At 42.5% G+C, this 144,179-nt stretch overlaps 1 protein-coding gene across 1 annotated transcript; it reads right to left on the bottom strand.

The window, feature by feature from the left end:
- Positions 1 to 6,452: 6,452 nt before the first annotated feature.
- PCGF3 (polycomb group ring finger 3) lies at positions 6,453 to 121,389 on the bottom strand. The gene is made up of 9 exons (XM_040361898.1): positions 121,194 to 121,389; positions 66,469 to 66,586; positions 36,859 to 36,955; positions 26,567 to 26,622; positions 21,521 to 21,631; positions 20,725 to 20,813; positions 19,648 to 19,785; positions 14,871 to 14,951; positions 6,453 to 9,310 (listed from the first exon to the last, which is right to left on the bottom strand). Exons 2-9 carry the CDS (start codon positions 66,575 to 66,577, stop codon positions 9,263 to 9,265), a joined length of 729 nt encoding a protein of 242 aa, XP_040217832.1. The 5' UTR covers positions 66,578 to 66,586; positions 121,194 to 121,389; the 3' UTR covers positions 6,453 to 9,262.
- Positions 121,390 to 144,179: the final 22,790 nt, after the last annotated feature.

Below are 144,179 nucleotides of genomic sequence, written 5' to 3' on the forward strand. Positions count from 1 at the left end.
GAGAGCACATTTTCCAAGGATGAGGGCTGCTCTCCAAGACTTAAGCCTCATACACGTTTAGATTTTTGGACGTGTTTATCCTGGAAGATGCACTCTCCACCAGCAGGTATGTTTTGTTCAATCAAACCGTAATCACATATAACAGAAAAAACTCATATAGTGTGACATTGTTTTAAGCATGTTTATTGAGCCCCAAACATCCCCTTATAAATTGTGCGTACCACAATATAAGTTTCAAGCAAAAAAGATATTGGTACTGTGCCTGTATGCCTCTCCGCCTCTCCTTGCCAAAACAGTGAAGTTGCTGGTGCTTTATTTCACCCCTGTTCCTGGTCCCGGAGGCTGTACAGCGTCTTAGGTCAATGGATAAACGTCACGCCCGAGGGCGTACCAATATCTTTTTTGCTTGAAACTTATATTGTGGTACGCACAATTTATAAGGGGATGTTTGGGGCTCAATAAACATGCTTAAAACAATGTCACACTATATGAGTTTTTTCTGTTATATGTGATTGTGGTTTGATTGAACAAAACATACCTGCTGGTGGAGAGTGCATCTTCCAGGATAAACACGGATATATATTCCAGGCCCTTTATTTCCATACTTGTGGTGAGTGCATCCCCAAAAGGGGAGTTAATATCCCCCCATGTGGTGAATGCCCCCCCCCTTGGTGAAAGGAGCACCGATTAAGGATTTCTTCTGTGTATTTTTTCCATCTGCACTATCATCGATTTCCTATATTTGCTTGATATATAGAAGTGTTTCAAACGGCAGTTTGGAAGTAGCGCTGCTACAGTTTTACATTGGACTTTGGGACTTTTAGTTGCAATGTTTTTGTTTTACTGTTTACCTTAAAGGCTGTTGTTTTTTAAGCAGCTGCTGTGATTTACACGTATCTGACAGTCTGTGGCCAATTTTCTTGGGTGTACAATCCTAAGCGCTGAGCTATGCTAAATTGTAGGAGGGGTGACATTAGCACTCATTGGAGCGAACTATGTAAGTAGATGGGTTCTCTTCTGCAAATAGCAAGAAAAACCTGAAAAAATTAACCCTGATCCTTGGGACTGCTAAACTTTACTTGTAGATTATATACTAGACAAAGGGCACACTGTGTCATGGATATGCAATAAAGTCTGGCAGCTTACCTGATCTCCATGTGTTCATTAGAGGCCTGACCCTCCTTCTGACTGTCTTTTATCACCTTCCTCCCTGTATTGCTCCACCCTAGGCCATCCTAGGAAGCCTATATTAACCACTGCACTGCTAGTCTTCTTTGCTGTTCAACCACGTTGTTGGCTTTAGTTCCTGTCTGCAGTGTGCTACGATTATCTTCCTGTGTACCGTTTTTGGCTCGTCCCTCCTGTTTGCCTGCGATCCTGACCTTTTGCCTGTCCCTCGGTTACCCTTGTCTGCCTGTTGCCCTGACCTCGGCTTACCCATCACTACCGCTTGTCCTGCTTGCTGCTTCCCCTCTCTCCCTGCGGAGTGTGACCTAGGGGATCCCAGGGGTCGCGACCTGGATCCTGCTGCGGCGAAGGCCTTCCTCACCACTAGAGGCTCTGGTTAACACAAAGCTGGGTCTTATGCCGCGTACACACGGTCATTTTTAGTCTTGTACAAAAATGTTGTTTTTTCTCATGAAAAAAAGACGACGTTTTTCAAACTTCATTTTAAAAAACGACGTTGCCTACACACCATCGTTTTTTCAAAATGCTCTAGCAAAGTGCGGTTACGTTCAGCCCGTACGGCGGCACTCTGTTCCATTCAAGCTCGTGTCATAACTTGCTTCTGAGCATGCGCAGGTTTAAAAACGTTGTTTTAAACGTCGTTTTAGCCTACACACGATCATTTTTTATGACACAAAAAACGACGTTTTGAAAAACAACATAAAAAATTGAAGCATGTTGGAATTTTTTTTTTTGTCGTTTTTCAGAAGACATAAAACAACGTTTTCCCTACACACGGTCATTTTAAATGACGTTTTTAAAAATTTTGGTTTTTTTCCATCACAAAAAACGACCGTGTGTACGCGGCATTAGACTCCGCGCCCTGGGCGATCTTGGGTTCACGCTTCCTCTCTAATCGCAGCAATCGGCCATAGGGTTCACTACCCTGTGGTGCATCCCTGATCCCAATGGGGTGCACTTGTCACCTGGCCACAGGTGACCTGACACACTGTATGCCCCAATATTGTCCATACATTCCTGGACATGTGGCTATAGAAGGCAACAGAAACTTAAAATTAGGTTGTCCAAAGGGAACCAGGGTGACTCTTTTAAGGTGTATATAAACCATAACAATGAACTCTCTCCTTTGCTTTCTTTTAATCCAGCCTTTTTCAACCAGGGTGCCCAAGCACCCTGTTGTGCCTTTAGGTCTCTTCAGGGGTGCCTTGGCAAAATGGATATTAATTGGGAAACAATTCTGTACAAGCCAGTGGGTGGATGATATTTGCCCAAAGCTACAGGTTTTTATTGTGCACCATTACAACCTTCTAGCCATTGACATCTTAACAACCAATGAAGTCATCAGTTGATAAGGAGGACATCGGATGTTTACACAGCATCCTCGTTTGCCCTTTCTCTGCATCTCTCGGTCAGCATTGGGGTAATGTTAACAGAGGAGGAGAACCACCTAGCCTTCAGGAGAAAGATCAAAACTCATCTCTTTTGATATCAAAGGAGACAGGAACAACCAGCGCCCAGAGGCGATTTAGTTCACATGCGTCGCGCTATATAAATTCCTCATTCATTCATTCAGAGTGAAAGGAGAGAAACTGAGTGAGAGAAACATTGGAATACTTGTCAATACCAGTGTGCAAAGGTGCTTTTGCTATGGAAGAATAGATCTCCTCCAACGGTGGGTGTCTTACATGTGTGGATGTTACATAAATCTATAAGTTTAGCTTTTAACATTTTAGAATCAGGCGGGATTATGCAGAATTTTAAAGGGTGCCTTGACTGGAAAAAGGTTGAGAAACACTGATCTAATCTGCTAAATATGCAGTTGAAAGTGTTTTGCTACATCAGCTTGCTAAGTGCAGAAAAGCGTTTGACAAACATCTGTTGGAAGGAATAACTTCCTATGTTCTCTGCCTCTGCTTCACTGTTATCAGTTAGCATTGCTCCCAATCTTTCTATGGACTACAAAAAACACCTCCCTTAAGGCAGGACTTTAATCAGATAATTAAGTTCTGCTAGATCACTTCAGGCTGGCCTCTTTTGCAGGTATTACAAAACATGTATGCATGTATGTATGACATAAAAAATAACTGCCTATACTGTTTAAAATCCAGTTATACACTGTCATCCTGCTCTGCACATGTTCAGCTGCTCTCCACTTTAATGCATTGTACCCAATTTGTAGAGGTCGATCTGCTGACAGCCTAAAGATTTACTACCGCTCAGGGGCTCTTCAGCAAAGTCTCCAGCAAAAAGACACAGGAACCATGCTGGAGGCAATGTACAACACACTCATTTTGGTAGCATATTTATTATTGTGGGATGTATGTTCCTTGACAAAGATTATTATTTTTATCAAGTTGCAATAGGTAAAAAGTTAAAATTTAGGTTATTGGGGGGGGGGGGGGGGTCTGTAATCCCACCACACTTGCTGTCCTTGGGTAAAAATGCTGATCCTTATAGATACAGGACAGTGAGTAAGCTTTGTTAACTTAGGACAGGTAGTGTGTTACTGGCAGGATCACCAAGTAAAAATAAAGGTGAAAAAGGCCTAAGGAAAAACAAATGCATGTACCACATACAAGGACTGAAAAATATTACATATTTGTTATTGGGTTAAGGGAAGTGGGGGTTGATGATATTTTTATTCTTGGATTTTATTATGTTACGTTTTGATACCCACACAAATTCTTTTTTTTATAATAAAAAACAGTTATCACAACAACCAGCCATTATTTTTACTGTTTTTGTTGCTTTTATTACAAGCATATAATATTTATTGGCAAAACACAGAATACAAGCTTCACGGTTATAAATCAAACATTGAGCAATATAACCTCACCCATCAATCATGGGGGAAAAAATGATGCAATGTTTAGACAGTAACACAAATTTAAAATGTAAACTTTAAAGAGACAAAATTATTAACTGTCCATAGTTTTAGGTTTGTTTATTTAAGTACATGAATTTCTTCAGGCTTCTAAAATACTAGAAACAGTAATCATTTAAATACATACTTTTCTGTATACTGAAAAAAAAAAAAAAAGAAGTAAATTATAACAATGAAATAACAGAGAAAAAAAAAACCTGGAAATGTGATGTCCATTTACATAGGCAACCAATGAATATTTAATAGGTGTAGAAGGTTGACTGTTAGCAAAAGCTGTATATTGAGAACTGTACCTGAAAGCTTTTTCTATTTAACAGTCCAAATCTATAACCTTGCACAGCATTGTAAAAAGGCAGAGTAAAAATAACTAGCAAACTGTTTAAGCACAGTGAACAATTTGCTCTTTATACCATACAAAAGTTAAAAAAGGCTTTTTAATATGAACTCTGTTGAATTATTTTAGTAAGGATGCGATATGCCAATGGACATCAAAAACAAAAAAACAAACAAAAAAACAAACAAAATGACAGCGTTGAAAATAGCACCATTTTGTGTTTACTTCAGAATATCAAATTGATCCAAATATCAAATATTTAAGAACATGACAAACATAATGCAAAACTATGCGATTGTATAGCTTACACTTGATGCATAGAGTTAAAATATATTCAATTTTATAGCACTGGAGTAAAACATACTAGAGAAAAAAAATGCTGGTTTGTAACGTAAAGTAGAATTTTTTTTTTTTTTTATATTCTGTAAATAGAATTTTTAGAGCGCTGAAGATGTACATTTACTTAAACAAAGCACATTGTAAATCTATTGCACAACTGCATTCCTGATGCTTTCCTTTCACTTAAATGAGAAGTCCACCAAAAACGTTTAATTTGATTTTGTATGAAAGATGATCACCTGCTATGTGGAGTTTATCTTACTTATAGGTCACAGTGTAGAGTCAGAATACCGACATTCCTTCATTGAGATTACAAACTTGCTGCTGTGCCCATTAGTGTTTAAGAAGATTCCTCAATGGCTCCTAACCCTTAAAAAGTGATACAATTTTTTTTTTTTTTAAACGAACATATTATACTTGCCTGCCCTGTGTAGATGTTTTGCACAGAGCAGCCCAAACCCTGCTCTAATTCGAGTCCCTCTTTGGTGCCTCTGCCTCCCCCCTGCTGAGTGACACCACAGCAAGCAGCTTGCTATGGGGGCACCTGAGCCGAGCCCCTGCTCTGTGTCCATTCAGACACAGAGCCGTGGCATTGGCCCCGCCCCTTTCTCTCTCCTCATTGGCTCACTGACTTTGACAGTAGTATGAGCCAGTGGAGCTCTGCTGCTGTCTCAGCCAATCAGGAGGGAGAGTCCCGGCCAGCCGAGTCTCTTGTGCAACATCATTGGATCTAGATGGGGTTCAGGTAAGTAATAGGGGGGCTGCTGCACACAGAAGTTTTTTTTATCCTAATGCATCAAGATAAAAAAAAACTTTGCCTTTACAACCACTTTAAGTGGACCTGCAGAAAAAAATATATGAATTGCTATACTGGTGACAGATGTGAAATGCAATACCTAGAGCTATGCGAACCTACTTTTAGTTGCGTTCAAGAAGGTCTTGATGGGCACCAAAACTCCATCTGCAAATATCAGCTTTTAGGTCCAAAATATGAGCTCTGACCCACCCACTAAAACCTCCTTCAATACCAGAGCCAGATTTACTGCTCTGTAGGCTCAAGATTTGCATAATGGGCACCCTGAGCTTTAAGGCTCCTAGGCAGCTCTAAGCATCTACATTTGACTTCTGTTGCCAGCTTAGAAGATTTAAAACCAACACTGGGTACATTTTACCATGCAAAGGTAGCAAAAAACAAGGAACATTAGCCATTTGTTTTTTAAAAGAAAACCTGTCACAAGATAAATCCAGGGCTGCAAATACCAACTTTCTATAAATTGCTACCTGGTTCTTATGCTGACCCACTGACATCAATATATTTTATGTCATCGACAAAGGACAAGCAAACAAATCAGAAAACTGCTGTCAAAGTGGTTCTGAAGTCTAAACATTTTATAACCTTTGCATTCCCTACATTAAGACAAAAAATACATTATAGCCCTCTCACCCCTATTATACTTACCTGAGTTCTAACTGGATCCAGCGCTTTGCCCTTTGTAGTGGCTCTGTCCTCTCTGCTCTCTGGTTCTATGGACCCAGGCAGCATGGCTCAGGATCGAGCCCACACAAAATGCCCCATCGCAAGTGTCTTGCTAAAGGAGCACTCACAGAAGAGGAGGAGCCAGGCATGCCAGCGGGGGACCTGAGAAAATGAGGTTCGGGGCCACTCTGTGCAATTCCATTCCACAGAGCAGGTAGGTATAAGCCCGCAAAAAAAATAAATATGACTTTACAATCACTTTAACTTCTTATATGCATACTGACGAAAGTGGGTCACTTTAAAAGTCAGGCAATAAGCATTTTCAGAAGGAGAGTTTTGGCAGCCTTCAGGTTATTCTTATTTCAGGTTTTATCAAAGTGCAGTGTATGCCAGCAACATTTTCAACATCAGTGCCTTAATCATCCTTCATCTTAAACAAATTAAACAGTTTTGGGTGGGGCTCTCCATTAAGTAAAAAATAATGAAGCTTGTTAAACACTTTACAAATTTATATGCCCGTAAATAAAGCTGGTCACTTAAACATTTTCAAATGGTAAAATAATATAGAAAGCTTAAAATAGAATAAATAATTTTATAAAGTTATTTTCTTTTAAACCCCCACTGATCCATGTTAAATTTATCATATATTCTGTCAGAGTTTTTCTATTTCAATAAGAACTATATTAAACAAAACCTGGCTATCTCTGGTCTTGCTGTTGCAGGATACAACAAAGACATATAATTATTCTTTTTGCAGACATTACACAGTGAAAAAAGTTCTTCCAACCCTGTTCACTGAAAACACAAAAGTCTCCACCTTCAAAATATGCTGCAGACACAATAGACCGAGTGTGGCTCATGAGAACAGCACAGATGTGTCACATCAAATCCGACAAAATAAAAAAGTGCTTCCTTGCCCATTCTCAAAATGTAACATTTAAATTTTAAGCTCCAGGCGCAACTCTACATTGTACCTCACAGAGGCTTCCTTTACTCCTTTATACCTCCTTCATGTATTCTATCTGTAGAACGTTAGCCTTAGCAGTGCAACACGTTTATTGTTCTTGCTCCCCACATATAAGGGAAAAGACTAAATTGCATGGAAACTGTCATGATAAAAAAAAAAAAGGCTTTTTTGCCGAGGTTGTTAACACACTGTCAAAGGCAGAGTTGTACAGTGTATAGATAGATCATGCCTATTTGTTAACACAATACTCTTATGTAGTCAAGATAAATAGGGATAGACACCATAAGCTAGCCTGAAGCTGAACAGAATAGAGTGTTTACTGTCAGCAGCAAACAGATTAGTGTAGCACCATATCATATTCAAGTGATCGATTAGCTGATCAAGGATAATATCATCTCAGTTCATCTTCTTTCCTTTCATGGTCCAACTTAACCTTTTTTTTTTACTGCAGTAGAGACCTGGAATTTTAGTGTGCACAATTAATGCATCTTAGGTTTACACTATTCAGAACAAAGTGACCAATTTAAGGCGTGTGCACACAACCGTTTTCCATATACGAGTTCAAATTTTGGCCACATGTGGACTGGTTTTCCATCCACTCAGAGGCAAGTGTTGTTTGTGATGACCTTTGCTAATAAAGATCAACCAACGATATAGAAGAAAAGAATCTTCTAGAAGAATGGAAAACTTCTATTGGGCAACGTCCCAAAGTTGTTAGAAATGTTCCTGAAAGAACCAAACTGCCTTAATGACCATTTTTACAGTAATACAAAAAACTAAAATCTGCATTATAACAGAAGTGGTGCTTTGCAGTCATTTGAGGAATGGTCAAATAAAGGATCTTTCATTGACCTAAAATAAAGATCCATTTCAGCCACACAAAAAGAGAGAAAGCCACTGACGGAATAAATCAGTATCGATTTTTGGGCCAGATATTCTCAAAGGTTTATGCTGTACCTTGAGCCCTTAGGAGTGTTTGCCATTTCTCAAGAATCCAGATCAACCCTTTTTTGCTCTGGGATCCCAGGGAGAGTATCAATTTACTAGAATACATTCCCATATAGGATGCAACCAAAAGCAGATGTGCACAAATCTCACTACTCCACCATGCTCATATGTCCAGCCATAACGAGCAAAAACAAGTTGTAAAAGATGAGCTTAGCACCAAGAATAATTAAGATGGCAAAACTTCCAACAGTGATCATACGGTAAAAAGAGAATGTAGAAATAATGGCCTGAAACAAATATTTCTGTGACCAAACTGTTATAATTCACAACCGAAAGATTAGTAGTAACCTTGTCTGCACCCTTTATGACCTCCATGCAAGAAAACAAAAATATAAATGTAAATGGGTTGTGTTGCCATTGCAGCAAAAAGGCCAAAAGAGCACCATGGCACATAACCATAAGAAAGTATAACCCCTGGGCACACTGCATACTAGGCATCTCTGCTCATTTGCCAAACAGAATCTCATCTCCAGAAGTCCTCCCTATCGATGAACTCTGAATCCCATCTATCCTTCCTTTTAACGTGTTGATATTTTGGCTCAGAGTACGGTCCTGGGCTATAAGCCTAAACAGACTGTTTATTTTTAACCTACAAAATAAACTTGAAAAGTGGGCTTTAATTGTAAATGATTTATAAAACCTTTTCACAATTAAAAAGCAACCTAAGGTAATTTGGTGTCAATCTTTTTTTCTTATCTATTAGATATATAGATATATATTTATTTATATATATATGAAGATTAACACATCTCAAAAAACCAACTGGGATGTAGTTTGCAGCAAATACATGAACATCCATGAAAAGTGTTGGAGATTTGTAAAAGTCATGCTGGTACTGCCTTGAGTTGTGAAAAATTATCTCTTGTAGAAAAAGTAGAAATATTCTCCTGTCAGGGACTCTGGTAACTGTTGTGTAAGTGAAGAGGTTCTCCTGTGAGAGCGCTACAATCTTCTGGCTTGAGTCCACTGGTTCAGGTCACGCTGTGAGCAATGTGGTGCACTATGGTGGTGCCCACCGTGATAGTCTCTGCAAAAACTCTGTCCAGAGAGGACACTTAAGTTCTGTTACAGCAAGTCCATTTTCGGTCTGTAATGCAGGAGGAGTGGTGCTTTCTGGAATCAAAGTAAAAAAGTTAAATACAGATTGATGACCATCAGACGTTAAAACACGTATATGATTATTTTTTTGGGTTAAAATAACAGTATATTTTTAGTCAAGGTACACTAACCTACACTACGCAGTGAAATTTTAGAAGGCTAACTGCACAGGCAAGGGCAGTGTTGGGAAAGTTTTTGGCTATAGAATAAAAAACAAAACCACAGATTTGAGCAGGCCAAAGCCGTCTTGCTTAGAAAATAAACAGCTGGGGTGGCAGGTTTCTAGTATGGGTTAGCTTTGGGACCCAGTGGTCTAATGTCCATTCCTTGTATTCTTTAGCCCAAACAAGTCTCTTCTGCTTGTTTGCCTTTCTTTAGCAGTGGTTTCCTAGCAGATATTCTACCATGAAGGCCTGATTCACACAGTCTCCTCTTAACAGTTCTAGAGATGTGTTTGCTGCGAAAGGTGGCTACTTTGAAGAACCTAGAATATGAAATATATTTTCAGTTGTTGTGTATAATTCCAAATGTGTTAATTCATAGTTTTGATGCCTTCAGTGTGACTCTACAATTTTCAAAGTCGTGAAAATAAAGAAAACTCTTTGAATGAGAAGGTGTGTCCAAACTTTTGGTCTGTACTGTATATATATATATATATATATATATATATATATATATATATTATACACATACACACATACACACACACACACACACACACACACACACATACACTTTCTATAATAATACTGTTGCTTAGTCTGGTACTTACTAGGGTTTAAAAGTAAACTTGTCACAATTCTGGGCAATTCGAACTGAGCAAATTAACTTTCTGTAAAAAGCTCTCTTTCCATACCTCAGCCTCTCAACATAACGGAGAGAGTGTGTGTGTGTGTGTGTGTAGATTTAGATAGATATACACACACACACACACACACCATTATTATTACTTCACTCACGCTATAGTTAAACTTTATAAAAGACCCTGTCAACAACTTTGCAGGGGGGAAAAATAGTCAGAAAATGCTTACTTGCAAAGTTTTTCCATTCTAGAACTAGTTTTTATATTCAGTAATAAAAGGACCTTTAAACTTGCTAGAAAAAGCGACTGGTCAATTTATTAGAAAAAGAACTAGAAGGGGGGGGGGGGGGGGGGGACCATAAATGCGCATTTTTTGTGGACGATCTCCCGTTTGTTCATCACGTCCCCCCATACCTCCATACCAAATCTTCTGTCCCTATTAGACTGATTCGGTAAAATTTCTGGCCTATTAGTTAATCAGGACAAATCAGAGGCATTGAATGTAAACTTGTCAACCTCAACACTAGAGAGCATTAAATCTCAATTCCCTTTTAAATGGCAACAGTCGTCCCTTCCTTATTTGGGCATTAAATTGACCTCCGATGTGTCCACGCTGTATAAGACTAACTACCCGCCCTTATTCGCCCGCCTAATTAAAGACGTGAAGACATGGTCCGATGTAAGCCTGTCCTGGTTGGGCAGAATCGCATCAGTTAAGATGACCGTTCTTCCACGGCTACTGTATTACTTCCGGGCTCTGCCGATCCAAGTCACCGCCGCTGACATACGCCGCTTTCAATTCAACATTTTCCAATACATCTGGGATCCGAAAGGTCCTAGAATAGCTCGAACTATGTTGTACGCACCCAGAGAAAAGGGGGGTTTGGGAGTGCCCGAGTTTCGTAAGTATTACATGGCAGCACAGCTGACTCAACTACTCCAAATGCACAGCCGTCAATATTGCCCTGAGTGGGTCTCACTGGAGGCTCAGGCATGTGCTCCATTAATAGACCTTGTCCTTTGGACATCCCCTAAGCACCGCAAAGCGATTTTGAGTCCAGCACTCTCTCATTCCCTCAATGTTTGGGAAATGGGATGTAGAAGATGGGCTCTAAGGTCCGCACACGGTCCAGTGGCCCCACTTTTCGCCAATCCCGTTTCCCCCGAGCAGACTTCCCGACAGATTTAGCTGGTGGGTTAACAAGGGACTATTACGGATTGGCGATTATCTCGACCACAGAGGAATACGCCCATCATCATACTACACAGGCAGCTTGGAGATGCCTTCCTTGAAAAGCTATCACCTACAGCAAATTCAGCATTTTCTTCATTCTTTAGAGATCAATAGGTCCGACTTGACAACGCGCACCACCTTCCAAAGTAGGTGTATGCAGGACTCCGTTCTCCGAGGGGGGAATCTCTGTGCTCTATAAACAGTTGGCCGCACCTCTCACTAGGCTCCCATATCAAGTGGCATGGGAGAGGGACCTGAACATTAGCCCTGAGGCAGGGGATTGGTGTAGGTGGAGTACGAGGATCCACAAATGCATCCTCAATGTGGCCCTGATAGAGGCGGGTTACAAGGTACAAGCCAGATGGTACCTGGTACCAGAACGCCTTTCCAAAATGTACCCTGGTGCCTCGGCCTTCTGCTTCAGGGGTTGTGGACAGGTGGGTACACCACTCCATGTGTGGTGGACATGCCCCAAAGTGCGCCGTTTCTGGATCAGGGTCCACGCGCTTATTCTTTCGATCACAAAATATATCATCAAAGACGCCTCAGTCGCCCTCCTAAACAAACCAGTGGACAATATCCCCAGACACACTCAGACTTTGATATTTTACATATTTTTAGCTGCTAAAATAGCTATTGCTTCAGCTTGGAAAAGCCCCACTGTAGACTTAAAGCGGGGGTTCACCCTAAAAAAATAAAATCTTTATCTACCATCCATTCCAGCATACTAGCGTCAGCTACAGTATGCTTTTTTTTTTTTTTTTTGCGCTGTACTTACCGTTTAATCGTCCAGTTTTGTTTCAGACTCCGGCGGGGAAATAGGCGTTCCTATGAAGAGGGGAACATGATTGACGTCCGGCTATGGCGCATCACGCATTCCGAAAATAGCCGAAATAGGACTCGGATATATACGGTGCCTGCGCAGTCAGCTCCTAGTCTGTGCGCAGGCGCCGCATAGCGCCGCGCAGAGCAGAGTCCTACTCCGGCTATTTTCGGGAAACGCGTGACGCGCCATAGCTGGACGTCAATCATGTTCCCCTCTTCATAGGAACGCCTACTCCCTGCGGGAGTAAGAAACTAAACTAAAGGATTAAACTGTAAGTACATCGCAAAAAAAAAAAAAAAAAGGCATACTGTAGCTGACGCTAGTATGCTGGATGGGATGGTACATAGTTGTTTTTTTAGGGAGAACCTCCGCTTTAACATTGTTGAAACGTAAATTAAATTGGATCATGTTAAATGAGAAAATAGTGAGCATTTTAAAATTACAAACAACCCCTTTTCGAAAAAGCTTGGTCTCCCTGGCTCACTTACCTACAGGCCCCTGAGACAAAGATTTTTTTTCAGGTGATTGATCGAAGATTCCCGGATGGACACACCTTTCTCTCTTCTTCTACTTCTATTGCCTTGCTCTTGAGAAATTTCTGAATCCCCCCCCCCCCTTTTTTTAGGTTAACCTGGACCTCTTCTGTAATGTTGTTGACTATAGGTTCCCCTACTGGGGGCAACTAGGTTTAATAAGTATTTTACTTGTTATGATTTTAAGTTGCCCAGATTCTCTCGCTGTGAGGTTACTCGAACTGGAATCCTACGCAATGACCTAGTTATTCTAACTATCTGAAACATGTGTTGCCTATTGGAATGTCTTTACTATTGAATACAGATAGATTCCTAAGGTACTCCAATATTTCGATATTGGTCACTGATTGGCCTCCAACATTAGATATATTATGCAGCAGGGCCGCAATTCAGTACCTACCACGAGAGTTGGGTCCATATTTGTTTTTTATTTAGCATAGCATTCATTTGTTGCATTGCTTCCATGCTTGGATGATTGTTCTTTTGTTAACCAGTATAATTCACTATTTTTACTCTACTAATGTTTTATTTTATCTTTTCTTTATTTTTTTTATTTTTATTTACGACTTAAGTGCAGAGCATGCGAGGATTGTTCCATGAGGTACAACATTTACATAAAAAGATTTTTTATAACAATAGATGAAAATCTTGTACATGAAAAAAAAAACAGCAAGCTGATTTGTAAACACTACCATGTATTGGCATACAATATTCATATAATGATGCATTACATTTTTTTAACCACTTCGCTTCCACGCTATAGACAAAAGACATCTACAGCACGGCGCTCAATTGCCGGGAGGGCGTCCCTGGACGTCCTCCTGTTTACTAGTTTCCTGCATGCCGCCGCACTCTTTTTGTTTATAGCGCAAAAAATAAAAACCGCAGAGGTGATCAAATGCCACAAAAAAAAAAAGCTCTATTTGTGGTAAAGAAAGGACTTTCATTTTGTTTGGGAGCCACGTCGCATGACCACGCAATTGTCATTCAAGGCGTGACAGTGCTGAAAGCTGAAAATTGGCCTGGGAAGGAAGGGGGTGAAAATACCCTGTTTTGAGGGAACTTTTGAACATACTATAGGAAGCATTTTTTTTGATTTGCAGATTTTTCAATGGGCATCTGCTCTTTTAAAAGTGAGGGTTGTCATGAAACGCGTTGAGCTTAAGGATGTACCTATCACTATTTTGCTAAAGATTTGGAACAGTGGGATTTGTATATGTATCATTATATGAATATTATGTTGATTGTAGGCCCTTACACAGTAGAATTTACATTCATGTAAAATGTACCTCATTTAAATTCCCATTGAAAATGTTTTTTTTTTTTTTTTATATGAAAATAAGGGATGAAGGCATGACATTCCAAGGCACCAGCACACATTATAATTTATATAGTCAATTTAGTAGCAAAGCCCCCTTATCTTTGTACACCATAGCCCTCTCCCCTTCTGGAAGAATCCAGTTACTTTCTGCAATGGGCTCAACTTCTCCACCCTTCCACTCACCATTCCACAAAATCTTTTACCTAGCAGCCAGGGAAGAAGCGAAGGGGAATATTATAGGGTGTCACTTGAGTAACGACTCAGAGTATGTTGGGGCTGCTGACATCACATTCAAGATGGTAGCAACCAGCTCTCAGGACTTCTGGATGTCTACACATGGAAGGCTTTGACAAAAGTTCATAAAATATTTTATAGGAACATATAATCCTATAGAAAAATTGTTGTTAAAATGGTTTAGCGACTATCCTGTTGGGAGGTTTGCAGAAACTTCACTCTGTAGAACAGCTCCCAGCAATAATTATATCCCATTCTTCCATGTGCATGATAGAGGGGGGTCTCCCACAATTTTTTTTTTATTCCTTCCAGTGGCAAAGTAATCATTCAAATGCAGAAGGAAAGAATACTTTCTCTGTATCATGTTACAGAGATCATTTACCCCTTGTTCACACCTACTCAGCTTTGACACCCTATACAAGTCTAGTAGGATATGAAGAGTATGTTTTTACACTTTTCCCCACTATTTTATATTTAATTCTAAACGTATTTACCTAGACAATCACAATATTGAGTGTTTCTTTAAAAAGTATATTCACAATACTGTGTGCTTCTACAACAAGTATATCATTATATATTAAATATCAACATGAAGTATAGATCAGAGCACAAACATCAGACATACCTTAAATCTCCATCTTGTAACAACAACAAATTTAAGCGTGTGATCCTTGCCCAGAATTTCTTCATTGCATAAAATGTCCAACTATAAAATATAAATACAAGGATTCAACTCACACGTTCCATATGAAAACCTGTCACTAATGAAATACAGACATACAGTGGTTGCCATGCACAAAAAAATGATAATTTTCTCTGAAATACCCTGGTGTGCATCATTGTAATCAATGCATTTTTATAGCACTTTTTGCTGTGAAAATGACAATGGTCCCAAAAATGTGTCAAAATTGTCCGATGTGTCCATCATAATGTCGCAGTCATGAAAAAAATCCCTGATCGCTGCCATTAGTAGTAAAAAAAAAAAAAAAAAAAAAATAATATTAAAAAAAATGCCATAAAACTATCCCCTATTTTGTAAACGCTATAAATTTTGCGCAAACCAATGGTTAAACGCTTATTGCGATTTTTTTTTTTTTTTACCAAAAATAGGTAGAAGAATATGTATCGTCCTAAACTGAGGAAAAACTTTTTTTTTTTTTATATATATCTTTTTTGGGGATATTTTTTATAGCAAAAAGTAAAAAATATTGAATTTTTTTTCAAAATTGTCGCTCTGTTTTTGTTTATAGCGCAAAAACGAAAAACCGCAGAGGTGATCAAATACTACCAAAAGAAAGCTCTATTTGTAGGAAAAAAAAGGACGTCAATTTTGTTTGGGAGCCACATCGCACAATTGTCAGTTAAAACGACGCAGTGTTGAATCGCAAAAAGGGGCAAGGTCCTTAACCTGCATATTGGTCCGGGTCTTAAGTGGTTAACATTTTGTTGCACAGCCTTTAGAGGCAATCATAACCAACGATTTGTATGGTTCTCAATGTGATTTCTGCACCTGACAGGTAGTTTGGGGTACTCTTCCTCAGTAAACTGCTGCAGCCATCTAAAGTCTGAAGGGGGCCTTCAACAGACTCCATGTTTCAGCTCTTTCCATAGATGTCCAATAAGATTCAGGAAAGGGGTCAAAGAAGGTCACGTTAAAACAGGCCAGGGTTTTGTTTCTTAGCCATTCTTAAGTGCTTTTAGCTGTGTTTTTTGGGTCATTACCCTGCTGGAGGACCTGTGACTGGGACAGAGTTTTCCCATCAATGGGCTAGTACGCTTTGCTCCAGAACCGCTTAATAAATTTAATTCATTGTACCCTTAACAAATTCAAGGCACCTCATGCCAGTCGCAGCACCAAAACATAAATTAACCTCCTCCATGTCTCCCAATAGGTAGACATTATTTTCTTTGAAATAAAAGTCAATGAACTTTAAGGGTATTCAAAAATTTGTTCATGACTGTATGTAGGCAGAAATTTCTGACTTTTCTTCAGAAAAAGCTAGTTGTGTGAATGATCCAGTAGATTTAATACGCTCTCAACCAATTAATTGGATTTCAGTTCATGGGGGATCAGCATCACATGTGGACATTACCCAGGGCAGTCGGCATGCAAATACAACAACCGTCTTAACCACTTAAGCCCCGGACCTTTAGGCAGCTAAATGCCCAGGCCCGGTTTTGCGATTCGGCACTGTGTCGCTTTAACTAACAATTGCGCGGTCGTGCGACGTGGCTCCCAAACAAAATTGGCGTCCTTTTTTACCCACAAATAGAGCTTTCTTTTGGTGGTATTTGATCACCTCTGCGGTTTTTATTTTTTGCGCTATAAACAAAAATAGAGCGACAATTTTGAAAAAAATGCAATAGTTTTTACTTTTTGCTATAATAAATATCCCCCAAAAACATATACAACATTTTTTTTCCCTCAGTTTAGGCCGATACGTATTCTTCTACCTACTTTTGGTAAAAAAAAAAAAAATCGCAAAAAGCGTTTATCGATTGGTTTGCGCAAAACTTATAGCGTTTACAAAAAATAGGGGATAGTTTTATTATTTTTTTTTTTGTTACTACCAATGGCGGCGATCAGCGATTTTTTTCGTGACTGCGACATTATGACGGACACTTCGGACAATTTTGACACATTTTTGGGACCATTGTCATTTTCACAGCAAAAAATGCATTTAAATTGCATTGTTTATTGTGAAAATGACAGTTGCAGTTTGGGAGTTAACCACAGGGGGCACTGAAGGAGTTCGGGTTCACCTAGTGTGTGTTTACAACTGTAGGGGGGTGTGGCTGTAGGTCTGACGTCATCGATCGAGTCTCCCTATAAAAAGGGATGACTCGATCGATGCAGCCGCCACAGTGAAGCATGGGGAAGCAGTGTTTACATACGGCTCTCCCCGTTCTTCAGCTCCGGGAAGCGGAGGGGGCGGCTAGAAACGAATAGCTGCGCCCTCGTCCCGGATCGCTCCCGCAGGTTTCCGACCGCCGCATGTACCGGGGGGGGGTCACGATCGGACCCCCGACCCGCGGAAAGGCAGGGACGTACATGTACGCCCATATGCCTGTACGTGCTATTCTGTGGACGTACATATACGTTCGGCGGGCGTTAACCGGTTAAATCAAGGTAGTTCAATATTTGCATAACTAAAGGCGGCCATACATAGATCGAAATTTGGTCAGATCAGAAGAGAGCTGGTTGTATACAAGTTAGTCTACTGAACAACCAGCGTGTAAAGTTTTTCCCAAACGATCAGTGCCTCCAGCTATAGCCAGCAACACTGATCAACGTGTTCAGATGGGAATGGGCGGAGAAAACAAGGCCCCCCACCGGCAGAACACAATAGTACAGCGGGAGTGATACCCCCAACCACATCGAATGTGGGGATTGGGGATATATATATATATATATATATATATATATATATATATATATATATATATATATATATATATATATATATATATATATCTGCCAAGAATAGTAGGTAGGGTACTGTGATGTTTTCAGGAAGCTACATACAGCAAGCTGATAAACCGGATAAGCTGGCGAGCAAACCAAACTAATGGCTCAGAACCTTCTTAATTGATGCACCTGCTGGCGCTGATCACAATCTCATAAGTGCATAAATATATAAAAACAAATAAAATGCTGCGCTATATTAAGATTATCAATGTGATATGACACATATAAAATGCATGAATATCTAGTGCAAAACGTGCATGATATTAAACATAACAACATATAATATATAAAATGTTCATTGTGCTGGCAAATTAAAACAATAACAGATGAAAAGTGCCGCACTATATTGAAGTAACCAATGTGATATGACACACATAAATAAAGTGCATGAATGACTTAGTGCAAAGCGTGCATAATATCAAACTAGTTCTAAAATAAAAAATATGTCCATTGTGCTGGCAAAGAAAAATCTTGTGATGGAGCCCAGATTGATGTTTTATGAATAAAATACGTTTTTAAATGGTAAAACACCATTTAGACTTTATTTTTATATATGGATGGAGGAACTTACTGCTGGACATCTCACTTGTCAACTTTGGAGCACAATCACAATGGACATTTTTTATTTTATTATTTAAATGTGTTTCATATTATGCCCTTTATTTATATGCATCATAGCACATTGGTTACTCCAATATAGTGCGGCACTTTTCATCTGTTATTTAAAGCGGGGGTTCACCCCCAAAAAAATGTTTAACATTACATTCAGTTGCTTCCGGGTATAATCTGCGGGGCTGGGCGTTCCTAATTGATTCACACGCTTCCGACCGGCGCATACAGCGCGTCACAAGTTTTGCTGAAGGAAGCTGGACTGCGAGTCGGCTCTATACGGCGCCTGCGCACCGACGTTCGGCTTCTTTCGGCAACTCGTGACGCGCTGTATGCGCCGGTCGGAAGCATGTCAATCATTTAAGAACACCCAGTCCCGCAGATTATACCCGGAAGCCGAGGTGAACATTATATTATAATATTAAAATTATATATATATATATATATATATATATATATATATATATATATATATATATATATATATATATATATATATATATATATATATATATATATATATATATATATATATATATATATATATATATATATATATATATATATACACATACACACATATACATACACACACACACACACTGTGCTGTTATTCTGCTGTTTTTATTTATTTTTTGCTAAATAAAAATAAAAAAGGGACAAAAAAGAAAGTGCAGCTGTGGCTTTCTGTGTAAGGGACCGATATGTCCCTGTGACAGAAGCCGCAGATGGTCTTTTTTTTTCCCCTCATGCGGACGAGGGCGGGGGGGTACAACTACCAATCTTCTGTTTACATCACTTGAACGGTCATCATTGGCTGACAGCTGATCACGTGGTAAGGGGGCAGGATCGACCTCTTACTCTGATCAGCCGAGTCAACCTGCGCTGTAGCAGTCTTTCGGCTATAGCGCGGGCAGCAAGTAGTTAATATAGCATGGTATTTTATTTGTTTTTACGTACAGCAAGCTGCCAGTACCTCCCACCAGCCATGATTTACCTGCATTGCATGGTGTCACTTGCTCTAAAGCAAGGTATGTAATGAAAATGTAAAGGATTTTTTTTTTATTTTATTAATGGTGTTGACTGGGGGAGGAAAGGGAAGGCAAAATATAAGCATTCAATTAAGCCTATATATTGCTCTCAGTACTGGTTTCTGTAACGAGAAATGTAGACAAAAATAACATCAAAGAGAAAAAACAATTAACATAACAATGATGTTAATATTTAAATTAAACAAATAGTGAACTGCAAATATATAAATTATACAAACCATAAAAATTAAAAAAAAATTACACACTCCAACCTCCACTTTTGAATGCCTTACCTCATTGAATGATGACAAATTGAGCTTTTTGGCTATGAACTTTTTTAGATGCAAGACTGTTGCTTGAGCTGAACAGCGTATCCATTTTCGCTTGAGTCCTCGCAACTTACTGCTATTGCATTCTAAGCATATACTGACCTTTAGAGAGGAAATAAAGCACAGAATACACACTATTTAATATAATACCTTTCTAGACAATATTTATTGTTATGCTACTGAGACAAGGAGAAGTTCATGTACCGTTAGGCTTTAGAAAGACATACTGTATCTCAAAGCAGATTTGTGCTCACAAGCTGAAGTTACTAGGCAAGTCATCTCCAAGCTTAGAAACATTTAGAGAGAAAATGTTGGGCCATGTCTCTGAGGCTACTGCATCCAAACCAAGCTTCCTTCAAACAACTAGACAAATTAAATATATGGAAAGGAACACTTGGTGGCATGGTACCAACACAATAACGTCCAAAAGATACAAACTTGTCCTTTGTGCCACAATCAATGTCTCTAATAAATTACATCTTTACATGCCTCCAAGTAGCTGCTATATATAGAAAGCTGCTGAATGAAATGCACAGCATGAACAAATACATAGGTCACACAAATGTCAACCTCCATTGTGTTCCCCTCCAAGCTCATTATACACAGGCCCCGCTTTCCATCCTAATAGCCATTATTAGATCACTTTTGTCAGTATAAACTGAAAATATTGGCAAAGAGATAAGGCAGAGCAAGCCTAGTGATTCTAAGATCTACTAACAATACCATATTTTTACTCTCAAGATCTAATTGTTACACAATGTTTTTCTGCATAAAAAAGAAAGAATGCAACCGATGCAAGATTACACTACATAGCATTCCCTTTGCCATTTTTACTTGGAGATGCTGCTAGGCAATATTTCTTCTACCCATTTCCCTTCACAATTCCCAAGGTCACCATGGCCCAGGGGAGAAAACCCTCTACCAAATATAGCAAACATCTCTTGAAATAGAGATCGATGTTTCAAATCATATTGAATACACATATTCGCCCCTCACTAGACCAGAGAAGGTGTAGTCTAGCCTCTCCAAAAATAGGATTACCTGCTCATCACTCCTGTGGTAGTCATGGTCTTCTTCTTGTTTTTCTTCTGTTGATTCTTTATTTGAAGTATCTTCTGCCTTTGTTTCACCTACAATTTAATTTTGCACATTTTTGTAAGTTTTAGAAAGACCACACTAGGACTAAAAACCAAGCAATTGAAAAACAAGACGACTACAAGGGGAACCAAACATGGCAGAAACGTGACACGCAAGCTCATAATTGGGGAGCTTGGTTATTGGAATAGCCAACAACTAAAAATGTGGGCTTTTTTTGTCTGTCTGGGAAAACCTAATGTTTCAGTTAAAGTGGAAGTAACCCTTTTTTTTTAACTTGTACCTACAGGTAAGCCTATAATAAGGATTTCCTGTAGGTACAGTGCATATCTCTTAGATATTCACCCTGGATGCAGCCGGCGATGTCACCGGCACATGCGCTCCTTCAGAGCTCCGTGCCGCAGTCAGTGACATCATCGCGGAGTGCCCAATCAGATGGCCAGAAGACACAAACCCAGAAGGAAGACCGGGTGAAGATGGAAGCCCCATCAGTGGTGACAGCACGTCGCTGAAGAATTTCAAAATTAGCACATTATCTTGCAATGTTTTTTTTTTTTTTAAAGTGGTTTACTACTGCTTTAAGTATGTGGCGGTGTCTCATACATAAAAGTTTTGCGAAGCAACATTCTTAGGGCAAAGACACTCAGACGATTTACATTAGCTAATCATTTGTACACCATACTCACAATAATCCATGCTAGATATAAGGACTCAGGACAGAGAGTACAATTTCAAATCTCACCATTCCTAACGGCTTCTACACTTGGTTTAACTGTACAAGTCTCCCCTTTGATGTCACCAGGCACTTCCATTCCAAGCTTGTGATAAAATTCTCTTTGTTTTCGGATTTCCGCTAATAAAAAAAAAAAAAGATAAAAGCAAGAACCTAAATGAAAAGTTGAATATAATGCTACATACATTCATAAGTAAGAAGCGAACACATGGTGGATAGGATGTACAACATTTGACAAAATATGCTAAACATTTAAAAACAGGTTTCAAACATCGTACTGTAGAGTCTCTCTGAAAAAGTTGTCTATATTAATATCGATTATAATAATAGACGTTCATTTCTGGGCTACCCTATGCTGCCCTATTGGTCATTTATACAGTCCTTCCTTTTTAGAATATGCTCAAACGCCCATATTAATTTAAAATGACTGGTGTCAAAAAGGAAGTACACTAAATGCTGTTCCCCAAAAAACAGACAGGGTGCAAACAAATAGTCACCGATATCACATTTGGTCTCTATGCAGATGATCTTTCTTGAATATGGATTTGCCATGCCTTGTTCTGCACTGTGTCTTTGTCATCTTGATAGAGGCAGAGCCATTGCCTCCTCCTTTTGCCAGAACAACATTGAGCAGCACAATAGTGAGATCAGAAAATCCCACTCCAAATCTCACAAGAACAGTAGTATCAGAGGCAGCAGTGCATTGGATTTCACACTGCAGATACAGTTGTGTAAAATAGTATTTGCCCCCTTCGCTTATTTTATTTATTTTTTTTGCACTTAAATGATTCAGATCATCAAAAAAAAATTATATTTCACAAAGATAACCCGAGTAAATCCAAGATGTTGTTTAAATTATTATTTTATTTTGGGAATTTTATAAGGGAAAAAAAGCTGTTCAAACCTGTCTGGCCCTAAGTAAAAAAGAATTGCCCCTTCCCATGATGAATCATAAATGAACTGCAATTAACCACTTGACCACCAGGCACGTAAACCCCCTTAATAACCAGACCAATTTTCAGCTTTCGGTGCTCTCACAATTTGAATGACAATTACTCAGTCATATAACACTGTACCCAAATGAAATTTTCGTCCTTTTTTTCACACAAATAGAGCTTTCTTTTGGTGGTATTTAATCACCGTTAGGTTTTTTATTTTTTGCGCTATAAAAGAAAAAAGACTGAAAATTCTGTAAAAAAAAAAAAAAATTCTTTGTTTCTGTTATAAAATTTGGCAAATTTAGTATTTTTTCTTCATTCTTTTGCATAAATGTGAAAGATGAAGTTACGCCGAGTAAATAGATACCCAACATGTCACCCTTCAAAATTGCACACGCTCGTGGAATGGCGCCAAACTTCGCTACTTAAAAATCCCCATAGACGACGTTGCAGGGTATTGTGGGGTATTGTGGAGTATTGTGGGGTATTGCGGGGTATTGCAGAGTATTGCGGGGTATTGCAGAGTATTGCGGGGTATTGCGGGGCATTGCAGAGTATTGCGGGGCATTGCAGAGTATTGCGGGCATTGCAGAGTATTGCGGGCATTGCAGAGTATTGCGGGCATTGCAGAGTATTGCGGGCATTGCAGAGTATTGCGGGCATTGCAGAGTATTGCGGGCATTGCAGAGTATTGCGGGCATTGCAGAGTATTGCGGGCATTGCAGAGTATTGCGGGCATTGCAGAGTATTGCGGGCATTGCAGAGTATTGCGGGCATTGCAGAGTATTGCGGGCATTGCAGAGTATTGCGGGCATTGCAGAGTATTTTGGGGTATTGCACAGTGTGGGGGCATTGCAGAGTGTGGGGGCATTGCAGAGTATGGCTGGTACTGCAGAGTATTGCACAGGGAGGGAGGGATGGATCTGTGACTGCATGTGTCACAGATCCAGCCCGAAGCAGCAGCAGCAGCTGCTGCTGCTGCTGCTTCCGCTCTCTCCCCTCTCCTCTCTCACACTGTACCGTTCGGTACAGAGAGGAGAGGGAGGAACCGGCGTCATCACATGACGCCGGGTTGTTTAGTAGTGATCGCTCCGTCATTGGACGGAGCGGTCACGTGGTAAATCGCCGCTATCAGCGGCGATTTACCGTGATCCGTGATCAGCCGGGTCCGGAGGACCCGGCGGTCACGGAGACTCCCGTGTGCGCGCCCCATAGGGCGCGCGGGAGCGCGACTCTGGGAGGACGTACATTGACGCCCTCTCAGAGTTAAGCAACCGCCCTGTAGACGTATTTCGTCTATAGGGCGGTTGCTAACTGGTTAACTACAATTTTTTGGAAAGCAGAGTTAAATTTCACTTGCCACACCCAGGCCTTATTACTGCCAGACCTGTTGAATCAAGAAATCACATAAATAGAAGCTGTTTGACAAAGTGAAGTATGCCAACAGATCACAAAAAGCCACAAGCTAAAAAATTCAAGAACAGATTAGAAACAAAGTAATGTACATGTATTGGTCTAGGAAGGGTTTCAAGGCCATTTGTAAGGCTTTGGAACTCCAGTGAACCACGAGGAGAGCCATTATCCACAAATAGAGAACTTGAAACAGTGGTGAACCTTCCCAGGAGTGGCCAGCCTACAAAAATGACTCAAAGTGCATGATAAAGACTCATCCAGGACATCATTAAAGCGGTGGTTCACCCTCCATTTTAGCATAAAATTAGGCATAGTAGCGCAAGTAGGTCTCGGCTCTTCACTGCGCTATACAGTGCCTGCGCACAGACTATGCGCAGGCGCCGTGAAGAGCCTATTTCGGCTATTTCCAGAGAAGCGTGACGTGCCAGAGCCGGCCGTCAATCACTTTCCCTCTGGATAGGAACGCCCATTCCCCGCGGGGAGTCGGAATCTTCAATATACGATTGCACAGTGAGTACGGGGCTAAAAAAATAAATACAGGCATACTGTAGCTCGCGCTACTATGCCTAATTTTATGCTAGAGGAAACATTTTTTTTTTTTTTTATAGGGTGAACCCCCGCTTTAAAGAACCCAGAACATCTAAAGGACTGCAGGCCTCACTTGACTCAGGTAAGATCAGTGTTCATGATTCAACAATTAGAAAGTCTGAGCAAAAATAGCATCCATGGGAGAGTTCTGAGGCCAAAGCCACTGCTGACCACAAAGACATATCTTACATTTACCAAAAAAACATCTCAATTATCCAAGACCTTTAGGCAAATATTTTGTGGATTGAGGAGACAAAAATTTAACTTTTTGGACAGTATGCGTTCCGTTACATCTGGCCTAAAACCAATACAGCATTTCATAACAAGAACATCAATACCAACAGTCAGACATGGTGGTGGTAGCGTGATGGCCTTTGCAGCTTCAGGACCTGGACAATTTGCCATAATTTATGCAACCATGAATTCTAAACTCTACCAGAAAATTCTAAATGTCTGGTCATCAATTCGTGACCTCAAGCTTAAGTGCACTTGGGTTATGCAGCAGTACAATGATCCAAAACAACAGCAAGTCCACCTCCAAATAGTTCAAACAAAGCAAAAATTTAGGTTTTGGAGTTGCCTAGTCAAAACCCGGACCTCAATTGAGACGCTGTATCGTGACCTTACACAGGTCGTTCATGCTGGATAACCCTCCAATGTGGCTGAATTAAAACAATTCTGCAAAGTGGGCCAAAATTGCTCAACAGCAATGTGAAAGACTCATTGCCAGTCATTGCAAACGCTTAATTTCAATTGTTGCCAGAAAAGGTGGCAAAACTTTTCCACATAAAGCCAGGCAGGGTTGGACAGCAAAATAGGGGATAGATTTATGGCATTTAATTTTATCAAATTAATATGAATTTAAATGAATGAGAATTTATTGTCAGCCATCATCAACACCTTTTGAAGTGGTGTTAAAAACACTGCTTGCTGCATTATTGGTTAGTTAACAAATTGGCACCAAAAACACCTCTCCATTGAAATGCATGTAAATACAGCAAGAAAGCATCAAAAATGCACCCGTGTTTTGTTTTTGATGCATTTTGAGTCACATGACTAATGAAAAACACACCATAAGCAAGATAAAATGGCAGCAAAATGGTGAGCGTTTTTGTCAGCCATTATCGGCACTTTTTTTTTGGCACAACGCTGAAAACTCTTCGCCCAGACGACATTTACTTATTTACATGCACAATGCATTTGTTGTTTTGGGGAGGAAATGCTGGCGTTCTTCTTTAAAGTGCACCTATAGCCAAAACAAAGTAAGATGGATTTCTCTCAGACACTTGTAACCAGAACAGGTGTCCCCATTAGAAGATATACCCTCGACCTTTGTTCCTGGTGACACATTTCCGATTTCTTATTAATCTCTGTTTTAGAGACGATGATCGAAACCAAGGTTTCTCAACCAGGGTTCCTCCACAGGTTACTAGGGGTTCCATGAGCAATGAGCAATTTCTTCCACTCATATAGGTTCCCACTGACACTATTGATCTTTTTAGCTGTAAGGGGGTCATTCTTTCCAATTACCACAAGTGTAAAGAACATTCTTCCCACTGACCATCACAAAAATGTATCATAAATTGTAGATATAGTAATTTTTAGCAGTGGTTCCCTGAGACTGGAAAGGTATTGCAAGGGATACTCTGTGTTGAAAAGGTTGAGAATGTCCATGACATTAGAAGAACGTCCTACTGCGGCACTGACAGCAATTAAAACTTGACAGGGGTTCTATTCGTAATCTAGCTAGAAGAAAAATTGGTTGCACATACCCTTTAAGTGCAAGCACCTAAATGCGATATACAATTGTGTAATAAAGTATCAAGAGCTCTGTATCCAATATTAGTTGCCTCTATCTCTAGATTTGTGATAGGTTAACCTGTGAAAGATAAAGCCACCAAGACCACACACATATACATGGTAAAAAGAAAGGCCATGTCCAGACATAGAAAAGAGCATTTTTCTACATGCTCAAGAGAACGGTGCCAACTGTATAATACCATCACAATACCCATTCCTCTATATGCCCTTCTCTCTGCCTGCTTTGGCTAAAAGTTTTTTTTTTTTTTTTTTTTAAACTAGTGTCCCACCACCTTTTATTGCAGCATAAACCTACCTTCTTGAAGACCTGGCACCAGTTTGTAAACAATATCTTGCATTGTTCGGTCGTGGCTAGAAAAGAAAAAAAAAGAAAGAAAAAAAAAACAAGAGTTATAATTAATGGAATAGTATATAATACCATAAATAATTCCACAGACTGCCTTTCATTAAAGGCTCTCATTTTACACTAAATGTCCGCAAAAAGAATAAAGAAAGCTTATTTCCTTTACCGTCGCTTAGATATAGCCATTCTTCAGTGATTAGCCAAGGTCTGGACAGCAAAGACTGCTGGATTACACATTACATGAAAAGTATAAACAGCAACTCTACAGGAATTGGGTGGACTTAAAGGGGTTGTAAAGGAAAAAACATTTTTTCATAATAAGCATCCTTTACCTGCAGACATTCCTTTTTTTCACTTCCTCATTGTTCGTTTTTGCTCAGAAGTTGCTCTATTTCTTCTCTGTTCTGTTCACTTCCTGCTTGTCTGATTGTTACTCACCACCGTGATGGGAGGCTTTACTGCGGTGGTGAGTAACGTGCTCACCCCCTCCTGGGAACTACATCTGTGTGGCAGGACGCTCTCTACGTGTTAGAAACTTCAAGGAGGTGTGAATTACTGGGCGTGCCGCAATTCATACTGGGAAATGTAGTTCTTACATGAACAAACGATGCAAACCAGGAAGTGAATGAGAGAACAGAAACTAGAATGCCGGAGGTGATATAGATGAAAGAATTTAATAGGTATTTACTCGTTTTTTAACAGAATCATTACACTATTCTGTCTGTCTACCTTGCAGACATTAATTTTAGGCAAAATTTTTTTTTCCTTTAGTGACAGTCCTACATCGGCCCTACTTCCATCCGACTTGAATGAACAGGATATGATTTTGCGCCGACTTAGAGATAGCCCGACTTGTCCTTTGACCAAACAAAACAATCCCAGTGTGACAAATTCCTTTTCCTGCTGCTGTAATCACCATGTCGGATGTCACAAGTCGGACGGCTAGGACAAGGATCCTACTTTAATGATACTGAATGGGTTTAAAATGGACAAAAGTCAGACAAAAAAGTAATGCAGGAACCTTAAGTCGGACCGACTTGTGTTGGACCAGTTAAGACAGCTCTCATAGGCAACCTTTCATTTGTACAAGTCATGCAAAATGTGCCTCCAAAGCCGGACCGCAAGTCGCACCAGTGTTAACCGGGCCTCAAGCAGAACTAAAATGCAGCTGGAAGGTAGTTTCTTTGGTAGAAGAGGCACGCAAAGCATCTTCTGTCAAAACATTTTCCTCTCGCTGCTTGCAATTTTTTTAAATACGTATACACTGCCTTCAGTGGCTGCACAGTGCCGTATGCACCTTTGACTCATTCCCTCCAGCTTTAAGATGCTCAGAATGGGAGCTCAGGATTACACAAGTCCAGCGCACATGTGGTGTTGCCCCCCCAATGGCAGAGCCAGAAAAAGTGGAACAGGGACATTGCATCATTGGTAGAGGCACACTAAAAAGGCAAGTGTGCCATATTTTATTATGCATACAGAGTATATACTAAAGCTGATGTTCCGTTCCCATCTTCATTGTGTCTCCTTGGCAATTAATATTGCCATAACATACTCTGTATCATGAACAAAAAACCTTGAAGTGTTAAAAAATACGGTAAGTAAAAAAATAAAATCATAGTGTATTATCAAAATACACAGCTTGTATTTTATAAAAGTAGAATACTACTGTATGGGTGATAACTTTACAGATATATTCTATATCAACTTCCCTAGCACAGACTGCAAATAGAATTCACTATACATGAGCTTAATTCTCTGAACTTATACTTGTAAAGTACCAGTACACAGCCATTTGGAATGAATGCTAAAAGGAACATTGATGGTAAAAAATTAAGACTATGAAAACTGGAGTACACTGCCTGGCACATTCTAAGACGCATCTAAAGAATGCCATTTGCCAGCACCTCTTGACCTCTATTCAACCTGTTGTGAATGCTACTGTGCGCTACTGAAGCACTGACACATGCAGCATCCCTGCTGACAAACCAATACTGTTCTACTAGAAATAATATAGTGATAGCAAAAATGATCTCAAATTCAGGGAAGAATCTGAAATGTATGGAAAAAGCCATTTAGCAGACACTCCTGAAAAGAGGAATAATTTGTTCATGTGCAGAAGCAAAGCACCAAAAATATTTAGAAACCACTTTTATATGATCTTTAAAATGTTTTATTTATGAAATTAGCATTTAGAGCCTGAACACAAGATTTTAGTAGAAAGGTTAAAATGTTGGTAAACATATATCAATCCTAGCTTAATATGCATCTAAAGCCAAAAGTTCTTTAAAAAAAAATAAAAAAAAAAAAACTTTTTGTCTCCGTTTGATCTCAACCTTGACTGAAAGTTGGAACAAATCCAAAATCTCCAGAAAAAGAGTTAGATAGAGAATATTTTCCAGTGGGGATACTTACAACTGCCCAGGAGGGTTGGGAGATTCCCTCTTAAATTGTGTTGTGTTCAAAAGGCATGACTTAAAGGAAATCTTCCAAACTGGACATAAACAGCAAAAAAGTCCAAAAATATATCATTTTAGAACCTGTAATGGGTTTACTTTAAAAAGGACAAGATCACGACTTAAACACTAGATTTTTATAATCCCCCACATGCAATTTTCTGGCCAAAAATCATTCAGGCTAATGGATATTCGTGTGCTACCCCCATAGGAGCGGCTTGAGTTTGTTCAGTCTGTTACACTGCCCTTCAACCCCAAGAATCGTCCCAGCCCCTACTGGCACACCTAGCTCCATGGATCCCCGACTCTGAAGATGGCCCATTGTGGCAGCTCGGTGAGGCAAAGTTTTCCTTTGGATGCATCTGATGCAGGAGTGTCAATAACCCTCAATTTCAGCCCACATGCAAGGCCAGTAGAACCGGTCCCTCACCAGGTGAAAAGCCCTCTCTGGCACTAGGTGGCCATGGTTGTCATGTAGGGCCATTAATACGGTCACCCTATATTTTTCAGGTAGGAATAACTGCCATTTTTCTTCAGAATCGTCAGAGGTAGCTGTAACTGATCTCACTCTAGATGCAGCAGACGGGCTTCCTTCAGGGAAGTCGGTGAGGAGCACGTCAGGGCATTGGCTCTCCAAGGCCTTCAATGCCAAGCTACAGAGAGGGTCCTATAACTGGTCCCTCCACAAGTCTTTCTTTGACAGCTTGGGCAAACCTTCATCCCCAACTTGGGTGACAAAATATCATCCGAGGACACCACCGGCTAACACTGTTGTCTCCGGACCTGGATCCTCCTCCAGCTTGATGTTCTGCTACTTGACATAAGGCTTGTACCCTTCAGGTGTTAGCTGCACACATTCTTCTGGAGGGTCACCGGAACAATGGGGCCCTCTTGACAAACCATCCGCGACTTTGTTCCCGTCCCCGGTCGATAATTCAGGCTGAAAGTAACCCCCCCGATAGGAGTAGCCAACCATCTGTGACCTGTGGCGTCCAATTTGGTGGTAGTGAGGATGGAGGTGAGAGAATTGTTGTCGGTCTTGATCATGAACTCCGTCCATACAGGTAATCCCTCAGCTTATCCACCACCGCCCACTTCAAGGCTAGGAACTCAAGTTTGTGCATGGGGTAGTTCTCAGTGGGGATCAAGCTCTGACTCACGCAGGCAACAGGCCTTAGATGGCTGTCATGCTCTTGATATAGCCCCACCTATCCCATCTTAACTGGCATCAAAGTGTAGCTCGTATGGCTTGGTTTCATCTGCATAGGTCAAGACTGGAGTGGTTGTTGGGCTTCACTTTAGCTGCCTAAAAGCCTTATCGCACTTCAGAGTCCATTGTTCCTAAATGGACTCTCTGGGTTTTCTGGGCCCTCCAGCTGGTCCGACAGGCTTTAACAGATCTGGGTCATAGTCTTTCTCTTCGTTCTTCAGCAACTCATTAAGTGGGCGAGCTATCTTAGCGAATCCTTTGACAAATCTTCTGTAATACGAGCAGAATCCCAGAAATGACCTAAGCTCAGTCACATTAGTAGGCCTTGGCCAGGAGGTGGCAGCTTCCAGCATCTGGGGGTCGGTGGCCACTCTGTCAGTAGACACAATGGGCCAGATCCACGTAGGAGATACGACGGCGTATCTCCAGATACGCCGTCGTATCTCCGAGTCTGAGGCGTCGTATCTTGGCGCCTGATTCAAAGAATCAGATATGCCAGAATTTTGCGTAGATACGACCAGCGTAAGTCGCCTACGCCGTCGTATCTTAACTGCATATTTACGCTGGCCGCTAGGGGAGTGTACGCCGATTTACGCTTAGAATATGTAAATCAGCTAGATACGCCAATTCACGAACGTACGCCCGGCCGTCGCAGTACAGATACGCCGTTTACGTTAGGCTTTTTCCGGAGTAAAGTTACCCCTGCTATATGAGGCGCAGCCAATGTTAAGTATGGACGTCGGGCCAGCGTCAATATTTCCGTCGATTACGTCGTTTGCGCAAGTCGTTCGCGAATAGGGCTGTGCATCATTTACGTTCACGTCGAAAGCATTGGCTTTTTGAGGGTTAATTTGGAGCATGCGCACTGGGATACTTTCACGGACGGCGCATGCGCTGTTCGTAAAAAGCGTCATTTACGTGGGGTCATGCTTAGTTTACATAAAACACGCCCACCTCTTCACAATTTGAATAAGGCGCGCTTACGCCGGCACATTTACGATACGCCGCCGTAACTTTAGACGCAAGTGCTTTGTGAATACAGCACTTGCCTCTCAAAGTTGCGGCGGCGTAGCGCAACTACGATACGCCCGCTTAATTTTACGCCTATCTACGTGGATCTGGCCCAATGTGGCCAAGGTAGTTTATTTTTTATTTATTTATTACTATTTGTTTATGAACACTTTTCCAGAGACAGCTTCAACCCCTAATCATGGAGTCTCTTCAGGACCTTCTTGAGATGCTCTTCCAGGGTCTTGCCGAAAACTATGACGTCAAAGTACACCGACAACTTGATCAGATTCATGTCACCCAGGGTCTTCTCCATTAGCCTTTGGAAGGTGGCTGGGGCACCAGACAGGCCTTGAGGCATACTATCCAATTCAAAGAACCCCACCAGGGGAAAGAAAGCGGTCTTCTCCTGATCATCAAGGTGCATGGGGATTTTGGTTCAAATCCAGCACGCTGAACCACTTCACTCCTTACAGGCTCTGCAAGGCATCTTCTATCCTTGGGGTGGTATATAGGTCGGGGATGGTCCTTCGGTTCAGCGTCTGGTAGTCAATACACAGCCTCAGCGACCCATTCTTTATCTGTACCACCACTATCAGGGAAGCGTATGGACTCTGGGACTCGGATGATACCTGCCCTTTTCAACTCTGCCAGTTGTTCACACAGATCCTCAAAGTCCCTTAAAGGAATCTATCAGACTCTTTCCCTGATCGGCTTATGCACTCAAAGAGATGGATCCGGTGTTGTGAACCTTTTGTACACCCCACATCGAATTCACTCTTGGAGAATGCAGCCTGCCATCTCAGGAGCTGAGCCCTGGCCCTGTCTTTCCATTCAGGCAATAGAGGAGTATTCTTCACATAGAACTCCTTGACAGGGATCCTATCCTTTGCTCCACCTACCAAATCAGACTGTGGGACACTCCCATGTCTTCTGTCCGTCTGCTTCAAGGACAATGAAAGGGCCTGATTGCTTTACAATGTAGCTTGACAGATGTTCATAAACAGGCCTCCTCACACCAGTCCAAGTGCCAGATCTCTCCCTCTCCTTCAGCTGCAGCCTTCTGTTCTTGTACCAGGCGCTGGTAGGCTTGTCCCAGCATGGGGTGCACACTTGTAGTTGAAGTGCCCAGAACAAGAGGTGTCAACAGCCTTCTGACAAGATCAGCATTGGTCCCTATGATGAGAGAACTCTTAATGGCCCCTGGTCGGCGAGGACAGACCACTGCCAGAGTGTCAAAAGGCTCAGCTTTCCCAGCCACGGAGGGATCAAAGGGCAGCTTGACCGGTAGTTAGCCATAATAGGGGAGGTTCTGAGTCCCAATGTCCCATATCTTCAGCTCTTCCAACTTCTGCAATGGCAGGTGCTTGAGGTTCCGGTCAAAAAAAAGTCTATGTAGAGAAGGGGCACTTAAGCTCTAGTATCCACAAGGGCTTTGGTGCAGATTCCCTCTACTTGGATGGGAACAACAGGTTGGTGGCTTGTATCTGTGCTTGTTTGGTGGCTTGTATCTGTGTTCCTCTCTTGCAGAGATTCTGATCTGGCTTAAGTCTACGCTAAATTCTGGGAGTCTGGTGTGCATTGACTCTCCGATGTCGGGCAGCATGTGTCAAAGGAAACGGGACACTGGGATGCTCTTGGAGGCAACAACGGGAGCCCTCTGCAAGGGTTTGGACTTCCACTGCTGTCTCTTTGCATCGTTGGATTTGGAGTCAGCTACTGAAGATGGGCATCCAAAACTGGCTTTTGGTGCTGTGCTTCAGGCTTCAATGGGCTTGGAAACACCGGTCGATAATGTCCCACATCATTTCAGCATATCTCAGTATTCTCAATGGCACTCCTCACTGGTAAAAGTGAAAATGCTCAGTATTGGCTCCGATATAGAAACTAGTATGGTTATCCATGCATCCCTACCAAATATCCCTAATATTCCTGCAATTATAAACATTAAAACTACTTGATTTTACCGGATCCAAGGAATATCTATTAGCCGGGATGATTTTTGGGCAGAAAATTTGATAAGGGGGCCAGCTCACCTCATTAATCACTTAATAAGTCTCTAAGTATGTGAGATCTAACAATACAACCACTTGATCTTGCCAAAACTAACAACTATCCATTAGGTGGTCCTTATGTACCACCTAATATCTCTATTTTTATGTGGAATAGCTCTTAAATTATGTGAGAGCTAACATTAAAAACACTTGATCTTACCAGATCTAATGAATATCTATTAGCCTGAATGATTTGATAATGGGGGGCCAGCCCCCCCCCCCCCCCCTCGTTAATGACTTAACAAGTCTCCAATTTTGTGAGAGCCAACATTAAAACCACTTGATCATACCGGATCCAACAAATAGTTCCCAAAACAGCGAACTATTTGGTAAAACATTTTTATAAGGGGGGCTGATGATTGATTAGCCCTCCCAGCAAATAACTTAATATTTCTACTTCTAGGTAGAATGCAAACAATTGATCTAACCTGATCTAACAAAGATCTAACAAGATTACCAAGTTGTATTCAAAAATTTGGATTTTGGGGGCTAACCCGGCTGAGGTTATTATTACCTGCTATTTAATCAGTAACAGCAAACCACAGGTGCTACTGAACTGGTATGCTAAAAAGGATTTCTTCTAAACTAGATTCAGGTTACATAAAGTGGGTACTGAGTGCAAAAGAGAATATACTGTGCATAAATTCTGGGATTTCTGCCAGCTATACTTTAGCTTAAAGCGATTGTAAACGATCACCTTGTAAAACAACCAATTCCGTTTAAAATGAAAAGGAAAAGGCAAAACATTTTTGTATTGATCTAAAAATACATTATAAATACCTTATTTCCCTTTTTGATAAGTGATCACATTCCTTCTGTTCTCAGTAAAATAAGCATTTGGGGGGGGGGGGGGACAGCAACACACTGAGCTTCCTATTAAATGGCAGCAGGGGGCGTGTCAGGACAAGTCTGATCATTGGAGGAGAGCACACAGCGTTCCCAGCATAGCTAAAGAACTGACCAGGATGTGTTCTCCTGCTTAGTGTAGTCAGTTTTTAATAGGAAAGCAGAGGGACTGGCAGGAACACCAGGGATTTCACACAAAGGAAGCAATACAAAAAGAACAGGAAACGTTCTCATACATGAACATGTTACAGCAGGCACATATCAGGAATATGACATTTTGGGGTAACAAACGCTTTAACTTTCTCCATTGTGTGAACATAAATATTCGTAAACTATTTCACTCCTCCTGTGTTCACTTTGTATTAATTTTTACAAAAGGATCCACTAACACAAAGCACACCATATGTAGAGACAAACTGTACAATTAACAGATTGGAAAAAAAAAAAAAAAACGTCATAAAATGCAAGCGCTCATTTTTTCATTCAGTGGTGAGAATTAAAGTTTAACTAAAAGCAAAACTTTTAGTTTCGGATAACGTGCAGAAAGATTAAAGTGCTTGTTAGTTTTTATTGCTGTCTGTGCCCCCATTAGGGAGAGTCACCCTCTCTATTTGTCCTGTTCACCATTACCATTGAAAGTGAAATTAACCCCAAATGTGGGGTTGTCCCCAGAAAAGTAATAGAGGGGAAATCTTCCAATGGGGACACTAGTTTTGGTGACCTGGGGGTCACCAAGGGATCCTTTATTTTGCAGGAATTTCCTCTCGCTACCTGTTTGGCTATTGGACAGGAAGTGAAGGGAAATCTCCATAATGGCACATAGAGCCGAAAAAAAAAAAAATATGACAGTGGTTATAACCCTGCCTTACTCTATCCAAAACTAACAAAAAAAAAATTGCTTTGACTATAGTTTTACTTTAACCACTTGTCCCCCGAGGACATCATATGACGTCCTCGACTTTGTGCAGTGATATCTGAATGATGCCTGCAGCTACAGGCATCATTCAGATATCACAGTCTTCTGCCGGCGATTCTGTGCACGATAAGAATGATCATAGTGGCAGTTCCGCCGCTTGATCATTCTTCTAGGCAGCGGGAGGGGACTCCCCGTGCCATCGGGGGCCAGGAGAACTAATTGGCCGGCGCTGGCTCACGACGATAGAGATGACTGGTGACCAGATGGTCACCAGTCATCTCTATGACCGTCGGAGGCCCGGGCGTGACGTTGTGACATTACGCCCGGGTACCCGGAAGTAAACAAAGCCGCAATCGCGGCTGTCAACATGAGATCGGGGATTTTTTTTTCATGATCTCATGCTTTCAAACCTGGAGGAGAGATGTGGGGGTCTTATTGACCCCACATCTCTCCATAAAGAGGACCTGTCACAGTGATTCCTATTACAAGAGATGTTTACATTCCTTGTAATAGGAATAAAAGTGATAAAAAAAAAAAATGTATTTTATTTTTATTTTAACGCTCCTGTCTCCGGTAGCTCGCGCTCAGAAGCGAACACGCATGTAAGTCGTATGTAAACGCCGTTCAAACGCCACATGTGAGGTATCGCCGCGTGCGTTAGAGCATGTGCAACAATTCTAGCCATAGACCTCCTCTATAACCCGAAAATAGTAACCTGTAAAACAATTTAAAGCGTTGTCTATGGAGATTTTTAAGCACTGAAGTTTGGCGCCATTCCATGAGTGTGCGCAATTGTAAAGCGTGACATGTTAGGTATCTATTTACTCGGCGTAATATCATCTTTCACATTATACAAAAAAATTGGGCTAACCTTACTGTTTTGTTATTTTTTTAATTCATGAAACAGTTTTTTTCCCCCCAAAAAAGGCATTTGAAAAATGATTGCGCAAATACCGTGCGAGAAAAAAAGTTGCAATGACCGCCATTTTATTCCCTAGGGTGTCTGCTAAAAATTATATATATATATATATATATATATATATATATATATATATATATACACAAATGTTTGGGGGTTTTGATTAATTTTCTAGCAAAAAATTGTGATTTTTACATAAAGGAGAGAAGTGTAACATCCGCTTATCTGATTTATCCCCCCCCCCCTGCTGCCACAATTGCCACCTTTCGGGGGGAGGTATCCTTTCCCACTTCCGGGAGTCCGGCCCGCGGACTGTGACGTCCCCGCGGGGCTCCCTCCTCCTCCCCCAGCCGCCGGACCAATAGGAGAGAGGAGCAGGGCCTCACGCATGCGCAGTAGGGTTCCTGGCATGAACTCGAAAGGTTACACTACTGTGTTCCCTTACAAGGGCGGCAGCAGCAACTGACAGCAGATGGAAACTTAAGCTGCGGTGCTGACATTGAGGGACTCCAGGACAGGTAAGTGTCCCATTAAAAGTATGTGTAGCTACAGGCTTTATATATATATATATATATATATATATATATATATATTTTTTTTTTTTTTTTTTTGGGGGCTGGACCACCACTTTAAGATCTTTTTTTGTGGCTTTAAAAAATGTCAGTGTCCGAGTCCAGTAATCCTTGTAGCTGCATAACATTACTTACAACCGTTTACTCAGATGGTGCACTATAACATAATTTTGTTCCAATATGTTGAACACAGACATTAATATTACCAGGAATCTATAATAACTGTATTACCTGGGACATTGCATACATTTATCTATTCCACTTACCCTATATACTGTAGAGGATGGCTCTGATGGATTACAATTCTGCATGTTGGACACGTGTTATTCTCTTCCAAATACTTCACCAAACAACTTCTGCAAACTACAAAAAGAAAAAGAAATTTGTTGGTTTAAAAAAAACAAAAAAAAAAAACGGATTCTTTCTTCTCTTTTAAATTGATAAGCAAACCCCATTTTCAATAAATATATATATATATATATATATTATATATATATATATATATATATTAAAATGTTTTTTCTTGGCCATTGTGTGAATGTTTTACCAAAAAAAAAAAAAGCTTAGTTTGTAATTCAGCTAGCAAACAGTGCCATCTACTGATCATTTGTAAGAATTCTTCATTATATGTGGGAAGTAGGTAATGGAAATAACTATTTACTGAGTGCTCTAGATGCATTAGAAACAGCAGGGTGTATGTTTTTACTTTCTTTAACATAACGATAAACCGTGCAATGCAAATAAAAGATTGTTAAATGTAACACTTACTTCGAACATAATATTTTTTTCCCTTCCATCATTCCAAGGTTCAGTAAAGTCATTTAAAAAGCACATGCAAAGTGCCTTTGCAAACAAACCTTCAAAAAATTCTCTTGAATGGTCTGTCAAAAGCAATTCTGCTTGTTTTCAGCCATTTTTCAATATAGAATTCTTATTCTTAAGAGTGAATCCTTAATAGTTTTACAGGTTCCTTGTTTACAAATAAATATTTAATATAGGGCTTTTCTATGCTTTATGTGCTGTACACACTGGTCAGTCTAATAAAAGGTCTAGCACAAGGCCACCACTTGTTGACTACGCCTGCATACATATCTATACAAAGATAGTTTTCTATTTAAAATACATTAATAATTTTGTTTATTCAGCTTGAGATGGAGCTTAGTTATGTAGCATGAGGCTGTATATTCTGCAATACAGTAAAACCTTGGTTTGAGAGTAACTTGATTTGAGAGTGTTTTGCAAGATAAGCAAAATGTTTTCATAAATTTTGCCTTGATATAGAAGTGATGTCTTGATATAAGAGTAGCATTATGTCACAACTGAGTATAAAAAAAAGAAGAGAGAAGCCTCTAAGTGTAGCAATATGATTACATTTAATGAAGGTACAACATTTATCAACTTATTGCTACACTTAGAGGCACCTCTCCTCTTTTATACCCTGTAAAAAAAATGCTTTGATATACAAGTGCTTTGGATTACAAGCATGTTTCTGGAACAAATTATGCTCGCAAACCAAGGTTTTACTGTATTCAACATTTTGGTAAACTCATTCAATGAATCCAAAGTCTGCAAGCTGAAATAATATGCGCTGCATTGGTGCATTCACATAATTTCACAGTAACCATGAGATAAACCAAAGTTCAGGAATATTCCTTTATCCCAAAATGAAAATCTATGTACACTACAAACTATGATTGAATTGGTTCCGATATTGCGTTTACTCCCCTGACAGCTTATTATTCTAAAAATAGGACACCTTCAATTTGTTTGCAAATATTAAAGATTCTAACTACCAGCACCTGCCATTTCAAATCCATCATGGCAGCGCCTGTTAGCGGGCATCCACTCACCTACTGCTGCCACGTCCCTCACCTTGTTGTGTCACTGCCGCATCACCAACCGTCCCAATAAAGTGAATGGAACTGTCGGTGAGTAGGTCTGAGGAGGAGCCGTTTCCGGACAGACGACAGTTGCTTTTAAAAAAATATTATTTAAATCAAGCTATTTTATTAGTGATTTAAATTGTGATTTAAATCAACTTGATTTAAATCAAATACACCCTTGTCACACTATTGATAACCCACTGTGGGACACTTCCATATCAAAAAAAGTGAATTTTTCAAGCAAAAATGTAACATTAATATTTGGTAAGGTTTTGTGATAAAACCAACCAGTTAGGTTGTTTTACATTGGTGTGGCCAATCTCTATGCATCACTCGAGACACGCAAAATGCATAGAGATTTGACACAGCACGCCTTCACACTGGAGCAATGTGTTTTTAAGTTTTAAACAGCTTAGATGCATGCTGGTAGGGGTGCAACGGATCAAAAACCTCAGGGATCAGATAATTTTTTGGATTAGCAAAAAAAAAAAAATCATAATTGTACACATCAGATTCCCCCATCAGAGCCCCCATACATCAGAATTCCCCATATATCAGAATCCCCCGCCTCCCCACTGTAATATACATCTCCCCACTGTAATATCCACAATCTCCCCCACTGCTGTAATATCCACATCATCTCCCCACTGTAATATCCACCATTGCCCCCCCTACTCACTGTAATATCCACCATTGCCCCCCACTCACTGTAATATCCACCATGCCCCCCACTCACTGTAATATCCACCATGCCCCCCACTCACTGTAATATCCACCATTGCCCCCCCCACTCACTGTAATATCCACCATTGCCCCCCCTACTCACTGTAATATCCACCATTGCCCCCCCCCCACTCACTGTAAATCCACCATGCCCCCCCCCACTCACTGTAAATCCACCATGCCCCCCCCCCACTCACTGTAAATCCACCATGCCCCCCCCCCCCACTCACTGTAATATCCACCATTGCCCCCCCCCACTCACTAATATCCACCATTGCCCTTCACTCACTGTAATGTCCACCATTGCCCCCCACTCACTGTAATGTCCACCATTGCCCCCCACTCACTGTAATATTGACAATTGCCCCCCACTCACTGTAATATTCACAATTGCCCCCACTCACTGTAATATTCACAAGCTCTCCCACAGAATAGAAGCTGGTCAGATCAAATCCACGAGCAGTTGAGGGAGGGGTGATGACGTCAGTGCGCACCTAGGCAGCCGCCGCCGGGTTTACCAAGATGGCTGCCGCTCCGGAGCCAAGCCAAAGCCGCGGCCTTTCCTAAGGCCGAAGGCAGCGGAGCGCTCCGCAAATCGCGTTGTGTGCCGATCTGAACAGGTCGACCCGTTCGGATCAAGGATCAGTCACGATCCGTTGCACCACTACATGCCGGGGTGTATATTGCTCACTGTGATAAACCCGGTTGCTGCCTTCATTCATAGCTGTGTGTGTACTTGCCTGTATGCACTGTTTTACCATGCAAAGCTTTTAAATAAAAACGGTATTACACTATCCCCATTTTTGTGGCTCATTGCGATGGAGCCGTTTTGAATTTTTCCAGATTGAATGATTGGAACACAGTTTTTTCACCAAGGAGCCATCTGTGTTGGATTTATTGGGAATTGATCCTATTTGGGAGAGATTGTATCAAGAAGGATCCTGAGAGAATGTTTATATGCCTGAAGGTCAAATATGGCGAGTGCATTTTGACTGTCAGTTCGGGTGAAGCACTTTAACCGGTTGCCGACCGCCGCATGTATATGTACGTCCACAGAATGGCACGTAGAGGCATATGGGCGTACATGTACGTCCCCGCCTTTCCGCGGGTCCGATCGGGATTCCCCCCCCCCCCCCCGGGACGAGGGCGCGGCTATTCGTTTCTAGCCACCCCCTCGCGATCGCTCCCCAGAGCTGAAGAACGGGGAGAGCCGTATGTAAACACGGCTTCCCCGTGCTTCACTGTGGCGGCTGCATCGATCAAGTCATCCCTTTTATACGGAGACTCGATCGATGACGTCAGACCTACAGCCACACCCCCCTACAGTTGTAAACACACACACTAGGTGAAGCCTAACTCCTTCAGCGCCCCCTGTGGTTAACTCCCAAACTGCCAAACTGGAAAGGGGGGCGCCCGCACCTTTAGGGCATAGGCCTGAAGCACGACCTGTCTGATCCACCTAGAAATGGTGGCCGACGAGACCGCCAGACCCGTCTTAGGACCAGTCACTGACACGAACAGTGAATCTGACCTCCGAAACTGAGCCGTAGCAGACAGGTACATCCATAGGGCTCGAACCATGTCCAAGGAATGCAACATGGCTTCCTTCGGGTTCTTCGGCCGAGGACATAAGGACGGAAGAACAATGTCCTCAATGTGAAAAGCCGAAACAACCTTAGGAAGGAATGATGGCTGTGGCCGCAGCACCACCTTATCCCTGTGGATGACCAGGTAGGAAGCCTTGCAAGACAAGGCCGCTAGTTCAGAGACTCGTCTTGCCGAAGTAATCGCCACCAGAAAGACCACCTTCTGGGACAGAGTCAACAAAGGAATTTTTCGAATGTCCTCAAACGGAGACTCTTGAAGCACCGAGAGGACTAAATTCAAGTCCCACAGAGGCAGTGGAGGACGCACAGGAGGGGCCACATGCCGAACCCCCTGCACAAACGTACGCACCAGAGAGTGCGCTGCCAAGGGTCGCTGAAAGTAAACAGCCAATGCCGAAATCTGACCCTTAATCGTACTTAAGGCGAGAGCCTGATCCACTCCACGCTGTAAGAACAGCAGCATCCGGGACATCACATATGTACGAGGGTGCCAATTCATCTCCTCACACAGAGATGCAAGCCTTCCAAGTACGATGGTAAATCTTCCGTGAAGTAGACTTCCGTGCTCGTAGCATGGTAGAGACCACCGAGTCCGACAGGCCTCGATCCTTCAGCACCTGGTTCTCAACAGCCACGCCGTTAAAGCCAACAACTGTAAAGCAGTGAAAAAAGGGGAAAATACTGCGCTAATCTAAAAATATCAAGTGAGCAGCCACACAAGCAATATGACAAAAATTGAAAATAAAATAGTGGAAAAATATGCAGCGCTGAAAATTCTTATAAAGAGCAAATAATGCATCAATGTGATGATAACACAGTGACCTGTGAATGAGTGTCCATTTGAAACAACCAACACGAAAAGAAAACACAAAGAAAAAAAGTCCATCAATAGGGGGTGTATGACCACATCCTCATCATTGGAAAAACTTTCTGCACGGTAGAATCAGAAATAGATGGAATACTCTTACCAGATGACGTGGATCTGCTTGTCAGCGACAACAGATCACAAAGGCATGTAAGGGCTCCGCTCGGCTCTGCTCGGCTGGATGATGGCACAGTAGTAGACTCACCACGGGGTATCCTGTTGGATGGCTGTAAGCCTGGACTGGAACCTCACCGTAGGTGTACTTGCTTAAACTCGAATCCGTGAACAGGAACAGAGGGTCCACTTCTTTAAACGCCAACTGGTGATGCGAACAGTGGTGTCCACTGATGCAAGGTGCACACTGGTATGGAGTTTTGAAAAAACTTTGCATCCAAGCAAGTCATACAGGGAAGAGAAAGAAAACAATGCTCCGGATGGTGCAGGTAAAAGAGGGTAGGTTTTATTGAAATAAAACCAAACAACATGAAAGTGATCACTTCAGTATAAAATTGAATAAAAGCAATATGGGGTGCAGGTATAGCAAGCCCGACGCGTTTCGTCCAAGTGGACTTCAACTGGGGCATCTACCTTCACCCCCATATTGCCACATTATATATAATAAAAATGCTTAGTCAAACCGAGTGGGCGGACCAATCGAGTAAGCTCGGTAATTAACCAATCAGATCGGGCAGTACTCCTGACCCAAATGGTTACCAATCATCAATCAGCTTTTTGAGAGACAGGAAATGAGTGAACAAAACCTTATCAGAAAAACATACAGTTACAGAAAAAGGAAAACAGATATTCCACCATTCCCATTATGCAACCTATGTTAAACTCATGAATTCATTATGCAACCTGTATTAAACTCATGGGCTCATATCAGTGGTTATTTTGAATAAACCAAAAGAAAGGGGAAGTGAAAAGTGGGGAGGGATGTTGGCCACCTGTATCTGGGCTGTAATCGATACTCTCCACCTTTCTGTTGAATCAGCACATATTGGAACTTCCCATAGATCCAGACTAGCCTGCAGCAAATGCAGGAAGTGTTCACCAATGTACTGTCTGGGGACACAGGCCAGTGCGCCGCTCGATCTTCCTTGCAGCGCTAGCCTGGCGTCCCCAGACATCCTAGAACCACCCTGGAACGCAACGCCCATGTGCGGGTTCACGCCGCGCGTGACGTCATCACGCGACGGGAAGGCGCATGGCGCTCAGTGGCCAATGGGAGTGCGGTGCCACTAAACACATGGCGTTCGATGGCCAATGGGAGCGCGGCTCCTCCGGCGTGTGAATCCAACTGAGAAGCACCGCGCAACCATGTCCATCAGGGTTTTAGTTTAAATGTACTGGCAGGCACTTACCATATAGGCGAAAAGGTAGAAAACCTTCTATGCTCATACATGCGGCCAAAGAAATAATCATCCCTGCGTGCTCCTAAATTAAAATAAAGCGTGCATGGGGAATGAAGTGAGAAAAGGGGGAAATGTCGCCCTCAAGGGGAGAAAAAAGGGCAGCACAACCTCAAGACATATTGCACAGAAAGCATATGTCATAAAGTGCAGAAAATATATGTACATCTATGGGCTATAAATATACATCTCTCAAAATATAAAACATATAAAGAATACAGAACAAAAAATAGTTGCTGGATCTATTAAGGATCACAGTTAAACTAAACAAATTATACATCTGTGGTTTGCCAAACAGAAAAAGAGACAAAAGTGAATTAAAATGACTCAAACAATAATATGGTTAGGAATAAGGTTAAGCCTTATTTATGAAGGAATTTATATCCCATTCTACGTTCATACCAAATGGTTGGTATGTACGTAGTTCATGTATCCAGTATGTTTCTAACTGCGATACACCCCGTATGCGGGATTCACCTCTCCAGTGGGGTACAAAACGATCAATTACCAAAAACTGAGTCCCATGGGGATTTTTATCATGACATTGTAAATAGTGTCGTGGAACACTATGGTTAGTTTTGCCCAGCAGGATGTTAGCTATATGCTCATTCACTCGAACTGTAAAGGTTCTAATGGTCCTCCCGATATATTGTTTCTTGCAGGGGCAAGTTAGAAGGTAAACAACGTATCGGGTGGCACATGTCGTGAAATGTTTCATCTGGTATATTTTAGAGGTGGTCGTAGACTGGAAAGTTTCACTTTTCCGTCTGCCACTTGTGTTGTGCAAACACACATTACACCTGCGGCAGGGGAAGAAAGCCCTGCAGTCCTGAAAAAAGGTGACCTGTTTCGGGGGATCAATAACATTCGGGGCTATCTGTCCTTGAATGGATCTGGCACCCCTAAAGATAACGCCCGCCCTGTCTGGTATGACTGGACCCAAAACTCTGTCATTTCTTAGAACACCCCAGTGTTTTGCAAGTATCTCTTTGATTTGCCTGGACTGGACAGAATATGTAGTGAAGAAAGACCACCGGAATTTATCATCCGTGGCTTTCTTTGGGCGAACCTCCAGAAGCGAACTGCGATCTAAACGTAAGATTCGCTCAATTTCTGCTTCCAGTTCTCCTACTTCGTATCCCTTCTCTATAAATCTGTCTTTCAGGACCGTAGATTGGACAATAAAGTCCTCAGTTTTAGTACAATTCCGCCTCAGTCGTAAAAACTGGCTCCGAGGGACGGATTTTAACCACTGGGGATGGTGGCAGCTATCCAGCGGTATATAACCGTTACGATCGGTCGGTTTGAAGTATGTACTAAATTCCAGATGTTGTTCGACTACTTTGATCTCCAAGTCGAGAAAATGTACAGAGGTAGAACTAGCCTCATGGCTCAGTCGAATGCCTCTGTCATTGTTGTTCAATGTCGACATGAAGTCGTTAAGCGATTCTGGGTCGCCCTTCCATAAGAGGAGGATGTCGTCTATATATCTGGCCCAAAGGACCAGTTCTGGTCTTTTAAGGGCATAGACGACATCCTCCTCCCATTTAGCCATGTAGAAATTGGCCAGACTGGGGGCAAATTTGGCCCCCATGGCCACACCCCTGGTTTGCAAATAAAAATTGTTTTGAAACCAGAAATAATTATGTTGGGCTGCAAAAATGAGGAGCTGCATGATAAAATTACGTTGTATCACCGACAGGGTGGTGCTCAGAGACAAATAATACTCCACTGCATCGAAACCCAATTGGTGAGGAATACACGTATATAATGCAGTCACATCCGCAGTGGCCAGAATCATGTCGTCACTAAAGGAAACTGATTCCAATAGCCTGATGGTGTCACCCGTATCTTTAAGGTAGGACGGCATGAGTCTGACCAATGGTTGAAGATGGAAGTCCACATATTTGCCTATCCTGGATGTGACCGAATCAATCCCGCTGACTATCGGGCGGCCAGGGGGATTGATTGGGTCTTTGTGAACCTTGGGGAGGTAATATATAGCTGGAATCCTAGGTACAACTGGTATCAGGAAATCACGCTCTTTTTTGTTCAGAATCCCCAAAGAGAAGCCCTCATTAACCAGCTCAACGAGGCACTTCTTATATTGGGAAGTGGGATTAGTATGGATCAGAGAATATGTTTCTGAATCTCCCAATATTTTGTCCATTTCTTTGACATAGTCAGCCTTGTCCAGCACGACTAAGGCTCCCCCCTTGTCGGCCGGACGGATGACTAAGTCTTTTTGTTCACAGAGTTTTTTTAAACCTCTCTTAATTTTTGGGTCAGTATGTATTTTTTTATTTTGAAGTTTATCAAGGTCTTCCAACACCAAACTCCGGAAAACATTAATGGCCGGAGCAATAGCTCCCGGAGGGTTGAATAAGGAAGGGTTGGCTAGCCCCGTGTGAATATGGACATCCGGGGGTTTAGGGACAGTGGGAGCAGGGATGAAAGGAGGGGATAAAAAATGTCTCTGAATGCTCAGCTTGCGGGTAAATTTTTGTACGTCTATGAATGTAGAGAATTTATTAAGTGTCCGTGGAGGGACGTACTTCAAACCCTTATCAAGGATAAGTTTCTCCTCATCTGTTAGAACGACTGAGCTGAGATTAAAGACACCCGCCCCGCTCATACCTTTCTTTTTTTTGCTCTGGACCCTGTGACCCCCTCGGGTGCCTCTTCTCCTCCTGGGCTTCCTGGGTAATCTTGCATCACCCTGTGAAAACCCTCGTTATAAGAGGGCCCTGAATGGCCCTGATTATAACTATATGGGGACCGGGATGTCCAATCGTCATCTCTATTGTGATGGCTATAGTACTCCCCGTTTCCATAGTCCTCTCTTATAGGGGGAAATCTATTATAAACCTGAGTGGGTGTTCTATATTGATATTCACGATTGTCTCGATTATCATGATGGTAGTCCCCACGACCATCCCGGTGATCAAAAGATCTTCTAGGACTCTCATGGTATTGAATATCGCCTGGCTGTCCCCGAAAAGGACCTCCATCCCTTCCTCTGAAGTTCCCACCCTTATTGGGGGGGGGGGCGTACAGGGTAGGGTTTGGGTTTGAAGGGTTTATTCTGTTGTCCAGAAGGTTTAGGGGGTCTATTTTTGGGTAGAAGAGAGCCATTGGATGCCCTATTAGGACCCTCTTTGGTCAAAGGGGCAAAAGTGAGGGTTCTCTCTATATTCTGACTTGCAGATGCCGTGACCTCCATTTCTGATGTTTCAGCATCAGAAATAAGGGATTGGGAAATCTTTTTCTGCCAAGTAAACACTGAACTAGATCTATAGTCAGTCACATCCCTGTTATATTTTTTCTGTTTTTTTAATCTTTGGTCTTTCTCCTCCTTCTCCAAGTGACTTTTAAGGCTTGTAGAAAGGGAGATATATTCCGCAGAATGTTTATATGGAGTCAGTTTTTCTTTTAAGTCTTTGATCTCTTTATCAATGAGTGTCAATCTGGTACGCTTCTTATCGATTAAAAAACCTGCTATTCAATACCATGAGAGTCCTAGGAGATCTTTTGATCACCGGGATGGTCGTGGGGACTACCATCATGATAATCGAGACAATCGTGAATATCAATATAGAACACCCACTCAGGTTTATAATAGATTTCCCCCTATAAGAGAGGACTATGGAAACGGGGAGTACTATAGCCATCACAATAGAGATGACGATTGGACATCCCGGTCCCCATATAGTTATAATCAGGGCCATTCAGGGCCCTCTTATAACGAGGGTTTTCACAGGGTGATGCAAGATTACCCAGGAAGCCCAGGAGGAGAAGAGGCACCCGAGGGGGTCACAGGGTCCAGAGCAAAAAAAAGAAAGGTATGAGCGGGGCGGGTGTCTTTAATCTCAGCTCAGTCGTTCTAACAGATGAGGAGAAACTTATCCTTGATAAGGGTTTGAAGTACGTCCCTCCACGGACACTTAATAAATTCTCTACATTCATAGACGTACAAAAATTTACCCGCAAGCTGAGCATTCAGAGACATTTTTTATCCCCTCCTTTCATCCCTGCTCCCACTGTCCCTAAACCCCCGGATGTCCATATTCACACGGGGCTAGCCAACCCTTCCTTATTCAACCCTCCGGGAGCTATTGCTCCGGCCATTAATGTTTTCCGGAGTTTGGTGTTGGAAGACCTTGATAAACTTCAAAATAAAAAAATACATACTGACCCAAAAATTAAGAGAGGTTTAAAAAAACTCTGTGAACAAAAAGACTTAGTCATCCGTCCGGCCGACAAGGGGGGAGCCTTAGTCGTGCTGGACAAGGCTGACTATGTCAAAGAAATGGACAAAATATTGGGAGATTCAGAAACATATTCTCTGATCCATACTAATCCCACTTCCCAATATAAGAAGTGCCTCGTTGAGCTGGTTAATGAGGGCTTCTCTTTGGGGATTCTGAACAAAAAAGAGCGTGATTTCCTGATACCAGTTGTACCTAGGATTCCAGCTATATATTACCTCCCCAAGGTTCACAAAGACCCAATCAATCCCCCTGGCCGCCCGATAGTCAGCGGGATTGATTCGGTCACATCCAGGATAGGCAAATATGTGGACTTCCATCTTCAACCATTGGTCAGACTCATGCCGTCCTACCTTAAAGATACGGGTGACACCATCAGGCTATTGGAATCAGTTTCCTTTAGTGACGACATGATTCTGGCCACTGCGGATGTGACTGCATTATATACGTGTATTCCTCACCAATTGGGTTTCGATGCAGTGGAGTATTATTTGTCTCTGAGCACCACCCTGTCGGTGATACAACGTAATTTTATCATGCAGCTCCTCATTTTTGCAGCCCAACATAATTATTTCTGGTTTCAAAACAATTTTTATTTGCAAACCAGGGGTGTGGCCATGGGGGCCAAATTTGCCCCCAGTCTGGCCAATTTCTACATGGCTAAATGGGAGGAGGATGTCGTCTATGCCCTTAAAAGACCAGAACTGGTCCTTTGGGCCAGATATATAGACGACATCCTCCTCTTATGGAAGGGCGACCCAGAATCGCTTAACGACTTCATGTCGACATTGAACAACAATGACAGAGGCATTCGACTGAGCCATGAGGCTAGTTCTACCTCTGTACATTTTCTCGACTTGGAGATCAAAGTAGTCGAACAACATCTGGAATTTAGTACATACTTCAAACCGACCGATCGTAACGGTTATATACCGCTGGATAGCTGCCACCATCCCCAGTGGTTAAAATCCGTCCCTCGGAGCCAGTTTTTACGACTGAGGCGGAATTGTACTAAAACTGAGGACTTTATTGTCCAATCTACGGTCCTGAAAGACAGATTTATAGAGAAGGGATACGAAGTAGGAGAACTGGAAGCAGAAATTGAGCGAATCTTACGTTTAGATCGCAGTTCGCTTCTGGAGGTTCGCCCAAAGAAAGCCACGGATGATAAATTCCGGTGGTCTTTCTTCACTACATATTCTGTCCAGTCCAGGCAAATCAAAGAGATACTTGCAAAACACTGGGGTGTTCTAAGAAATGACAGAGTTTTGGGTCCAGTCATACCAGACAGGGCGGGCGTTATCTTTAGGGGTGCCAGATCCATTCAAGGACAGATAGCCCCGAATGTTATTGATCCCCCGAAACAGGTCACCTTTTTTCAGGACTGCAGGGCTTTCTTCCCCTGCCGCAGGTGTAATGTGTGTTTGCACAACACAAGTGGCAGACGGAAAAGTGAAACTTTCCAGTCTACGACCACCTCTAAAATATACCAGATGAAACATTTCACGACATGTGCCACCCGATACGTTGTTTACCTTCTAACTTGCCCCTGCAAGAAACAATATATCGGGAGGACCATTAGAACCTTTACAGTTCGAGTGAATGAGCATATAGCTAACATCCTGCTGGGCAAAACTAACCATAGTGTTCCACGACACTATTTACAATGTCATGATAAAAATCCCCATGGGACTCAGTTTTTGGTAATTGATCGTTTTGTACCCCACTGGAGAGGTGAATCCCGCATACGGGGTGTATCGCAGTTAGAAACATACTGGATACATGAACTACGTACATACCAACCATTTGGTATGAACGTAGAATGGGATATAAATTCCTTCATAAATAAGGCTTAACCTTATTCCTAACCATATTATTGTTTGAGTCATTTTAATTCACTTTTGTCTCTTTTTCTGTTTGGCAAACCACAGATGTATAATTTGTTTAGTTTAACTGTGATCCTTAATAGATCCAGCAACTATTTTTTGTTCTGTATTCTTTATATGTTTTATATTTTGAGAGATGTATATTTATAGCCCATAGATGTACATATATTTTCTGCACTTTATGACATATGCCTTCTGTGCAATATGTCTTGAGGTTGTGCTGCCCTTTTTTCTCCCCTTGAGGGCGACATTTCCCCCTTTTCTCACTTCATTCCCCATGCACGCTTTATTTTAATTTAGGAGCACGCAGGGATGATTATTTCTTTGGCCGCATGTATGAGCATAGAAGGTTTTCTACCTTTTCGCCTATATGTTAAGTGCCTGCCAGTACATTTAAACTAAAACCCTGATGGACATGGTTGCGCGGTGCTTCTCAGTTGGATTCACACGCCGGAGGAGCCGCGCTCCCATTGGCCATCGAACGCCATGTGTTTAGTGGCACCGCACTCCCATTGGCCACTGAGCGCCATGCGCCTTCCCGTCGCGTGATGACGTCACGCGCGGCGTGAACCCGCACATGGGCGTTGCGTTCCAGGGTGGTTCTAGGATGTCTGGGGACGCCAGGCTAGCGCTGCAAGGAAGATCGAGCGGCGCACTGGCCTGTGTCCCCAGACAGTACATTGGTGAACACTTCCTGCATTTGCTGCAGGCTAGTCTGGATCTATGGGAAGTTCCAATATGTGCTGATTCAACAGAAAGGTGGAGAGTATCGATTACAGCCCAGATACAGGTGGCCAACATCCCTCCCCACTTTTCACTTCCCCTTTCTTTTGGTTTATTCAAAATAACCACTGATATGAGCCCATGAGTTTAATACAGGTTGCATAATGAATTCATGAGTTTAACATAGGTTGCATAATGGGAATGGTGGAATATCTGTTTTCCTTTTTCTGTAACTGTATGTTTTTCTGATAAGGTTTTGTTCACTCATTTCCTGTCTCTCAAAAAGCTGATTGATGATTGGTAACCATTTGGGTCAGGAGTACTGCCCGATCTGATTGGTTAATTACCGAGCTTACTCGATTGGTCCGCCCACTCGGTTTGACTAAGCATTTTTATTATATATAATGTGGCAATATGGGGGTGAAGGTAGATGCCCCAGTTGAAGTCCACTTGGACGAAACGCGTCGGGCTTGCTATACCTGCACCCCATATTGCTTTTATTCAATTTTATACTGAAGTGATCACTTTCATGTTGTTTGGTTTTATTTCAATAAAACCTACCCTCTTTTACCTGCACCATCCGGAGCATTGTTTTCTTTCTCTTCCCTGTATGACTTGCTTGGATGCAAAGTTTTTTCAAAACTCCATACCAGTGTGCACCTTGCATCAGTGGACACCACTGTTCGCATCACCAGTTGGCGTTTAAAGAAGTGGACCCTCTGTTCCTGTTCACGGATTCGAGTTTAAGCAAGTACACCTACGGTGAGGTTCCAGTCCAGGCTTACAGCCATCCAACAGGATACCCCGTGGTGAGTCTACTACTGTGCCATCATCCAGCCGAGCAGAGCCGAGCGGAGCCCTTACATGCCTTTGTGATCTGTTGTCGCTGACAAGCAGATCCACGTCATCTGGTAAGAGTATTCCATCTATTTCTGATTCTACCGTGCAGAAAGTTTTTCCAATGATGAGGATGTGGTCATACACCCCCTATTGATGGACTTTTTCTTTGTGTTTTCTTTTCGTGTTGGTTGTTTCAAATGGACACTCATTCACAGGTCACTGTGTTATCATCACATTGATGCATTATTTGCTCTTTATAAGAATTTTCAGCGCTGCATATTTTTCCACAACTGTAAAGCAGGGTGAAAGATCGGACCCTGCGACAGTAGATCTCCTTGTAGGGGCAGACACCAAGGAACGTCTGCCACCAGACGCACAAGATCCGCGTACCAGGGACGGCGCGGCCAATCTGGAGCGATCAGGATCGTTGGTATTCTTTCGGCTTCCACTCTGCGCAGCAGGCGAGGAAGAAGATTCAGAGGAGGAAAGGCGTAGAGTACGCGATAGTGACTCCACGGTGCTACCAACGCGTCTGACGCGTCCGCCCACGGATCTCTTGACCTGGCCACGAACCGTGACACCTTCCGATTGAGACGGGACGCCAGAAGATCCACGTCTGGAGTGCCCCATTTCAGACACAGGCTCTGAAACACATCCATGTAGCGACCATTCCCCTTGGTCTAGCGTTTGGCGACTTAACTAGTCGGCCTGCCAGTTCTGTACCCCCGGAATGTACACGGCCGACAGAGCCGGGACGTACCTTTTCGGCCCACCGAAGGATGTGAGCGGCTTCCGCCAGCTATTTGTTTGACTAACTTTAAGCCTGAAAACGCCTTACGTAAACGGCGTATCTTTACTGCGACGGGCAAACGTACGTTCGTGAATAGGCGTATCTCGCTAATTTATGCATTCTAGGCGTAAATCAGCGTTCACGCCCCTAGCGGCCGGAAGAACTAGACAGCTAAGATACGACGGCGCAGGCCGTCGTATCTTAGCTACATTTAAGTGTATCTCAATTTGAGAATACACTTAAATGTACGACGGCTTAGATTAACACTACCTGAATCTGGCTATAAATCTTTTTCCTCTAGACGTAAACGGTGTCCTCTGTGATGACCTTAAAGTGAATAACTAGCGCAAGTTCACTATATGGACCACTTATGTATTCGTACATGTTGATGATCATATCCCCCTTAGCCTAGGGTTAAGGCTAGTGCAATGCGGGAACCAGCTCCAGTTCATGCATCGCTTCTTTCCCGCAGACAGTTCACACTGCCTTCTGTGAACCACTGCGGGCGTCAATACATTGTTTATGACACTCCCAGATCGATTCACAGATCGCAGTGCAAACTGTGAACTCGCACAGAAATTGGATCCGATAGGTGAGAACACCCATACGTGCGGGGAAAAGTCCCTGCATTTTTTTTCCTGCAAATTTATTGCCAGTTCAGCCACACAACTGTATAGCTGAACTCACATCTCACAGACATCGCATGCGATTGGCACCTGCAGTGCAGGTGCCAAATCACATGCGATGTCCAAGATCATGCTAGTGTAAACCCGGGCTTAATCTCTTCTTTGCAAGAGGAAATGGATTCAGTTGCTCCAATCTTTCCTCATAGCTGATTTCCTCCATGCCCATCAGTTGATTGCTCTTCTCTGCAGTTACCCAATATCAATTTTGAGAACTGGTTCCCCAAACTGAACTGCATTTTCACGACGTGCATAGTACCCAGTAACACACAATAGAGCACAGGTGTGCTTGGGTAATATGAACAACAGCAATTCTGAATTACATACATAGCACTAAACAAATACACAACCAGACAATCTGTGTATCTGCCATTTTTGTAGCTAAATAGCACTACTGGATTGCTACATTTGTGTAGTACTACCCCCGCGTAGGTGCCTCTTGAATATATTTTATTCTGTACTCTGCCTCTCAACCCCAAGAACCCTCTCAATTCCTCTGGCACACCTAGCGGTAATGCAAGTGCAATACCACAGTAAATGGACACAAGTCGTACTGAACACAGAAATTATCTTTACTGTGAACTTGTTTTAAGAATGAAAACAGACAGTAACAATAGTAGGGCCTAAAAACAACTAATCGATTATGAAATTAATCGATTACAATTTTCATAATCAATTAAATCGGCCAGTAACATAATGGGGTTAAAACAACTAAAATTATCCCTTTATAGTACAAAAAAAAGCAAAATCGCTACTGTAAATATTACTTTCACTGTCCCACAGTAAAAAATTGAACCCCTTATAGTAGCGATTATTTGCTCTTTTTGTACTTATTTTTGTTTTTTTAACCCCATTATGTTACTAAACATCTCAGGCCTGGGTTCATACCTCTGTTTTCTGGTGCTTTTTGAAGAAACACACTACAGTTCATTTACACGTTTTCCTATGGGACACGTTCACATCCATGATTTTCAGCTGCTGCGTATTTGGAAAGGGGTGGGACTTAACGCAAAACGGTGCTTTTTTTTTTTTTTGGTTCAATATACTTCAATGGAGAAGCTGCAGAAGAGCATGTAATGTGTTTTTGCGGCAATTTGCGTTTTGTAATCTGCCCAACAACAAATTGGCCTAAAAAAATGTAAAAATGTAATAACTGTTTTTTTTAAGGCTATTATCCGATTAATCTAAACAATAATCGGCCAACTAATCGATTATGAATATAATCGTTAGTTGCAGCCCTAAACAATAGTATCGAGTAATAGGCAAATATACAGTATCTCACAAAAGTGAGCACACCCCTCACATTTTTTGTAAATATTTTTATTATATCTTTTCATGTGATAACACTGAAGAAATTACACTACAATGTAAAGTAATGAGTGTACAGCTTGTATAACAGCGTAAATTTGCTGTCCTTGCAAAACAACAACACACAGCCTCTAAAGTGGAAGTAAACCCTCTGCATGCACGCGGGAGCCGCCAGTCACGGCACAGTCGCCGTTTCTAAAGTGTGCCTGCACCGTAGACATCGGCGCAAGTCTCTAGTGTAAATATCTCCCAAACCGTGTAGGTTTAGGAGATTTTTTTTGCACCTACAGGTAAGCCTTAATCTAGGCTTACCTGTAAGGAAAAGTGGTCTGTAAGGGTTTAGAACCACTTTAATGTCTAAACCGCTGGCAACCAAAGTTAGTACACCCCTAATTTCAAATGTCCAAATTGGTCTTGGGGCCCTTTTAAAATAAATAAAAGAATTACACTGTTGCTTCCAACATCAACTTTTTGATCACTTTTATTGCGGTCATAAGGAAAGTAAAAATATCCTTGTGACAAATAGGTAATCTTTATGGAGAGATTTGGGGGTCTTTAAGATCCCAAATCCCTCCTCTGTCCTTAAAAGCAATCAAAACACTTAGATCAGTGTTTTCTAATGCTTTTGGGATTTTGAAAAGATCGCCATTGACATCCGAGTAAACCAGAAATGGATGCCAGGTCATCGCTTCCGGGTCACCACAGCCGATCAAAGCTGATCCAGGATTTGTTCAGCTCTCCAACAGCCAGCAGAAGCGCTGGCTGGTCACTCAGGTATCCCAGTCGGACAGGAGAGCCCAAAAAAGCCACAAAAGGCAGGGGGGGATGGGGGGCATATTCCCTCCCGCTGCTTGTAAAAGCAATCCAGCGACAAGTTAGCAGCTGCAGGCATCATCCTGGTATAACAGTTTGAAGGCCAGCGATGTAGAGATATGTCGCTGGTCCGCAAGTGGGTAAAAAGCCCATTCATGGTTGAAATAAATAGGTTTGGGGGGTTGAACGTGCTATATGCAATTTTGACCTATTTCAATACTAACTGTATGGGTATTTGTTATGGGCCATTGTCTTTTGTATAGTACATGTTTGTATACACAGACAAATATAAGCGCTAAAAAGAGCAGCCGGCTCGCAGTGAAAGTCAATCACAAAGATACAAAAAAGGAAATATTACATTTACTCCTCTACTCAAATAGACCATCAACAGTCCCATGATGAATAGTGTTGCTCACGAATATTCGCGATATATTTCGAATTTCGCTGTGAATATTCGCTATTCCGAATATTCAAATTTTTTCAATGTTATTTTTAGAACAGATCACATCCTAGAGATCTCCATCGACGTCTAAAAGCATTGCTGGTATGATTAGAGACCTTGGGCCGAGTAGCTGAAGCGATCATTTTATCTTGCCGAAAAATCGCAATGCGATTATTCGGCAATCGGAATATCGCGCGATTATTTTCTCCGCCCTTCTTTTGCATCAGAGCCAATCAGAGTGCTCCTACCGCAGTTGTCGAAATTCCGCAATAAATATTGCATTCGCATTTTGCGAAATTTCGATAAAATATCACGAATATTCTGAGCCAGAGGGCTCCTACCGCAGTTGTCGAAATTCCGCAATAAATATCGCATTCGCATTTTGCGAAATTTCGATAAAATATCACAAATATTCTGAGCCAATCAGAGTGCTCCTACCGCAGTTGTCGAAATTTCGCAATTATTTTCGCATTCGCAATAGCGAAATTTCGCAAACATTTAATTTCGATAAAATATCACGAATATTCGAATTTAGCGAATATTTCTTGAATATTCGGCTATATATTCGTGATATATCGCAAAATCGAATATGGCGTATTCTGCTCAACACTAATGATGAACAAGCTTTGCTTGGAGAGTGGAGAGGGATTAGAACATGTCATTTTTTAAATTTTTTATTGCCGTCTGTACTCCCATTACTACTTGTACGGTTTACCATCATCATTGAAAGTAAAAAAAAATCCCAAATGTGGGGTTTGTCCCCAAAAAAAAAAAAAAAAGGAGGGGAAATCTTCCAATAGGGACACTAGTTCTAGTGACCTGGGGACCTCCAGAAGATTCCCCTAATTTGCAGGGATTTCCTCAGATTTACTGTTTGTTTATTCCTCCCTCACTCTAGGCAAACCTTTTATTTTGGATGTAGTTCTACTTCTTTAAAAAGGAAAAAAATAAATACAAAATTAGGCTTTATAATCACTTTAAATTATAGATATTACATTTTATTATGCATTATCTTATGTTTTTGCAGTACATCTATGGGGATGAGTGAGTTTGTTGAGCCTGATAGGGGGCTGTTCGGCAGGTGCTGTTCGGCAGGTGCAACCAGTTACTTGGCTCCTCCCCTATTATTCGGAGGAGTTGAAGGCAGATTTTTCATTATGAGTGGTTATACACACACACACACACACACACACACACACACACACACTGGCCTTTGTGTGCTTGCGTTGGCTCTGAGGAGGGTACTGCCCTGGAATCTTGTAAGCCATGCTACTTACATTTGGACAATTCTTGCACATGGGACGGTTTACGTTGGAATAAGTGAAGTGTTTGTCTATACTACCGTTGTCATAATTGATCATTTTATTTAAATAAAAGCGATTTTGGTAATTCAGGATGCTGGCGAGTTCTCTCAAATGCCATTGATCCCCTTTCTTCTATCCAATTAACTTTGTCTCATGTATATAGTATATCTCTTAAATGATACCATGTGATTTTTGTGTTTTATGCAAGTGTCCACATACCAGGGATGGTGATGAAGGGGGTTAAGAGAAAAGCCATGGTAAAAGGTTTTCAATTAAAAATAACGGAGAGCATACAAGGATTAACATGCAGCCATCCTTATTTAAAACAAAAAATCTTTTTTGTATGGCCAAAAGCACTGAATAGATAAACAAGCATGGCTGCCCTATTCAATTCAAGATAGAAAATTGAAAACCCAACATGAAAAACAAGATTTCTGAAATAAAATTGCATTTCGCCGAGATGATTTATATTATGCTGACTTTTTTACATGAACAGATACAATTTAAGTAGATCATTGCTCTTCTTTAAAAGTATTGATTGTACAGTCAAAGAACAATGAAAGCATTTAACAAAAGAGGATTCATGCAAAGTGAATGGAAGAACATAGGAAAAAGATTTATAGAAAAGTAATGTTTTGTGTATAATAAAGGGTTCTCATTAATTCATAATTGAATAATAAATGTGAAGCAGGTTTCACATATAGTGAATGCTATTTGCATAACAATGGTTACTTGTATACTGAACTGCAAGTGATCAGTGTACAGTGCAGTCTGTATAGCTTTGGGAAATAAGACAGCCATGTGCTTAGCAAACTTTCTTGAGCTATAGTGGCCAATTTATAAAAGCAGTGGTATAGTTCTCCCGTGGCCATACCAAACACTCCTTTTTAAAATAAATATTTGTGGCACATTTATAAATCCCAGCAGACTCTGAAATGAGCGAAGCTGCATGGATTTTAAGGAATGGGAGGAGAATAAAGTGCCAGGAGGGAGCTCGGCCATTTGATTTGTCAAATCATGTGCTCAAGTCATCACGAGCTCTCTGCTGCATTTTGTTATTGCCTGAATTTTATTAAATTGTAAAATAATTTTGCAGTGTGAGGTAAAACTGATGTCCTGTAGATATTAGCATCCATTTTGTGTTAATTGGATTTTTTGGTGTGCATCATAGAAATCTGTTAGTGACAGTGGTAGAGATTATAAGTGCCTTATGCAAGTACAATTTCAATTCCAAAAACATTGGGGTGCTGTGTAAACGCTGAATATAAGTAGAATGCAATGATTTGTAAATCTAAAAAAAAAAAAAAAACATGTTTTATAAAAAATAAAAAAACAACATCATCAAATGTTTAAACAGTGATGTGTCATTTTAACCCCTTTCCGCCAAATCTATAGCCAAATAATTGGTACAGTGTGGCTCTCCAGTTCTGGGAGGACGTCCGTGACATCCTCCCACATGCGTGTCTCCAGCGTTGCATCAATGTCCATCAGTGCAGCCTTATCGCCCATCAGCGCAGTCTCATCAGCGAACAAGAAATATTACTTATTTGCAAAATATTAGAACCGAAGCAAAAAATAATCAAAAACCCCAGTAGTGATTAAAGAATATGTAAACCCAACATTTCATATTATTGGTATGTGTCTGCTGTACCGTGTATTTGTATGCTGTATGTATCCTGTTCTTATTGTGTGAGGACCTGGTGGCGGCACCCGGCTAAAAGCTGTAGTTCCAGTAACCACCAGCAGGCATCTCCCAGCAGCCAGCAGGTTCCAGCGATCGGGCTCCACATGGCCACAACTGCTTCGAGGATAATGAAGTCTCATCTCTACTATTGAAACTTGGGTCAGTGTTTTGAATGCCTTACTTCATCCAGCGCTTGAGCTATCCTTACATTCAGTTTCCTTTCTGCTGCTCACCTTGTTCCTGTATCCAATCTTTCTCCCTTTTTGTCTTACATTGCCTCTGTTACCCTTGCTTTCCCTATTGTATATATTTGTACATATTGTATATAGTTAGTTTGCTAGGATTCTGTCACCAAGGCATTTTTGGTCAAGTGTGGTTTATGTTCATTTCACTGGTGTGTGATTGTCTTTTATTTCACTGTAAATAAATCACTTTAAACCTTACGTTACCAGGCCCTGTGCTCCATTTTGTAGACTCAGGTGGCCAGGCCATATTTGCAATTTTTCCTTTGCTTTAGTATTTTTTAGGGCCAAAACAACTAATCGATTACAATTTTCATAATTGATTAATCGGCCAGTAACATAATGGGGTACAAAAAAGCAAATTGCTACTGTAAATATTATAAATAAAGTAATAATGCGCAACCCACAAACATAAAAGTGCAGAAAAAAAGGTGCACATCTGTGAAACTAAACCAGCACAAAGTCTGCAGTCAAATTTCCCGTGTAGAAAAACACATATATATAAAAAATATATAAAATAGTCCAAAAAAATATATAAATGTGAACTGTTGAAATCAAATGCAAAAAATCATATATAGTCCAAGAAACTTCCTAATTTCTGACACCAAACGATCAGCTTGCTTCTGTATGCTTCAGTATAGACAAAACTCTACATCCATATAATATGGGTGAAAACAGTGGAAGGTGCAGATAAATAAGCCTCTTACCAGAGAGACGGTTTCATAGACATGTCATCCCCGACCTGGGAGCTGTGGTTCATGCAAGCCGACAGGATCTGGCGTTCTGAACTTCAGGTGCAGCAGTGCTTGGAAATCACTCCTCAGCGATGAGATGACCAGCTCCTCAGCAGTGGACTGATTAACATGTGCAGCTCTCCCCGGGTGTTTTAGGAAACAGTTAGCAATTGTATTTAGGCAGAGATCCACTCCTGGCCCATCAGGGATGTCAGTCTTCTGGTACAAGACTATGATCTGTGCGGGGTACACGGGCTCATCCACCGACCACCTCCTCCTCTCTACCTCTACTGTAAATATTACTTTCACTGTCCCACGGTAAAAAAAAAATTAACCCCTTACAGTATGAATTATTTGCTCTTTTTGTACTTATTTTTGTTTTTTTAACCCCAATGTTACTAAACATCTCAGGCCTGGGTCACACCTCTGTTTTTTGGTGTTTTTTGCAGAAACATGCTACAGTTCATTTACATGTTTTCCTATGGGACACGTTCACATCCATGTTTTTTTTTCAGCTGCTGCGTATTTGGAAAGGGCAAGGACTTTTTAAAGCAAAACGGTGCCATTTCGTTTTTTTGGGTTCAATATACTTCAATGGAGAAGCTACAGGAAAGCATGTAATGTGTTTTTGCAGCAATTTGTGTTTTGTAATCTGCCCAAACATACTGGCCCAAAAAAAAAAAACTGTTATTTTTTTTTAAGGCTATTATCCGATTAATCGAAACAATAAATCGGGCAACTAATCGATTATGAAAATAATCGTTAGTTGCAGCCCTAGTATTTTTCACCTTTCAGAGTTTGTAAAAGACCCCCAACCCATATATTTTCTAAAAGCACACGATCAGTAGAATAAAAAGAAGGCATTACCGATTTTTAGACCCCTTGGTATTTGCGCAAATGTTTATCAAACTGATATATTTGCAGAAAATACACTAAAACCATTATTAGTGGATTAAAAACAATACATTTTACAAAACTCCTACTAAATATAAAAGCTTAACCTGTATTGAGTCAATAAATAACAAATATTTGTAACTTTTAATTTTTCCCTTACAGCTTTCAGAATTTGTTAAAGACCCCCAAAACCATATATTTTCTGAAAGCATATGACCCCTAGAATAAAAAGGCGTTACAGATTTTTTAGACCCCGTGGTATTTGCGCAAATGTTTATCAGACCAATATATTCACAAAAAAATACGCCAAAACCATTATTAGCATATAAAAAAAAAAATTTGCCCAAATTCCTGCCAAATCCCTACTATAAAAGCTTACCCTGTATGAAGTTGATAAAATAATTAGAATTGTTATATTGCGCATTTGTGTGAAATGGTGAAAAACTAACGCAAGCAAAAATGTAAATATCCAAATTTCTCCAAAAACCTAAAATATAAAAACTTAACCTGTATGGAGTTAATTAACAAATATTTGTATATTTTTAATTGCGTGAAATTGTGAAAATGGAACGTACCCAAAAATTTCTCTAATAATCTGAGGTTTTCCATTTTTCACTGACAGCTTTCAGAGTTTGTAAAAGACCCCCAAACCAAATATTTTCTGAAAGCATATGACATCTGAAATATTTTTAATTTTTACATTGCACCTTTTTGCAAAATTGTTAAAATCGAGTGTACACAAAAATGTAAATATACACGTTTCTTGAAGAATCTGAAGATTTTCATTTTTCCCTTACAGTATTCTGAATTTGTGAAAGACCCCACCCCAACCAAAATATTTTCTGAAAGAATAGGACCAGTAGAATAAAAAGAAGGTGCAACTGATTTTTAAGGCCCCGCGATATTTGCGCAAATGTTTACCAAAGCAATATTTTCGCTAAAAATATACTAAAATCATTAACAGATACAGCAAATCTTACAAAATTCCTGCTAAATTCCTATTAAATATAGAAGCTCAACCTGTATTGAGTTTATAACAAAATATTTGTAAAATTTTGATTTTTTTCTTTTTGAGAAACCGTGAAAAATCTGAGGTACGCAAAAGTTTTAGAAAATCTGGAGGTTTTCCTTTTTCACTTACAGCTTTTAGAATTTGTAAAAGAAACCCCCCAACATTTTTTGAATACACATGGCCAGTAGAATAAAAAATAAGGTGCTACTGATTTTAAAGGCAGCACAATATTTGCGCAGATGTTTATCAAACAAAAGTTTTGCTAAAACTACACGAATATCACTAATAGTGCACATGAACACAACATAACTTACCAAATTCCTGCTAAATTGCTACTAAAGCCTTGTTCACATATGGCATACTAAAGTGTACGTCCATAGAAGGCCAGGTTTACCCACACAGGGATGCACAGGTGTTCCATGCATCCACATACAGGCAGTCCCATTTATGTCAATTGGGATGCAACGGCAGCACAGGCATAGATGCTGTTCCCAATCTGACATCTGTGTGGGTAAATTACCCCAAACGCAGACAGTGTGAGCTCAGGGACATGCATGCGAACCTACATGGATGTAAAATTGGGAGCAACAGATCTGTTCGTGCAGGTGCTACATCTTAAATTACATCAATGGGACTGCCTGCACAGAGATACATGGAACACCTACAGGTGCATTCCTGTAAAGCTACACTGTGTATGCCCTGTGTGAACAAGGCCTTAGGCCCCTTTCACACAAGCCCACTGGTCGGATCTGCCTGTCCGTCTTTTTAGGCGGGCCCAATCGGACCAACCATTGTTCTCTATGTAGAGGCCGATGTAAATGGACATGGATGGGGGTGACCGTCAGATTTAGGGATAATAACTCTGATCAGCAAGTTGTAATTCACTGATCAGAGTTATAGAATTGTTCAGCAGAGTCAGATGAAATAATTCTGATATAAGCTTATGGCCATTGAAGTGACCATAAGCTTATAGGAGAGGGAGAAATGAGGTCCGTACGCTGTACAGACTGTGCCACCATTTCCACGCACTTCTGTAGGTCCATACGGCGTATGGACTTGGTAGTGAAGGGGTTAAAGATATACACATATGGCCTGGTCCCAGTTTCTGTCTGTAGATATAGATATTGTGACATAGGGGATTGTTAGCTCTCGTGGCAGATGCGTTTTCTTGTAGTGAGTTCACACCAAACAGGCATATATCGTTAAGGGCCTGGTAGCTCACGTTTATTAAATGAGAAAAAAAAAAAAAAGTCCACTCGGGAATTCCACGCAGGGGTTTAACCACCTTTTTAACTGAAATTACAAGCCCCCCTGGCTACTCTTCAACAACACTGCTGCTATAGGTACTGGTCCCTCAAACCACCAGACCTTCCAGTCCCAGTCTTGGATGCGTACAGTCTTTGGGCTCCTTAACCACTAGCCGACCGCGCACCGTCATTATACGGCGGCAGGTCGGCTCTCCTGGGCGAGAGCCCGTAGCTATACGTCCTCTCTTTGAGCCGCCACTAGGGGGCGCGTGCGCGCCGCCGGAGGCGCGCGCGCCCCCGACTCCCGTGCGTGTGCCCGGCGGGTGCGATCGTCGCCGGGCACACGCGATCGCTCGTTACAGAGCGGGGAACGGGAGCTGTGTGTGTAAACACACAGCTCTCGTTCCTGTCAGCGGGGGAAATGCTGATTTTCTGTTCATACAATGTATGAACAGAAGATCAGTGTTTCCCCCAGTGAGGCCACCCCCCCCCCACAGTAAGAACACACCCAGGCATACTTAACCCCTTCCCCGCCCCCTAGTGTTAACCCCTTCACTGCCACTGGCATTTTTATAGTAATCCAATGCATTTTTATAGCACGGATAGCTATAAAAATGCCAATGGTCCCAAAAATGTGTCAAAAGTGTCCGAAGTGTCCGCCATAATGTCACAGTACCGAAAAAAAAAATCGCTGATCGCCGCCATTACTAGTAAAAAAAATATATTAATTAAAATATCATAAAAATACCCCCTATTTTGTAAACGCTATAACTTTTGCGCAAACCAATCAATAAACGCTTATTGCGATTTTTTTTATGAAAAATATGTAAACGAATACGTACCGGCCTAAACTGAGGAAAAAAAATGTTTTTTTTATATATTTTTGGGGGATATTTATTACAGCAAAAAGTAAAAAATATTAATTTTTTTTTAAATTGTCGCTCTATTTTTGTTTATAGCGCAAAAAATAAAAACCGCAGAGGTGATCAAATACCACCAAAAGAAAGCTCTATTTGTGGGGGAAAAAAGGACGCCAATTTTGTTTGGGAGCCACGTCGCACGACCGCGCAATTGTCAGTTAAAGCGGCGCAGTCCCGAATCGCAAAAAGTCCTCTGGTCTTTGGGCAGCAATATGGTCCGGGGGTTAAGTAGTTAAACGCACACAGCTTCAAGCCCCTCAATGCACACAGCTTCTGGCTCCTTGGACGCACACAGCTTGAAGCCCTTTAACGCACACAGCTTCTGTCCGCACACAGCGTCTATCCCAACACAAGACACTAGCAGCCACTGCTCCAACTCCACCTTCCTCTCACTTCTGCTCTGACCTGTATAGCATAACATGTATAACATGTATAGCGCCTTATTCTTTACTTTATAATTATTCACAGTTTAGTGATTTGTTCATTTTAAAGGGGGAAGCTGTTGGTTTATATGTTCTTATCCCCAAAAGGCGCCATTTTTTTGGTATACATTTTCGCAAAAGAAAGCTCTGTCTAAAAAAAAATTTTATATATATATATATATATATATATATATATATATATATATATATATATATATATATATATATATATATATATATATATATATATATAAATGTATTTTGGAGCACAGTGTTGCACGGCCATGCAATTGTTGCACGGCCATGCAATTGTTTTTCAAAGTGCAACAGCGCTGAAATCTGAAAATTGGTCATTGCAGGAAGCGGGTGAAAGTGTGCCTTTATCAGCGTTTTAAAAATAATTAGGGTTGTCCCGATACCACTTTTTTGAGACCGAGTACAAGTACCGATACTTTTTTTCAAGTACTCGCCGATACCGAATACCGATACTTTTTTTAAATGTCATGTGACAGTATTTTTTTTTTTTTTCACTATTTTTTTTTTTTTTACAGTGATTTTTTTATTTATTTATTTTTTAGGGGGGGGTGAATTGTCAGTGTGTTTTTTTTTTTATTTTTTTTTTTACATTTTATTTTTATTTATTTTTTAATATTTATTGCAATTTTTTTTTTTTTTTAATCAGCCCTGTTGGGGGGCTTTGGTGAGATATCAGGGGTCTTAACAGACCTCTGGCATCTCCCCTTTAAGACAGAGAAAGGGACTAGAGAAACAGATTCCCCAGTCCCTTTCTCAGCAGCTTCAGCTGAAATGAATGGAGGGAAGCTCCTCCATTCATAAACTGAAGCATCGTAAACACAGGAGGTTACGATGCTCAGTTATATGAATGGACAGAGTCGGTGACCACCGACTCTGTTCATTCAGAAATGGTAGGAGCCGGGCTTAGCGGCTCCTACCTCCGCTCTCCCCCCTGACAGATTGAGGGGGGAGAGCGGCACTGCAAAAAAAACTGCACGGACTGACGGAGAGATGCACGGACGGGGGGGGGGGGGGGGGGGAGGAGGAAATAACTGCACGGACAGACGGGGGGGAAGGAGGAAAGAACTGCACGGACGGACGGGGGGGGGGGGGGGAGGAGGAAAGAACTGCACGGACGGACAGGGGGGGGGGGAAGGAGGAAAGAACTGCACGGACGGGGGGGGGGGCGGGGAGAGAACGACACGGACGGGGGAAGGGAAGGAGAGAGAGCGGCACGGACGGACGGGGGGAGGAGAGAGAACGGCACTAACGGACAGGGGGAGGTGAGAGAGCAGCACGGACAGGGGAAGTCAACAGCACGGGGGGAGAGAAGATTTGCAACTCCCCTGCCTGCCCGCCCAAGTATCGGGTGAAGCATCGGGAGCATTTCCCCGAGTACAAGTACTCGGGAAATGCTCGGTATCGGTCCCGATACCGATACTAGTATCGGTATCGGGACATTGCCTGCTATGTCAGGCCTGCCCTTCCCTGAAAAATATGTGGTCTAAAAGGAAGCATAGCCAGGTAATGAAATGGTTAAAAAAAAATAAGGCAATTTTGAATTTGATGGCAGCAACACGTTCTAAAAAAGTTTGGACTACTAAAAAGGAAGAGCTGGAAGAACATTTTACCGCTCATTAGGTTCATTGGCAACAGGTCGGTAACATGATTGAGTATAAAAAGGAAATCTTAGAGAGTCAGAGCATCTCAGAAGTAAAGATGGAAAGAGGTTCAACAATCAGTGAAAAAACTTGTCTAAGAATTACAGAAAAATGTTCCTGAATGTAAAATTGTAATTATTAAGAAAATATGAAGAAAGCCCTTTGCTTAATGGACAATGCAGAAACGCAATGTTGGATGCCTGAGGATCTTCATGGCTTCATAGTGGAAGAGACCAGGTGCTTAAAGCGGGGTTCACCCAAAAATACATTTTTAACATTACATTCAGCCGAGTTGTCCTAATGACAATCGGCTGTTTTTTTTTCCCCGTACATACCTTATTTTCACCGCCGCTTCCGGGTATGTCTTCTGCGGGACTGGGCGTTCCTATCTGATTGACAGGCTTCCGACCGGCGCATACTACGCGTCACGAGTTGCCGAAAGAAGCCGAACGTCGGTGCGGCTCTATACGGCGCCTGCGCACCGACGTTCGGCTTCTTTCGGCAACTCGTGACGCGTAGTATGCAACGGTCGGAAGCCTGTCAATCAGATAGGAACGCCCAGTCCTGCAGAAGACATACCCGGAAGTGGCGGTGAAAATAAGGTATGTACGGGGAAAAAAAACAGCCGATTGTCATTCTGACAACTCGGCTGAATGTAATGTTAAAAATGTATTTTTTGGGTGAACCTCCACTTTAACTGGCATGCCTGCAGTCCAGACCTTTCACCAATCGATTGCAGGGGGGAGTCCAACTGCAAGGCGAGTTTTTGTTTACCAAGTGCTCAGACCCAATTGCAGCTAGGTATTCATTAATAAAATGAATACACATCTTTTTCCCTCTCTAGTGCAAGTCCCTGTATTTGTTTTGGAATCTGCTTCTTGTATTCTCCTATACAGCAGCCCTCAGACCGGGAGTGGGATGAAGCAGAACTGTGAACCAAGGATATATGCTGCATGTAATACGCCAACACAGAAGATGCAGATAGGAAACGAGACCAGAGTAAATAGATGGCCTCAACAGTATGCAAAATTATATGTTGTTATCCTAATGCAAGATTCATTTTATGGTTACCACAATCATTTGTTTTTTAGCTTTGGTTTTACTCTATTTAATTCTGAAATTAATTGACTGCCTTACCACATAAGGTTATATCAAATTTAGTGGCATCCATTAGACCTGAAACATCAGGGTTCCACATAAATCCCTTTATTGGAATGACAACGTGGGCAACAAGTGGTGTAGATTGTTTTCACTATAGTCCCTGTTCTCCAAATTAACCACTGCAGCTGCTGTGCTCTACAGCCCTTACAGTGTATGCACACATGTATTAAATAGGTGTATAAGGTGTATAAGTCTGCATACATGTCAGGGGGGGGGGGGGGAGAAAAGCCAAGCCATTTCCTTAGTAAACTGCTGTTCATTGCCTGTGGGCCTCTTTAAACAAAAAATTCAGAGCACAGCATTACCAAATTGAACAGATTTGTAAAACAATACTCACAGGTATGTAAGCACTCTGTCACAGTTGTGGCATCGATAAGGTAACCATTGCATAAGCGACATGTGATGTGAGCATTGATATCCCAGAGTTTTATCTTTCTGGTCAGCATCTTTGGTGTCTGAAATAAAAGAGAAAAAAGAGATAACAAGATGAAGATGTCAATATAAATAACACTGAGGTATTAGTGATACAACACCAAGCAATTCATAATATTCAAATTTTTAATGAAATAATAAAAATCACTGCATGAAACAGTATGTTTGGTTGAAATGTAACTTTAAAAGGATAATGTCACCTTTAGTAACAGGTTACACCCATATTTAGGGTGTAACCTGTTACTAACTGAGCAGGTACAGGTCGACAGCTACACCGACAGTCTGCAGGAGCCCGAGATGGCACCAGTGCTCTGCTGATCGCAGATGCAATGCTTTACAGGCTCCTAATAAATAAATAAAAATGCAAAAAGATGTGCTTTTTTTTTTTTTTTTTTTTTTTTTTAACTGTGAACTTACCCTTTAGAATGCAAGTTAATCCTTAGAAACATAAGCACACTAATATGTCCCATATAGGTATAGCAGCATTTTGTGCTAAAACCTACCTTCCAGCTAGGGTGCCCTTTCTTTTTAACCAACACTTCAGAAGTGCACAACTGCACTTAAAAGAAGCTTCTCAACATCCTCCACAGCCTGTAATGGCTCCGTCCTGAGTTAATATGGGCACTGAGCAGATGTTAGGACCGGCACCCCCCTAGTGCCATGGGAGGGTACACTGCCCTGTTCTTTTTAGGCCACATATATAATTTTTTATTGATATATATGGTACGTTTGGTTAGTCCAGTGTATTAACCCCCAGGTTTTCCCTATGCTCCTGATGAAACTGAGTCAAACATGCTGAGCAATACTACTACACTCACAACTGTAAAAGCTGCAAACAATATGTATGGAAAAGCTTGTATTTATCCACATGACCAGGCATGGAATAATGTTAAAAGATGTTTATATATATATATATATATATATATTTTTGAATATTTCAGTACTGCTATAATTTTAACACACTTTTAATTTTTGAATATTTCAGTACTGCTATAATTTTAACACACTTTTAATTATTTTTTTATATTTTGCATTTACATTTTGCACCAATAAAATATGTATAATTGTTAAAGATCTTGTTAAAGTGGCAAGCCAAAATCTTATTTCTAATTTTGGATAAAATGGCATTTACCTTCACTTTTTGCCCTGCTGACAATGTTTTGACAGACAGGAAGTGAAGGAAACCCTGGAACAGCAAAACAAACAAAAATAAAAAAAATAGGGGTTTCAGCCTCTCTCTACTAAAAAAAATATATATATTTAAAGGCTTCTGCATTTCTGTTTGAGAGTCCTTCTCACTTATAATTTGCCAACACATTGTTAGGAAAACAGAAATTGAGGGGCAATTGCTCCAACAGATCCCCTGATGGCAGTAACAAAAACTAGCAGGGGTTCTAACCTTTCTTCATTCTACACAAATCTAAAATGTTTAAGCTGGACACTTCAAGGCAAGAAAGATCTCATGCCGCGTACACACGATCATTTTTCGGCATGAAAAAAACGTTGTTTTAAAAAAAAAATTATTTAAGATGATCGTGTGTGCGCTTCACATAATTTTTCGGGTTCTAAAAAAAACGACAATATTTTTTTCGAACATGCTGCATTTTTTAACGACATTTTAAACAATGTCGTTTTTCGGGTTGTAAAAAATGATCGTGTGTGGGCTAAAACAACGTTAAAAACCCGTGCATGCTCAGAAGCAAGTTATGAGATGGGAGCGCTCGTTCTGGTAAAACTACCGTTCATAATGGAGTAAGCACATTCATCACGCTGTAACAGACAGAAAATCGCAAATCGTCTTTTACCAACACAAAATCAGCTAAAGCAGCTCCCACGGGTGGCGTCATCCGCATGGAACTTCCCCTTTATAGTGCCGTCGTACGTGTTGTACGTCACCACACTTTGCTAGAGCATTTTTTTTTAAAACGATGGTGTGTGGGCAACATCATTTTAATGATGAAGTTGGAAAAACTTAGTTTTTTTTCTACATGCCGAAAAATGATCGTGTGTACGCGGCATCATTTACAAACGTAAAGCAAACCTTGCACTGAACTCCCTTGCCAAGAAATCTTGATGTGAAATTCTGATAGAAACTGACACTTCTGGGAGTGATTTACTCCTGCGGTCCCCCACAGTAATCACAGGTGCCCCTCGATAACTTGCTATTCACTACTCTATCTGGTATTATCCGAAAGTCACCAGTGAGATCAGGGGGGTCTCTGAATAAAAAAATAAAAAGTTTTTTAGGAGCCCCAATTCAAAAAATATTTTATTAGTGACAGGGTCACATTAAAGCACACCAACCATAAGAGAAATATGATGGCTGCCAATACTGACCTCCTGCAAAGTCTAGTTCCCTGGCTGATCCTGGCTACATTCTGGGCCACTAAAATACAGGTGAAAATAGATGCCCTGATCTTTATACATGTTCTGAGAAACTAACTCTAGCTGTTAAGGCCAAATTGATCTACACTGCTGATAGTTAAGTAGCATTTTCAAAATTAGATCAGCAATGGCAACCTTAATATTGCTCTCAAATATAATTCACTTTCATTTATTTACAATCAAACAATGCGTGAAGTAATCTTCAAAAAAGATTTAAGCGCAAAGATATGATGAGCTTAATCAATAGCTAAATGAAGAATAGCCATAATCCGTTTCAGACTACAGGAAAAAACCTGTGCTTCTAAACCTCATTGCAAATAGCTGTTCTACACTTTTCTAACCACTAGAGGGTAGCAAAATCAAAAGTTAGAAAATCTTTTTTCCAAAGGACTGAGTCAATGTGTGAACCAACATGCACATTACTATGGGGTTCTTTGCACGAAAGCATCTCTCTTAGAATGGCATCATACTAAAAAATCATCTTATAAACCGCAGAAATGTAAAATGTAGGCATGTAGTCAATGTAACAAATATAGACAAGCAGGTAAACATGGCTGTGAAATCTGTAAATGGATATGCAAACTTTATACTTTGAGGAACATTTTGGACATTCAATTATGATAAAAGACTCTTGTATATGGCCAATAAGTCAAGTACACTCAAAGCTAATTTCAGTAATTTAGTGGTTAAGTCAAGCTGTCTAATATGCAAGAGCAGTGGTAAAGTGGACAGAAATGAAATTCCAGCCAAAACAAATATCTCTAGGTAAAGTGGTTATAAAGGCTATTTTTTGCCTAACATAATAAACATGTTATAAATTACATGTCCTATGGTATTGCTTCCTCTTCTAGGGTCTCCCGCCGGTGCTCTCCAATCCTCCTCTTCTGCGAGTGCCCCATAGCAAGTTGTCTGTTATAGGGGCACTCGTGTGGGTATGCTCCCGAACCAGGCTGTGTGCATCCAAAGACACACACACACACACACACACACACACACACACACACACACAGCATGGCTTGGTCCTCCCCCTTCTCCCACCTCATTTGACAGATGCCACCAGAGCATTGGGGCATTCGTTGCAACAGTTATCAAATTTGTACCCCCCCCTCACTTTCTTTCCCGGGACAGTAAATCTTTACAACAAACTGAAATAAACACTCTAATAAATTGGATAGAATTTCAGAACCCTTCCACAACCAAAAGTCATTAAATCCTAGATGCCTAGACTGAAGGATCAGTATGTGTTGGTTAACTTGTCAATAACGCTATAATAAATTTGCCTTCCTAAATAATGTTTACAATGTTTTTAAAGGACATAAGGCTTTTGTTAGCACACCATTTCAATAATTTTTCTGCTTTTGTTTTTAAAATAAAGTTGACAAATAAGAGGATTTAAAAAAAAAAAAATGCATTTTGGTTAATTTATACAACACTGGTCAGCCATAAGTTAGGCTTCAACCACCTCGTGTCTGGAGCAATTCTAAGCTTTTACAAGTTCTAGCTTAGCGTTAACCATGAATCGCAGCCCTAGAATTATTGCTCTCACTGCAATGTTTTTAACGATACATCAAATGTGTAGCACAACTTCTGTTTATATACACACACACACACACACACACACACACACGACCTATGCGCACATAGACTTTTAGCATTTACACTTTTGTGAAAAAAGGTTTCCCTTATTTAATTTATTGCCATCACAAGGGGGCTATTAAGACTGTGAAAGTCTACACTGCCCTGTACTGCAGCTGATCATGCACAAAACAGGCTTGATTGGCTGCTTCCATGGGGAAGGAAAGCTTTAAAAAAAAAAAAAAATGAATTTACCAAATTCTTGTTACCGGCTTTATTAGTCGCAGAGGAGACTGGGGTATCGATATTCCCTCTGTATTTACCGTAACTACTGATTTAGAGCTGTCCCGGGCTCCCCAAAGGAACGATAAGGTGGGGAGTTTGGCTTTTCCATTACATTACTGTAAAAAGGATCAGGCAGCTATAATGCGGTTCTCAGATCACTTTTACTGAACAGCCGTTTACCAACTGTAAAAAACAGTAATAGGCTCATGGCTGCAGCGTCTCAGTAGACGTCATAAGGCACCCTCAGGGGCGCGCAGCGATCCATGGTACGTTGTCTTGCTCCAACACACGGCATCATGGTAAAAGCGCCTATGACATAGGCGCTTTACCATGTGATCAGCTGTGTCCAATCACTGACAGCATGTGAGGAGAGCCGGTGAGCAACTTTTCTCAGTAGGGACATCTGCATATCAGTGCAACATATCAGTGCAACATATCAGTGCAGCCCCATCTGTGATGTCCACCAGTGCCTTTCACTGATGCCCGTCAGTGCCAATTATTGCCGCCTATCAGTGCCCATAAGTGTAGCCCCATCAGCGTACATTAGTGAAGGAGAAAAACGACTTATTTACAAAAAATGTATAACAAAAACTGAGAATAAAAAAATTCTCAATTTTTGGTCTTTCATTTTGCAAAAAATAAAAACCCGGTGCTGATAAAATACCACCAAAAGAAAGCTCTATCTTTAAAATTTTTTAAATAAAAATGTTGTTTGGGTACAGTGTAGCAAGACCGCACAATTGTCATTCAAAATGCAACAGCGCTGAAAGCGGACAATTGGCCTGGGCAGGAAAGGGGTGAAAGTGCCCTGTATTGAAGTAGTCCAACTCCAGGAAAAGTAAAATCCCCCCCTTGCACTTACGTCTAGGCAGGGACAGAACAACAAGGTTTACTTAGCAGAGACAGCACTTCCCTATGCTGCAGAGGTGGACTGTTCCTCAGTCCAAGGGCTTCAGGAATTTTGTTAGGAATTCAACTAATTTTAAGTCCGCTAAATCTGTATTGCATATATATCTTTTCATACAGTAGTTGGAACCCTAGATTCCTTCCCATGTGTACTGTATACCAGGCTAATTTTAACCGTTTTGTTGCAAAGAGTGTTAATAGTGTTTAACACTAGCTCAGGGTCTTTTTTTATTTTTTTTTATTATGCAAATAAGTAATTTTTCTTCTGAACTGATGAGGCTGCACTAATGGGCAGTGATAATTGGTGCCCTGATTATCATTGCTATTGCTGTACTCACTGGACCCCGATAGATCAGCTTACCTTTCCTCAAACGCATGTCTGTTTGAGGAAAAAAAAGAGCCAATAACCAGAAAGTCTGTTTACATGTGATCTGCTGGGATTGTACACAGCTGATCACATGGTAAAGGATCGCTGTGATGGCCCTTTACCCCAATCTGAGTAACTTCCCGATATTATTTATTTATTTATTTATTAAAATTCTTAAAAGTACAAAAAAAGTACAAAACGCAGTCAGTTACCCGTAGGCCTCGATGCGCCGAGAACAACAATACAGCAACAACCAAAAAAACACACACAGGCAGCGGAACAGATCAAATTTAAAATAGTAGCAGATCAAAGAACTATAAAAACCTATGTAATTCCATAGGCTAGACTGAAAAGCTCAGTTTTTAAAAGCTTCTTGAACTTAAAAAGATCATTCTCAAGCCTTAATTTTAGAGGCAGGGAGTTCCAAAACTGTGCTCCCTGGACCGCACTCGTCCTCCCTCCGCATTTTTTCTTACGAAATTTAGGAATCACCAAAGTTTCCAAATTAGCCGACCTTAAGGTACGGTTGGGCATATACTTGGTGAATTTTTCCTGCAGGTACACTGGCCCCTTGCCATGGGTAGCCCTGTGCACCATGCATCCAGTCTTAAACAGAACCCGTTCCTTCACGGGTAGCCAATGCAGGGCTCTCAGCGATGGCGTCATGTGGTCACGACGACCAACACCCGTGAGTAGCCTCGCAGCGGCATTCTGAATAAGCTGTAATTTGTGCATGATGTTATTAGGTAAACCCAGGTACAAAGCATTACAATAATCTAATCGACTTCCAATAATGGCATTGACCATGGAGATCTTATGCGATTCTTCAATGAAGCGAAAAGTCGACCTCAGGAGTTTCAAGTGGAAGTGACAAGAACTCACCACCTGGTTTACCTGTGGTCGTAGCGTCAATCTCTCGTCCAAGATGATTCCCAAATCCCTGACCTGGGTGACTGGCACCGATGAAAACGAGTCCGGCCAGGTAGGGAAACCGCCCGACCATAGCTGATTGCATAAAACCATGCACTCCGTCTTGGAGCCATTGAGCATAAGATAATTGGCCCCCATCCAGGCTTGAATTTCCTCCAGGCAGGTGGCCAGAGTTATCTGTGCCCCCCCATCCCTGGGCAGAGGAATGTAGAACTGGGTGTCGTCAGCGTAGACATGAAAAGATAGGTTGTGGCGGCGGATGATATATAGCAGAGGCCTCAGATAGATGTTGAACAGGAGCGGCGATAACGCCGACCCTTGAGGGACTCCACAGAACAGGGGACTATCAGAAGAGCAGTGCAGTCCCAGCCTTACTCTCTGAACCCTGTCCAGCAGAAATGAGGTCATCCATGCCAATGCTATACCATCAATGCCTGCCACAGTCCCTAATCGATCAAGCAGTCTAGAATGATCGATGGTATCGAATGCTGCCGACAGATCCAGCAATACCAAGGCCGAAGCCTCATTTCTGTCCAGGGCCCAGAGTAGATCATCCTGGACTTGGTCAAGGCGGTTTCAGGACCTCTTCCTGGTCGGAATCCAGATTGAAAATCATCGAGAATGGAATTGGACTCGAGATGGGGCTGAATTTGCCACACTGCGGCTCGTTCCATGATTTTTGCCAGAAATGGTAGAGTTGAAATGGGACGATTATTGCTCAACACGGAGCGTGCCAGGTTAGCTTTCTTCAGCAGGGGAATAATCACAGCCCGCTTCAGAATACCCGGCACTGTTCCAGTGGAGAAGGAAGTATTTACAATGTCGGCAATAAAGGGGGCTAATGTCTCTGCGGCGTCCTTCACTAGTTGCGCAATGCAAGGATCAAATGATGAGGACGAGGCTCTAAGAGACTTGAGGATATTCAGAATATCTAAAGTAGAGACGTCCACAAAACTAGAGAATCTTGTACCTTCATAGATGGGACAATATTCCTCAATATCTACTACTTTGATATTATTCCTAATAATTTCTATCTTTTCATTAAAATAATTTGATAAAATATTACAAAACTCTGGTGAAGCTTCTTCTTCCGGCTGTCTACATGCTGGATTAGCTAGATTTTTCGCAACTCTAAAGAGTTCAGCTGCTGCATTTTTAGCATTAGCAATTTTTTCAGAGAAAAACTGCTTTTTGGCAGTTTGTATCCCTAGTTTATAGTTCCTCAGGGCTGCGGTATATACCTCCTTGGAGGCGGGCACCGGATTTTTTCTCCATGCTTTCTCCGCTGCTCTGCACTTCCATTTTAAACTTCTGGTCACCTGGGTAAACCAGAGGGGATTATTATTTGCTTGCCTAATGCAATGATTTCTCTTTAGGGGGGCTAAGTAGTCGAGCGCTTTTGTAATAGCCGTATCGAAAAAATTAATTTTCTCAGCTGCGACTTTAGTGGACTCAAACGATGCCTTATCAATATTCAACAGGAAGTGGTTACTAAAAGCCTTAACAGATATTTTAGTGAGATTTCTCAAAAATTTTGGAATACTGTTCCTATTAGGAACATGAGGTAACTTTTTGCGAAATTTATGGCTGTGATCAAATAATATTAATTTGTGATCACTCCATATAATCTCTTTCGGGGGATATACTTCCTCTATACATCCTGACTGGAAAAGCCAGTCCAGGGTGTGGCCCGCTTTATGAGTAGCCCCTATGACATCTTGGCTATAGCCAATGCAGTTTGCAAATGCAATCAACTGCTGGGCTTCTGAATTATTTACATCGTCAGCCCAGCAATTGAAATCTCCCAAGACTATAGATTGGGCATATCGCAGGGATTGAGTCGTTAGGAGTTCGCACATCTCCTCGCCAAACCTAGCTTTAGCGTTAGGAGGATGATAAATCACTGCCATTCCTATGGTTACTTCAGGGCTCAAGTTGCACTGCAGGAAAAGTGTCTCCATAGACGCATAAGAATCCTGCGTGCAAGTTTTTATAATTTTCAACTTAGCCTTGTATATGCAGGCAGTTCCTCCACCTCTCCCCGAGCTACGGTCACAAGATAGTAGCTTATACCCAGGCGGGACCAATTCGTCCAGTCTGGGCGGGGAAGCAGGAGAGAACCAGGTTTCCGTGATTAGCAGGTAATCTAAATCATACTCTAATAAGGTGTCATAAATGGCTGTCGCGTTTTTTACCGCAGACCGCGCATTAAGAAGTCCTCCTTTTATTGTAGAATTAATTTGTTTATGGGTTGGGATTTTTTCATCTATCAAAGTATCTGCATTAGCAACTTTTGGTACTGACAAGATTTTCTCAGCTATAAGATTGATTAAAATTAAAATCAAGCAAATTATATTTATTCAATTTCATCAAGGTTCTAACAGGAACATGTCCTTCCATATTAAAGGTTTTTAATTGGACAGAAGAGTACACAGTTCTGCTCTGACTTTGAGGACTATAATGGATGGTCGATACCATAACGTCCGGCCTACCACCAGTTTCCATTATAAATAAATGTAAAAAATACTAAAACTCTTACCAAGAAGACTAAGCTGTTATAATTAGCCGTACTATGTCTATAAAAGCAACTGCTACCAAGAATCACAATCAAAGGCTCACCTCGACTGCTGCATGGTAAAATTTGTGCCCAACTCAAAAAAAGGGGGGGGGAACCCACCCGACCCACCCCGGACGGGCACAGACGGGCTTCCCTCTGGCGCGCCGCCGGCGCCCGCTGCGCTCCGCACAGCGTCCCGCCGCCTTTGAAGGCCTGCTAGACCCCGCCCACAGTGGGGAATTAGTCCCAGCTTCTCCCAGAGAGGGAAAGCTGATGACACTGCACCTGTGCGGCCTCTCCAGAGGCAACTTTACACAGCAGTGGGAAAGGGGCTGTTTGAAGAAAGTCACTCCAGGGGACACAGTCAGGTACAGTCAGGAACTGAAATTAAAATAATGCTGCCCTCCGCTCACCAGTGAGCCGTCTTGGTGCTGCCGATTGTGATATGTGCCACAGGGGGCATGCAGGAAGCATGTTCTTGGGGGGACATCAAGGGATGCTCCCACAGAACTGGAGAGCTGTGCTGTATCCGTATATTGGCTGTAGCACGGTGTTAACGTGTTAAAGACACTGCATGAACATAAAAATATATGTTCTGATCTGCCAGAAATACACTCAGCTCCTCATTTCTTCTTGTAAATTGACAACACACAGCATTTTTGGACTGAAAGGGGTCAGCCCTGCCCAGTTGCCTTTTGCTAAACTATAGAATCCCTCCCACTGTCCTCCTCTCCATAGTATAGGATCCAATTATTCTGTAAATAATTACAAGAAAACAGAAACACAGCAAAAGAAAAAAACAGAAAGTGCACTGGGCAGATCTGATCAAAATGGTGACATGGTCAACAGTTTATTTTTTACACTTATAGAAAAGATATAACATCTAGGGCCAAAACAACTAATCGATTAATCGACAACTAATCGATTATGTAATAAATCGATTAATAGTCAGAAACATAATAAGGTTTAAAAAAAAAAAAATAGCCCTTTATAAGTTTATAGTGCAAAAAGAGCAAATCACTACTGTAAATATTACTTTCACTGTTCCACAGTAAAGAATTAACCCCTTACAGTAGCGATTATTTGCTCTTTTTGTACCAATTTTAGTTTTTTAACCCCATTAAGTTACTAAACATCTCAGGCCTGTGCCATACCTGTTTTTTTTAATGCTTTTTGCAGAAACACACTACAGTTTATTTACATGTTTTCCTATGGGACACGTTCACATCCATGATTTTTTCAGCTGCTGTGTATTTGGAAAGGGCAAGGGCTTTTTTTAAGGCAAAACGGTGCCATTTTGTTTTTTTGGTTCAATATACTTCAGAAAAGTATGTAATGCGTTTTTACTGCAATTTGTGTTTTTTAATCTGCCCAACAAAAAAAAAATGTAAAAATGCAAATCGCAGCAAAAATTATCTTTTTTTTAAGGTTATTAACCGATTAATCAAAATAAACGGCCAACTAATCGATTGTGAAAATAATCGTTAGTTGCAGCCCTAATAACATCTCTTTAAGATGTTAACTTAACAGCCTAAATGGGAGCCAATAGGTTCAGGGTTTACATACACTATAAATCAGGGTTTGACAAATTTGCTTGGAATCTAGGAGCCAGCTAAAAAAGTTAGGAGCCAGAAAACGCACCACGTCCCGACGAGCTTGCACGCAGAAGCGAACACATACTTGAGCAGCGCCCGTATATGTAAACGGTGTTTAAACCACACATGTGAGGTATCGCCGCGATTGGTAGAGCGAGAGCAATAATTCTAGCCCTAGACCTCCTCTGTAACTCAAAATATGCAACCTGTAGATTTATTTAAACGTCGCCTATGAAGATTTTAAAGGGTAAAAGTCTGTCGGCATTCCATGAGCGGACGCAATTTTGAAGCGTGACATGTTGGGTATCAATTTACTCGGCGTAACATTATCTTTCATAATATTAAAAAAAAAGGGGATAACTTTACCGTCTCATTTATTAATTAAAAAAGTGTAATTTTTTCCCAAAAAAAGTGCGCTTGTAAGACCGCTGCGCAAATACGGCGTGACAGAAAGTATTGCAACGATTGCCATTGTATTCTCTAGGGTGTTAAGATAAAAAAGATATATAATGTTTGGGGGCTCTAATTAGAGGGAAGAAGATGGCAGTGAAAATATTGAAAAATGACATTAGAATTGCTGTTTAACCTGTAATGCTTAACTTGTAATACCAACGGCCACCACCAGATGGCGCCAGCTCACACATCTGGTGGTAATAACTTGTAATACCAACGGCTCACCACCAGATAAATACGGTATATATTTTTTACTTTGTCCCCTGTGTTTTGGTTCAATTTAGGTGTATTTTTGTATGACTTCTCACCACGGTGCTGTATTAAAAGAGTGATATAACTATTATGGATTTAAACGACAAGCTTACCTTTTGAAAAAAATGCATATTTTTTTTTGCGGGTGAAAAAAAATGAACTTTTTTTTTCTAAGGAGCTTGCAGAGCATTGCACCCATGATCAGCAGAGCACGGGTGCAATTCCAGGCTCCTGCAGACTCCCAGGATACCCGTCTACTTGTACCTTATATGGACAGGCAGTTACTTGAGAAGAGAAAGATCAATGGACTACGAGAGCGCTAAACAGAGCCCTCAGTTCTTTGAGAGCTACAGTAGAACTGCACTACATCAGTGTAAAAGTAAAGTATACATATCTCCTACCTGAGCAATCCCTGTTTAAGCTGAAAAATTAATGTTGCTGCTTACACAGTAATAGCAAAAGCCTTCCAGGTCCAGTGCCAAGGAGCTTCTCTTCTTCACACACAAGCAGAAAACAAAGAATACTGCACATTTCACAGTAGTACTTTTGCTGCATAACTGTGCAGCAAATTATGTTTGTATAACACGAAGCACAAATGCAAGTAGAGCCATGGTCACACAGATTTTCAGCAGCATCTGGCCGGAAAAGGTTTCCCAGGTCTGTGACCAATGTAAATGTTATGAATCCCTGGAGTTTCTACCATTTAGACTGAAGTGGTCAGGGAGGAGGTAGAAAAGGCGAGCTTTATATGTAATATTTATGGAAGTAAATATAGAATTAAAGAGTTTTAAAAGTTTTGGGAGCACTTCTCTTTCTGTATTCTTTGCCTACATGTCATTTTGCCTTGCCTCGGAGAGGAACAGTGGGAGCAGATCTGTCAAACCCATCCGTCCAGCCCTGTGTGCGTGTTTGCTCTGGGCTTAAAGAGCCGTTTTCTGGAGAGCCCAGTAGGTTCTTTCTGGTTTGATTTCTTCTGTAGGGGTCTCATACCATAATTGTGGAAATACTTGTTATAGCAGCTTTTATGATTTTAGTTAAAAGGGTTTGCACTCACAGTGGTGTGAAAGAGACCAGCACTCATGTCTTGGAGTGGATGCACCTTCCAAACATTTTTTGGGTGATTTATGGACTTTGCTCATGTCTTAAAAGTGTTATACTTCAAAAAGGATGAGAGTTTTGCACTTAGATTCCTGCATTTCTCTTTTTAATTAAAACAGACACCTGTCTAGACCAGGGGTCGCCAAACTGCGGCCAGGTGGCCACATGCAGCCCTTTGCTTGCTTTTAAGCTGGCCCTTGGGGCACTATTCCTCCCACTGATGGGAGATACTATTCTGCCCTCTGACACCAAAAATGGGGCATGATTCCTGCCACTGGCACCAACAATGGGACACTATTCCCCCCCCCCCCATCAAAGAGGGGGTGCACTTCCTCTCATCGATGCCTAGAACATTTTCTATTCAGGCCTGCCACAGTCCGGCCCCCCTAAAGTCTGAAGGCCTTTTGTTCAGAAAGTTTGTAGATCCCTGGTTTAGACAGCTGCAGCATGGATCTAATAATCTACACAGAGAACTAAACAATCAAAGACTGCTGATCATTCAGTTCTCAGCATTCAGTGTGCAGAGAGCCAGGGACTGTAAGTCACATCCATTTGCCCTGCTCCTCCAGCGCTGGGCTTTGGAGAGGATAGAAGCAACTGGCTCAGGCTCTCAGCAGCACGCTGGAAGCCTGGAGGCACCTGGGGGGATCCCAACATTGTTGGGATGCCTACAGAGCCTGGATCAATTTTGTAATGTTAGACAAAAAAAAAACAGCAGCCTGTTGCCAACTGAACCTGGGTCACAGGAGTGCCAAATCAAGTGTAGTCCTGTGGCCCAAAGATCTTTGGCCACACTTCTTTAAACTAGCATATTGCTCTTTTATGGACGTTTAACGGATAGGTTTTGTTTTTTACGTACTGACACGGTTTATACATTTATAATAATCCTCTCTATTAATTGTACAGTAGCACTTACACGTAGTGTTTATTCAGTTTTATATAATCAAATTTATGTATCTACATCAATTTTTATGGCGTTTGGTTTTTGGTGCATAGTTTCATTTAATGCCGCACCGTTTGGTCTTTTATCATTCCTGTTCTCTCGCGGCAGTGCCCGAGGGCCGTCATTCCTCCTGAACAGTGCATCATTAATACAAATGTGTGTTCTCCCCTCCAATAATACAGTGAAGACAAGCCAGCGTGCCCCTAGCAGAGGTGGCCATCATATCCAGATCTAAACAAAATCATGTTTTTTTGTTTTTTAATGGGAGTCAATCTGGTCAAACAAAGAGGTCAAATATTTGATTGCATTTACATGTATTACATTGTACAGCCATACTTATTAGACATTCAACGTCTGCAGTACAACACAATGACTGCACTTCACAGCTCCGATCTCTCAGTTCAAGTCTGCCCTAAATCAAAGGACTCCCTAGAAGTAACTGAGCTCATCTCTACACTCCTGATATAGGGATGCCAATAATCTCCCCTGACATCCACCAGAGGGAGCATTTACTAATTACAAATAGAAAAATGGAAGTCAAGTAAAATTACTTAAAGGGGTTGTAAAGGAAAAAATGTTTTTCCCTAAATAGCTTCCTTTACCTTAGTGCAGTCGTCCTTCACTTTTGATTTTAAATGTCCTTATTACTTCTGAGAAATCCTTCTTCTGTCTGTAACTCCACACAGTAATGCAAGGCTTTCTCCCTGGTGTGGAAAAAGCCTCTTAAGGGGGGACGGGGTGAGCAGGCAAGTCAGGACACTCTCTACTTTGCAGATAGAGAAAGGAGCTGTGTGTTAGTGGGCGTCCTGACACTCCTGCTCGCCCCCTCCCCCCTCAAGAGGCTTTCTTCATACCAGGAAGAAAGCCTCGCATTACGGTGGTGAGTTACAGACAGAACAGGAAGTGAGGATTTCTCAGAAGAAATAAGGACATTTAAAACCAAAATGGAAGGATGAGGTAAGTGAAGGAGGACTGCACTAAGGTAAGGTGAAGGAAGCTATTTGGGGGGGGGGGGGGGGGAATCCTTTACAACCCCTTTAAGTGCATGTTGCAATAAAAAGACCATCAAGTTTTTAAGTACACATTTTGTTTCCCTTTGACACTACTAGAAATACAAAAACGTTTCTGCTGAAAGAGGAATGTTTTAGGGCCCATTCACAACTGTATGTTTACAGTGCATTTTTGCATGCACATTTTCATTAAATTAATGCACATTTTTAGAAGTATTTACATATAATGACGTGCGGGTTTTCGATCCACATTTATCCTTTGGCAGTCACTGCATGCTTTTGGGTTTTTGTGCACTGTGGTGCCTTCCTGTGCGTTTGCACACTTTTTGTGAGTTTTTAGTGCAGAACAATGCAGCTTGCTGCACTTTTTTTTTTAACTGTACTATGCCCAAACTATGCCAGAGGCTCTAATAGGCTTTAAAATCGGATGGGCTCAGGACGCAGAGGATGCGCTCCAATCCCACCCAGGTTTGTTTCAACAGCGAATGACCATTTGTTGTTGAAACACTGATCCTCAATCTGGCCAATCAATCTGCCCAATCAGAAGCGGGTGCGAGACCGCTTTCCAATTTGCCGAAAAGAGAAGAATTCCGATTGGCCTCTGAGGCAGAGTGAGGAAACGGAAGCCGCCATGATGACCCAGAGAACAGCAGGAGAACGGGAGGCCGCCAAGCACAGGAAGCTGCTAGTGATGAGGTAAGTGCGACCGACCCAGGAGGGAAACGGTTTGCCGCCCCCCCAAAAAAGTTTCCACAGGCCGCCACTGCATACAAGCATTTGAGAGATTCCTCCATTCACATTAAACATAGACAGAGGGATTTCCCCTACCGGCAAATGTATTATGACAGCAGCTGCCACTCTAAAGCTGCACATACAGTGTAACCGGAAAGTATTCAAAGCGCTTCACTTTTTCCACATTTTGTTATGGCAAGCCTTATTCCAAAAATGTATTAAATCCATTATTTCCCTAAAAATTCTACAAACATAACACCATAATGACAGCGTGGAATAAGTTTGTTTGAAATTGTTGAAAATTTATAACAAAAAAAAAAAAAAAAGCCTTTGCCACGACACTAAAAATTGAGCTGGAGTGCATTCGGTGCCCATTTATCATCCTCAAGGCCGGGTTCACACTGGTACGTCAGAACAGCCACAGAGACGTGCGGTGAGGTCAGTGGCTGGTGAGGCACTGGCTAGTATTAGAGCCAGATACGATACACACAGGTTACATACGCTGCAATCGTTCGAGCGAGAGCAATATTTCTAGCACTAGACCTTCTCTATCTCTAAGCATGTAACCTGTAAAAAAAATTAAAGCGTCACCTATGGACATTTATAGGTACTGAATTTTGGCACCATTCCACAAGTATGCCAATTTTAAAATGTTACATGTTGTTAGGCATTTAATTGCTCGGTGTAACATCATATTTCACATTATACACAAACTATTTTTATTGTTGTTTTTTTTCACAAAACTGTTTTATTCCCCCAAAAAATGCATTTAAAAAAAGTTGCCGCACAAATGACATACAAAGTTGTAACAGCCATCATTTTATTTATAAATCGTGATTTTTACATATAGATGAGAAGTGTCAGAATTGGCCTGGGTGGCAAGGGGTTAATTACCATAAGTAATATACAAATAATTATTATATTTCGTTTTTAAGGTAATTTACTATATTTTCAAAAACTGTACTCAAGCAGGTGGCTTAAAAACTGACAAATTACTACGGTTTGAAGTTAGAACTTCCAACCAGTAATTTCACAGTAAAAAGATACGTTTTTAGCTTGAACAGAACCTTTTTAACAGAATCAGTTTCTCCCTCTTAACTGTGTGAGAAAAACATACGATTGTGGGTAAATCTTTAACTCATAATCAAATGGTTTTTCCCTTGTAGTTAAGAGGGCTGGGCTAGAAGGGTGTATTTGTCTTTTAGACACATGCGCCTTCTATGACACGGCAGTGAAAGGCATGCCTCCACTGCAGCATTTTTATTAGACAGCCGAGACCAGTGGTACTTTACCATTGGTCCAAGACTCCAGGATGTTCATTGAGCTCAGTGCCTCTGACAAGAAGTGAGAGGCACTGTGAGCTCATCCTCTCAGTCTGCTGCAGACAGAGTGCGTCAGCGTCAGCACGCACGCACACACACACACACACACACACACACACACACACACACACACACGGCATACATGCACAAGGTCTGCGTTATCAGACTTTGGCCTTCTGCCAATGTGAATGTGCAGCATAACAGGTGCATTCTGCTGGCATTTGACAGCAGTTTAAATTCTTCTGAGACTATTAGGTAGATCATGTATAGGTGCATTTGAACTCTTTTGGACTTGAATTTTAGATACACAAGATTTTTTTTACAACCTCTCCTGAGCAATTTAACTTGACAGATAGTAACCCAAGTTTAAACTGTCCGTTTTGCAGTGTTTACATGCCACGTTTGCGTTTAAATTATATATATCTATTTATTTTTGGCACCTTTTTGGGGAGGCGCACAATAGGTATCTGGGTTGGAAGTTCGGCCCCCTCCCGATTCCCCTGCAGCCGGCCCATTTCACGCATGTGCAGTAGGAAACCGTCCGCCGTTTCCCTTAGTAGAGATGGCAGCGCCAGCACCCAATAGAAAAATCGGCTTGGGTGAGGACATTCCTGGTCAGGTAAGTGCCCTGTTAAAAGTCAGCAGCTACAGTTGTGTAGCTGCTGACTTTACATTTTTTCTGAAGGAGCCTGGAGCTCCTCTAACTGCTATTGCAGCTTAATGAATCATGGCCGATGTCTAAAAAAGAGATGAGATAATAGGAGTCCGTCACTGTTAAAGCATTGGCCACCCCCTGTAGTGATGGAGAGATCATCCAAAAGGCCCAACAATAACTGTATATTTTTTACACAGCAATTACCAAGCAGCAGCACATGTGTAAATCTCATCAGAACATTTACACACACACACAAACATGAATATATAAAAAAAGGAGCTACATCATCCACCCATGTGTGAAAACAAAAACTGCAAAACATTTTTTTAAATTTTATAAATTTGTTGGGAATAGTCTGATGCTTCATTATAGAAAAAAATTATACATTTTAATTTTAAAAAGAAACTTCTTATGAACGCTTGCCATCTATACATGGAGGAGGGGTTTTCTAAATATACTGCATAGCAGTGAAGGTTCTCCTCTATCCTGGTCATGCTATATCTAGTAGTAGTCACATTCAACTGGACATTTTAGGCCTGGTTCACACTAGATCTGCACGATTAATTGCTAAAAGATCGTGATCTCGATTTGACCCCACCCCACAATCTTAATCCAACATTTCCAATTTATGTACAAAGTGCAGAGCAACTCAACACCTCACAGTTGTCAAAAAAAAATAAAAAAATCCTTGACCCTTTTCAAAAATGCAGCAGCTGAAAAAAAAAAAAAAAAAAAGAAGATGTGAACGTGTCCCATAGAAAACCATGTTATAAATGGACTGTAGTGCGTTTCTGCAAAAAAGCACCAAAAGATGCATAGGTGTTTACTAGAGCAGAATTAATCTGGATAAAATGAGAATCACAATTTTTTGGGCTTAGAAGATTGCGATTCCCGGCTTAATATATCTTTTACATTATAGAAAAAAAATTGTGCTAACTTTACAGTTTAGTTGAATTTTTTTTATTCATTGTAGTATATTTTTTTCCCCAAAAAATATTTTGAAAGGCAGCTGCCTACAGTGTGACATAAAATATTGCAACAACCGCCATTTTATTCTCTAGGGTCTCTGCTAAAATATATATGTGATATATATGTGTATGTATAATGCTCTGCCCCCCCTTGCATAGCACTATCCTTGGTTTCTTCCCTTTCAGTAGTGTCCTCTGAACCTCTATAGCGGTTTCCCCTGTCGCTCCCAGCTCTAGGTAGCTCTGCCCTACCAGCGTCTGTACATCACAGAGGAGTCGAGTGGTTGCACGGTGCTGAATGGAGGGCGGGACCAGGAGCTGCTTTGGTTAACTTTTTATGTTTACAAGCTGATGATTGGTTGCTAGGACTACCTAGCAACCAATCCGCTGTCATTAACTTGCAAAGGTAACTAAAGTAGCTCCCAGTCCCACTCTCCATCCAGCACAGCTTTGCCTCTCTGCTAGTGACGGGAGAGCAACGCTGGCAGAGGCAGGGGGAAGCATCGGCACAGAGCCCTGATCGAGAGCTACCTGTCTGCTTTCCACGATCGATGGGCTGCCGACCCTGGATCTAAAAGAACCAAAAATGATATAATGTTTATTTTTAGGTCAGTGCTGAGCAATGTTGTGATAAAGTTTGCCACCTGCTTTCTTTTTTGGACAGTTGCGAGCAGAGGACGGCTCTGCACTGGTTACATGAATCGTGGAAATGCTGGATTGAGATTGTTGGATCAAGATTGCGATTTTTTAACAATTAATCGTGCAGCTCTAGTGTGAACCAGGCCTAAATCAGATACTCTCATGTGCGGTTGGCCCCTGTAATAATTATTGTGTGTTGTTCAGCTTCTTTGCCTGGGAAACCACAAGGAAAAAATCTTGCATAGTGCGGGTGGTGAATACTCATCTCAGCAACTAGTGTTCCCATAAATTCATAGCAATGGCAAGAAAATATTTAATAGGTAGACTAGTGTATTTTAGTTATGCCTTAGAGGCCCTAAACATGCATTGTGCAAGTGTAGATTTCTTCTTTCAGGCATTTTCATTTATTTTAATATGTGATCCTGCCCTAGGCTGCTTTCCCGATTTGGACAATAAACCTTTCCTACACTCCTCATTTCCATAACATAGTGGTGAAAGGTCTTCTGTAGTGCACCAAAGAGAACATTAACATCTGAGTTCAGTGCAAAGGACGTGAAAAAAAAAAGACATTGAAATTCTAGCAAGATCAACAGATCTTTTTCTGTAGAATACATTCTTGCCTGAAAACAGAAAAACAAATGCAGCCACCACATTTAAGAACTGGTGAGCCGTAATATGTTACAATTTTTGCTCGGGGGGGGGGGGGGGGTTGGGTTCTTGACCTAGGCCTACACGTCTACAAAAAGTGGCTACTTTTTTTTTTACTTTATTAAATATGCTTCATATTGTATATGTTTAGATGTTCTACTGTAAATTTCCCCTCCATTGTCTTTAGTCTGCAAATTTGTGTAAAATAACAAATTATTTCTACAGGTAGTACAGGCTCCATACTTGTACATATTTTATTCTGATTTGGCATTACACAACCAAGGTTTGAAAATAGAAATAGACACATGGGAAAAAAGGAAGCTACATATGCAAGTTCCTCTTTGAAATAGATATGATAAATGAAAAAGCAGTTTGTGAAATTAAAGGTTACCTGCAATAAAAAAAGCACAAGGGTCCCATTGCTGACTTATTGTTTTTCTCAAGTCATTGTGCTGCCTGGGTCCAAGAATGGAGTTCTGCTCTCCCCGCCCCCAACAAAATCACAACCACCAAAAGGCCCCCACATCCATTATTTTATAGTATGATAATTAAAACTAAAAATTGTATTTATTAGGAAGTCAGATTTACATACAACACCTTGTCTATATGCAAAATGATAGGACATACCATTAGGTTCAATTCTAAACCACAAGCTCCACATCAGACTCCCCCTCACCACAGATCCCTCCCAATCAGATTGCTCTCATCCCAGATTCACCCCCCCCCCCCCAATCACAGACTGGGTTCCATCAGACTCCTTTCCCATCACAGACTCTTTGCCCCCCCATCACAGACCTGCATCAATATTAGAGATTGCCCCTTCCATAAGATCGCAGCACTCCCCTCCCCTACCTTATGTGCACAAGATGGGAAGCATGACAAGTCCAGACAAAGGGCGGGACTTTTCCTGTGAAAGGCAGGCGATTGATTGGTTACTATACAGCGTGGCGGTTCAAACAATCACTTGCTTCTTAACTTGATAAGTCCTGCCCTCTGTCCAGACCTGCCATGCTTCCCATCTTGTGTAAATAAGGTAGGGGAGGGCGGAGTGCTAGGATCTTATGGAAGGAACAGACCTGCAGTGCCCTTCTGGGTCAGGTGGAGGGAAACTGTACATCTGATCTGGTGTCGGCGGTGCACACCGAACTGGTGAGAGAGACCCATGGTGGGGCCGGCCCTGGCTCTAAATGTTATCACATCATAAAATAGAATAATCAGTAAACTGTTGAAAGTATTAGGTTTCATATACACTGCTGCTGGAGGTTGTAAAAACATCCCGTGTACACGAAGCCTTAAATATATGGCATACCTAGAATACACACTTGAAGACCTGGCCTTTTCTGGAACTTTTTGTTTACAGGTAGAAAATCAGTACATTTTGCTAGAGAATTACTTAGAACCCCCAAACATGATTTTTTTTTTGCAGAAGCCTGGGAGAATAAAATAGCGATATTGTTGCAAATTTATGTCACAAAGTATTTACGCAGCTGGTTTCAACTTTGAGGGGGGGTCATATTTTATTGAATTTTAAAGCAAGAAAACAAAATATATACGGTAACTCAAATTGTTGGTAAAACATAATATGATGTTACACAAAGTAAAAAATTGTTACCCAACATCTTCTCATGCTTTAAAATTGGGAACGCATGGGCGGGGCCACGCTCTAAGATGGTAGCTTGACTTTTCATCTCCACTGCCCCTTTAGTGACAGTGGCCAGTGTATTGTACCACCGAGCACTCCTACACCTTCCTAAACCTCCAGATAACATGTCCCACAAAAATCACAACCCAACGAGCCCCAGAAAGCTCACAGAGTTCTTCGGCGGCTCCTGGCCCAGGAGTCCCAAATGCTTCACAGTGCGCCTCTTCTCCACCAGCACTTAAAACTCCAGGGATTGCACAGTCCATTATGGAGAACACACCAGAAACAGCTTCAAACAGGCAGCCTCCTCTTTATACCTCCCAGTCTCATGCGGCATGGGTAAGCAAAAAACGCCTACCAATAGCTTTCCACCACACTGGCGATGACTCTGGGGATGAGCCAACTGGTTTCCTAGCTAACCTATCCACCACTGATAATCCTGTGTCCACTATAAAACAAATGAAAGGGGGCATTAATTAGTGCCCACATCATGGGATTGTGGCTGTCGGAACAACAATTAGATTGAATAAAATGTTTATAGTTTAATAGCATTATTGCTCTTTAAAAAAAAAAATGGTCACTTTAAAACTGCTGTAGCTAGCAGGGGTAACTCAGGCAGGAACAACGTGACTTTGAGCAGGAGGAGTCACGTTTCTCCCGGGCTTAATACAAGTTTTTAAAGTCACATGTTTCCCGGGCTTTCTGCAGGTGTTCAAACTCACGTGTTTCCCGGGCTTTGTACATGTGCAGGGGGCTATATAAGCCCACTGCTCTGAGGGTTAATCAGAAGTGACCAAGAACGGTATAGTGTGCTCCCCCTCCCTCCCACCCTGTCGCAGCACCTGTTATGTGGTATGTCACCCTTGAAATCAAGGCGGGACTTTGTATTTATTATTTATGGTATTCGCTCGAGTTCTCTGACTGAGTGAGATCTTAAGAGATGATTTAAAGTTTTATATTAAGAATTTAAATAATATTGAAAATTGTATTTATTAGAATTTAATTAATATTAAATGGAATATTTATGATTATATAGATTTATTTATACCAATAAAGGTGCCGCGGCCATTTCTATTACCAAAAAAAAAAAAACTTATATATATTTATTCAATAAAGTTATTTGAATTATTTTGGTCTATGGTTTTTTTATTCAAATTATTAAAGCTAAGTTGTCTTGTACGGCCTACACTCCCATGCTGCTCTCTCCAGAAATTTTTTAAGAGATCTCCACAAATCTACGGTATATCATGTATGTAGCATTAAATAGATGACCAGGGTGTTCACATTAACGACGTCAAAAGAAAGCTTACTGGATATGCCACTGCCTACAATAAGCTTATGGATGCCCATCAATCCCAAGCTTTCAGAATTAGAGGACCATTACCGCAGAAGAAACTTCAAAAATAAAGGCATCCCAGAATCCATCTCCTCAGCAGATTTGTTTCCATAACTACAGTAAAACAGCTCAAAATTCTAACTTACTATTCATTGGGCTTACAGAATTTACAAACCCGCTCACATCCTGGATGATAAACCACGAGATGTCCGCGCACATCTCCATTTCTTCCAATCCAAGAAACGTATTCTTCTGGCATCAAAAAAAAAAAACTCTCTGCTACCTGAGCCTTATACAGCCTTGGATTTATATTCTGACATCTATGTAGCAACCATTCAGAGGCAGACAGAATTTGCACCCCTGACCTCCACCCTCCGGGAGCACAAATATCCCCAATACATGGGTTTTTCCCTTCAAGCTATTAGTTACATATTCGTGCTGGTAAGAAATTTGGATATACTCCGTCATTGAAACTTGTAATGTTCATAAACTTCTCCGTTTTCCCAGAAAAGAGTGACGACATTTCTTGCTCCGGATACATATTGATACATAATCCCACTTCTAAACATATGTCCGTCAAAATGTTATCCCTAAATACCAAGGGGATGAATAGCCCATTTAAATGGGCACTAATTTGGAAAGAAGTGATCTCTTCCAAATGCAACGAATTATGCGTACAAGAGACACACTTTGCCATCTTTAAAGCACCCAAGTGTCGGCACCATAAAATTCCCCCAATTTTTTTTGCTCATGCAGATACTAAATGTAAAAGGTGTCATGATAGCTTTCCGTGACTCAGTGGCCTTTCAACTCGAATCAGTAGAATCAGACCCTAATGGCCGTTTCCTCATTATGGAAATAACTATTAGCACCACCCTAGTTAATTTATACGTTCCCAATACCCACCAAATCGCTCCTCGTCAAAAAACTTCAACCATATAAATTATCTCGCCCAATAGCTATCTGCTGGGACATTTTAATGATGTCTATGAATCTTCTATTGACTCCACCAGTTACACTCAGACCTTCCTCGCCCCTTTCCCACTCATCTCTCAGGAAGACCTCTTTGATGCTTGGCGATGTATCCACAACAGCGAACAAGATCATACCTTCTACTGCCCAGTGCACAAGGTATATTCCAGAATTGATATCTTTCTACTAGACAAATTCACCCGCGTTACCTCTGCTCATATTAGGTACAATCACAATGGTCTGACCATGCACCCATTCTTTTAGAATTATCTCTAGCTCTCAAATGCAACTTGCCCTCACCCTGGAGACTTAATACTTTCTATATACCATTCTATGAGACCCAACATACCAGAAACAAATCAATTCTGCTATTCATACTTTCTTCCAAGACAATTAAGGCTCAGACTCTACCCTCTTATGGAACTCCCATAAGGCTTTCATGAGGGGTCTACTCATTAAAACATCAGCCCATGAGAAATGCCAACGAACGAATGAGATAACTCAATTACACTCCCGCATCCACACCCTAGAAACCCCAAATAAAACAAAGTTTGACCCCCTTATCGATACAGAACAGAGAATTTGCTCTCTAATTCGTGCCCGCCTCCACCCCTCATATGACCACTACATCAAAAGACTTCAGTTCTCCTCTTATACCCTGGGTAAATGGCAATACAAAACAACCAGAAGATTGCCTCTTTTAGGATTCCAAATTTAAAGGATGACCAAAACCTCAAGCTTCCTAACCACTCAGATATTGTGGAACAATTCCGTAAACACCATCTGTCCCTATATAACCTGCAGGATTCCCCTTCATTCTCTCCACAGATCCAACTGTCATCTGTGCCTTCTTTGACTCAATATACTTCCCTATCTCCCTTGACCATGAGAGGAACTATTCTCTCCATTCTCTACTGCAGAGGTAACTAAAGTTGTTAATTCACGCACGCTACATAAATTCCCAGGCCCGGATGGCTTTTTAAATGAGTACTATAGACAGTTTACACATCACCTGGCCCGCCACCTTATTAACTCTTAACAATAATATCGAAACAGGGTTACTGTCCCTCTGAATTTCTCGAATCCCTGATGGTTTACCTTGTTTGGGGGGATGGTAACAGACTTATATCCATCTCATATCACTTCTAAACTGAGACACAAGCTTGGACCATTATAAGTATGCATATTACATACATGTTGGCCCACTCTGGAAATGGAGAAACACTGTAGCAGTTAAAATGTTATTTTCCTCTAGTTTCCAAACCGTTCTCTGACTGGACAAGTTGAAGAATGTGACATCCCCACCCCGCATCTCCACTACTACAGTGGTCCACAGGGGGGGGGGGGGCAGGTGGTTGAGTAGTGCGTTTACCACCCCTTAACCACTCCACCTAAACTACAAAAGGCAGCTCTATACAAGCTATACACATGGCACAGTAACTATATTTTGTATTGTGCCAAGGGAAAAATAATCCCTGCTGTTGCATTTGTGCGGGAGTCCACCCCGCCAAGCGCAACCCATTTAAGGGTATGGGGCCCACACGATTGCAGTACATACAATTATTATTATTATATTATAATAATTACATAGTTAGGCTGGTAACATACAAGGCATCACAGCTACACAAGTAGCTCAACAAAGCGGAGCATGTACAAAAACGAGATCCAAGTTGGCTGGTAGGAATATATCAGAGAAAGCGCAGTGAAAAACATCTCCAGTATTCTCAACATATATAATATAGCCCCTTCACAATCTGTTAAACACCCTCTGAAAATTGTTACACCCCCTTATCGCTCTTCAGAGTGCTAACACAAGTGTAAATGAGCCCTTAGGGCTATTTTTTTACAAGAGGCACTCAAACTTTTTTTTTTTTTTTTTTAAAGAGGAGCTCCAGGCTCCCCCCACAAATACTGTAGCTGCTGACTTAATACAAGGGCACTTAACTTACATCCCAGGGACCTTATAGTCCAGGGAGCCAGCAAGGTCATCAATCTGCTTTAGGTGCAGGTGCTGGCAACACAAATAAGGGAAACCATACGCGAGCCATGCTGTGCTTTGTGAATGGTCCCCATAGTCTTCTGGGACCTGTGACATGCCCAAGAAGACTGCAGGGGAGGGGGGGATTTCTGGCCCCAAATTTTACTGCAAGTGGAAGCAGGTACCTGCCAAAACCAGGTATCTGCTCCCCCCTTTCCCCCAAAAAGTAGCAAATATGGCAGTGGAGGGGGGATAGGAGGATGCAAACAACTTCCCCTTTTGGGTGAGGCTCCGTTTTAGACCCCTTTCACACTGGGCGTTTTTAGGGGCTTTAGCGCAAAAAAAGGCGCATGTAAAGCACCTGAAAAAAGCCTCATCTGCAATCCCAATGTAAACAATGTATTTCAATGAACCTAGCTTACAACATTGCAGTGCTTTATTTATTTCAGGTACTTATATAGCGCCGTAAATTTACGCAGAGCTTTACATATACATTGTACATTCACATCAGTCCCTACCCTCAAGGAGCTTACGCTCTAAAGGCCCCAACTCACATTCATACATACACATAATAGGGACAATTTAGACAGGATCCAAATTAACCTACCAGCATTTCTATGTGGTGCCTTTATGTGGCTTGTATGTACAGTATAGCCAGGAAAGTACTCACAGCACTTCACTTCTCCACATTGTTAGGTTACAGCCCTATTCCAAAATGGATTAAATCAGGGCTTGACAAATTTGCTTGGAATCTAGGAGCCAGCTAAAAAAGTTAAGAGCCAGGAACGCGCCTCGTCCTGCCGAGCTTGCGCGCAGAAGAGAACGCATACATGCGTAGCGCCCGCACATGAAAGCGGTGTTCAAAAGCACACGTGAGGTATCGCCATGATTGGTAAAGCAAGAGCAATAATTCTAGCCCTAGACCGCCTCTAACTCAAAACATGCAACCTGTAGAATTTTTTAAACGTCGCCTATGGAGATTTTAAAAAGGTAAAAAAGTTTGTCGCCATTCCACGAGCGGACGCAATTTTGAAGCGTGACATGTTGGGTATCAATTTACTCGCGTAACATCATCTTTCACAATATAAAATAAAATTCGGCTAACTTTACTGGTGTCATAAAAAAAAAAAAATTCCCCAAAAAAGTGCGCTTGCAAGACCGCGGCGCAAATACGATGTGACAAAGTATTGCAACGACTGCCATTTTATTCTCTAGGGTGTTCGAATAAAAAAAAATATATAATGTTTGGGGGTTCTAATTAGAGGGAAGGAGGTGGCAGTGAAAACACAGGGGAAGCTCCATTAGCATTGCTTGTTGTCTTGTCATACCAACGGCCACAAGATGGCACCAGATCACAGAAGGAGGCATAGGCCTGCAGAAGGCTGCAAAGCCGCGGCCCGACACGATCGCGCCACAGGATACCCCAGCTGTTCTGCGCCAGGTCGCTAATTCTAGTCGCAATGGCAACCTAGCGTCCGGGATTCGTCAAACCCTGGATTCAATTCATGCCCACAGGTTAACCTAGATATATTGGACTGTCTACAGTGGGAATGAAGTCAAAGGAGAATGTGCAGATTTGTAATCTTTGTTCGCATTAAATGTTGGTGTACGATTGGCTGTCCTTATACCAGGGGTTGGCAAATTTGCTTGGAATCTAGGAGCCAGCTAAAAAAGTTAGGAGCCAGAAAACACGCTCCGTCCCGACGAGCTTGCGCGCAGAAGCGAACACGTACGTGAGCAACGACCGCATATGTAAATGGTGTTGAAACCACACATGTGAGGTATCGTCGCGATTGGTAGAGCGAGAGCAATGATTCTAGCCCTAAACCTCCTCTGTTACTCAAAACATGCAACCTGTAGAGTTTTTTTAAACGTTGCCTATGGAGATTTTAAAGGGTAAAAGTTTGACGCCATTCCACGAGCGCACGTAATTTTGAAGCGTGACATGTTGGGTATCAATTTACTCGGCGTAACATTATCTTTCATAATATTAAAAAAAATGGGGATAACTTTACTGTTGTCTTATTTTTTAATTAAAAAAAGTGCAATTTTTTCCCAAAAAAAGTGCGCTTGCAAGACCGCTGCGCAAATACGGCGTGACAAAGTATTGCAACAATCGCCATTTTATTCTCTAGGGTGTTGGGATAATAAATATATATAATGTTTGGGGGTTCTAATTAGAGGGAAGAAGATGGCAGTCAAAATAGTGAAAAATTACATTAGAATTGCTGTTTAACTTGTAATGCTTAACTTGTAATACCAACGGCTCACCACCAGATGGAGCCAGCTCACAAAAAAATAAATTATACTATACCCACGTTGGTCGCTGCAAACATGGCTATTCTCCAACACTCCCCCCCCTCTCATATACAGTCTTTCCCATCCATATACCATTTCTAAGGCATGCCATACAAGCATTTAATAGATTCCTGCATTCACATTAAACAAGCACTGAGGGATTTCCCCTACCGGCAAATTTATTATGACAGCAGCTGCTACTCTAAAGCTGCACATACAGTGCATCCGGAAAGCATTCACAGCACTTCACTTTTTCCACATTTTGTTATGTTACAGCCTTATTCCAAAATGGATTAAATTCATTATTTTCCTTAGAATTCTACAAACAATACCCCATAATGACGAGAAAAGAGTTTGTTTGAAATCTTTGCAAATTAATAAAAAATTTAAAAACAGAAAACAAAATAAAAACAACATGTACATAAGTAGTCACAGCCTTTGCCATGACACTCAAAATTGAGCTCAGGTGCATTGTTTCCACTGATCAGCCTTGAGATGTTTCTAAAACTTGGAGTCCATCTGTGATAAATGCAGCTGATTGGACATGATTTGGAAAGGCTATATTAAGGTCCCACAGTTAACAGTGCATGTCAGAGCACAAACCAAGCCATGAAGTCCAAGGAATTGTCTGTAGACCTCGGAGACAAGATTGTATCAGAGCACAGATCTGGGAAAGGGAGAGAGAGTGGCCACAATCATCCATAAATGGAAGTTTGGAACCACCAGGACTTTTCCTAGAGCGAGTCGACCGGACAAACTCAGTGATCAAGGGAGAAGGACCTTAGTCGGGGAAGTGACCAAGAACCTGGTGGTCAATCTGACAGAGCTCCAGCGTTTCTCTGTGGAGAGAGGAAAACCTTCCAGAAGAACAACCATCTCTGCAGCACTCTACCATACAGGCCTGTATGGTAGAGTGGCCAGACAGAAGCCAATCCTCAGTAAAAGGCACCCAACAGCCCGCCTGAAGGACTCTAAAACCATGAGAAACAAAATTCTCTGGTCTGATGAAATATTTAACTCTTTGGCCTGAATGGCAAGTGACATGTCTTGAGAAAACCAGGCACCGCTCGTCACCTGGCCAATAAAATCCCTAGAGTGGTGGCAGCATCATGTTGTGGGATGGGTTTTTCAGCAACTGGGAGACTAGTCCTGATTAAGGGAAAGATGAATGCAGCAATGTACAGAGACATCTTTGATGAAAGCCTGCTCCAGAGCACTCTGGGCCTCTGACTGGGGAGAAGGCTCATCCTCCAACAGAACAATGACCCTAAGCACACAGCCAAGATAAAAAAGGAGTGGCTACTGGACAGCTCTGAATGTCCTTGAGTGGCCAAGCCTGAGCCCAGACTTGAACCCGATTGAACATCTCTGGAGAGATCTGAAAATGTCTCCCCATTCAACCTGATGGAGCTTGAGAGGTCTTGCAAAGAAGATCGGGAGAAACAGCCCAAAGAGGTGTGCCAAGCTTGTAGCATCATGCTCAAAAAGAATTGAGGCTGTAATTGGTGCCAAGGCAAAGGCTGCGAATGCAAATAAATTTGCAAAGACTTCAAACAAAACTTCTTTCAATTTAATCTATCTATAAAAAGGCAGCTGCAATGATTATCACAGTTCTAGGGTAAAACACATTACAATTATTATTCTAAATAATGCATGTGAATGTGATGGGAAATGGTTTCTCTCTTCATTCACAGTGATTTTATAGAGGACCCCCAACATAACTTTTGTTGATTTAGCATCTGTTCTACCAGTTGCTTGCCCCAAGATTAAAAAGACTGTATACAACAGGTTAGTGCAATTTTACAATATGCAATATACCGTACTCAGCACTTGCATGGTAGTAGTATGGATAAAGATTTCAGAAATTAACAAAGAACTAAAAAGATAACCATGCACAAATGGTAACTATTTAGTCATTTCAAAACAGTACCCTATATTGTGTCTACAAACAACTGCAATACTAAAACATGAGAGGACCAATGTCACATACTAAATCGATCTGCACCATCTGCTCGTATTTTTGGTCATCATAATACCCATAAAGATTTGTCAGTTGTATTCCCAGGTATCTGAAGTAATCATGGGCATACACAGGCAGATCTGCAGTAATGACCAATTTTGCAAGCACTAGTCAAACACATTGTACTAACAAATCTCCTCCAACAGAATTCTACTGTATTTTTCTAAATAAAACACGTGTGTAGAATATTTACAACGCATGCAGATTTTTCAATCATACCCACACACTTTGGGTTATGCAAGATAAAGCAGGTACAACTGGCAATTCAGAGAGGAGCCACTCAATGTAAGAATTCTGGAAACAATATAGTCCAGTTTGCTGCGCTTGCAAGTAGGCTTGATGTCAATATTTTAATTGACATCAAATAAAAGGCTCAGAAATAAATACAAAACAGCTGGATAGCTAGATCAATTGGCTGCTGAGGCCTAAACAAAAAAAAAAAAAAAAAAAAACACACATTGCCTGGGAATAGTCGGAAAATATTTATTCCAAAAAAAAAAAAAAACAGCCTCTATACCAGTTTCCTACAATACCAATTCAAATGTTAAGAAAGAATACAAAAACAAACAAAAAAAAGACAAAATGTTTGACTCAACCACTACCAAAATACTAGTATACATGGGATTTCTATGGACAAAAAAGCTCTTATACACAAGCGCTGCACGAAAAATCATAAAAAAATCATCAATCAATTCAATGAGGAAGCCACAGCTCACTGTGTGAGGGACCGATGTACCTCTGACAGAAGCCAGTGATCTGCTTTTTTTTTTTCACCCTTATGCCGACAGCTCGAGGAAACAAGGAACAAAAAAAACACGATTACCAGGGGGCACCCAAGCAGCACATGCACAGAACGATGTCATGCAACGGCCTCCCAGGAATTAAGGCCTGTGCTGTAGCTGTCATTCGGCTATAGTGCGGGCAAGAGGAGGTTAATGGAGACTGTTTAAACAGGACATCATGGCAGATTCATGTTCTGGCTGAGCAATATTCAATAACGTTTCTTGTGGATGATACCAGTGGCGTGCAACCCTCCTTTTCAAAGTTACATCATCTACTACAGGTGTGCGAGTGGTATCCATGCCGGTTAACCGATGAAGCTGACCGATGGTCCGTCGTTAAAAAAACGATCGTGTCAGAACGCGGTGACGTAAAACACGACGTGCTGAAAAAAAAAGTTCAATGCTTCCAAGCATGCGTCAAATTGATTCTGAGCATGTGCGGGTTTTTAACCGATGCTTTTGCATACTAACAATCAGTTTTGACCTATCGGTTACCAATCCATAGGTTAAATTTTAAAGCAAGTTCTCATTTTTTTAACCTAAGGTTAAATAACCTATGGGGCCGACACACGATCGGTTTGGACTGATGACAATGGGCCATCAGACCGTTTTCATAGGTTTAACCTATCGTGTGTACGAGGCTTTAGGCTCCTTTTCACATGGGGTGGATCCATTTAAAGGAGTCCAATAGCTCAGCACTGGATCGCTCCCTGATCCCCGCTGAGAAGGCGGATGACAGGTCCGTCTCCGCTCACTAGACCCAGTCCCACTCTCCTCTATGGGGAAATCCAATCCAATCCCATCTTCCAGACAGATGGAAAATAGGACCGACAGGCAGGGAGGGAGAGCAGGCCGACAGAGGTATGTAAACTGATTACTGTAGTCAGCACACACAGGGGGGACACAGAAACAGGCAGGATCAACCAGGTTTTTTTATACTGTAGAAAAGGAAAAGTTACAACCTCTTTGATTTAAAACCAGTAATAATTAAATGCAGAGGCAAATATTTTATATGATAAAGAAGAGAGATACATTTATATAGTGTTACAGATATTTGTTTGCCTTTTCAAGGCAACCATAATGCTAAAACGGACCACAAAAATATGGAGTTTGACACCCTTACCCTAGGCTTGTACAGATATGCAGGCAGGGGCAGTTGAACTGCTGTTTTACTGCCCCCCGACCATTCCCTTAACATAGTGGCCAGAGGGGGGTTGTACACATGTCAAAAATTATACCCCCCGTTGCATTCAGGGGTCAATACTACCCAAGAATGCAACCCATTCCACAAATATGCACAACGTACATGATTGTGAGTTTTTCAGGTTTAAAACAGGTAGTGAGTGAGGAGACCATATATCGTTTCCAAGGCACCTGACAAACAGTTGACAGCCAGCTAGGCAGCTGCCAGTGTAAAAGTGCCCTTGCAGTTTTTTTGCTAAGCAGCTGAGGAAGCAAAGATAATAAAAGTTCGATAAACACGCACTGCAGAGTGAAAAAAATCATATCAGCTAATTAGAAACTTGCAGATGCTGCTTACGGCTCTTCAATGTCTCAGGGGGGGAAAATGAGACAGTATAGCTATACAGGTTACATTACATATCCCAAACATAAGATTGTTTCTAATTTCAGGACAGTGGGTGGAGCTATGCAAATTTTTCCTTTTTGCCCCAACAGCCAGATGCACATCGAAAACTCTTTCGGCAACTCGTGACGCGCTGTATGCGACGGTCGGAAGCCTGTCAATCAATTAGGAACGCCCAGTCCCGCAGAAGACATACCCGGAAGCAGCGGTGAAAATACAGTATGTACGGGGATAACATTAAAAAAAAACAGCCGATTGTCATTATGACAACTCGGCTGAATGTAATGTTAAAAATTTATTTTTTGGGTGAACCTCCGCTTTAAGCACTCAGCACTTTAAATTGTTACCGTATTTTCCAGCATATAAGTCAACCTTTTATACTTAAAAAACGCCCAAATATTGTGGGTCATCTTATACGCCGGGTAAAAAAAAAATGTCAGTCCACAGGATGCCCACTGGATGTGCGGTAAATACTGTATGTAGCTTCAGCGAAGTATTCTATTAACAACTTAAGCCCCGGACCATTTTGCAGCTAAAGGACCAGGTGACTTTTTGCGATTCGGCAACGCGTCTCTTTAACTGACAATTGCGCGGTCGTGCGACGTGGCTCCTAAACAAAATTGATGTCCTTTTTTTTCCCCCACAAATAGAGCTTTCTTTTGGTGGTATTTGATCACCTCTGCGGTTTTTATTTTTTGCGCTATAAGAAAAAAAAAAAGTGACAATTTTGAAAAAAAAAAACAATATTTTTTACTTTTTGCTATAATAAATATCCCCCCAAAAAATATATAAAACACATTTGTTTTCACCCTCAGTTTAGGCCGATACGTATTCCTCTACGTATTCTTCTACATATTTTTGGTAAAAAAAAAAAAAAACGCAATAAGTGTTTATTGATTAGTATGCGCAAAAGTTATAGCGTTTACAAAATTGGGGATAGTTTTATTGCATTTTTATGAATTATTTTTTTTTTTTTTAAAGTAATGGTGGCGGTCAGTGATTTTTTTTCGTGACTGCCACATTATGGCGGACACATAGGACACTTTTGACATATTTTTGGGACCATTGTCATTTTCACAGCGATCAGTGCTATAAAAAATGACACTGGCAGTAAAGGGGTTAACCACTAGGTGGCGCTGTAGGGGTTAAGTGTTCCTTGCATAGTGTTTCTTACTGTAGGAGGGAATGGGCTCTGTGTCACATGACACTGATCTCTGCTCCGAATACACAGAGCCGAGATCAGTGTCATCGTCTCTAGGCAGAGCAAGGAGATCTCCCCGTTCCATACCTCCGTGAGACGATCGTAGGGATCCCCGCAGCGATCGAGTCCGCGGGACCCGCGGTCCGACTCACGGGGATGGCGGCAGGGTCGCGAGCGCACCGCCGGCGGCGCGCATTCAACCACGTGGAGAGGCATTTAAAAGGGACGTACAGGTACATTGATATGCCTGTCTGTGCCATTCTACCGACGTATATATACAGGGGCTGGTTCTTAAGTGGTTAAAGAATACAGAGCCTACTCGGATTTGAGTAACAACCTCTGCCTATCCGAGCAGGCTACATACAGATCGGTGTCTGTGTTATTATTGTTTGATTTACTGTATAACATATCACAGCATGGCGGATGAGTCGTTGGCATTCTTGCTTTGATTTTTTAATGAACTTCTCGGAGGGGGAGGTGTAGTCTTATATGGCGAGTATAGCCCAAAACCTCTGTTTTCACTGGGAAAATAGGGGGTCGTCTTACCTCCAAAATAGGGAACCCTTCTGGCAGAAAATACAGGGACTAACCCAGGACTTGGCCACAACCAGTACTGGATGATGCCAAAGAAGGGGGGTCCGCCAACCACAGTTACCAGACCTAGGAAAAACAAAAAACGTGTTGGTGCTCCTGGTGGTTCTGGAAACACAAAACAACTGAGGGTCAGAGGAAAGGGAGGGGTCTTTTAAATTGTATCATATTTGTGTTTCCTGTAGAGGGCGGAGCCAATCATCTCTCAAGTAGCTGTCCTGGAAGGTGGGGGAACCTGTTTTCACTGGAAAAATGGGTCATCACACGCCCAGTCGCTTTTTACGGCAAATATGGCATATGTTATTTGTTTATTATAGCGCAGCACCATTCACTTAACATAAAAAAGTGCTGTATGTTTGGGCAAGAAGAGAGAGGGGGCAAGCAGAGCAGCGAAGGTGACCATCGTAGACCCAAAGGCCCAATGTCGGGGATTGATGGGCAATGTAAAGTGCATAGCAACACGCAATAAGACACATTTTAATGTATTTCTATGGATTTAAATGGAAAACACAACAAAGAGCAAGGTGCAGATGGGGGCCCTAGAAATAATGATAAAATATGGCCAGTTCTTTATTGCAATTTGTTTGCAAGAACCCACAACTTCCTGTCCAAAGCATAAGAACAGGAAGCCGGGCAAAATATCCCCTGATGGGCAGCCAAACAAACTTGATAAAAAGTCTAAAAATGTCCTGCTCTATCCAAAAAAATTGCGGCCTAACCTAGAATTGAGAGAAAACCTTCTATTAAAAAGAAAATGCATTATAAAAAAAATCAAACAAAAATACAGACTCTAGCCCTTCCCTACTATCTAAAAAACAAACTGTCTGGCCTTCCAACAAATGTACTTGCATATATTAAATGAAAAAGGAAGCAGACACTGTTTCATGTCTGGAGAAATCATAGCAGCCAGGAAGTCAATATCACTGCAAAATAAGTTTGGGCTATATCCGATTTTGTCAACTGAACTAGGCGTTTTCTGCCCTTTTTAGGACTCTCATATTAGCTGACTCTAAACTGGAATAACTGGATTCTCCTGCCTAACCTATTTTGTGTTTGGATGATTCAGTACACGGTTTCCTCAAGTATCACTAAGAGCTTCTTCCAACAAGCAATGAGCTTCTTTTTTTAGTACTGTACAACTCTTTGGAAATCGCCTCCGTTGCTGCAATGTTTAGCCTACAAAACATATTTTACAGGCCATCTCCAGGGAAGGAATGAAAAAAAAAAAAAAAAAAAAAAAAAAAAAAAAAAACTGTTGCCCACCATACTCCCCTCTAAATTGCTGGCAGTTAAAAGAAAAATAAACCTTAATCTAAAATATGAAATATCCATTTTACTTTACAGGCAAATATTGCTTCACAAAAAAAATGTAAAAAATTCTGTAGGATGGGCTAGAGGGAGTTATAATTTTCCCAAAGTGTGGCCTTAAAATAACCAATAATACTCCAGTGGGTATATTTCTTGGTTAAACCACTGATAATGAAGTGACCGATTTATACATTTTTCACAAGTATCTGCATTTCTTATCAATCTTTAGTAAATTAAACCTGAAGAGCCAGGCCTAATCATTTACTTTAATAGATCATGCCTGGTGACATTACATGCTCAAAGTGGATGTAAACCCTCCATACACCCAGTGAAGTGAACAGCCTCAGATGATACACAGAGATGAACAAAATCTCCCTACATATAAAACCTATCTGCTGTGTTCACATTTATATACGGTTTAGAACGTTCAGATGTTGTTAGGAGATTTTCTCTTCCTGGTTAACACAGAGTGGGATGTCTGGGCATACAGCCAAGATAGCCAACATTGCTGATTGGAGGAAAGGCACACATCCCCTCTCATCATAGGCAGACACTCTCAGAGCTGTTTTGTAATAGGAGCTGCTCTCTGCTAATCTATTTTAGCAACATCCTTTGACAAAAGATTTAGACTGCTTTTGTCTAAAAAGTCAAAAAATATGTCAGGAGTTCTCATGCTGATAACAGAGGAACCGTTCAGAAGAGCTATAAGACTTAGCTCATTGAAAAGAGATAACAAAATAGTGCATAATTATATAAATATATATATATATATACACACCCAGCTCAAATTTCATGAATCGGGTTTACATCCACTTTAAAGCTGAAGTGTAATCTGCTTATACACCTCTCTCCCCATAAACAGGCCAATGAAACCCGTTTTCATTACATACCCTGCATACCATGGGTAGAAGTAGGAACTGGCAAGCATAGCATATAACGCTTCCTAGAAACATCACAGTACCCCTTTCCAAGAGACCTCAGCCCTGATGCAAGTAGTGGGGTGGCTCCTGGGAGGAGTTATGCAAATATAAAATGCCCTTATGGGTGGATGTCAGTCTGGAGGACATTGTGGAAACCTTAACCCAATTGAAGCATATGTGCAGCATTAAACTCCACTTTTGAATTAATACAGCTGTGGCCAAAAGTTCTGAGTGTGACAAAAATATACATTTTCACAAAGTCTGCTGCCTCAGCTTTTATGATGGAAATTTGCATATACTACAGAATGTTATAAAGAGTGCTCAGATTAACTGCAAAGTCACTGTCAGGAAAATGAACTTAATCCCATAAAAAAATAAAATAAAATTCACTGCAATTGTGAAGGCAGCTCCAGGGCGCCAAAGTCAGTCCAGCAAGCGCCAGGAATGTTTCCTACAGTTTATTCACCTGCAGGATTGGGGCACCACCAGTGCAGAGCTTGCTCAGGAATGGCAGCAGGCAGGTGTGAGTGCATCTACATGCACAGTGAGGAGGATGGCCTGGTGTCAAGAAGGGCAGCAAATAAGCCACTTCTCTCCAGGAAAAACATCAGGGACAGGCTAAAATTCTACAGTGATTGGACTGCGGAGGACTGGGGTTAAGTCATTTTCTCTCCCCTTTCCGATTGTTTGGGGCATCCGGAGAAGAAAAGGTGAGTGCTACCATCAGTCCTGTGCCATGCCAACAGTAAAGCATCTCGAGACCATTTATGTGCAACCGTGCTTCTCAGCCAAGGGAGTGGGTTCACTCACAATTTTGCTCATGAACACAGCTATGAATAAAGGACGGCATGAAATCCTCAGAGAGCAACTTCTAACCATCCAAGAACAGTTTGGTGCACGAAAAAAATATATTTTCCAGCATGATGGAGCACCTTGCCAAGTGATAACTAAGTGGCTTAGTGAACAAAACATAGACATTTTGAGTGCATGGCCAGGAAACGCCATAGTGTTGTGGTCAATCCTCAAGAGATCGATGAACAAAAATAAAAATCCACACAATTCTGACAAACTCCAAGCACAGATTATGCAAGAATGGGCTGCTATTAGTCAGGATGTGGTCCAGAAGTTGATTGACAATGAATTGCAGAGGTCTTGAAAAAGACGGTTCAACATAGCAAATATTGACTCTTTGTCCAAACTTAGTCCCCTTTCACACTTATACGACTTGTCTCACGATTTTGGACTGCAAAATCGTATGACAAGTCATTCTTCATTATTTTCAATGACTACCATTCATACTGGCACGACTTTAAGTTGTGCCTACTTCAAAGTAGTCCTTGCACTACTTTGGTCCGATTTTGATGCCACTTACACAGGCATTCATTGAAATCGCAGCCGCAAATCGCGGTAAAATCGCGGCCACGAAATTGCAGTAAAATCGCACGACTTTGAAGTCGTACAAGTGTGAAAGGGGGCTTAATGGGGTTGTAAAGGTTCGTTTTTTTTTTTTCTAAATAGGTTCCTTTAAGCCAGACCTTTTTTTCTCAGAAAATAGGTGCAGGAACTCAACCACGACCCCGTTTAGATTTCACAAACAGTAGGAGGGTCTTAAAGGGGTATTAAATACCAGAATTGCATTAAATACAGAGTGCAGAGTTCAGGTGGCTACACACAGAGTGCAGAGCTGTCACTTGTAAACACAGAAACCGGACTTCTGTGTTTACAAGTGATTGTGGTGAGCAGGCACCAAAGGGTCTGAGCCAGAGGTGGTGGAACTCAGTTCCCCCAAGTTCCCCCTGAAAAAAAGCCCTGCTTTAAGCTAGTAACATTGTTGGTTCACTTACCTTTTCCTTCAATTTCCCTTCTAAATGTTTTTATTCTTTGTCTGAATTTCTACCTTCCTGTTTCTCCTCAGTAAGCTTGCCCCCTTCATGGGGGTTAGTCAGCCAGAACAGCTTACTGAGGAGGAACAGGAAGTGAGAAATTTAGACAAAGAAAAAAAAAACATTTAGAAGGAAAAGGTACGGGAACCAACAATGCACTAGCTTAAAGAAACATATTTAGAAAATAAAAAGCAAACCTTTACAACCCCTTTAATGCAATTGTTAATAAAAGCCTTTGACACTTATGAAATACCTGTAAATTATACTTCAGTATACCATTGTAACATCTGACAAAAAGAAGATCTAAAAATACTGAAGCAGCAGACTTTGTAAAAATTAAATATTTGTGTCATTCTCAAAACTTTTCGCCACGGCTGTACCCACAGGTAAGCCTATAATAAGACTTGCCTGTAGGTACAGTGAATATCTCCTAAACTTGCACGGTTTCGGAGATATTCACACAACATGCACTCTGAGGAGACGGCATAATGGGCCGGACCTTCAGAGCTCTGTCGAAGCCGTGTACAGGCAAGTCCCGTCATAATGTGTCAGTATGCGGTGCATATTAGTACATTAAGACTTGGAGGCCATAGCTTTTTTTTCTGCCAGATTCCTACCGCTTTAAGTCCCTAATAGTATATACACATAAACCTAAGCTATACACTTTTTTATACAGCTGCTGTACTAGATCAGAATGGGATCTAAAAAATATACCTTATATAAATACAGAGCTCTGCCAAACTTAAAAAAAAAAACAAAAAAAAAAACACGCATTAGAGCGGAGCAATACCCGACGTCACCCCGCAGGCAGAGTTGGGCTACACTATGAAAGTTCTACTGAATTGTATCCCTATGCTGGTATCCATGTGATAATAAAAGAAGGGTAGTTATGGTGATTGGCAGATTGGTCTGGCTGATGAAGAAAGAAAAATAGTGGTGGAACCCCTTAGGAGATAAAAGTGGTGCAGACCCTGGAGAGCAAGAGGATTGAGGTAATGCTGTTCAATAAACGAGGTGGAGGAGTGGGAGAACCCTCCCGTGATGCCAAGTGTGTTTTCACCCTAAACAGAAGTGGGTCTATATATCTGGTGAGAGGTTTGTGAGGGTGGAGGTTGTACACGGTGAATGAAGGCTTAAAGCGGGGGTTCACCCTATAAAAAAAAAAAAAAAATTCCTCTAGCATAAAATTAGGCATAGTAGCGCGAGCTACAGTATGCCTGTATTTATTTTTTTAGCCCCGTACTCACTGTGCAATCGTATATTGAAGATTCCGACTCCCCGCGGGGAATGGGCCTTCCTATCCAGAGGGAAGGTGATTGACGGCCGGCTCTGGCACGTCACGCTTCTCCGGAAATAGCCGAAATAGGACTTGGCTCTTCACGGCGCCTGCGCATAGTCTGTGCGCAGGCTCCGTATAGCGCCGTGAAGAGCTGAGACCTACTCCGGCTGTCTTCGGGGAGCGTGACGTGCCAGAGCCGGCCGTCAATCACCTTCCCTCTCCATAGGAACGCCCATTCCCCACTGGGAGTCGGAATCTTCAATATACGATTGCACTGTGAGTACGGGGATAGAAAAATAAATACAGGCATACTGTAGCTTGCGCTACTATGCCTAATTTCATGCTAAAATGTTATGGAGGGTGAACCACCGCTTTAAAGCGATTGTTATTTTTATAGAAGAAAATGACTTTACAAACATGTTATACTTATCTGCTCTGTTGCAGTGGATTTGCCCAGAGCAGCCCCAAAGCGCCTCTTCTCGGGTGCCCCTTATGTGCTCCTGGCCCCTCCCTCTTGTTAAGTTCCCCCACAGCAAGCAGCTTGCTATGGGGGCACCCAAATTGAGCTGCAGCTCCAGGTGTCCTTTAAGTCATAGAGCTGCGGTTTAGCTGCAACCCCACTCTCTCACCTGATTGGTTAACTGACTTTGACAGCAGCGGGAGCCAATGGTGCCTGATGCAGTGTCTCAGCCAATCAGAAGGGAGAGTCCTAGATGGCCGAGATACGTGTGGACATCGATGGACAGAGATGGGGCTCCGGTAAGCATTGGGGGGTGCTGCACACAGAAGACGTTTTATCTTAAATGTATAGAATGCATTAAGATACAAAACCTTCTGGGACTTTAAAACCCCTTATAGTGGAAAGTACAAAAGTGGCTGTAAAGCACATGGGACACTTTTTCTTGTATAGGGCACTTTATTTGGGACACATTTTAGGACTTATGTTGGTTTGAGGTTTCATATATAAACTAAGGGTATTTTTGAATATAGTATTGAGCACATAATTAGCACTTTATTTTAAAAACTGTCTTTTTTTTTCTACCACCCACCCTAATGCTGCACATATGCATTTACAAGGTCAGCAAGGGAGTAAAATAGAAACAAGAGCATATTCTGTACCTTCGTTTTTTTTTATTACAACTTTTTTTGTTGTTGTTGTTTAACTTTATTACTATCACAATGCTATGTGATAGCATGGGGAGGTGACTGGTACAAGGCTGTATTAGACTTCCAATGTCTCCCCTTCATCTAGTGAATCACAGATCCTGCTTCATTAGCTGCTTCCCTGGCTACTGTAGCTGGGGAATGACAGCTGTGAACCCAGATGTGAAGAAATGCTCATTACTTCTGCTTTTATTAGTGACAGACGAGATTGGGGAATGGATGTTCCTTGATCTCCTGCTTCCCTTCCTGGGGTAAATTCACTAAAGCTGGCCATAGACTGATCGAAATTCAGCCAATTCAACAGAAACTGGTCACATTTCAATACATCTATGGGCAGGCTGGCTGTACTGAAGTTCAATACAACTAGCTGGTCAGGTTTTATTTACACAATCACTGCCTCCGGCTATAGCGGACGGCAGTGATCATTGTATTCTGATGGCAGGGAAACTTCCTGCTGTCAGAATACAATAGTGCAGCAGGGAAAGATTCCACCATCAAACACAGGAAAGGAAAATTGCATAATGTGTGGCCAGTCTAAAGAAATGGTGAATGAAATTTTTGTCTTAAAATTATTCATGCAGAATTTATCTTGAAGTTAGTCTACTCACTAAAAAAAAAAAAAAAAAAAAAAAAAAAAAAGAAGGAGTTATTTAAACAAAATGCATAAATATTTATGCTTGTGATATTTAGCACTTTAAATCTAGATATGTGATATCAAATTTTTTTTTTTCTAGGCCAACACTGCACCAGAGGACGATTCAATGAATGAAGGCACACAGGAATATTGTAAAACTATGAAAAACGTGCCTTCATTCACAGAATGATCTCCTTCTGCTACAAATGTTACTTTTTTCTTTTACATTCCTGAGCTAAGGTCATACATTCCTACAATGATACATTGTACATGTATTGTATTTTAACTTGTTGGCCAACGCAAAATTCTCCTCATTGTTTTTTTGTACTGTACATTCCTAAAATATTGACAAATGTCGTTTTTCTCATTGATTTTAATGATTGCCTCAAATTCAATATTTTACCTAAATGGACTCTTATTGCATACGATATTTAAAAAAAAAAAAAAAAAAAACAACAACACACACACAAGCACGGAGGAGGACAGGAGCATGTACGTCCGAGGACGGGACCCTAGAGCGGTCTTCCAGACTGTACACTTTCCAATGAACCAGGTACTGTATACGCACACGGAACCTACGGGAGTCAATGATCGATTGTATCTCATACTCTTCACGGTTCTTAACGTGAACCGAGCGAAGACACTGAGGTGGTGAAACGGTTGCGCAAAGGTTTTAATAAGCAGACAGAATGTATTCGAAATGGGCATGTAAGAAGGAAAGTCTAATGCGTAAGCCATTGGGTTGATCCTACAGAGAATACAGAAAGGCACAATAAAATTGTGGTGCCAATTTCAGTGAGGGAACAGAGTCGGCGGTTACGGGATTACAGCCAGACCCCTTCTCCAACCTGGTAGGTCACAGGTAGGTGTCCATGGTCAGTATGGAGTCTGTACCTCTCACTGGCATGGCGCAAAGACTCTTGGACCTGCACCCAAGTGGAACGAAGATCACGGAGATGCTCCTCTAATGCAGGAATTCTTTGCGGAACAAAAAAATAAGTCGGGCAACATGGATGGTTAGAGACCATAATTCGCCATAAACTGAGACAATGGGGGAAGCGGTATTGACGGCACTATTGTGAGCAAACGCCACCCAAGGTAGGAAGTCTGACCAGTTATGGTGGTCAGAAATATAGCAATGTTGAAACTGCTCCAAGGCTTGATTGGCTCGTTCTGCGGGTGATATGCAAAGGAGAAGGAAAGCTGAATTCCTAACTGTGCACAAAAGGCTCACCAAAACTTGGAGACAAACTGACTACCTCTGTCTGAGACGATAACCTTGGGTAGCCCATGTAACCAAAAGAACTCCCAAGCAAACATGGATGCCAGCTCTTTGGATGTGGGCAACTTCTCCAGTGGAATACAAGGGGACATTTTCGAGAACCAGTCAACCACCATAAAAATAACCGTTTCCCTGGAAGTTGGGTAATGCCACAATAAAATCCATAGACAGGTGGGTCCAAGGCATTGCTCCATTGGGTATGGGTTATAGGAGGCCCACTGGAAGGTGTCTGTGTTTTACAGTGAGCACACATGGAACAAGCGGCAGTGAAGGCAGTCACATCAGCGTGGAGACTAGGGCTGCAACTAACGATTATTTTCATAATCAATTAGTTGGCCGATTATTGTTTCAATTAATCGGATAACAGCCCTAAAAAAAAAAAAAAAAAAAAAAAAAAAAGCATTTTTCTTTTTTTAGGGGCCAATTTGTTGTTGGGCAGATTACAAATTGCCGCAAAAACACATTACATGCTTTTCTGCAGCTTCTCCATTGAAGTATATTGAACAAAAAAAAACAAAATAGCACCGTGTTGCGTTAAAAAGTCCTTGCCCTTTCCAAACACGCAGCAGCTGGAAAAAAATCATGGATGTGAACGTGTCCCATAGGAAAACATGTAAATGAACTGTAGTGTGTTTCTGCAAAAAGCACCAAAACACAGAGGTATGAACCCGGCCTGAGATGTTTAGTAACATAATGGGGTTAAAAAAACAAAAATAAGTACAAAAAGAGCAAATAATCGCTACTGTAAAGGGGTTAATTTTTTTACTGTGGGACAGTGAAAGTAATATTTACAGTAGCGATTTACACTATAAAGGGCTCATTTTAGTTTTTTTTAACCCCATTATATTACTGCCCGATTAATCGACTATGAAATTAATTGATTATGAAAATTGTAATCGATTCGTTGTTTCGGCCCTAACTAGGACCATCAGAATTGTTGAGAAATAGCCCAAATGGGCTCCCTTGGGTGGTCAGCTGCCTTGGGAGAGTGGCAAGTCAGGAGCAAAGTAGTGCAGAGATTCTCAGGAACAAAGCAGCAGTCACCAGATTTCGAGAGGAGAATGGATCTGAGCAGCAAGAATTCGGTCACCCAAAAGTGAAGTGAGACTAGTATGAACAGTGACCAGTATACGATCGGGAGGTATCACAGGAGCAGGAACCTACTCCATCTTGGAAGCGGAGGAAAAAACTGTTTTAACAAAGCATCAGCCCTTACATTCTTAGTACTGGGTAAGAATGAGACTATGCCCTTTCTGTTAAAAAAAAAAAAAAAAATAGAATGAGACTATGCAATTGAAGCTTGACAGAAAGAGCCCATCGCGCCCTTCTGGGAGATGAGCGTTTTGCCTCAGACAAGAATGTGAGATTCTTATGGTCAGTCAAAATGAGGACCGCCGCGGCGGTACCTTCAAGGAGATGCCTCCATTCTTTCAGAGCTAAAATGGTAGCCAACAATTCTCTGTCCCCAATCTCATAATTGCACTCTGCAGGAGACAAATTTCTTAGAAAAGTAGCCACAAGGAAGCTCAGGAGGCAAGACGTTGAGACAGAAGGATGCCGTCTCCAGTCTTGGATGCATCAACCTCAAGGTTGAAAGGTAACATAGGATCAGGATGTACAAGAATGGGAGCTGAAATAAAACGGCAGCCGCTTGAGAATCAAAGAATCCGGAGACCAATTCTGTGGGTTACCGTCCTTTCTGGTCATATCAGTCAAGAGTTTGACCAGACAAGAGAAGTTCGGAATAAATTTCCGATTATAATTGGCAAAGCCAATAAAACATTGTAGCGGACGTAGACCTACAGGTCAAGGCTACTGTAGAACTGCAGATAGTTTCTCTGCGTCCATCAAAAAAAAAAAAAGCAGTAGAAATGACATAACCCAGAAATCTAACCTGCTCCAATCTTACAATACATGTTATTATCTCTCAATCTCTGTAGCACATGGGAGACATCAGTGTGGTGGCTCTCTAGGGATTTAGAATATATGAGGATATTGTCGAGGTAAATCACCACACATTGCTGCAACATATCTCGGAGGACATCGTTGATGAATTCCTGAAAAATTGCAGGAGCGTTGCAAAGACCAAACAGCGTTATGAGATATTCGTAATGTCCTGTTCTGGTATTAAACGCAGTTTTCCATTAGTCGCCCTCCTTGATCCTCGTGAGATTGTATGCCCCTCTCAGATCGAGCTTTGTGAAAACCGTTGCTCACTTGGTGTCGGTCAAATAATTCCACAATCAGCTAAATCAGATATGCATTCTTAATCGTGAAGCGATTGAGACCCCCATAAAAGTCAATACAATGTCTCAGCTCACCACTCTTCCCTTTTCACAAAAAAAGAAGCCAGCACCAGCAGGCAATGAGACAAAGGGTAAACCCGGCCACGAGGGATCATGGAACCAGGTTAAAAGGTCAATAGCGCAATCATACGACCAGTGAGGAGGCAAACTACCGGTTAGACCTTTGTCAAAGACATCGCAAAAATTCGCAGTACTCCTTTGCAAGGAGGAGAGTGGAGAGGTGCACAAGACCTTAGCCACCTTCTGAAAACATGTTTTACTACATTGTGGCGACAAGGAAAGAACCTCAGCACAAAGCCAATCAAAAGAGGGGTTGTACCTCTGTAACCAAGGATAACCAATAACCACCAGGTAATAAGGCAAGGAAATTACTTGGATCATCTCATTGGGAAGAGCCCCTACAGCTATGGTCAACAGAGCAGTCTCATGAGTAACATGGGCAGGTTGTAAAGGTCTCCCATTAATAGCCTCAATGGCAAGTGGAGTGCCACGAAGTTGCAGTAGAATCGAGTGCTTAGACACAAAGGCACGAACTATGAAAAGGCCTGCAGCAACAGAGTCGACTAGAGCCTATGTCTCGATGGACGACTCCGACTAAGAAAGGGTAACTGGAACTAAAAGGCTTATCCTTTAGGATAACCGAGGACTTAACGCCACCTAAGGTCTGTCCCCTACAGGACCTCAAAGTACGGGTGTTTCCTGAACGGGTAGGACAAGACTTCAAAAAGTGACCTGCCTTGTCACAATAAAGGCACAATCTCTTCCTCCTCCTAAAGGCCCTCTTATCCACAGAGAGATGTGTGAAGCCCAACAGCATGGATTCTGCTTCCCTGGCAAACTAGGTAACCAGGAGGTATGGGAGGTGAGGGAGGCAAGGGTGGTACTGCAAAGCTTGGAGACAAAATGTTGAGGAGGCTTCCACAAGTGCACCTTAAAGGGAGGTCTCAGAGTCTGGAGTCAATGAAAATGGCAAAACGTGATCAACCTTTTCAGATCCGTAGGTATGTCTCAGGCTGCCATCTCATTTTTTATGTTATCCGAGAGACCATGAGAAAAATCAGGCACAAGGACCTCATTGTTCAAAGCGACCTCTGCTGCCAGAGTACAGAATTCAATGGCGTAATCGGCAACAGTTCTCGTACTCTGATGGACATAAGGCTCTTGGCAGCAGAAGTGTGCGAGAACATCAAATACCCTTTTAAAAAGGAAACCACAAACTCAGGGTAGCTCATGACAATGGATTTTTGCATCTCCCATAGAGGGTACGCCCAGGCCAAGGCTGTCCTTGGGGGAACGCCTGGAGAAGGCATCTCAAAGTATATCCCAACCTGGTTAAGAAACCCTCTGCATTGAACTGGATCTCCTCCATATTACTGGGGAAGTGGAGCAAAACCAGACATACCTCTTAAAGAGATAATATTCAAGACGGGTGCCTGCACAAAGACTGGAGCAGCAGCAGGGACCACCTGCAACACAAGTTGTACCAAAACAGCCAGTGGAAGGATCCAGGTGAATCAGGAGCATCTGTAACGATACGGCAAACCGATCCATGCGGTGGTCCTGCTCATTCAATTTGGAAAAGATATTAGCACTAGGTGGCACGCCTGCATCTTCTGAATTCATGGCCTTCAGGAACCATGAATCAGACAGACGGAAAATGCAGTTAAAAAAAAAAAATCACACCTTTTAATATAATGGTAAAAGTGGTACAAATAGTAAACATTGACAGGGTACAGTAGCCAAAGCGGGTAGTCGGAAAAAGCCAGAGATCAGCATAGCTGGAGGCAGTAGACAGGATCAGGAACCAGAAGGGACTTTGGCCAGGCAAGTCTTTAACAGGAACACAACAGAGAGTCTCCAGATAGGTTTGACCAAGGCGAAGACACAGAAGAAATGAATCAGTCCGAATTTATTATATCCCCATAAGAATAAAAATACAGCAGAGGTATATGCATTTTAGCCGCAACGGCCTTGTTCACACAGAAGAAATGAACCAGGCAGTTTAAATAGCCAGAAGGGGGTGGTTGTAGGCTGGACTGACAAGCAGGAAATTATCACCAGGTGAGCTACTGTGGAACGATGAGTGCTGGCAATTAACCAACAGCTGAGCACTGAGGGGGGGGGGGAGGCTGAGAGCCCAGCCCTAACACAGCGTCACTGTGAGTGAATTTTCACGTGTGTGTGTGTGTGTGTGTGTGTGTGTGTGTGTGTGTGTGTGTGTGTGTGTGTGTGTGTGTGTGTGTGTGCGCGCTTATTGAGTCCTGTCCCTGAGCTTCTTACTTACTATATTGAGAATAAAATAATAAAATGTGTTTTTGCTTTAATATTTACCTTAAAATCATATTGCATATTGTACTTGTTTGTAACCGAAATACTGAAATTTGCACTTAAAATTTTAGAAATGCTAGTAAAAACTTGGCTGTGCCAGTACATTTCATTCTGGTAGGTTGGCAACACTGCTCACAGTACAAAGAACATGGACATGCAATTATTTTCTAAATATAAACTGCTAAATACCTTTTCTCATCAGCAATTTATAGCAGTCTTGTGACTTCTATCGGTGCCTGGTTAAAGCTTGTAGGAGGAGCTTTCATACTGCACTGGCTGTCCAATCAGAATGACGGACCCCTGACTCTCTGTCTGGGCAGTGTTGATTGGCCCTGTGCTGATCACATGCACTCTCCCAAGAAAAAAAAAAAGAAAAAAACACACAGACACACACACTAGCAATACACACCAAACTGAGCATGTGCAGCCTGACTCCAAAGGCTCTGTCTTATTCGGACATGTTTTGGAGTCAGTGGAAGAGGAGGATCTGTGCCTATAGGATAAAACAGCCTTTTTACACAATGCAGAGTATTAACCCTTAGGTTCCACAGCGAGTATAACAAGCATGCTTTACTGCATATACAGACTGATTTTACTGTTGTGGGTTTAGTAACACTAAGGAGAGACCTGGAGATCTCATGCTTACCATAATTATTCCTATTTGTTCTGTGTACAGATCTCATCAGTTGTAAACTAGATTTGAACAGCTATATTGTAACAAAAGGATTAAAGATGTAGGAGGCTGGGCTTCTTCACGGTACGCTGAGGGATAGTTTGCCATCTGGCCAAATTCCAAGAAACATCTAAAAAGTTATATACATATAATACTAATACTGTGTGAATAGGAACACAAACAAATATTGACGTTTTCCCAAATTTGAATGAAAACGTGCACACAAACTTTAAGGGGTTTATACACATAAACATAACTAATTTATAGGATGTTGCTGGTAGAGGATGGCAGCAATATCCTGCATTAGAAAAAAAAATATGTACAGCAAAGTGCTTTTCTTAAACTGCCTTTTTAGTTGCACAAATGTACAGAACTGTAAAATTCCCCTTTCATCCTAAGCTCAAATGTAATAATGTACGTTTATTTACATGCATTTAGATGTGTACGCATGCAAATTATGGACTTAGGATGCATATATATTTTCTGTTTGGATTGCATGGATCCTTAGGGCTATTTTACTGATGTGAACGCAGCTCTGTGCATGGTTCCATGCAATATAGTTGCGTTCAGACCTGGAAAAAAATAAATAAAACACACTATACGATTTGTTTTTTATGTTCCTGTGCATGATGCCTAATCCATTTGTTGGCTGTGGGGCACTACCTATGGTATTATACTGACATATTGATGAGGTCCAGTCATCGAGTTAACTTAAGCGCTGGCCTATTAAAATAACTAAGCTGCCTTTTAGAGTCAATTTACTGGCTTATAATTTCAGCATCATATGCTATATATGAAACTCAGAAATACACAGGTAAAGTGAACTTATAAATTCAGCGCACCTAAGATTTGCTCCAATTCACTACCAGCTATAAACTTTAGGAAAAGGGACACATATGCTTGTACCCCAGGTATCAGTTACCAATTAAAACATGAGATCTAACTAATACCTAGTACACACAGGTCAAAATGTCAGGATAGGTCAGTTGGTTCAATAAACACTGGCCGACTTTCGGACAGAAGTCGGCCGGCTTCTGTCAGACAAGCATGCTGTAAAACCAGCAGCCAACCGGGTCCCGATCAGTGCTTTCAGCCAATGTCAGAGAGAGTTGACCGGAGTGTACTGGCTGGGGGACTTCCTTACTGTCAGAATACACTGATCAGCAGCAGCGGCTCTGATCTAGGGAACATTTTCCAACACACTGGTTGTACACAAGTTGATCGATAGAGTTGGGTACAACCGTGCCTGCCCAAAGTTGGATCAAAATTTGGTTGAACTGGACGAATTTTGAACCATGTATGGGCAGGTTTATCACAACCCAAGGTATAGAGGTCTTGCACAAATGAGCAAAACAAGGTATAAGCAGCATACATTAGCTCTCCATAAACCCCCCCCCCCCCAAACATAAGGGGCCAAACAAAATTTCTGGCTTTTTTCACATTTGTGTCTGTCATTCTGAATGTAGTGTGTCAATATGCAAGCTGAAAGTGCCTCCCACACTATTCCCAAACTTCACTTACTCATCTTCCCTGTCATTCCTTATGTCTGCTGAAAGCAAAAGGAGAAATACTCAGTTCCTCTAGGTATGGGGGCATGTGACCCATTTCTCTCCTTTCCTTTTAAAACCTCCCAGGAAAAAAAAAATTTGAGGCGTGCAGGAAAGTTTTTTCTCTCATGTACAAAGCAAAATTCCCATAGACACAATTGAAGCCTATAACTGGCAATAAACGAATTTGCCTTACAGCTTCACACAATTAAAAACCTGTAACTATTTAAATTAGAACAATGTAATCGTTTATCAAAACTATTACATTCAAGACATGCCATGAATTGCATTTACTGCCGATTTAAGTCATTGACAGACAGAAGTTTGGGCCAGAGGAAGTAAACATTTCAGCAGTCCATGTTTGTCAGACGTGGCCAACTGAACCTGACCATAGGCTGTTTGTTTTTTATTCAGCCAGCCCAAAGGAGATGAATGGAGAAATCCCCTGTGACCCAGGCATTGTATTCTGACAGCTGCACCTGCCCAAATACACTAACCAGCGGCTGCAGCCACTGAACTCTTTTTCAATCAGTGGACAGACTTCTGTCCAATAGGGATGGCCACACACTTTTTGGAATTTGGTTGGTCCCTGTTGAACAAGCAAAATTTTTGATGAGTGTACGGCCACCTTAAAGAGTGTAGCCAAGCTGAGCACGTTTAGGCAAGGTGTGCACAAATATATGTTGCTTTCACATTTGTTATATTAAATGCCTACAAACATACATAACTGACCTAGAGATTATTGCTATACGATTCTAAACGAGCGCAATTACACAACTTTCCATAGGCTACAGAACGGAAAGCTGTATTATCAAAGACCAACCATATTTACTTTTAATTCACAGGACATTCATTCTTTTTGCATCAAGATAACAAGCAGTCAAATGCATTTTGAAACGTCCATTGTCAAGTCACAAGCAGGTGTTGATGTTTCATTTAACGGTTACAAGCTGCCAGGTACCATGGAAACACTGGAAAGCATTAACAACATTTCAAATGACACTAACAATGTAAAAAGATACATAGAGATCATAAAAACTAGCCTCAAACCCAGAACAGCATATCACAGCCTTAATAGAATACCAGCCTTGAGAGACATACATAATTCATAAACAGATGGGTGGTGGGTGCAGATCATTTGTTATTTAGCAACTCACATCCAATGAAAAAAAAAAAACACACTTAATAGTTAATAATGCCAATTGACCCTCTAAACTGCTAATCAGAAATGCTTTTTCATATATCGTGATTTCCAGTATCACTTTCATAATCTTTATAAAATGATAGATGGAAAAAAAGCTAAACGGGACTAGGACGGGAAGTAACAGGTGTGTATATAAAAAAAAAAAAAAAACAAGTTGAGGAATTTCAGATAGAATATTCATATTTAAAAGATCCAGAAATCAATGATAAAATAACTGAAATGAACAATAACCAACATCACTGAAAAAAGAAGGAAACAATTGTTGCCAACAATGAGTGCCTTGTGTATGCAATAACCAAAAAGTTTCTATGTTGTCAAAAAAAGCTAAATTCCAGCTGTCAACTTTTTTTATAGTACAGGCAAGATTTAAATAAAAGTAGTGTCTGGTTGTCAAGGACAAGGAAAACTTTAAGAAACAGGGACAAAAGTGGGAAAACAAGAGTGGAAGTTCTGCCCTGGTTGGAATCGGAGAGAATTGGCATATGATTTAACATGTCAAATTGCATGCCAAATCGGCGGCGATGGCACTATCCGAAAGGGTGCGACGCCGCATTTGCCACAACGCACCGATTCCCAAAAGTCGTTTCTGTACTGCACCGCAACCTGCATTGATGTCTCTGAAATCGCCCCCGAAGTCGGGACTGAAATCGTTGAGTTCCGCTGAACTTGCACAATTTCATTCCCGCTGTCAGTGTGAACCTGGGCTAATCCTAAATCTACTCTCAGCCACATTCCTTAGCTGATCTATCCAACCCTGTAAAGAAGGAAAACATTTTTTACTATACATAATGTTTCTGAAGCCGACCTGGTCCGGTCTCCAGCGGCAGATGCTGTGTGCAGGAGAGAACCGTCAACAGCTGGGAAATTATGTCACCCAATAGAGATACTATGGGGCTTCCATTGTCGGCTGCCTCTTCTACACACTGAAGCCGCCGCAGACCGTTCAATGTGGGACCAGACCGGATCGGAGTGGCTGCAGAACAGGTAAGCATAGCGATTTCTTCTTTACAGGGCTACATAGATTAGGTTTAGAGTTTTCAAGTTCAGCCAAAACCTCTCTTTATGCCAGTCATACATGGATTGAAAATCAGCTGGTTCAGCAGGGACCGGCTGAATTTTGATCCATGAATGGGCACCCTGGCTGTACAGAAGTCGATTTCTGTACAACCATATCAGTGGCGCTGGATATAGCCAGCAATACTAATCATTGTGTCCTCCTGACAGCGATGAAGAATGAGAACATAATAGTACAATGGGAGTAATCGGCACACTTTTTATGTTCAACCCGCTGGTTGAAAAAAACAAACAAAAAAAAAAAGTATAATGTTAGGACCATAGCCCCCAAAGAACAGTAAAGTGACTTAGCAGCAAGGTGTAGTAAAGTGCTTTGATAGAAACCAGGGATACTGTTAGAAATCACTGGGCCACATGCCAAGCCAAAAGTTACCGAGGACATAGATTTATCAGTCCCTTTCTCTGCAGCCTCAGCTGCACAGTTGAATGAATAGGAAGCGCTCTGAGGCTTCCTGCTCATTAATAAACTGAAGCATAGTAAACACTGTTAGTGATTGGTGCTCACTCATTTCATTCAGGAAAAGAAAATGACATATTTACCGGCCCCTTCCTCTGCTCTCCATCCTGAAACATCCCTGTATGTGCCCATAGTAGCTGCCTTGCAGGAGAGGAGGGAAGCCGCTCTGTGTGGGAATGGGGTACACAGGGGTCTGAACAGCTGGTGGAAGGAGTACATGTGCTGAGACCAAATTCCCCTGCTGTGCAGCTGGAGAAGGCAGCTCTATAGGAGGAGGCAGAAGAAGATTAGGGTTTGCAATAAGACAGTACAGCTGGCCCTCCTGCTCAGCAGGTGCCCAGGCCCCCCTTTAGAGCTAATGGGGCCCATGCCCAGTACAGGAGGGCTGACTGTACTGCCTTATCAGTGGCCCTGATAGAAACACTCAGGTGGGGAAAAAAAGTTAAAGAGTGTGATAGCAGCATTGTCCCGAAGTCACAACAAGAAGAATGATCCTTCACATAATTGTCTAAAGGAAAAGTTATCTAAACCTTTGAGATCATACATGAAAACACTACCTGGTGTAAAAAACATCATATATCATGGAACGACACTGGTAAGAGAAAGTGGCGGGACGGTAGCATGGTAGAACTTAACCTGGTTCAAATATTGGGCAGTTCAGCAGAGACCAGCTGAGATTTGAACCATGTATGGGCAGGCTGAATGTACCCAAGTTGATCGATCAACTTGGGTACAACCAGTCTGATGGATTTTACATGTGATGATTGCTAGCGGCTGTAATAATCACTTTTTTCTATGCTGGGGGATGGGATTCACTGACATAGTTGATGGGGGAACCTAGCAAATTTTCTTTCCTGCAACCTCTGGTTGCAGGAAAGAAATTTGCTCTGTCCATGGCTAGCTTGCTGCAAGACTTGCTAAGCCCCAAATAAACAAATTATATTGCTAGCTAGCAACTCTGATAACCCTCAGAATCACAATCAAGTGAATAGAAACAAGACGTAGATAAGCTGCTCAATAAAGACGCCAGGGCAACATACTACTCTATAAAAGTGTTTGTGTGTTTAAAGGCAAGTTAAATATGTGCTACAGCAACATGGGATTCTCATAATGAGTACACATTTTGGCAAGGGAGAAATTCAAAATTAAGTAATCTAAAACCATTTCTTTTTTTGGGGATACAAAAAGCAATGGTTAAAACCCAGTTATCCCACTAAGATTTTCCTTCACGGTCTGCTTTGAAGATATAACAGGAAGTAAGATGAAATCTCTTCAGATTGCCCTCCTAGCCTGGCTTCGCCATTGAGCGTTATAACACCAGAATGCCACAGACCTCACCATAAAAGAAAAATAAATAAAACTTTGTGATTGCACAGCTACCAGAAAAGTCCCTAGGAGGGAGGAAGTGCTCCACAGCCCTTGTGATTGTAGAGCTACCAGAAAAGTTCCCAGATGGGACCAAGTGCTCCACAGACCCCAACAGAACTCAGCATAAAAGAAAAACAAACAAATAACTTTGTGATTGCACAGCTACCATAAAAGTCCCTAGGAGGGACGAAGTGCCCTGCAGACCCCACCAGAACTCCGCAGACCCCACCAGACCTACACAGACCCCACCAGAACTACGCAGACCCCACCAGAACTACGCAGACCTCCGCACACCCCACCAGACCTCCGCACACCCCACCAGAACTACGCAGACCTCCGCAGACCCCACCAGACCTCCGCAGACCCCACCAGACCCCACCAGACCCCACCAGACCTCCACAGACCCCACCAGACCTCCGCAGACCCCACCAGAACTACGCAGACCCCACCAGAACTACGCAGACCCCACCAGAACTACGCAGACCCCACCAGAACTACGCAGACCCCACCAGAACTACGCAGACCCCACCAGAACTACGCAGACCCCACCAGAACTACGCAGACCCCACCAGAACTACGCAGACCTCACCAGAACTACGCAGACCTCACCAGAACTACGCAGACCTCACCAGAACTACGCAGACCCCACCAGAACTCCGCAGACCCCACCAGACCCCACCAGAACTCCGCAGACCCCACCAGAACTCCGCAGACCCCACCAGAACTACGCAGACCCCACCAGACCTACGCAGACCCCACCAGACCTCACCAGAACTCCGCACACCCCACCAGAACTCCGCACACCCCACCAGAACTCCGCACACCCCACCAGAACTCCGCAGACCTCACCAGAACTCCGCAGACCCCACCAGAACTACACAGACCCCACCAGAACTACGCAGACCCCACCAGAACTACGCAGACCCCACCAGACCCCACCAGAACTCTGCAGACCCCACCAGACCTCCGCAGACCCCACCAGACCTCCACAGTCTGAGGGACATGGGGTGATTGATAAAGGCTTGAGACTGGTAAAGCTGCAAAACCAAGGTAGACCATGAAACCTGATGTTAGCTGAAGGGTAAAAGGGCAATTCATTTAGCAATGTTCTCCAACCATAGCAGGGGGTGGGGGAAAATAAACAGAGAAGACCTTGGGGGGGGGGGGGGATGTTGAAGGCAGATGCATTAGTGAATCCCCCTTCAGGCCATAAGCCATGGGGGGGGGGCACAGAAAGTGGAGTGCTGGAATACAGGATGGAGACATGACTGGGGGGTTGTAGCATGGTTGCACACACTCACATGTATATATATATATATAGTGTGGGGCTTTAAACACAAGAGATGTGCTAGATGAGGGAAAAAAGGGAGGGCTGATAAGGTGGGGAGGGGAGTCACAATCCTGACTACTGCTCTCTATGGGAGCCCAGGTCCCCCTCACTTTGCAGGGGTGGTGGGGATATGTGATCACACACTGACCTGCTGCAATGGTGCCGCTCTAGTTGCCGGGTGTCTGTGGAGATGAAGCCGCCGCTTGCTTTGCTGGAGGGGGGGTTTCTCCACCGGGCAGAGCACAGACACACACACAGGGCAAGGGGAGAAGCCTCGCTGTGTGCAGAGCTGTGCAGCTGCCAAAGCCAAGGAAAAGGACGGATGTGTGTGGGGGCCACACGGGGCTCACTCGTGCTCCCGACCGGTCCCCCCCTAGTTAAAAAAACAAGATTGGAATTGAAGAGGAAAAAAATTCCGGCAGGAGTTTAAAACAAAGAGGCGGAAATAGCCGAGCCGTGCCGAGCAGAGCCGAATGTGAGAGCTGCGCCTGCGCCCCGCAGGAGGGGGGAGGACAGCGGGGAGGGGGGAAAGCTGGGCTTGTTCTCCTCTAATGCAGGCAAGCAAGCAGGCAGCCTCCTGAGGTAAAAGGCTACAAGTGATCCTTGGGGACTACACACATGGGACACAAGGAAAAAAACTCACATCTACTGTCAGCTGGGTGAACACAGGGGGAAGTGCTCACAAGTCACCACAAACATCCAACCATGTGCTGGGGGATTTAAAATAAAAAAAGACTCTCTTACCTGTGATTGGAGGTTTAAGGTGAACGCAGGCTCGCTGCATTGTAGGTCACTTCCTCATCATCAACACTTGAGCATTTTTTTTAGATGGTTTCCCTACTAGAGACAAGCTTGGGTGTCTTCCGGACTAATTTCTAACCCAAACTCACGCTCTTTTGTACTCCAACGAGCCGCGGGCAAGAAATGACCCAGGCCTCAATTCATCGGGGCCCAGTTTTGGGTTGGACATGAGTTCAGAAGATGCCCATGCTCTATTCCCCACACCTGACTATGCCCAACATGCAGAAATTGTCTCTAGTCACGCTAGTGTGCTCAGTCACTCAATGCCCTACGTTCGAAAAAAGTACATGAGCTTTTTGTGTTCTTTTCTTTTGAGCGTATTTAGGTGTTTTTGGCCTTTAGACTTTAATGGGAGTGCATGTAAGCCCCCATTCACACTTGGGAATTTTTCTGCTCATTTCACTACCCCTTTATGTTGCCTGACTACCCAGGATCCCATTCATTCTAATAGTCACTGGTCACAGTTGTATGCTCAGTCGCTCTACGGCCTACTCTACAAAAAGTACATGAGCTTTTTCTTTTCTTTTGAGCATATATTTTTTTTTTTGGCCTTTAGACTTCAATGGTAGTGCATGTAAGCCCCCATTCACACTTGAGAATTGTTCTGCTCATTTCCTTACCCCTTTAGGTTGCCTGACTACCCTGTATCCCATTCATTCTAATGGTCACTGGTCACACTTGTATGCTCAGTCGCTCTACTACCTACTCTACAAAAAGTACATGAGCTTTTGCATTTGAGCATATTTAGGAGTTTTTGGTCTTTAGACTTCAATGGGAGTGCATGTAAGCCCCCATTCACACTTGCAATTTTTTCTGCTCATTTCCTTCAACCCTACATTGCCTGACTATACAAATTCCCAATTATTCCAATTGTCCCTGGTCACACTTGTATGCTCAAATCGCCCTACAGTCTATGGCCTACTCTACAAAAGTACATGTTTTTTTTTGTTTGTTTTTTTGAGCATATTAAGTTGTTTTGGCCTTTAGACTTCAATGGGAGTGCATGTAAGCCCCCATTCACACTTGAGAATGTTTCTGCTAATTTCCCTACCCCTTTATGTTGCCTGACTACCCTGGATCCCATTCATTCTAATTGTCACTGGTCACACTTGCTCTACGGCCTACGCTACAAAAAGTACATGAGCTTTTTTTTTCTTTTGAGCATATTTAGGAGTTTTTTCGTCTTTAGACCTCAATAGGAATGCATGTAAGCCCCGATTCACTCTTGAGAATTTTTCTGCTCATTTACACATGAGGCCCCTTGCACATGATACTCTTGTTTGAGCATCTACTTTTTCAGACTAAATTTCAGGCATTTTTTTTTCACATATTTGCACGTATTTTCGCTTATATGCGTTTGCAAATTTCCGCATTCACTCACGCATTTTTGCAGACATTTATTCTCGTGTTCTCATTCTGCACAATATGCAAATGGCCATTTGCACTCACTCGTGCACTTTTGCTCGCATGAGGTGTAAAATACTGACCATAAATGTAGTGTAAAGTTGGGGGTTGTTAAGCTCAAGTGTAGCACCGGCTAGCGATAACAGTCCACGACAGAAATTCAATTTCAGGGCTTGTTGGCCCACTTTTATTAAGAGAAGTTCAAGAAAACAAAAATCACAGGTTTTGCCCTCACAGGGGGTTTTCACCGTCCGTACAAAATAACAACTTCAGCCTCCTGGCTTATACATACAGCAGTGCTGCTCAGGCCTTCCGCTTCAGGCTCTTATCGGTTTCCTACAGACTAATCCCCTTTGCCAACACTGTCCATACAGGTAGCAGCCCCTCACTGCTCTGACCCTCAGGCCCCGTACACACGTCCGAGAAACTCGACGAGCAAAACACATCGTTTTGCTCGTCGAGCTCCTTGTGAAGCCGCCAAGGATCTCGGCGGGCTGAAATTTCCCATTGAACAACGAGGAAATAGAGAACATGTTCTCTATTTGGCCCGACGAGATCCTCGTCGGCTTCCTCGGCCAAAAGCGTACACACGACCAAGTTTCTCGGCAGAATACGGCTCCGATCGAGTTTCTGGCTGAATTCTGCTGAGAAACTCGGTCGTGTGTACGGGGCCTCAGACTTGGGTCTCTGACTTTCACTGTGTACACCTGCACTCTCTGGCTTCTCCCTTGCAAGCCTGGTCTCCTCAGGAGGGTGGAGCCCAGAATGCTGGTCCTGAATCTACTATCAGGCCCACACACACCTGAACAATCAGTGTGCCGCTGAGTCTCAAAACCCGGATCCAGGACTAGGGATTTCATCCCACCCGGATCTCTAAGAAATCCCCAGGCTCCAGGTCCCAAACTGGACTTTTGTAAATAATGAGGAAACTGAAAAGCCAGTTTCTTCCCAAACAAGCAAATACACTGGAGCCCCTCAACCTGCCTGGTTGAGAATCCTGTATTCAGACACTGGTGGGGTACCACACTACCACAGTAGATTTTTCTATTTATTTATTTTTTGTTACTGAAGAATGCACAGTTCTTGTTTACCTGTGTGCATAGGCACATTACAATGAATGGGTTGTATTTTAGATCAGTAAAAAATAAAAAGCTATATTGAGCTTTTTAAAGCTGCAGTGTATAGGCCTTACATTGCCTGACTGCACAGATTCCCATTCATTCTAATTAACATTGGTCACACATGTATGCTCAGTCACCACAGTAAGGGACCAGTTTTTTAAATGAAATCTGGGGACATATTTTTTTCTTTACTAGTAATGGCAAACAATCAGCGACTCTCTGCCCGTCGCTGCCCGCCTCACAGCCTGTCAAGTTTTACTCTCCGGGCCCATGGCTACTACTGGATGGGGAGCGGAGGAAGATCACTCCACCAGGGAAGGCAAGGAGATAGGCAGGTGGCTGGCCAGGATTTGAGCCAAGGCAGAAGAACATGTGGGCAGAGTTGAAGAAATATTCCCTCCACTCCGACCAGCACATGATCATCAGAAAGGGGCACAGATAATGGGAAAAATACAACCCCCCTATGCTAGTAGTCACGGCGGAGCGGGGGTGTGTAATTCCATTTTTTTTTATTTTAATTCTGCACTGATTCTCTTTGAAATTGCCCCTGCCCCCTATTAAATCCAATTTGGGGACAAAACCAGGGACAGACTTGGTCCGGGGACAGTGTCCTCAATCAAGGGACTGTCCCCTGAAACTGGGGATGTCTGGTCACCCTACCCTACAGTCTAAGGCCTACTCTACTCTTTATTTATTTTTTTAATCATATTTAGGTGTCTTCGGTCCCATAGGTGGCAGTAATCCGTAGAGGCAGCAGTTCTTATATTCATTGCCTGCTGACATTCATTCCATTGCGTGGGTTCACACACACTCACAGAGCTTCTAGGTCTTGTCCTGGAGAGAAGTCCAGCCTGGAAGTCTTGCTGCCCTCTTTGCAACCCTGCCATGTGCTTGCTGTTTCTGAGGCAGCTGGGCTAGCTGAGGGGCCTGGATGCTGAAGTTACAGAGAGCTGACTGAGGGCTTTCATCTGAAGATCTAGTCTGGTATCATGGAAAAAGGTGTCACATAGATGTTGGAAGGAGGCAACCAACATTCCAAGGACATTTGTGAGTACAGACAGTGAGAGAGATCTTAGAGACTTTTGGGCTGCCTCCACCCCTCTGGTGCTAGAGAGTCAGCTGTGTGTGTAAATGGGACATCATCAGGTGTCCTGAAGAGATCAATCTATCTAATTCTCTGTGAAGGGACTTTGCTCTATATGCTCTAAAGAAGAAGCTTAAGGGCTCTTTCACACGTCAGCTCAGTTTTTTAGATCAGTTTTTTTTTCATCAGTTGATCTGTTTTTCCATCAGTTTTTCGTCCGTTTTCCGTCAGTTTTTCATCAGTTTTTCCATCCGTTTTTTTTGGGGCTTTTTACATATTTTGATGAAAAACGGATGTTAGCGGATCGGATGGTAAACGGATCATCCGCTAACGTCCGTTTTTCGTCTGTTCCGTTTTTTTGACGGAAGAAAAATAGGGTTTTCTTCCGTCCAAAAAAACGGAACTTAACGCAGACGGATGCTAACGGACGTTAGCGGATGCTCATCCGCTAACGGACGTTAACCCATAGGGAAGCATTGCGGTCCGTTAACGGACATCCAAAAAACGGACGAACGGAACGGACGTGTGAAAGAGCCCTAAGTCTGCTTCTACAAAAAAGCCAAGTCCACAATTTGCTTTTGTAAGGACCTTTGCTTCAATTCTACAAAAGAAAGTTTACTTTTCTCCTCTTCTACATAGTTATTTTTTGGAGAATCCCACTCAATTCCCCCAACCCTATCCAAGTTACCCCAAAAACACTAAAAAGAAAACCCCTAGTCACTTACGGAACATGCCTGTTCTGACACTTTTTGTTTACAAGTAAAAATCAGGGGGTTTTTTTGTTTGTTTTTTGCTAGAATTGTTTTATTTATTTGTTAGCAGAGGCTCTAGTCTAGAGCAAGGGTGTCAAACTCAATTTCATCATGGGCCGCATTAGCGTTATGATTGCCCTCAAAAGGGCTGATTGTATCTGTAATGCTGCGTACACACGATCATTATTCGGCATGTAAAAAACAACGTTTTTAAAAAATGTCATTTAAAATGATCGTGTGTGGGCTTCACATAATTTTTCGGGTTCTGAAAAACGCCCCAAAAAAATTTGAACATGCTGCATTTTTTAACGACGTTTTAAACAATGTCGTTTTTCGGGTTGTAAAAAATGTTTGTGTGTGTGCGCTAAAACGACGTTAAAAACCCGCGCATGCTCAGAAGCAAGTTATGAGATGGGAGCGCTCATTCTCGTAAAACTACCGTTCGTAATGGAGTAAACACATTCACCACGCTGAAACAGACAGAAAAGCGCAAATCGTCTTTTACTAACACAAAATCAGCTAAAGCAGCCCAAAGGGTGGCGTCATCCGAATGGAACTTCCCCTTTATAGTGCCATCGTACGTCACTGCGCTTTGCTAGAGCATTTTTTTTTTAACGATCGTGTGTGGGCAACGTCGTTTTTTTTTTTTATGTAATCTTTATTTATTTATGGAAGCCAGGACATTACAGCTCATGTTAGTTTCTGGAGGTAAAAACATCTAGCAATGCACCAGTCCTTCCATTTTTTTTTCTTTTTCAATTCCACAACAAAGAGGTATAAACACACGAATGACATAAATGACAAAATTGGACAATATAAAAAAAAAAAAAAAAAATGTCTAAACCAGACAGTAGCATAAGAAATGCAAGAAGTCAGGTGACACATTGGCGGCGAGGCTTCAACCCACACAGCTAGTGAGCCGAACCGCCTACCCCTAAATTGCAGAATATAAAACAGAGTTATCCTCCGAAGAGGTGCTAGCGGGCTCGTGGCATGGCCAAACAGCTCCCCGGACCGCACCGAAAGCATCGCTCATCGTGTATGCTGAGGGGCGGGTCAGGCGGGCACGCACAGGGGGCGACCTAACACCTCCAACTAAACTCCCTCCGCAACACACCTCCACCCGGGCCTCCCCAATTCAAGGCCTCTGCACCCCAGTGACACAAAAGTGACGATCTTCCGAAGTGATCAGGGAATTCCGTGGTGGCAGAGTGCCCTAGTCCGTCAAGCCAGCCGGCCACCCAGCTCCGCAGCCATCGCCTAATGCTTATCAAGCAAGCCAACTACGAACAAACGGCCTTTACAGACTGAAACTAAGACAAACAAACAAAACGACAAAAGAAGAAAGAAAGGGGGGGCACAAACTAAGAAAGGAAAGAGGGACCTGACCAACTCTGCGACGGTGTTGGAGGCGGCCATAGTGGGTTCTCTGGAGGCATTGAGAGGGTTGCTATTCAGGGGGCTAAAAACGCCTCACCAGCTCACCCCTTCGATGCGTACCACTCTGCGGGCATGGAAGGTAGGTGAGGCACTGAGGACACCCCAACCAAACTCTTGGTCTCCTCACACCCCCCTGTGGCGGAATCCTAACCTATCGCAGTTCTGTACCATCCCAGATCCGCAGGCCTGGGCCAAATACAAAATACTAACCCTTGAACATGTTATCACCAACAGGGAGCTCACTCCCTTCCACATTTTACGCACCAAATTTAGCGTACCTGCACAGGCCCATTATAGGTATCTTCAGGTTGCTCATGCCTACAGGTGTCAATTTTTGGGCCAACCAGTGGAATTGGTATACTCTGAACTTGAATCCACCCTCCGGGTGAAAGACTTGGAGAAACCCACGTCTCAGATCTATGGATCCCTGTTGGTTGCTGCCAGCCCCGAGCTGTCCTCCCTCCGCAGGCAATGGGTGGGGGATATACCGGGGCTGTATGAGGACGACTGGGGGGAGATTCTCCCCTCTGGTCTCAGCAAGGGATAAATTAGTACATTACAAAATTGTGCATAGGGCTCACTACACACCTCACAGGTTGCACCAGATGTCGCGGGCACATTCTCCGGAGTGCTGGCGTTGTTCCTGCCGACAGGGTGACTTTTTCCACATTTTTTGGGTCTGCCCGGCAATCGAACATTATTGGAAAGAAGTTCTCCAGGTGATCAATAGGGTCACTGGGACTTGTGTTCCTTATGATCCTAAATATTGTCTGTTGGGGCTGGTGGAACAAATGTCAGTGATTAGAGCCAGGAAGATACTCATATCCCTGTTACTATATTATGCTCGTAAGGCCATTACGATGACCTGGAAACAATCGTCTCCCCCTTCTGTCAGATTCTGGAAAAGCCTAGTAAATGCTAGTTTGCCCTTGTATAGGGCCACCTACTCGGGCAGGGGATGCCCACAGAAATTTGAGAAGGTATGGAACTGTTGTCTAGATGACAACGCCACGGTAAATGATCCAGTAGCAAATGCCTAGATGGATAATGTGGATAATGTGTCTGCAGTTTGTTAGCTATTGACCCAACTATTTTCATGCTGCACTCTTTTGTCAATACCGATTTGAGCACAGATTATCCTGAAGTTACCCTCCCCCCACATTGGGGATATAGTATAAGTTACGTTAGGATGTTTAAGATGTGTGTTGTGCCCTGTTGCGGCATGTTGTCGCGACCGGGGTACTGCCCATGCGTGGGCAACTGTTTGACCCCTGCATGGGCTAGTTTTGTATGTCAATATAAATCTCAATAAAAAAGATTTTGCAAAAAAAGAAAGGAAAGAGAATAGGGTACACGAGAACATACCTGGAATCTCGCGTCCAGCTCCACCTCCATCCCGGGCCCTGCCAGCACATCAGCACATATTTTGTAGCTAAGAGAGAATAAAAATAGGGAGAACCACTCGTCCCAACCCCCACTATTGGCTAGACATCTATGTGATATGTCTAGTACGTTTCAGCCCACTGCTCCCACCTGAGAACCTCTAGGCCGCCCTTTAAGGGATGGCTCCGCGAGCTCCAACAGGGCCACATCCAAGCTGGAGGACACATGACCCGGATTCGGGACATGTGCATCCCAGGTCGACCAAGTTGCAGAGAAGCGGTCCCGGGCACTCCTGCAGGTGGCAATCCAATCCTCCGCCTCCCTGATGTGGCTCACCTTACGACGCCATTCCTCCCTGCCTGGGATTTGCGAGCGCTTCTAGTATATGGGAAGCACGTGCTTAGCTGCGTTAAACATGTGAGGCAGCACACTTTTCCAGTACTGGGTCACTGGCATGGGGGGAACGTGTAGCAAGAAGTGAACTGGGGAGATGGGGATGTCTGTGCCTGTTATCTCTTTGATCTGGGACTTAATATCCTCCCAGTAGGGCCTAATCACTGGGCAGTCCCACCAAATGTGCAGAAGGGTGCCCCTGTGACCGCAGCCCCTCCAGGAACGATCTGACATGGATGGGTAAATCCTGGCAAGGTCAGCCGTTACACGGTACCAGCGTAGCAGTATTTTGTAATTTGTTTCCTGCGTCTTGGAATCAATAGAGCTAGCCCAAGTAAGTTGGTAAAGGGAAGATAGTTGATTAGGTGAAAAGACCGTCTCCAAGTCCCTTTCCCAGGCCCTGATGTATGCAGGTTTCGCTACCAAGGCAGCGGAGCCCAGCAAGCGATAGAGCTCGGAAATCATGTGTGGGACCGGTTCATCTGATGTGAAAAGGTGTTCAAAGGGCGTAAGGGTGGAGACATCACGTATGGAGTCTACCTGGGCCATAAAGAAATGTTGGAGTTGTCTATGACGCCAAAAGTCCATAGGGAAGCTCCCCCTATGGTCTCGGAGGGCCGCTAAAGAGAGCAGCTTACCATCTTGCATAAGTTTTCCACAACTGGCGCTACTGTCGTCTACCCAAGGGCCAAAAAAGGCAGTCTGTTCTCCAGGGGGGAACCACAAGTAGCCTCCCAGCGGGGCCAGTGGGGAGACAGGGGGAGCTATCGGTAGAGTGGCATTTAGGCGATCCCAGGATCGAAGAGCCTGGACCGTCAGTGGAGAAGCAAAGTCAGACAGCCCCCTGTGTTCCCGGGCCAACCACGGGGCATAGGACAAGTTTCTGCCCGCCATGTATTTTTCTAGGGAGTCCCAGAGTTTGGATTTAGCATCGAAGCGCCAGTTAAGGATCCTCTGGAGGACAATGGCCCTATAGTACCTTTGAATGTCCGGGAGGCCTAGACCCCCCGCGTCCCTTGGGTGGTTCAGCAGTCTGAGCGCGATTCTTGGTCTATTGTTCCACACAAAGGTCGAGATCAAGCTAGACATCTGTGTGAAAAATCTCTTAGGCAAGGACATGGGTATCATTTGCATGTAGAACAGTATGCGTGGGAGAATATTAATTTTTATGATACTAAGTCGCCCCATCCAGGTGAATGCTGTCTTAGTCCACAGGGCCAGATCTTTTTTTCACAGTTGCCAGCAAGGAAGGGAAATTAGTCGCATACAGTGTGTCGAACCTATCCGTCAGCCGTATACCCAAATATTTCAGGGACGATTTAGCTCAGGTGAATGGGAAAGCAATTTGTAGCCTCTCCGTCAGAGAGGGTGATAACTGGATGGGCAAGATCTCTGACTTAGTTTAATTTATTTTGAAATTAGAAAGTGACCCGAAGTGTCGGAGTTCTCGCATCAGGTTAGGCAGAGAGATTGGGGGTCCGTCAGGTCGAAGACCACATCATCAGCCTATGCAGAAAGTTTGTGCTCCGTATGACCCACCGTTAGTCTTTTGATATCAGTGTTCGCCCGTACAGTGCGTAGAAATGGCTCCAGCACCAGGGCGAGCAAAAGTGGCGAAAGAGGACAGCCCTGCCTTGTGCCATTTCTGATCGAGAATCTAGGGGAGAGAAACCAGTTGACCTTAACTTGAGCACTCGGATCCGAGTACAAGGCCATGATCCATGCTAGCATATGCGTGCGCAAACCTATAGCCTACAGTACAGCGCGCAGGTAAGTCCAGTCCACCCGGTCGAAGGCTTTCTCCGTGTCGGTGAATAGGATCAGATAGGGGGGGAGCAGGAGAAGCACGAGCCCAGTGTATAAGGTGTATAGCCCTGATGGAATTGTCCCTAGCCTCTCGGCCCGTGACAAACCCTGTCTGGTCCGGGTGTACAGTGAGTGGGATTAGGTGTTTTAGCCTAGACGCAAGAATCTTAGCAAGAATTTGTCCACATTAAGAAGGGATATAGGCCTGTACCTCTGGGGCACGGCGGGGTCCTTCCCCTCTTTTTGGCGATCACAGTGATGTGGGCTAGCAGGGCCTCACTAGGGATCGTGTGACCGTTTGCTATAGAATTAAAATAGCTGCACATCGACTCCGATAGCAGGGGCAGGAACAATTTGTAGTAGGCTTTGGTAAACCCGTCGGGACCAGGGCTCTTTCCATTAGGCAAGGACTTCACCGTAGCCCCAAGCTCAACAGGCGTAATAGGGGATTCTAGCATGGAACACTGGTTGTCAGTCAGCGGGGGAAGGCCAGCCGCAGTCAGGTAGGTCCTTATGTCGTTCAGTCTCGCAGTCTGGGCCTGAGGGGTCTGCGTCGAGTCCAGGTTATAGAGGGTGGCATAGTATTCTCTGAACCCAGAGGCTATTTGGGAAGACTTGACCGTGAGTTCTCCAGAGGAAAGGTGCAGCTTCTGTACATACATGAGCACACGTTTCTTCCTAAGGGCTCTGGCCAACATGCGACCACATTTGTTGCCGTGCTCATAGTATTTATGCGTCAGGTAGCGCAGTTGCTTTCACGCATGCCGGTCCAATAAGCGCAGGAACAATTCTCTCAATTCCGTCAGCTTCCCTAAAGCCTCCGGGTCCCCCCTGCTTATGTTCAAATTCCGCCTGCTGCATCGCCCGGAGCACCCTAGCGAAATCCGCTTGTCGGTCCTTCTTAAGTCTACCTCCCTGAGAGATCAGCTCGCCTCGCATTACCGCCTTATGACCTTCCCAGATAACCCCCTCACTCACACCCTCCGTGGTATTTTCCTTGAAATAGTGGGAAAGGACGTCCGTGACTGCAGAGACCGCAGCCGCATCGTCCAACAGGGATTCATTCAGGCGCCATGACCAGGCCCTACTCATGCCCGAGGCAGAGCCAAAGAGGCAGTGACCTGGGCATGGTTAGAGATAGTTATACTCCCGATGGACGAGGCCTGCAACAGCTCCAGAGCCAAATGATCCACACAGATCAGGTCAATACGGGTGTAGACATCGTGGACCTTTAAAAAATAGCTGTAATCCCTATCTGAGGGATGAAGCATTCGCCAACTATCTAGGAGGCGATGAGACTGCAGGGACTTGCGAAAATGTTTAAGAAAGGCGTGAGAATAAGAGGGGCGTCGGTGCGAAGTGTCCAGTTGGGGGTCAGGGCTTACGTTAAAATCACTGCCCAAGATCAGAGGACCTTCTCTAAAGTCTGTGAGGCTGTCTAGGGTACTGTCTAGAAAGGTAAGTTGATTGGAATTAGGGGCATATATCGTAGCCACTGTAAGCTTCTGGCCCTCTACAACCCCCTTTAGGAAAACATACCTCCCCTGAGGATCGATCTTGCTCTCAATGACCTGGAGGGGGCAAGATTTATGAATGGCGATAGCCGCGCCCCTGGATTTCTTAACCGGTGAGTTGCTCAGGAACCACTGGTTATAAAGATGGGTGGGCAATTTGGGAGTTGACTGGGGGGTAAAGTGCGTTTCTTGCAAAAGAATCACGTGTGCCCCTGACCGCTTCAGTTCCCCCTCAGAGCTTACTGCGTTTACAGGGAGAGCAAAGACCACGCACATTATAAGAAATTACCTTAAGCGATGCCATAGAGAGTCTGTGGTGAAGTTGGGTCTTGTAGCATGACTGCGGGTGTAGGGCTGGAGATGGAGCCGGAGGCAGGTCCTATAAGGAGGTATGGCGTGAGAGAAAGAAGAGCAGAAGGGAGGGAAGAGAAAACAGTAAGAGGCAGGAACAAATACATAAAACACAAAATACATCAATGGTAACAATACCATAACATTGAATACCTGGGGGGCAGGCGTCGGGCTCGGCCCTATAGGGGGGGAGCGCCCGAGACCCGTCCCCATCTCCAAATGAGGAAATATACCTAAGAAGGTACGGCCTTCGTGGGAAACGTGGACCAACACCAGAGGGAAGGGCGAGGGGGTCAGTCCCCGTCCACCACCATCTCTAAACAAGCAGGCAATATACTCGGGGGGGAGAAAGTGCAATGAAAAATGAAGAACCCGGAAGAACAAAGTGCAAAGTTGAAAGGTAAAAAAAATGATGAACAAGTACAGGGTATCCGGGAAGTGTGCATGTCGGGCCAGAATCAGGGCCATGGCTTTAAATCTCCCCCAAAGGACGACAACAACGGGAGCCTATGATCAGTCACGGGTATTAAGGCAATTGGTCCAGTAGGGGGGCAAACATTACCATACTGAGTGGCTTGTTCCCAGCTTCAGGCATCGGTGTACTCAGCGGGCCCGACACGTGCATAGAGAGCAGATAGGATACCAGTACCGAAGAGAACAGACCTTTCATGAAGGCAAAAAACAAACCAGGGGCAGGGAGCTGTCATTTAGTGTCGCGGCGACACGGGGCCTGAGGGAGAGGCAGAAGTGGGGCATCTGCGATTCCTCCTGCGGCTCTTGCGGTTCACCAGTAGCCAGGGTTGGGGGAGTTGCAGGTCAGGATGGTCTTGCGAGGCTCTCCAGTCCAGGAAGTCGACTGGCTCCAATCCCAGGGTGGTCAGGAAATTTGTGAGGTCGTCCTTGGTGCGTAGCGTAGCTTGTCTACCCTCTTTGGACGCCTGCAAATAAAAGGGAAACCCCCAGCGATAAGACAGGCCTTCCTTTTGGACTGCTTCCAGCAGGGGGCGGAGAGCCCTGCAATGCATGAGGGTCCTCTTGGAAATGTCCTGGTAGAAGTAAAGGTGGGCCCCGTCGAAGTCAAAGTATTGAATCCCACGCATCTTTTGCATGATCTTATCTTTCAATGTATACTTGTGGAGCTTACATATGACATCTCTAGGATTGTCCACATCCTGAGAGGGCGGCCTGAGGGCCTTGTGAGCATGGTCAATCTCAATAGGTGCAGTAGCAGGCAAACCCAAAATCTCTCTAAATACATCCTCCAGAGTAGAAACAATGTCCTTAGATGCTGTGGCTTCAGGAAGCCCGCGTATGCGGATGTTCGCTCGCCTGCTATGGTTCTCAAAGTCGTCTAACTGACACAGTAAAGTCTCAATTTTCTGATCCTGGGAGCAGCATCTGGCTTGAAGCATAGAGCTGGCAGGCAGGGCCTCATCAAGTCTCTGCTCCACTGTTTCCATCCTAGCTCCCAAGTGGTTAGTGTCAGCCTTAAGCTGGGCTATGTCCTCCCGGAAGGCTCTTTCCACCCTGGCTGTGAATTTTTCAAGGTCCTCTCGAGTAGGGAGGGACCAAATATGGCGTTTTATATCACCATCACCCATGAAGTCAGTCATGTCAGGGCCCTGATCAGGAGGGGCAGAGGATCCCGGGGAGAGTGGAGGGGCAGCTGCTGCTGATGTTTTGCCGAGGCTTTCTGAGCAGCCTTAGCTGCCTTAGATGATTTTGGCGTCGGCACCATCTTGGAGGCCTTGTGTCCCGGGCCGCGGGTTCCGCTGAAGAAGGCATCCAGCTGTTCCTGTCGGGACCCGTCCGCCCTCGAGCAGGGAGAGCGCCCGCCGTCCCTGCGACATGTTATCCGGTGATCCAGGAGTGATATCTCCCCTCAATGGCACTATGGATGCAGCGGTGGACGAGGAGCTGGGGGACCCACGTCTTTACTCCTCCATAGCTAAGCCACGCTCCCGGCAACATCGTTTTAATGATGAAGTTGGAAAAACGTCGTTTTTTCTAGAGGCTGAAAAATGATCGTGTGTACGGGGCATAAGATTTGATGTCCAGCGCATCCCCTCCCCTTAAATTGATGTCAAGAGCCACCCCACCATCAGAAGTTGAGTCCCCCACTCGCCCTCACATCACAGTGCACCCCCCTTTCCTTATGCTGTTGCTGGGAAGAAGCTGGATGCATTGCTTAAAAGCAGAAAGTAAGGGTCTGGAGGAGGACCAGAGGAGGGCTGGAGGTGCAAGGGCCACGTGAAATGGCCTGGAGGGCCGGATTCGGCCCACGGGCCTTGTGCTTGACACCTATGCTCTAGAGAATAAAATGGTAATCGTTGCAATTTTTTCTGTCACAGTGTATTTGCAAAGCGGTTTTTAAACACCATTTCTTGAGGGAAAAACATACATAACCCAATTTTTTTGTAATGTATGAAAGATAATGTTACATAAGTAAATAAGTACCTTACAAGTCAAACTTTAAAATTGCACACACTCGTTGAATGGTGAAAAACTACAGTACTTAAAAATCTCCAGGTGACGTTTTAAACATTTTTACAGGTTACCAGTTTAGAGTTACAGAGGAGGTCTAGTGCTACAATTATTGCTCCCGCTCTGAAGTTTGTGGCGATACCTCACATGTGTGGTGCGAACACCATTTAAATATGTGGGCGTGACCTATTCCTGTGTTCACCACTGTGTGTGAGCACGGAGGGACAGGGGCGCTTTAAAAAAAAATATATATATTATTTATTTTATAATTTATTTCGATTTTTCTTCATTGTCCCTTTGTTTTTTATTTTCATTACTTTTATTCCTATCACAAGGTATAACAGGTCCCTCTTTATGGACAGATCTGGCGTCAATTAGACCCCACATCACTCCCCAACATGAAAAGCATCAGATCAAAAAAAAAAAAAACATTGATCTAATGGTTTAAAAAAAATGGACTTGTTTACATCGGCCGTAAACCAGAAGTGACGTCATGATGTCACTCCCACCATCCTAGGTCATAGGGATGATCTTTTCTCTGCTAATCTCTATGGCCAGCTGCCATAACTGCTAGATCGTTTTTTGGGCTTCTGAATGAGCCAGGTAAGCCCAAGGACCAAGGGAGAGTGGCGGGGGAGAGGGACCTCTCCTGACGCTTCTAAAAGTGATCCAGCAGCTAGTCAGCCGCTCAGATCATTGTTATCGGAAAGAGCGGCAGCTGCAGAATATTTTAATACCGAGGTCATGGCATCAAGCTGCAGCCATAACCCCGGTATGAAACTGTAGCACCACCCCCGTAGGGGCTGCAGGTGATAGGGTTCCCCACTGCTGCACACAGCATTTTCAGCATTTATCCAAGCACAGGGATCAGTCCTTGAGCTTTGTTTTAGTTGTTTTATTAAGGGTTAATAACTTGGATGGGGATAGAAATTATAGGATGCCCAACTTAAATGTGACAAAAACCAGGGACAACTTCCTCCCTATGTACAACTCTGATTGATTTTTCTGTACAGCTTCAATCAATTCCTTTCTTTAGCTCCAATTTATCCTTCTGCACAGACTAACAGTCTCTGTTAGATTTAGCAACAGCCCCTTACAGACTAGCAATTTTCAGTGTTAACTGCATGCTGGAGCTCTTCCACTCCCTTGTAGACACTGGTCCCAGCTCTACCTCTACAGAAAATGCTAGCCCACCTGGCTGATTCTTCCGCCAGCCCACGTGGCTGCTTCTCTTCACCAGTCTACCCGACTGACACTCTGGAGATCTCTGAGGGCAAGGAAAAATAAGACTTAAGCACACTGCTGTCTTTAAGAGAGACCTGCTACGTGTAAAAGTCTTTCTCCTTGTCTGTCCCTGCTGGTGTACTCACATTGCCCTTCCTGTTCCCTCTGCCTCTTAGGAAAGAGTCCTTCCAACTTCTCCTGTGGTAGGAACCTTCCAGGCCAGCACTCGAGCCCAGGCCTGAGGCAGAGCACCCTTCCCAGACTTAGAAGTTTGCCTAAAGGGCCACTGACAGCATCCTCACCACTGTATCTCCATCTTCTACCTGACTTCCTGCCCAGCATGACTCATGTCTATTTAAGGGCTCACTTAGTCCTCTTCCTGGGGATTGGCTAAGGGCCCCTAAATTTGTAGGACAGCCCTCCTAGCCTCCACCACCCTCTAGCTTCCTGAACATTCTCAAACATTCCAGAACCATTAGGGGGACCAGAGAGCTGCCTGTATGAGTCATGTTGCCCTGAACTCTGGTAACCCTGACCCAATTACAGACTCACAGGGTTTAAACTTGTAAACTTGAGTCAGAATATGCCTTTACCTACTCTGACACTAGTTGCACACTAGAGGGTGCTACAGACATATTTTCCCAGTTAGGCGGCCGGCAAGTGGATTGGCTTATTTATTAAGCCAAAAAGTGACTGTCACTGCGTGCCTGGCTGTGGGGCAATTGCTGGGGAAAATAACCTGGGCATATTTCTAACTGTTCATTTGGTGGTAGCGCTATACATGTTTTAGCAGCTGGGGTACTCTCATCCTCTAGAACTGCTCTCCTCCCCCTGCCTAGTCCAGGAAACAAACGACTGAAAGTAGAACTAGGCAAAACTTTATTTTTTATTTTGGATAAAGTGAGGGAGAGTTATAACCCCTATCAGTTTTGTTTGCCACCTCTTCACTTCCTGTCCCATAGCAACAACAGGAATGGAGAGGAAATCCATGCAAAGTGAGGGAATCTCTGGTCGTCACCAGGGTCACTAGAACTAGTGTCCCCATTGAAAGATTCCCCCCTCTATTTCTGACATAATCTATTCCTCAAAATGTGTGATTTTCTTTCACTTTCAGCAAATAGAGAGAGTGAATCTCCCTAAAGGTTCGATTTAATTATCTGATCAATATGCAAGTCGATCAAAACGATCAAATTTTAAAACAAATGATTTTTTTGGTAAAAATAACAAACATGTCATACTTAACTAGTTGCCGACCAGCCGCCGTCGTTTTACGGCAGCAGGTCGGCTCCCCTGCGCGAGAGCCCGTAGCTATTTTGTAAACGCTATAACTTTTGTGCAAACCAATCAATAAACGCTTATTGCGATTTTTTTTCCCTGAAAAATATGTAGAAGAATACGTATCGGCCTAAACTGAGGAAAAAAAAAGTTTTTTTATATATTTTTGGGGGATATTTATTATAGCAAAAAGTAAAAAATATGAATTTTTTTCAAAATTGTCGCTCTATTTTTGTTTGTAGCGCAAAAACTAAAAATCGCAGAGGTGATCAAATACCACCAAAAGAAAGCTCTATTTGTGAGGAAAAAAGGACGCCAATTTTGTTTGGTAAAGACGTTGCACGACCGCGCAATTGTCAGTTAAAGCGACGTAGTGCCGAATCGCAAAAAGTGTTCTGGTCTTTGACCAGCAATATGGTCCGGGAGTTAAGTGGTTAACGGCCCTGTGTAGTGGTTTTGCACAGAGCAGCCCCGATCCTCCTTTTCTCGGGTCCCTCTTTAGTGCTCATGGCCCCTCTATCCTGCTAAGTTCCCCCACAGCAAGCAGCTTGTTATGGGGGCACCCGAGCAAAGTCACAGCTCCCTGTGTCCATTAAAGGGGTTGTAAAGGTTTCGTTTTTTTTTCACCTGAATGAGTCCTATGCATTAAGGTGAAAAAAACCTGGCAATGACGGCCCCCCCCAGCCACCCCTTTTTTACTTACCTGAACCTGATCACCTGCTGCGCTCGCCCCTGACGTCTTCTTTTCCACTCAGTCTGGCCATTGATTGGCTAGATTGGATGGATTGATAGCAGCGCAGCCATTGGCTCGCGCTGCTGTCAATCACATCCAATGACGCAGCGTGCCAGGGGGTGGGGCCGAGTGATACAGTCTGCGGCTATAGCCACCGGCTGTATCACAGGAGAGCTCCCATAAAGGTGGTTAGTTCTTGTGGGGAGGAGCCGAGACAGCCGCTGAGGGACCCCAGAAGACCAGGATCGGGGCCACTGTGTAAAAAACGAGCTGCACAGTGGAGGTAAGTATAACATTTTTTTTTTTTTTTTAAATGGGAACCTTTAGTGTCCCTTTAAGACATGGAGCTGTGGGCTGACCCCGCCCCTTTTTACTCCTCATTGGCTGACTGACTTTGATTTACAGCAGCAGTAGCCAATGGTGCAGTGCTGTTGTCTCAGCCAATGATGAGGGGAGTCCCAGGCAGCCGAGAACACTGTTGCAACATTGCTAGATCTAGATGGGGCTCATGTAAGTACTGTATTAGGGGGTCTGAGGGGGGCTGCTGCACACAGAAGGCTTTTTATCTTAATGCATGGAATCAACAGCACAGAGATGTTTTGTCCATGAATGTCATTTAATTTTGATCTATCAGATTATGAGACTACATTGTAGAAACAGAGATGTGATCGATAATTTATCATTGATGGTATGATGGCCATACACTTTGCTATAAATTATTAAAAAAAATTCTGATCAATCTTTGCTGATAGGAAAAAAATAGTTATACTATATAGTCGACAACCCATTTGATAGATATGCTACATACAGAGAAGTGAACATCGATTGTTAGTTGGAAAATATGATCATAAGTTATCAATCATATCTTTGCTATCATCATACAGCCTCATAATCTGATTGATTGAAATGCATGCTCGAATCATCTAAGTGCTGCTGCTTGATGCAATACTATTACCAATTTTGTACCCTAATCGATCAACTCAGTTTGACTGAATCTGATATATATGCAGTCTGAATCAATCAGAATGAAGTTATAGCTATTTCATCAGTTTCTGGTTCCATTGTCCCACATCGCACATCAATCAATCATAAGCAGATCATAGTGGTTTTTAGCCCTGGTTCAGACTGATGTGGTGTGAGAAACGCAGCGATTCCTGTGCATTTCCCGCACTGCATCGCGATTTACTGTGTTTATGCAATCTCTTGTGGTTGTCAATTAAATGTTAATGACCCCATGTGATCCAATTCCAGTGCGAACAAAAAAAAGCTGCTCGCAGTTTTTTTATGCAAATGCGGTGCTATTTGAGCCATTAAAAATGAATAGGCTCAAATCACACTGCACAGAATCGCATGTGATTTTCACAGGAATGCAGTGTGATTCCTGTGCAAATCCTGTGCAGTGTAAACCAGGGCTTAAAGTGTTTTTCCAGGCATTTTACAAGTTTTGTGCAAGTGTTGTTGCATGCATATCAAGCTTCAGGTATTTGTTTCCTGGGCTGGGTAAGAGGAAAAGAGCAGTTGTCAGGGAGGATAGAAGTTTTTTTTAGGCACAAAATCATGTGTGTTTCATATTTGCAGAGCACCTATTGAAGTTTATGGGTATGGGGCATAATTGAGTGAAAACGCAAAAATAAAAATAGCTCATAGATGTTTTTGAGCATAGGGTGACTGAGCATACAAGTGTGAACAGGGACAAATAAATAATATGGGATTATGCATGTTGAGTGTAAGGAAACAAGCTGAAAAATGCTGTAAAAGTGTAAATGGAGGTAAATTAAATGTGCTGCATTTTTTGAATTTTAATGCAAAAAAACATAAAATATAAAAGATAATATTATGCAGAGTAAACAGATACCAAACATGTCACATTTTAAAATTGCGCACACCCGTGAAACGGGTAATAAACTACGTAAATTTTACTATTCATAGGCGACACTTTAAAAGCCTTGGCAGGTTACCACTTTAAATTTACAGAGCAGGCCTTGTGCTAGAATTACTGGCCATGATCTGGCATTTGCAGCAATACCTCACAGGTGTGGGCACTTTTTTTTAAAAGCAACAGTGTAAAAATAAGAAATTAATAATTCATTTTTATTTTTTTATCACTTTATTGCGGTCACAAGGAATGTAAACATCCTTGTGACAGCAATAGACATATGACAGGTACTCTTTATGAAGAGATATGGGGTCTACAAGACCCCAAATCCAACCTCTGCCCTTAAAAGCATTCATAACATCAAGATTGGTGTTTACGAATGCTTTTGATTTTTTTTAAATGCCGCAACTGACATCCAGGTAAACCATAAGTGATGTCAGCTTATCACTTCCGGGTTACCATAACCAAGAGCCTATCAAAGCAGATCCCAGTCTTGGGGTGGGACAGAAGAGTCTATCCTAGCATATCCTAGATTTAATTTCACCACATGATTAATTATGTACTTAAAAGAGGGAAACCTCACAAGCTTTCACACCTACTCTCATGTTCTTGGACAACCAACATTTGTCTTGACGAGTGGAGTTAACAGTGTAGGTATAAATGATGGGCTATGGTTCCGACTCTCATTAGAGCAGAAGAAGCTCTTGACTAAACAGCAAAATGTCTTAAACATGTAAATAACAACTACTAATCTATGTTGTAGTTCTTGGCGGCATATTAGGGGAGGTATTTAGACGGTAAAGACCATATTAGGTTTGATTTAATCTCAGCTTATTAATGTAGAACTCTCTACTGTAAGGCTAGTATAGGATTTTTCTGTCAGTACAGGTCAATTTAGGCAGACATATGCTTCAGGCTAGGCCTGCTTGTTTTGATCTGGAGTCAGGGAGTGGTTAGTGTAGCAGTGGGTGTGACCACCTGTGCTGTAGTTCTGAGGCGCCACCCCTGCTTCCAGAGAGATTGTTCTGGAAGAGGGGCAGGGCCTAGGACTGGAGTGGAGGCAGCTCATGTGAGGAGCCCTGACCAATCCCCACTTGGTATTGGTAAGGGGCAGGCCTCCCATATAAGCTGAATTCACATGCCACTGGCTAGTAGTTTTCAGCCAGGAGAAGTAAAGAATGGAGTACTAGGCAGTAGCAGGAGGCCATCCCCATCTGGGGGGGGGGGGGGGGGTGCGCCGATCGCGGAGGAGCCTGGGAGAGCTGGGAGGAAACGTCATCCTTACACGGTCATGGATGAAGTCTTCATCTTTACACGGTCATAGATGAGGAGTACTGGAACAGAGGAGGCTGAAGGAGCTGTTGGAACGTATGTCTCCCCGCAGGGATGTAGTCCCAAGGGAGGGGCGAGCACGTTGACTAACCCCCAGCCAGAACGGTTTGGATGATGGGGGCAAGCTTACTGAGGAACAGGAAGTGAGAAATTCAGACAAACAAAAAAACATTTAGAAGGGAAATCGAAGGAAAAGGTACGTGAACCAACAATGCACTAGATTAAAGGAACCTATTTAGAAAGTAAAAAACAAATCTTTACAACCCCTTTAAACCCTGTGCAGGAGCAGAAGATCTGGGCTACTCAGCATCCCCGGGGATCACGCCAAAAGTATAAAAAAGGTTATTTTTCCCTAAGCAATACCCTGTTTCTTTTTGACCCCAATAAGATGAACTCAAGAATAGTGGAGAACCTCCTGGTATGTTAGTGTGCCTAGTCTCTCCTGTGTCTACAGCCTCATAGCTGTTTATCTGCAGGATTAATTTAAGGCACTGCTACATCTGACTGTTAGTTTAAAGCGGTATTAAACCCAAAATAAAAATGTACTATATTGCATCTTACGAATCATTAGATATGGTTAGTGCATTAGCTTCCTCTGTTTTTACCTGGTGATTTGGCCAGTAAGAGTTTTTTGGAAAATGATAAAACTAGATCAAATTTTTTTCTTTCACAAAGTTTTTTTCTCAACACAGCATAGACATGCTTACAATTTGACCCAAAAACACATTCTGCTATGTTTCCTGAGTATGTGGATGCCACATGTGTGATGCCGCCCTTGCATACACACGATCGTAAAAAAAAATGCTTGAGTAAAGCACGGTGACGTACAACATGTACGACGGCACTATAAAGGGGACGTTCCATTCGAATGGCGCCACCCTTTGGACTTGATTATGCAAATTTCCCTTCTCATAACTTGCTTCTGAGCATGCGTGTTTTTTTCCCGTCGTTAAAGCCTACACACGACCATTTCTCATGACGTATATATGATATATATATCAAGAAATAAAAGAAATAAAACAATATAAGAAAGGAAAGCAATATTTGAGTGGTTAGGAGAAAAATAACATAAACACAAAATAATCATTTTATCAACTCAATCACACTCTGATTACTGGTTCCTGATCCTGGCTTCCCATCTGACCTTGCTTCTGCTTATACCTTGATTACTTCGCTGCCTGCCTGTTACTGAACCCGGCTATCCCTGTGACCTTGCTCCTTTCTCCTAAATTTGGCTCAACGCTGTCTCCGAGTGCCCGTGCTGGCTGTCCATCCTCTCAGCTTCCCTGGGTCCAGCTCCTTACTGGATGATCTACTTGCACCTCCAAGCCTGCAACTCCACTTACAAGTTCTGCACGCAACACTTACAGGCACTGGTGTTCTTCCTGACCCTAGCCACCATATGTTCCACCTCCAGTGGGGCTTGGGCTGGAGATACAAGGGAGGCTGACCGCATTATTTCAGACTAGGTACATGACAAAACCCTTGCTTCTCATTTCCTTGTTAAAGCAGTATTAAATGCAAAAATAAAAATGTATTATATTGCAGTTTAACAAATCTTATATGTGGATGTTGTATTGTTTTTTTAGCCCTTTTTTCCTTTATTTTCACCTGATGACCCAGCCAATAAGTCTGCAGTTTTTTATACTCATTTACCAGACCAAACTGTCCAGCCAAAGTGTCTGTTAGAGGGTTGGAACAAACCATTTAACACTGATAGGGGCACTTACAATGGTCAGCTTTTATTCATTTATCCAAAACCTTTATCCCAAAAGAAAAAAATATGTTGCTGTAATTGCTTAAAAAATAGTTCAGCTTAAAGTGGCTGTAAAGGTAGAAAGGGCCAGATTCTCGTACCTGCGGCGCAGCGTAACGTAACCCGTTTATGTTACACCGCCGCAAATTTTCAGTCTAAATGCCCGATCCACAAAGCACTTACCTGGAAACTTGCGGCGGTGTATCGTAAACACGTCCGGCGCAAGGCGGCCCAATTCAAATGGGGCAGGTACCATTTAAATTAGGCGCGCTCCCGCGCCAGATGTACTGCACATGCTCCGTTCGCAAGTTTCCCGACGTGCTTTGCGCGAAATTACGACGCGCCGACGTGTTGAGAATCGCGACGTGCGAAACGTACTTACGCCGGGAAAACAAAAAAATTCAA

The sequence above is a fragment of the Rana temporaria genome, chromosome 1 (assembly GCF_905171775.1).
Source record: "Rana temporaria chromosome 1, aRanTem1.1, whole genome shotgun sequence".
NCBI classification, from domain to species: domain Eukaryota; kingdom Metazoa; phylum Chordata; class Amphibia; order Anura; family Ranidae; genus Rana; species Rana temporaria.

Excerpts from the sequence above, each read along its gene's own strand:
- PCGF3 (XM_040361898.1), bottom strand. The coding sequence starts at position 66,577 with ATGCTGACCAGAAAGATAAAACTCTGGGATATCAATGCTCACATCACA. Across the intron at positions 21,632-26,566 it reads GGTGCCAGGTCTTCAAGAAG|CGGAAATCCGAAAACAAAGA; the intron begins GTAGGTTTATGC and ends TTTTTTTATTAG. Across the intron at positions 14,952-19,647 it reads ATTTGTCATCATTCAATGAG|TTGGACATTTTATGCAATGA; the intron begins GTAAGGCATTCA and ends TATATTTTATAG.